Source organism: Scyliorhinus canicula, chromosome 6 (assembly GCF_902713615.1).
Source record: "Scyliorhinus canicula chromosome 6, sScyCan1.1, whole genome shotgun sequence".
Taxonomy (NCBI): Eukaryota; Metazoa; Chordata; class Chondrichthyes; order Carcharhiniformes; family Scyliorhinidae; genus Scyliorhinus; species Scyliorhinus canicula.
Window position 1 is genome coordinate 224,554,355 of NC_052151.1, and position 120,368 is coordinate 224,674,722.

General features: G+C 52.7%; 2 protein-coding genes across 5 annotated transcripts; both read right to left on the bottom strand.

Annotated features, from left to right (window-relative positions):
- Positions 1 to 1,248: 1,248 nt before the first annotated feature.
- On the bottom strand, positions 1,249 to 45,860 carry LOC119967899 (B-lymphocyte antigen CD20-like). 4 transcript variants are annotated; one of them, XM_038800995.1, is made up of 8 exons: positions 45,740 to 45,860; positions 37,697 to 37,769; positions 21,642 to 21,716; positions 16,748 to 16,861; positions 15,483 to 15,539; positions 13,032 to 13,145; positions 8,493 to 8,585; positions 1,249 to 1,506 (listed from the first exon to the last, which is right to left on the bottom strand). In XM_038800995.1, exons 3-8 carry the CDS (start codon positions 21,714 to 21,716, stop codon positions 1,504 to 1,506), a joined length of 456 nt encoding a protein of 151 aa, XP_038656923.1. In that variant the 5' UTR covers positions 37,697 to 37,769; positions 45,740 to 45,860; the 3' UTR covers positions 1,249 to 1,503. The 4 variants fall into 4 exon arrangements, with proteins under 4 accessions (XP_038656923.1, XP_038656922.1, XP_038656924.1 ...); XM_038800994.1 differs by having other exon boundaries at positions 21,642 to 21,719; XM_038800996.1 differs by lacking the exon at positions 37,697 to 37,769 and having other exon boundaries at positions 21,642 to 21,719.
- A 20,331-nt stretch (positions 45,861 to 66,191) lies between these two features.
- LOC119967900 (membrane-spanning 4-domains subfamily A member 15-like) lies at positions 66,192 to 112,170 on the bottom strand. The gene is made up of 7 exons (XM_038800998.1): positions 112,076 to 112,170; positions 89,050 to 89,124; positions 86,727 to 86,840; positions 76,830 to 76,886; positions 71,803 to 71,928; positions 69,953 to 70,078; positions 66,192 to 66,456 (listed from the first exon to the last, which is right to left on the bottom strand). Exons 2-7 carry the CDS (start codon positions 89,089 to 89,091, stop codon positions 66,448 to 66,450), a joined length of 474 nt encoding a protein of 157 aa, XP_038656926.1. The 5' UTR covers positions 89,092 to 89,124; positions 112,076 to 112,170; the 3' UTR covers positions 66,192 to 66,447.
- Positions 112,171 to 120,368: the final 8,198 nt, after the last annotated feature.

Below are 120,368 nucleotides of genomic sequence, written 5' to 3' on the forward strand. Positions count from 1 at the left end.
TATCACACTGGGAGTCACTGTGCACAGTTCCTGTCTCTGTATCACACTGGGAGTCACTGTGCACAGTTCCTGTCTCTGTATCACACTGGGAGTTACTGTGCACAGTTCCTGTCTCTGTATCACACTGGGAGTCACTGTGCACAGTTCCAGTCTCTGTATCACACTGGGAGTCACTGTGCACAGTTCCCGTCTCTGTATCGCACTGGGAGTCACTGTGCACAGTTCCGGTATCTGTATCACACTGGGAGTCACTGTGCACAGTTCCTGTCTCTGTATCACACTGGGAGTCACTGTGCATAGTTCCTGACTCTGTATCTCACTGGGATTAGTTACTGTGCACAGTTCCTGTCTCTGTATCACACTGGGAGTCACTGTGCACAGTTCCTGTCTCTGTATCTCACTGGGATTAGTTACTGTGCACAGTTCCTGTCTCTGTATCACACTGGGAGTTACTGTGCACAGTTCCTGTCTCTGTATCACACTGGGAGTCACTGTGCACAGTTCCTGTCTCTGTATCTCACTGGGATTAGTTACTGTACATAGTTCTGAGGTCCAAATGATACCTGGAGAGCTGTGCATATTTCCAGTTATCATATTTTGCTGGAAATGATCAGACTCAGGATGTCCTAATAGAATACTCACATCACTGATGAAGGCCATTGCTGCCCCATGTGTCCCAGACAGCTCTCTCTGTTTGAGAAGCTCATTGAGTTCCACTACCCTCTCTGCATTTTCACACTTGCCCGTTTCTGCAAATTCTTTATCTCTCGGATAATTGTTCAATTCTTTTTGTGAAAGCCTGCACCACCCTCTCCCTCGCAGATTGTAACCGCTCACTGTGTGATCAGGTTCTTCCACATGGAGAGATTTAAAAGCGTGAAAGGGTTTGATAAGGCAGACATAGAGAAGATCTTTCCGCTTGCGAGTGAGGCCAGACTAGAGGGTCATACATACAATATTGTCACTGATCAATCCATCTGGGATCTTCGAGGAAAGATGGAACTTGCTTCCTCGAGAGTGGTTGATGTGACGGTTGCTTTTAAAGTGAAGTTCCTTAAATTAATGGAGGAGAAAGGATTTACAGAGCAGGTTAAATGAAGTGACTGGGATGTGAGGACTGTTTCTGTGCTGTGGATTCTGTATATCAGACAAAGATCGCCAGTAAATAAAAGATACTTTCAGTCACATGAAACGTGTGACTTTAATAGTATGACCGTTACCCTCCTTGAATTAAACAGACAAACCATATTGTGATATCTCCATACATGTAACTTTAATATTTAAATATATACAGAGCATCTCCTTGCTCAGCAGGGGTACAAACACTTTTAGCATTAAAGGCCATTTTCTGATATTGCTGAGTTAAAGGACCAGGAATTTCTACAGCGAGTCTCCCGAGTATTTTTAAAATCCAGCTCCCACAAGCTGAGTAAAGCAACTGTGCATGTGATTGATTTATCCTTCTGTGCCCTGGCATCGAAACTCGAGCATCCTGCTTCTTCATCACTGTTTAAAAAGTACAAGCTGCGAATTAGCACCATGTACAACTCAGAGTCCATCCTGATAGTTAAATATGCCTGATCTTCACAATGGGAACTGTGGCCCCATCTATCTACTGGTGGCGTGCTCTTGGACCCAATCCTGGGGTGGAGGGTTCAGCACGCCTCCCTTCAATGCCCCAGCAGGCTGTTCGGCCCATCTCCTCTGCTCCCACCCCCTCTCCATAACGGTGCTATGTCTTTTCGTCCGACGTCATTTCGTCCAACGACACTTCGTCCACGTCTTTTGGTCCAACGTCTTTTTGTCCGCCCGTCTTTTGGTCCAACGTCACTTCGTCCAATTATCCAATTACAAATTAACTCCGTATAAAACCATTCAATTGATAAAATGCAAGTACAATACAGCAAGTGAATTTAGTTGCTAAAATGCAAGTAATTGATAAAATGCAAGTAAAATGCAAGTTGAAAAATGCAGTTTAAATATCTAAAAATGCAGTTAAAAAATCTAAAAGTTTACTAATAATTTTTTTTGTCTAAGACTTTTTGTAACTTGACTTTTTGTAACTTTTAGCACTCCACTCCACATATTAACTTTTTATGCAATAAAGGATTTTTATTACCGGTCCCTTTCCTTTAACGAGCCTCGTTAAAGGATAGTTATTATCATTCTCTTTCCTTTAACGAGCCTCGTTAAAGGATAGATATTATCGTTCTCTTTCTTAATTCGCCCATCCCGAAATGGCAAAGTTCATTGTGTCAACGAAGAGTAAAAGGAAAGTAGCTGATGGAAATAACTATATCTACGATTTTTATTCGAGCAGTCCAAACCTAGGAAAAGAAAACTGGAGATGTGAGAAAAGAAGGCTGTGTTCAGTGCGGGTTCACACGGTAACGGAAAACAATGAGCCGAAAATTATTTATTTCTCTAATGAGCACCTTCATCCAGCTGATGTTGATTCGTTAAATGCTAGAAAAGCAGTTGCAGAAATAAAGCATGAAGCAGTGGAAAACATAGCAGCAAGTTCGCGTAGCATACTAGCGGCCAAGTTTACGCAGCTATCAGAAAATACCTGCTCTCAACTTCCTAGGTTGCCCATCGTCTCAAGAACTATTCAAAGGTGCCGACAAAAAAATTCTGGATTTCCCGCTAATCCAGCGGCTAGACACGGTTTTGAAATACCTGACAAATATTGTAGACTTGACAATGGCGAACAGTTTCTGAGATACGATTCGGGCGCCGAGGATCAACAGCGCTTACTAGTATTCGCATCAGAAAGTGCTCTTCAGGATTTAGCATCATATCGTCATTGGGCATGTGATGGGACATTCAAGATTGTGCCACAACAGTGGTTTCAACTGTTCTGCATTCATGTACAAGTTAAAGGAAGCAGTTTTCCACGGGTCTTTGCATTACTGCCGAATAAAAGGAAGCAGACATACGAATTATTCTTTGACCAATTGAAAATTATGCAACCTAATGCAGATCCGATTGATATCATGGCAGATTTCGAAGTTGCAGTTCACAAGGCAATTAATTCATCATTCCTTAATTCATCTGTCGTGGCATGTTTGTTTCATTTGAACCAATCTGTGTTTCGAAAAATTACCGATTTAGGCCTCAAAGAAAAATACAATACAGACTCTGATTCTGTCTTAAAATTCGATGTTTTTCAGCATTAGCTTTCCTCCTCATTGAAGATGTCGAAGAGGCTTATGAAGATTTGATAGACGATGAAGAAATACCTGCTGAATTCATCGTTTACTTCGACTTGACTTACATAGGCATTGTGAGAGGACGTGGTGCCACACGAAGGAGAGAAACACCTACATTCCCGACAGCTGTATGGAATGTTAATCAGCGTGTTCTACAAGATCTACCGAGAACAAATAATGCTGCTGAGGGGTTTCATTCTGCCATAAAGCGTTCGGCGGGTGGGGCTCATTTGAATATCTGGAGGTTAATCAAAACTGTGAAGGAAGAGGAAGGGTTCATAATAGGCAAAAAGGCTCAAATTCTTCAGGGAGATCAGTCGACTTCATGTACGCGATATAAGAAAATAACTGAACGCCTCAAAAGATTGGTCGTTGAATATGATTCTACAACAAAAATTGATTTCTTGAGGAATGTTGCTTACAATTTACATCAATTTTAAGTAATTTCGGGAATTTGAAGTAATTAGTAAACTTTTAGATTTTTAAACTGCATTTTTAGATTTTTAAACTGCATTTTTCAACTTGCATTTTACTTGCATTTTAGCAACTAAATTCACTTGCTGTATTGTACTTGCATTTTATTAATTAAATGGTTTTATACGGAGTTAATTTGTAATTGGATAATTGGACGAAGTGACGTTGGACCAAAAGACGGGCGGACAAAAAGACGTTGGACCAAAAGACGTGGACGAAGTGTCGTTGGACGAAGTGACGTCGGACGAAAAGACGCGACACGCTCCATAACAGTCTTTATTGTCACAAGTAGGCTGACATTAACACTGCAATGAAGTTACTGTGAAAATCCCCTCGTCGCCACATTCCGGCGCCTGTTCGGGTACACAGAGGGAGAATTCAAAATGTCCAATTTACCAAACAAGCACATCTTTCGGGACTTGTGGGAGGAAACCGGAGCACCCGGAGGAAACCCACGCAGACACGAGGAGAACGTGCAGACTCCGAACAGACAGTGACCCAAGCCGGGAATCGAACCTGGGACCCTGGAGCTGTGAAGCAACAGTGCTAACCGCTGTGCGACCCTGCCGCCCATCATCATATCCTACTCTTTTCTTCCTAATGTGTTTATGCAACTTCCATATAAATGCATCAACACGATTCACTCAACCTCTCTAGGAGTGAGTTCTACATTCTCCCCACTCTCTGGGTCAAGGATTTTCTCCTGAATTCTCCGATTGGATTGATTAATGACCGTCGGATACTGACGAAACCCCGCACCCCTAGTCTTGAACACATCTGCCTTCTTGACCCCTTTCATTATCTTATCAGATCAGCCCTCAGTTTTCTGATGAAAGGAACCCCCAGCCTCGTTCCTGACGAGTTCATTCTCTCAGTTCTGCCACCAATCGAGCGGATTGACAAAGTAAATGAAATATCATTTCGTGCATCATATCTTCCCCTGGTTCGTGGCAGCTTCTAAACTCGCAGCTAATTACCTCACCAGATTCACCTGCCCTCGGCCTGCTCACTGCCTTGGATCAGAACGGTGCCTGGAGTCTTTTTTTAAGTGAATTAGAATAGAAATCCAACAGTGCAGGAGGCGAGTCTACTCTGATCCTCTGAAAGAGCACCCTACCTAGGCCTACTCCCCCACCCTAACCTGCACATCTTTGGACACTAAGGGACAATTTAACACGGCCAATCCACCTAACCTGGGGCCTCACGGTAGCATGGTGGTTAGCATCAATGCTTCACAGCTCCAGGGTCCCAGGTTCGATTCCCGGCTGGGTCACTGTCTGTGTGGAGTCTGCACGTCCTCCCCGTGTGTGCGTGGGTTTCCTCCGGGTGCTCCGGTTTCCTCCCACAGTCCAAAGATGTGCAGGTTAGGTGGATTGGCCATGCTAAATTGCCCGTAGTGTAAGGTTAATGTTGGGATTGTTGGGTTACGGGTATACGGGTTATGTGGGTTTAAGTATGTTCTAAGTAGGGTGATCATTGCTCGGCACAACATTGAGGGCCGAAGGGCCTGTTCTGTGCTGTACTGTTCTATGTTCTAACCTGTACATCTTTGGACACTAAGGGACAATTTAACACGGCCAATCCACCTACCCTGTACATCTTTGGACACTAAGGGACAATTTAACACGGCCAATCCACCCTAACCTGTACATCTTTGGACACTAAGGGACAATTTAACACGGCTAATCCACCCAACCTGTACATCTTTGGACACTAAGGGACAATTTAACACAGCCAATCCACCTAACCTGCACATCTTTGGACACTAAGGGACAATTTAACACGGCTAATCCACCCAACCTGCACATCTTTGGACACTAAGGGACACTTTAACATGGCCAATCCACCTAACCTGCACATCTTTGGACACTGTGACAATTTAACACGGCCAATCCACCCAACCTGTACATCTTTGGACACTAAGGGACAATTTAACACAGCCAATCCACCTAACCTGCACATCTTTGGACACTAAGGGACAATTTAACACGGCTAATCCACCTAACCTGCACATCATTGGACACTAAGGGACAATTTAACATGGCCAATCCACCTAACCTGCACATCTTTGGACACTAAGGGACAATTTAACACGGCCAATCCACCTAACCTGTACATCTTTGGACACTAAGGGACAATTTAACACGGCCAACCCACCTAACCTGTACATCTTTGGACACTAAGGGACAATTTAACACGGCCAATCCACCTAACCTGTACATCTTTGGACACTAAGGGACAATTTAACACGGCTAACCCACCTAACCTGTACATCTTTGGACACTAAGGGACAATTTAACACGGCCAACCCACCTAACCTGCACATCTTTGGACACTAAGGGACAATTTAACACGGCCAATCCACCTAACCTGTACATCTTTGGACACTAAGGGACAATTTAACACGGCCAACCCACCTAACCTGTACATCTTTGGACACTAAGGGACAATTTAACACAGCCAATCCAACTAACCTGTACATCTTTGGACACTAAGGGACAATTTAACACGGCCAATCCACCTAACCTGTACATCTTTGGACACTAAGGGACAATTTAACACGGCCAATCCACCCAACCTGTACATCTTTGGACACTAAGGGACAATTTAACACGGCCAATGCAACTAACCTGTACATCTTTGGACACTAAGGGACAATTTAACACGGCCAATCCACCTAACCTGTACATCTTTGGACACGAAGGGACAATTTAACATGCCAATCTACCTAACCTGTACATCTTTGGACACGAAGGGACAATTTAACACGGCCAATCCACCCTAACCTGTACATCTTTGGACACTAAGGGACAATTTAACACGGCCAATCCACCTAACCTGTACATCTTTGGACACTAAGGGACAATTTAACACGGCCAATCCACCCAACCTGCACATCTTTGGACACTGAGGGACAATTTAGCACGGCCAATCCACCCTAACCTGTACATCTTTGGGTACTAAGGGACAATTTAACATAGCCAATCCACCTAACATGTACACCTTTGGATTGTTGGAGGAAACCCACGCAGGCACGATGAGAATGTGTAAACTCCAGACGGTTATCCGAGGCTGGAGTTGAACCCAGGTCCCTGGCGCTGTGAGGCAGCAGTGCTAATCACTTTGCCACCGTGTCGTGAATTGATGGCAGTATAAGCACATTTAACCCACTGCCAGAAAGCCAAAGAGGAAGACACTCTTTCATCTGGTGTCTTTTTCAAAAAAAACAAAAGGATGCTCAAATTCTTAAAACGCTTCAATGTCAGTTATCCTACCATCTCCAATCTTAAACTGTGGAAAAATAACTTCCACTTTAACACCACCTTTCACCAGCTCAGAAAGCTGATGAGTCCTCAATCCACCACCAATGCAGCTTTAAACAGATGGAATGATGGGAAAGACAGCAGCCAATTTGTGCACAGAAAGCTCCCACAGACAACATGATGGTGACCAGAGATGATCTGTGTTTAATGCTGGAAGATCAGATCAATAATATTGGACACCGGGGTTAATTCCCCTGCTCTTTTTTCAACAGTGTTGTGAAGGGGCAAACGGGGGTCACACTTTAGAGCCCCTTCCAAAAGGTGGCATGTCCAACACAGCAGCACCCCTGGGGTTGTGAAAGGTGCTGAATAAGTGGGAGATCTTCCCTTCCTGGGACGAGTACCTCTGTCTTTACTCCTTCACCGAACCACCTCTGCGTATCGCACCTGCCAAGTCCCAATTGACGAAAAAAGGTTCACGAGATTTGCTAATGTAAATGTGAAAGGCTTTATACAGGGATAGCCAGCAGCTATAACCCCTCGAGCCTGCAGCGCCGTGCACCAAGATCGTGGCTGATCTGAGACCTAATATACGCCTTCACCCCACATCCCTTATAACACCTTCTGAAGAACTGCAATCTATCAAGCTCAGATTTCAAATCACCAATTGCTCCCATCATCAATTGCCATTTGCAGAAGAGTTTTCCGCACCTTCGGTGAGAAGACGCTTTTGCTAATTCCATTCCTAAAACCAAAGCAGAATTCTGCAGATGCAGAAAAAAGAAAATGCTGGAGACATTCCAAAGGCCCAGCAGCATCCGTGGGGGAGGGCAAGATCGAACATTTCAGGTCTGCGATCGTTGATTATCAAGAGTCCGGTTTCATTCTAGTTCTGGTGAACGGTCATCTAGCTGAAATGCTAACTCAGCTTCTGTCCCCACAGATGCTGCTGGACTTGCTGAGCATTTCCGTTTTATTTATTCCGTTCTGGAGGGCCTGGCTCGAATTGTTAACCAATATCCCCATAGTCCTAAACTCCCCAACCAGTGTTTCATAAGACCATAAGACATAGGAGCAGAATTAGGCCACTCGGCCCATCAAGTCTGCTCCGCCATTCAATCATGGCTGATATTTTTCTCATCCCCATTCTCCTGCCTTCTCCCCATAACCCCTGATCCCCTTATTAATCAAGAACATCTATCTCTGTCTTAAAGACACTCAGTGATTTAGCCTCCACTGCCTTCTGCGGCAAAGAGTTCCACAGATTCACCACCCTCTGGCTAAAGAAATTCCTGCTCATCTGTTTTAAAGGATTGTCCCTTGAGTCTGAGATCCATTCCGATCTGTTCTCCTTAATATCATCAAATCACTCCTTAATCTTCTAAATTTAATAGAATGCAATTGTTGTTACAAGAATCTCTCCTAATAATTTAACCCTTGGTATCCAGGTTTAATTCTGGGCCATCTACGCTGCACCTCCCTCCGTTTCCACACCGCACCCCTCTCTTTACAGTCAAGCGGCTGTTACCCAGTGTCTACTTACGTTTTTGCAGAGGATGATGCCACATAGGAGAGCTATAATAAGCTCCACCACACAGTATAGAAAAAGCAGAACCAATATAAGCATAGGTGCTCGCTGTTATGGGATGTGGAAAGACAAAATAGCATCAGTCAGTCACACAGAACTGGTGGAACAAAAATCTACTTTGGCGTTTCAGCCGGACGACACGCAAGTGGAATTAGATTGAACTGAAAATGAACAAGGCAGAGTTATACCCCTGAGCCCGGAGCACCAGGAAGCCTCGCTCTGTTCCTCTGCCATTTAACGCGATCATGGCTGACCTGTAGCCCAACACCGTCCACTCACCTTGGTTCCACATAGAAGATAGGAGCAGGAGGAGGCTCTTTGAGCCTGCTCCGCCATTCGTCACGGCCATAGCTGATTGTCCAACTCAATAGCTTAATCCTGCTTTCCCCCATAACCCTTGATCCCATTCGCCTCAAGTATAGTGTGGGCTAGCCAAAAAAAAAAACCCCAAATCAAAGCAATGTCAGACATGAGCAGACATCGACTGTCTCCGGTGATCAGGTCAGGCGATCTCAGCCCCTGGGGTTGCAAGAACGTTTTGGGTTTTAATTCTTTCATGGTCTCTAGACATTTTTACCATTTGTTGCCCACTGCTAATTGCCTTTAAACTTCTCCAAGGCAATTTGGGGTGGGCAATGATTACTGGCCTAGCCATCGACGCTTACATCCCGTGCTTGCTGGGCCATTTCAGAGGAGAGCTCAGAGCTCAACCACATTGCTGTAGGTCTGAAGTCACAAGTAATCCAGGCTGGGCAAAGATGGACATGAGAGGGGACAGTAACAAACAGGAACAGGAGGCCGTTCAGCTCTTTGGGCCTGCTCCGCTGTTTAATAAGATCACGGCTGATGTAACACTCACTCAGTCCACTTCCTGCCTTCTCTCCGTAACCCTTAACTCCCCGACTGGCTACAAACCATTGATCTCAGCTTTCAAAGTGTTCAAGGATTCGATCTCCAGAGCTTCCCGGGGTGAAGCATTCCCGAGGTTCACTACTCTCTGAGAGAAGAGATTCTTCCTCAACTCTGTGTGAAATGAGCCGCCCCCTGATTCTGCGACTCTGCCCTCTGGCCCTACACTCTCCCAGGAGTGGCCACATCCTCCCAACATTGACCCTGTAAACCCCTCGAAGAATCTTATACGTTTCCGCCGTATCACCTCTCATTCTCCTGAACTCCAAGCAGTACAGACCCAACCTGTTTTAATCTTTCCTCAAATAGCAGTCCCTCATTCCCCAGATCATCCCAGTAAACCTCCTCTGTGCTGCCTCCAATGATAATATAGCTTTCCTCAAATAACAGGCCCAAAACTGTATCCCGTATTCTAAATGAGTCCTCACCAGTACGCTGTACAGTTGCAGAAACACCTCTTTACTTCTATACTCCAGCCCCTTGAAATAAACGCAAGCATTCCATTTGCCTCCCCATGACCTCCAACCTCAGACAGACCCCCACTTATCACTGTGAGGTAGCCAATCCCCTATCCATGGCAGCATATTCCAGCCAATATCGTGAGTTCCTATCTTGCGTAGCAGCATTTTGCGTGGCACCTTATGAAATACCCTTTGAAAATCCGAATATACAACATCGACTGGTTCTCCTATATCTACCCTGGCTGACACCTCCTCAAAGAACTCTGGTAAATTTGTCAAGACATGGGGCGGGATTCTCTGATCCTGAGGCTGTGTTGACGCCGTCGTAAACGCCGTCGCGTTTCTCGACGGCACCAACGTGGCCTCAGGAGCAGTGATTCTGACCGCTATAGGGGGCCAGCCCGGCACTGGAGCGACCCACGCCGCTCCAGCTGCCGATCCCCGGCGTCAGATGGGCGCCGCAGGTCTGCGCATGCGCAGTTGGGGCCGGCGCCAAGACGCTCATGTGCAGTGGGATCGGCGCGATTGTTGTGTATGTGCAGTGTCTCCCTTCTCCGCGCCGGCCCCGATGCAACATGGCGTAGGGCTACAGGGGTTGGCGCTGAACAAAAGAGGCCCCCAACCGGAGAGGCCGGCCCGCAGAGGCCCCACCTGGGGTCGGATTCCCCTCCTACCCTACCAGGCCGCTCCCGGACGTATCCACGGCGAGGTCCCGCCGGGTAAGAGCAGGTGTGAACGGCGCCGGCGGGACGAGGCTTTTTCAGCGTGACCACTCGGCCATCCCGGACCGTGAATCACCGGAGAATCGGCGGACCGGCGTCGGGGCGTGATTCGCGCCGGCCCCGGCGAGTCTCCGGCCCGGCTCCGGGGTGAGAGAATCCCGCCCATGGTTTCCCCTTCATGAAACCTTACTGACTCCGTTTGATTAGATTATGACTTTCTAAACACTATTCTCTCCTGAATAATTGATTTGAATATTTTTCCATTCACTGAATTTAGACACACTGGATTGTAGTTTCCACCATTTTGCCTCCTTCCCTTTTGATCAAGGGGACCACGTTGGCAGTTTGCTTTCCGCACAGTTCCAAAATCCAGTAAGAAGTCTTACACCAGGTTAAAGTCCAACAGGTTTGTTTCAAACACTAGCTTTCGGAGCACTGCACCTTCCTTCTTCCTTCACCTGAGGAAGGAGCAGTGCTCCGAAAGCTCGTGTTTGAAACAAACCTGTTGGACTTTAACCTTGTCAGACTTCTTACTGTGCTCGCCCCAGTCCAACGCCGGCATCTCCACATCATCCCAGAATCCAAGCATTTTTGGAAAATGACATCCATGATCTCTGCAACTACCTCCTTTATGATCCTGGGGTGTAAACCATCAGGGTCAGGGGACTTATCAGCCTATTAGTTTGTCTAAATCTAATTCTCTGGTGAAGGTGATTGCATTTACTTCCTCTCCTGTACTGTGAACTATTTCTGGGATGCAAAACATCGATTTAACTCCTCTGCCATTTCCTTAATCCCCTTGGTAACATCCCCAGTTTCATTCTCGAAGGGGCCAATGCTTTTCTTTTCTGTTCCCTTCAATGTATTTAAAAAAGCTCTTTTGTCTGTTTTTATATTTCTCGCTAGCGTTCCCTCAGTTGATTTCCTGCTTCCTGAATATTTTTTTCATCCATTTTTGCTGCATTCTGAATCTCTCCCACTCTTCGCACCTACCACTGACCTTTGCCATCGTATATGTTTCCACTTTCAACTTATCACCCTCCTCAACGTCCTGGGTTACCCACGGTGGCTCTTCTTCCCCTTAATTGGGATGTTGCTGGAGTCAGAAATGATCTCCCGAAATGTCAGCCGCTGCTCATCTATCTTCTCCACTAATCTCTCTGACCAGTCTACTTTGATCAACTCCATCCTCATTCCTTCCAAGTTCCCCTTCTTTGACAAAGATGTGGAGCTGCCGGCGTTGGACTGGGGTGAGCACAGTAAGAAGTCTTACAACACCAGGTTAAAGTCCGACAGGTTTGTTTCAAACACGAGCTTTCGGAGCGCAGCTCCTTCTTCAGGTGACTGGAGAGGTGACTGGAAAGCTCGTGTTTGAAACAAACCTGTTGGACTTTAACCTGGTGTTGTAAGACTTCTTACTGTTCTTTGACACTGATATTTCCCTCTCTGTTTTCTCACATCGAGTGTGAGCCAGGTGGGCTTTTGCGACACTCAATGATGGTTTTACGGTCACCATTGCAGAGACTAACTTTCAATTCTCGATTTATCAACAATTGAAATTCCACCAGTTGCCTCAGTGGGATTTGAACCCATGTCCTGCGAGCCATTAGCTTGGGTCTCTGGATTACTAGCCCAGCGACATGTATGTCAACTCCCTGATTCTTCCCATCCCTAGGAACACCCTCCCTTGCCGCCTAACAGGGTGAAAATTCTGAAGAGATATTCAGGGAGGCGTGGCCCCACCGAATAATGCCCCAAGATGCACAAGGAACGCTGCCTGGTTTTGACAGCCAGAATGATAAAGGGGCCAGGGATGGAGCCTGGACCTCTCCTAGGCTTGCGTCGCGTGATACTAACAATTTCACCATGAGACAGAGACATCAGGCACAGACAGTAAGATCACTGAAGGAAGATGTATACATTCCATGGATCAATAGTTCATAGTAGGATCGTGAAATGAGGGGGTTCCCAAATTATAGGTTGCCTCCCCCGGTGGGTTCACGGGACAAGGAAATTGGAGTCACGACCTCCATGGCTGTGCAGTGGAGACACAGATTGTACAGTCCAGGGGGATGGCTGTAAGGTCCCTTTACATGTACACAATTTTTTCAGTGGCTGTGGCCTGTTCCAATGAGCTCTAAGCTCGTTTGCTGGCGCCAGTGCAGCATACAAAATGACCAGTGTCTTTGTTGGTTTCATGCGCCTTCATCCCCGCTGTTTAATCCTCAACCCTGCTCAACAACTCTCTCCCCTCCACATCCCCTCCAATTCTCACTCTGGGGTTGCACCAAATGTGAAGCTTTGTAATGGACTGACAGCAGGAAAAGCTTTGGGAACACTGGGCTTAAATAAAATGCTGCAATGTGTGATCTTAAAGGCCAGCAATGGAGGGCCGGACTCACTGAGATATAAATGGCGGTGCCTGCTCTGGACATCATGGTCGATATGATGTAAATCACGGCTGCAAGAGCTCCTGCGACTGCACTGATGAAATTAAAGATCATTGCGAACTTTTTCTGGAAAAACAACACAAGAGGAGGACGGGTGAAGGACGGAAACACTGCCATTCTCAAACAGATTCACATCAGCAGCTCCAGTGAGGAGCTGCCACTCAGCTGCAGTTTACATTTCCACTGAACCTTCAACATGGTAAAACCCGCACTTATTTGGCATCTTTAATTCAGGCAGAACAATCTGCATTGATCTAACTCCTTCAACTTTCGAAGATGTAAATGTGACCCCCTAGCCACGTGATGTTAGTCTGAAAGACCACAAACTTGGTCAAAGAGAAGTACAGGCGGAGGGGTTGAAGGTGCAGCGGCCAATGGTGGAGAGATTAAAATCAGGGTTGTGTAGGAGGCTAGAATTGGAGAAGATGTTGGGACTGGAGGACAGAAACTTCTTCTGTGGCCAAGATTGTTTTCCTATGAGCTGATGCATTTCTACAATCACTTGAAATGGGAGTTAGGACTGGACACAAATACCCCTGTGGACACTGACCCAGAATTCAGCCTCCACTGACCGGACTGACCAGAGCGGACATTGAGCCCTGCACTTTATGAGTCGGAGGCTGGAATGGACCGTCTGCTCAAAGACCAGAGACATGAATACAGCACTTGAGGATGGGCTCTGACCTGTTAGATCTTTCACGTGATAATCCCCAATGGCTGAACAGGGGCCAGGAGGTTACTCGTACACTCATACTTTCCAACAATGGATTCAGAGAGGTCAGGGAGTACCTGAGCATCAATGTGCGATCATCAGTGTGTTTCACTGACAAGAAATAGGCGGAAGAGAAGCTGGGGGGGAGGGGCAGTGGTCCGCACCGCTGCCTCACGGTGCTGAGGACCCGGGTTCCAATTCGCCCCTGGGTCACTGTGCAAACATTCTCCCTGTGTCTGCGTGAGTCTCACTCTCACAACCCAAACATGTGCAGGGTACCCTAAAATGCCTCTTCATTGGAATTTATTTTGAAAAAGTCTGTGTGACATACTGCTTTCTAACGGCAACATGGTGGCATAGTGGTTAGCACTGATGCCTCATGCGTTAGGGACCCGAGTTTGATTCCGACCTCGGGTGACTGTGTGTGCAGTTTGCATGTTCTCCCCGTGTCTGCGTGGGTTTCCTCCAGTCCAAAGATGTGCAGGTTAGGTGAATTGGCCATGCTAAATTGCTCCTTCGGGTCGGATTGTAGGAATAGGGCGGGAGATTCGGCTTTGATAAGGTGAAGGGTCTTTCGAACGGTCGGTGCAGACTCGATGGGCCGAATGGCCTCCTTCAGCACTGTCGGGATTCTATGATCCTTTCTCACATTCCTCAGAGTCAGAGGGGAACAGAAATTTGAGTTTTGGTTGATACAAAGCAGTTCGGAAAGCCAATGGAATATGCCAAAGCCCCAACTGTCAAAGTGCTTCAAGTGGTCATGAATTGTTTTGGGATGTTCGGAGGTTGTGAAAGGCTCTCTGGAATTGCAAATTTTCCTTCCTTTTCTCACAAATGTTCAACCCTACAGGGCGGATTTGGTTCAAAATCTTTCTTTAAATGCAAGACGAAACAGAACGTTCTGAAAAAGGGGGATGGTGGCTTTCTGGTCAGCATCTCAATTTGGAGAAATGCCCACATAATCCAGGTGCCACAGTGGCAGAAACTCAAACAGACCCCCACTGAATAGATGTGCACGTTTTAATATATTTTCACAGTATCTCTTTGAGTCACAGAAACAACGAAGCCACTGCTTTGGGAGAGCTTGGGAACAGATTTGTGTTGACAATCAACCAAACAGGATGCTGGTGAGAGTTGTTTTTTTTTGTTGAAAAGGAAGGGAACAGAATAAATGAAACTTTTGAACATTTAAGGGACGGGCAGTTGCCACGGTGCCTTGCAGATAATCATGTCCTGGAAACTCAGATAGGGACTGGAACGACTGTGGAAGGACACTTGAACGATCAACCTGACGATACAGGGCGAAGTGATCCTATTGGGGTGCTGGGGGTGACTGTGATATGGTTCCTATAATGCTACAAAGCCATTGGAGGCTCAGCTCAGTCGTGATGCAAAGTGTGACTCTCTCACTACTGAACTGCCACTGGTGTACCCCTTCAACACTGACCCTCCGACAGTGCAGTGCTCTCTCAACTCTAAGCCTCGTGGCGTGTACTGCTCCTCCGAGATGACAACCCTCTCTCCGTACTCACTCCAGATCGCATTGATCTCAACACTCAAGTAAGGTGCAATCCCAAGCTCCTGAGGCTGTGAGAACCGGGGTGGTATTTGCTGAACCACAACCGCCATGGAACAGACGTCTTGGCAATGGCAACTTGGCGCTCCGTGCTGTCTCTCACTGCCGTACTTACCAGGCGCGAATCTGGAGAATCGACATTCCACATCGTCAGTGCGCCTGAAATCACAAACTGTAACAGGGACAAAGCAACAAAAAGAGTTAGACAGTTTACACTTGGTGTGGTAGAGAATACGTCCCATCCAATGACATGTAGCACTGCATTTAAAAGATAGTTGAAGCATGCTGTTCAGTTACTTGGCAAGGAATCCCAAAGGCCTGGACTGATAATTCAGGCACCTCCCCCGAGTGAATGAATTAAAAGGAAAATAGAATATGAGCTAGATAAACCCTCCGTGATGGCACAGTTCACTCCGGTTACCGTTTTCCCATTCCTTTCTGTCTGATCATCCCCAGTTAGAATCGCTAGACAGAAAAAGCACTAATTGGGTGTGTGGAAAGGCGAATCACTTCAGAAGCAATAAGTCTCTGAATCCCCGCTATTCCTCCCTCTAAACAAAGCGGATGGAATGAATTAGCACTCACTTCTTTTTGTCCCCTACTTCCGCCGGAACATAAGGAAGAGGAGACGGTGGAGGCAACCCGGCTTCCTGACCCTGCTCCCCCATTTAATACAATCATGGCCGCCCTTCGACCTCAACTCCAGTTTTCCCACCCGTTCCCACATCCTTTAACTTCCTCAGGATCCAAAAAGCTCTCCATTCCAGTCTTACGAAATACTGAAATGAGGGAGCAACTGCTGCCCCCATGCTCGAGAATTCCAAAGATTTCACAGCCTCCGTCTGAAGACGATCCTCGTCTCCGTCCAAAAATGGCCGACCCGCTTATCGTAACCCTCCATCCAAGGAGGTAATGAGCTCTCGGCATTTCGCTTTGTCAAGCCCCTGAGGAATTTTACACAGTCCCCTCTCATTCTTTGAAACTCCGGAGTATTTACGCCCAGGGTGGGATTCTCCGCACCCTCACCACCCGCCACGCCCCAGCTACGTGTTTCTTGGTGGTGGGTGGCAACGTGCTTTTCACCGGCAGAGAGACTTGGATTCCGCCGCTGTCAATGTTTTAACATCAAATGCCTGGGGGGGGGGGTCTATATTACATGCTCGTTGGTGGATGCACAGTGCCGAGGTACACAGATGCCCCTTCAGCTTGCAATTGCTGGTTACAAGCAAGGACACAAGTCCACACCATTAAGCTCTGCAGAGCTCCACAAGCACGTCGCAGCTGCGACTGAGTTACAGGAGGGAGAGCAGGACACGGGGATGAAAAAGGAACACATTCACAGGAGTCGACCATGCCGATTGAATAAGAGATATAACAAACCAGGAAACCGCCCCACCAAGGGACCCACAATCGAACGGCGACGACGAAAACAGCGGCATAATACAGCGTGACGCCAAACGTCAAGTTAATCATTCCGATCATGATCTGCACGACCTACACGTTTGTGGGTGGAAGACAAAGAGGCAGGTTTATGGCATCACAAATAATCGTGAAAGACGTCAATTCTTTGTTATAAATTACAAGTGAAAGTGAAGACTGAGAGAAAAATACTTTGTTTTGGTCCAGTTGCAGGAAAGCACGTGCCTTCCTGCTACGCCCTCGCCACATCACAACATCCCAAAACGGTTCACAGGGAAAGATGTATTTCTACTGTTGTGATTCGGGGAGACGTGGCAGTCAATGTGCACAGCAAGATCCCAAGGGGATACTGAGCAAATCATCTGTTCCTTGGAACACATCGTATTTGAGAGATAGATTTTGATCCCAGGATCAAACGGAGAATATCTCCCCTTTATATAATCTTCCAATAGGACTTGGGGACCACTTTACTTTCCCGTTAAAGCAAAACCCAGAGATCTGAACAACAGCCCATCCAAAAGATTGTAGCACTCCCTCAGTACTGACCCTCTGACAGTGCAACACTCCCTCAGTACTGACCCTCTGACAGTGCAGCACTCCCTCAGTACTGACCCTCTGACAGCGCAGCACTCCCTCAGTACTGACCCTCTGACAGTGCGGCACTCCCTCAGTACTGACCCTCTGACAGTGCAGCGCTCCCTCAGTACTGACCCTCTGACAGTGCGGCACTCCCTCAGTACTGACCCTCTGACAGTGCGGCACTCCCTCAGTACTGACCCTCTGACAGTGCAGCACTCCCTCAGTACTGACCCTCTGACAGTGCGGCACTCCCTCAGTACTGACTCTCTGACAGTGCGGCACTCCCTCAGTACTGACCCTCTGACAGTGCAGCACTCCCTCAGTACTGACCCTCTGACAATGCTGCTCTCCCTCAGTACTGACCCTCTGACAGTGCGGCACTCCCTCAGTACTGACCCTCTGACAGTGCGGCACTCCCTCAGTACTGACCCTCAGACAGTGCGGCACTTCCTCAGTACTGACCCTCTGACAGTGCAGCACTCCCTCAGTACTGACGCTCTGACAGTGCAGCACTCCCTCAGTACTGACCCTCTGACAGTGCGGCACTCCCTAATTACTGACTCTCTGACAGTGCAGTACTCCCTCAGTACGGACCCTCTGACAGAGCAGCACACCCTCAGTACTGACCCTCTGACAGTGTAGTACTCCCACAGTACTAACCCTCTGACAGTGCAGCACTCCCTCAGTACTGACCCTCTGACAGTGCAGCACCCCCTCAGTACGGACCCTCTGACAGTGCAGTACTCCCTCAGTACTGACCCTCTGACAGTGTGGCACTCCGTCAGTACTGACCCTCTGACAGTGCGGCACTCCCTCAGTACTGAGCTCTGACAGTGCGGCACTCCCTCAGTACTGACCCTCTGACAGTGTGGCACTCCCTCAGTACTGACCCTCTAACAGTGCGGCACTCCCTCAGTACTGACCCTCTGACAGTGAGGCACTCCCTCAGTACTGACCCTCTGACAGTGCGGGGCTCCCTCAGTACTGACCCTCTGACAGCGCAGCACTCCCTCAGTACTGACCGTCTGACAGTGCAGCACTCCCTCGGTACTGACCCTCTGACAGTGCGGCACTCCCTCAGTACTGACCCTCTGACAGTGCAGCACTCCCTCAGTACTGACCCTCTGACAGTGCGGCACTCCCTCAGTACTGACCCTCTGACAGTGCGGCACTTTCTCAGTACTGACCCTCTGACAGTGCAGCACTGCCTCAGTACTGACCCCCTGACAGTGCGGCACTCCCTCAGTACTGACCCTCTGACAGTGCGGCACTCCCTCAGTACTGACCCTCTGACAGTGTAGCACTCCCTCAGTACTAACCCTCTGACAGTGCAGCACTCCCTCAGTACTGACCCTCTGACAGTGCGGCACTCCCTCAGTACTGACCCTCTGACAGTGCGGCATTTCCTCAGTACTGACCCTCTGACAGTGCAGCACTCCCTCAGTACTGACCCTCTGACAGTGCGGCACTCCGTCAGTACTGACCCTCTGACAGTACAGCACTCCTTCAGTACTGACCCTCTGACAGTGCAGCACTCCCTCAGTACTGAACCGCTACAGTGCAGCACTCCCTCAGTACTGACCCTCTGACAGTGCGGGGCTTCCTCAGTACTGACCCTCTGACAGTGCAGCACTCCCTCAGTACTGACCCTCTGACAGTGCAGCACTCCCTCAGTACTGACCCTCTGACACTGCAGTGCTCCCTCAGTACTGACCCTCTGACAGTGCAGCGCTCCATCAGTACTGACCCTCTGACAGTGCAGCACTCCCTCAGTACTGACCCTCTGACAGTGCGGCACTCCCTCAGTACTGACCCTCTGACAGTGCGGCACTCCCTCAGTACTGACCCTCTGACAGTGCAGCACTCCCTCAGTACTGACCCTCTGACAGTGCAGCACCCCCTCAGTACTGACCCTCTGACAGTGCGGCACTCCCTCAGTACTGACCCTCTGACAGTGCAGCACTCCCTCAGTGCTGACCCGCTACAGTGCAGCACTCCCTCAGTACTGACCCTCTGACAGTGCAGCACTCCCTCAGTGCTGACCCGCTACAGTGCAGCACTCCCTCAGTACTGACCCTCTGACAGTGCAGCACTCCCTCAGTACTGACCCTCTGACAGTGCGGCGCTTTCTCAGTACTGACCCTCTGACAGTGCAGCACTCCCTCAGTACTGACCCTCTGACAGTGCGGCACTCCCTCAGTACTGACCCTCTGACAGTGCAGCACTCCCTCAGTACTGACCCTCTGACAGTGTAGTACTCCCACAGTACTAACCCTCTGACAGTGCAGCACTCCCTCAGTACTGACCCTCTGACAGTGCAGCACCCCCTCAGTACGGACCCTCTGACAGTGCAGTACTCCCTCAGTACTGACCCTCTGACAGTGTGGCACTCCGTCAGTACTGACCCTCTGACAGTGCGGCACTCCCTCAGTACTGAGCTCTGACAGTGCGGCACTCCCTCAGTACTGACCCTCTGACAGTGTGGCACTCCCTCAGTACTGACCCTCTAACAGTGCGGCACTCCCTCAGTACTGACCCTCTGACAGTGAGGCACTCCCTCAGTACTGACCCTCTGACAGTGCGGGGCTCCCTCAGTACTGACCCTCTGACAGCGCAGCACTCCCTCAGTACTGACCGTCTGACAGTGCAGCACTCCCTCGGTACTGACCCTCTGACAGTGCGGCACTCCCTCAGTACTGACCCTCTGACAGTGCAGCACTCCCTCAGTACTGACCCTCTGACAGTGCGGCACTCCCTCAGTACTGACCCTCTGACAGTGCGGCACTTCCTCAGTACTGACCCTCTGACAGTGCAGCACTGCCTCAGTACTGACCCCCTGACAGTGCGGCACTCCCTCAGTACTGACCCTCTGACAGTGCGGCACTCCCTCAGTACTGACCCTCTGACAGTGTAGCACTCCCTCAGTACTAACCCTCTGACAGTGCAGCACTCCCTCAGTACTGACCCTCTGACAGTGCGGCACTCCCTCAGTACTGACCCTCTGACAGTGCGGCATTTCCTCAGTACTGACCCTCTGACAGTGCAGCACTCCCTCAGTACTGACCCTCTGACAGTGCGGCACTCCGTCAGTACTGACCCTCTGACAGTACAGCACTCCTTCAGTACTGACCCTCTGACAGTGCAGCACTCCCTCAGTACTGAACCGCTACAGTGCAGCACTCCCTCAGTACTGACCCTCTGACAGTGCGGGGCTTCCTCAGTACTGACCCTCTGACAGTGCAGCACTCCCTCAGTACTGACCCTCTGACAGTGCAGCACTCCCTCAGTACTGACCCTCTGACACTGCAGTGCTCCCTCAGTACTGACCCTCTGACAGTGCAGCGCTCCATCAGTACTGACCCTCTGACAGTACAGCACTCCCTCAGTACTGACCCTCTGACAGTGCGGCACTCCCTCAGTACTGACCCTCTGACAGTGCGGCACTCCCTCAGTACTGACCCTCTGACAGTGCAGCACTCCCTCAGTACTGACCCTCTGACAGTGCAGCACCCCCTCAGTACTGACCCTCTGACAGTGCGGCACTCCCTCAGTACTGACCCTCTGACAGTGCAGCACTCCCTCAGTGCTGACCCGCTACAGTGCAGCACTCCCTCAGTACTGACCCTCTGACAGTGCAGCACTCCCTCAGTGCTGACCCGCTACAGTGCAGCACTCCCTCAGTACTGACCCTCTGACAGTGCAGCACTCCCTCAGTACTGACCCTCTGACAGTGCGGCGCTTTCTCAGTACTGACCCTCTGACAGTGCAGCACTCCCTCAGTACTGACCCTCTGACAGTGCGGCACTCCCTCAGTACTGACCCTCTGACAGTGCAGCACTCCCTCAGTACTGACCCTCTGACAGTGCAGCACTCCCTCAGTACTGACCCTCTGACAGTGCAGCACTCCCTCAGTACTGACCCTCTGACAGTGCGGCACTCCCTCAGTACTGACCCTCTGACAGTGCGACACTCCCTCAGTACTGACCCTCTGACAGTGCGACACTCCCTCAGTACTGACCCTCAGCATGGCCCGTCTGGGAAGAAGACCATCTGAGGTAGGAGCTGGAATGGACTTTGGTGCCCCTTTCAACACTATGGTCGACCTTCTGTCTCAACTGGAGTGGAATGTGAGACTATAATCCATGCACTGGGGCATCAGAGGGTCGATCTCTGGGTTCAGGGGCGAGGGTAACAGCAGAGAGCCACAACAGGACTTCTCTTTCCTGAAGTAAACACTGAAATAATTAAAGCACAAATAGAAATGACTCTGCCTTACACCAAAATGTCTCATGCGCCGTTTATCATTCCGAAGAAAATTTTGAATAGTGCAGCATTCAATAATCGACGACATCTTCTGTGGAGAAAAGAAGTCCTTTTTAGGAAAACAAGTCAGCTGTTGTTCACCCCGTCCAAGGAGTTACTGCAGAGGGAGAATGGAAAAGGTGAAAATCTGTAAACTCCTCCCGCCCCTACAACTTTCCCTATCTCTGTACCCTCCTCCAGCCCCCTACACCCCTCCCTATCTCTGTAACCTCCTCCAGCCCCGACAAACCCCCTATCTCTGTAACCTCCTCAAGCCCCTACAACCCTCCCTATCTCTGTAACCTCCTCCAGCCCCTCCACCCCTCCCTATCTCTGTAACCTCCTCCAGCCCCTACAACCCTCCCTATCTCTGTAACCTCCTCCAGCCCTTACAACCCTCCCTATCTCTGTAACCTCCTCCAGTCCCCTACACCCCTCCCTATCTCTGTAACCTCCTCCAGCCCCTACAACCCTCCCTATCTCTGTAACCCCCTCCAGCCCCTACAACCCTCCCTCTCTGTAACCTCCTCCATCCCCTACAACCCTCCCTATCTCTATAACCTCCTCCCGCCCCTACACCCCTCCCTATCCCTGTAACCTCCTCCAGCCCCTACACTCCTCCCTATCTCTGTAACCTCCTCCAACCCCTACACCCCTCCCTATCTCTGTAACCTCCTCCAGCACCTACACCCCTCCCTATCTCTGTAACCTCCTCCAGCCCCTACAACCCTCCCTATCTCTGTAACCTCCTCCAGCCCCTACACCCCTCCCTATCTCTGTAACCTCCTCCAGCACCTACACCCCTCCCTATCTCTGTAACCTCCTCCAGCCCCTACACTCCTCCCTATCTCTGTAACCTCCTCCTGTCCCTACAACCCTCCATATCTCTGTAACCTCCTCCAGGCCCTACAACCCTCCCTATCCCCGTAACCTCCTCCTGTCCCTACAACCCTCCCTATCTCTGTAACCTCCTCCGCCCCACAACCCTCCCTATCTCTGTAACCTCCTCCAGCCCCTACAACTTTCCCTATCTCTGTAACCTCCTCCAGCCCCTACAACCCTCCCTATCTCTGTAACCTCCTCCAGCCCCTCCAACCCTCCCTATATCAGTACCCTTCCCTAGCCCCCTACAATCCTTCCCATCTCTGTAACCTCCTGCAGCCCTTACAACTCTCCCTATCTCTGTAACCTCCTCCAGCCCCTACAACCTTCCCTATATCTGTAACCTCCTTCAGTCCCTACAACCCTCCATATTTATTGTAACCTCCTCCAGTCCCCACAACCCTATCTGTGGAACCAACTCCAGCCCCTTCAACCCTCCCGACCTCTGTAAACCCCTCCAGTCCCCACAACCCTCACTATCTCTGTAATCTCCAAACTCCACAACCCTCCCTATCTCTGTAACCTCCTCCAGCCCCTACAACCCTCCCTATCTCTGTAACCTCCTCCAGCCCCTCCAACCCTCCCTATATCAGTACCCTTCCCTAGCCCCCCACAATCCTTCCCATCTCTGTAACCTCCTGCAGCCCTTACAACTCTCCCTATCTCTGTAACCTCCTCCAGCCCCTACAACCTTCCCTATATCTGTAACCTCCTTCAGTCCCTACAACCCTCCATATTTATTGTAACCTCCTCCAGTCCCCACAACCCTATCTGTGGAACCAACTCCAGCCCCTTCAACCCTCCCAACCTCTGTAAACCCCTCCAGTCCCCACAACCCTCACTATCTCTGTCATCTCCAAACTCCACAACCCTCCCTATCTATGTAACCGACTCCAGCCCCTACAACCCTCCCTATCTCAGTAACCTCCTCTAGCCCCTACAACCTCCCTACCTCTGTAACCTCCTCCAGTCCCCACAACTCTCCCTATCTCTGTAACCACATCCAGCCCCTACAACCCTCCCTACCTCTGTAACCTCCTCCAGTCCCCACAACCCTCCCTATCTATGTGACCTCCTCAAGCCCCTACAACCCTCCCTATCTCTGTCCCCTACTCCAGCCCTCCCTATCTCTGTAACCTCGACCAGCCCCTACAACCCTCCCCATCTCTAAACATCCTGCAGCCCCTACAACCCTCCCTACCTCCGTAATCTCCTCCAGCCCCAACAACCCTCCCTATCTCTGTAACCTCCTCCAGCCCCTTACAACTCACCCTATCTCTGTAACCTCCTCCAGGCCCAGAACCTCCCTACCTCTGTAATCTCCTCCAGTCCCCACAACCCTCCCCATCTCTGTAACCACCTCCAGCCCCTATAACCCTCCCAACCTCTGTAACCTATCTCTGTACCCTACTCCAGCTCCTACAGCCCTCCCTATCTCTGTAACCTCGGCTAGCCCCAACAATCCTCCCCATCTCTATAACCCCCTCCAGCCCCTACAACCCTCCCTATCTCCGTAAAATCGTCCAGCCACAACAACCCTCCCTATCTCTATAACCTCCTCCAACCCCTACAATCCTCCCTATCTCTGTAACCTCCTCCAGCCCCTACAACCCCTCCCTATCTCTGTAACCTCCTCCAGCCCCTGCAACCCTCCCTATATCGCAAACCTTCTCCAGCCCCTACAACCCTGCCTACCTTTGTAACCTCCTCCAGTCCCCACAACCCTCCCTATCTCTGCAACCTCCTTCAGTCCCCACAACCCTCCCTATCTCTGTAACCTCCAATCCCCACAACCCTCCCTATCTCTGTAACCGACTCCAGCCCCTACAACCCTCCCTATCTCTGTAACCTCCTCCAGTCCCCACAACCCTCACTATCTCAGTGACCTCATCCAGCCCCTACAACCATCCCCATCTCTGTAACCTCCTCCAGCCCCTACAACCCTCCCTATCTCTGTAACCTCCTCCAGCCCCTACAACCCTCCCTATCTCTGTAATCTCCTCCAGTCCCCACAACCCTCACTATCTCAGTGACCTCATCCAGCCCCTACAACCATCCCCATCTCTGTAACCTCCTCCAGCCCCTACAACCTCCCTATCTCTGTAACCTCCTCCAGTCCCCACAACCCTATCTGTGTAACCAACTCCAGCCCCTTCAACCCTCCCGACCTCTGTAAACCCCTCCAGTCCCCACAACCCTCACTATCTCAGTGACCTCCTCCAGCCCCTACAATCCTCCCTATCTCTGTAATCTCCAAACTCCACAACCCTCCCTATCTATGTAACCTCCTCCAGCCCCTACAACCCTCCCTATCTCAGTAACCTCCTCTAGCCCCTACAACCTCCCTACCTCTGTAACCTCCTCCAGTCCCCACAACTCTCCCTATCTCTGTAACCACCTCCAGCCCCTACAACCCTCCCTACCTCTGTAACCTCCTCCAGTCCCCACAACCCTCCCTATCTATGTGACATCCTCAAGCCCCTACAACCCTCCCTATCTCTGTTCCCTACTCCAGCCCCTACAACACTCCCTATCTCTGTAACCTCGACCAGCCCCTACAACCCTCCCCATCTCTAAACATCCTGAAGCCCCTACAACCCTCCCTACCTCCGTAACCTCCTCCAGCCCCAACAACCCTCCCTATCTCTGTAACCTCCTCCAGCCCCTTACAACTCACCCTATCTCTGTAACCACCTCCAGGCCCAGAACCTCCCTACCTCTGTAATCTCCTCCAGTCCCCACAACCCTCCCCATCTCTGTAACCACCTCCAGCCCCTATAACCCTCCCAACCTCTGTAACCTATCTCTGTACCCTACTCCAGCTCCTACAGCCCTCCCTATCTCTGTAACCTCGGCTAGCCCCAACAATCCTCCCCATCTCTATAACCTCCTCCAGCCCCTACAACCCTCCCTATCTCCGTAAAATCGTCCAGCCACAACAACCCTCCCTATCTCTATAACCTCCTCCAACCCCTACAATCCTCCCTATCTCTGTAACCTCCTAGAGCTCTTACAACTCACCCTATCTCTGTAACCTCCTCCAGCCCCTGCAACCCTCCCTATATCTCAAACCTTCTCCAGCCCCTACAACCCTGCCTACCTTTGTAACCTCCTCCAGTCCCCACAACCCTCCCTATCTCTGTAACCTCCAATCCCCACAACCCTCCCTATCTCTGTAATCGACTCCAGCCCCTACAACCCTCCCTATCTCTGTAACCTCCTGCAGCCCTTACAACCTCCCTACCTCTGTAACCTCCTCCAGTCCCCACAACCCTCCCTATCTCTGTAACCACCCCCAGCCCCTACAACCCTCCCTACCTCTGTAACCTCCTCCAGTCCCCACAACCCTCCCTATCTCTGTACCCTACTCCAGCCCCTACAGCCCTCCCTATCTCTGTAACCTCGGCCAGCCCCTGCAACCCTCCCTACATCTGTAACCTCCTCCAGCCCCTACAACCCTCCCAATCTCTTGTAACCTCCTCCAGCCCCGACAACCCTCCCTATCTCTGTAACCACCTCCAGCCCCGACAACCCTCCCTATCTCTGTAACCTCCTCCAGACCCTACAACCCTCCCTATCTCTGGATGTTCCTCCAGTCCCCACAGCCGTCCCTATCTCTGTAACCTCAAGTCCCTACACCCCTCCCTATCTCTGTAACCTCCTCCAGCCCCTACAACCCTGCCTACCTTTATAATCTCCTCCAGTCCCCACAACCCTCCCTATCTCTGTAATCTCCTCCAGTCCCCACAACCCTTCCTATCACTGTAACCTCAAGTCCCTACACCCCTCCCTATCTCTGTAACCTCCTCCAGCCCCTACAACCCTCCCCATCTCTGTAACCTCCTCCATCCCCTACAACCCTCCCTAATTCTATAACCTCCTCCAGCCCGTACAACCCTCCCTATCTCTGTAACCACCTCCAGTTCCTACAACCCTCCCTATCTCTGTAACCTCCTCCAGTCCCTACAACTCTCCCTATCTCTATAACTTCCTGCAGTCCCCTCAACCCTCCCTATCTCTGAAACCTCCTCCAGTCCTACAAACATCCCCATATCTATAACCTCCTCCAGCCCCAAGAACCATCCCCATCTCTGTAACCTCCAGCCCCTACAACCCTCCCTATCTCTGTAACCTCCTCCAGCACTTACAACCCTCCCTATCTCTGTAACCTCTTCCAGTCCCTACAACCCTCCCTATATCTGTAACCTACTCCAGCCCCTAAAACCCTCCCTATCTCTTGTAACCTCCTTCCGTCCCTACAACCCTTCCTTTTTCTGTGACATCCTCCAGCCCCTACAACCCTCCCTATCTCTGTAACCTCCTCCAGTCCCCACAGCCCTCCCTATCTCTGTAACCACCTCCAGCCCCTACAACCCTCCCGACCTCCGTAACCTCCTCCAGCCCCTTCAACCCTCCCTATCTCTGTAACCTCCTCCAGTCCCCACAACCCTGCCTACCTTTGTAATCTCCTCCAGTCCCGACAACCCTCCCTAACTCTGTAACCTCCTCCAGCCCCTACAACCCTCCCTATCTGTAACCTCCAATCCCCACAACCCTCCCTATCTCTGTAACCTCCTCCAGTCCCCACAACCCTCCCGATCTCTGTGACCTCCTCCAGCCCCTACAACCCTCCCTCTCTGGAACCTCCTCCAGCCCCTTACAACTCACCCTATCTCTGTAACCTCCTCCAGCCCATATAACCATCCCCACCTCTGTAACCTCCTCCAGTCCCCACAACCCTATCTGTGTAACCACCTCCAGTCCCCTCAACCCTCACTATCTGAGTGACCTCCTCCAGCCCCTACAATCCTCCCTATCTCTGTAATTTCCAAACTCTACAACCCTCTGTAACCTCCTCCAGTCCCCACAACTCTCCCTATCTCTGTAACCACCTCCAGCCCCTACAACCCTCCCTACCTCTGTAACATCCTCCAGTCCCCACAACCCTCCCTATCTATGTGACCTCCTCCAGCCCCTACAACCCTCCCTATCTCTGTACCCTACTCCAGCCCCTACAGCCCTCCCTATCTCTGTAACCTCGACCAGCCCCTAGAACCCTCCCCATCTCTATAACATCCTGCAGCCCCTACAACCCTCCCTACCTCCGTAATCTCCTCCAGCCCCAACAACCCTCCCTATCTCTGTAACCACCTCCAGCCCCTACAACCCTGCCTACCTTTATAATCTCCTCCAGTCCCCACAACCCTCCCTATCTGTGCAACCTCCTCCAGCCCCGACAACCCTCCCTATCTCTGTAACCTCCTCCAGTCCCCACAACCCTTCCTATCACTGTAACCTCAAGTCCCTACACCCCTCCCTATCTCTGTAACTTCCTCCAGTCCCCTCAACCCTCCCTATCTCTGCAACCACCTCCATCCCCAACCCTCCCTACCTCTGTAACCTCCTCCAGCCCCTACAACCCTCCCTCTCTATAACCTCCTCCATCTACTTACAACTCTCCCTATCTCTATAACCTCCTCCAGTCCCTACAACCCTCCCTGTATCTGTAACCTCCTCCAGCCCCTACAACCCTCCCTATATCTGTAACCTCCTCCAGCCTCTACAACCCTCCCTATCTCTGTAACCCCCTCGAGCCCCTACAACCCTCCCTAGCTCTGTAACCTCCTCTAGCCCCAACAACCCTCCCTATCTCTGTAACCTCCTCCAGCCCCTACAACCCTCCCTATCTCTGTAACCTCCTCCAGCCCCTACAACCCTCCCTATCTCTGTAACCTCCTCCAGCCCCTACACCCCTCCCTATCTCTGTCACCCCCTCCAGTCCCTACAACCCTCCCTATATCTGTAACCTCCTCCAGCCTCTACAACCCTCCCTATCTCTGTAACCCCCTCGAGTCCCTACAACCCTCCCTATCTCTGTAACCCCCTCCAGTCCCTACAACCCTCCCTATCTTGGGTCTTCTCGCTTTAACGGCTCTTTCAGAACACTTGTATCTTCCCAACAAATTGGTAAATTGCCGAGGGATTCCCTGGCCACAAAAAGTCAGAAAAATCGCACTCGACCAATGACCATCAGTCTGCTCTCGATCATCATCAAAGAGCTGAATGTGTCGTCCACAGTGCGATCAAGCAGCACTTACACAGCAGTAACCCAAAGCTGGTCGGTGAAATTCAAACCATTCCTGTTTCACGACCAACCAGTAAGGCTGTGCACAATTTCTGCTGCATTTAAAGCAGAGGTGGACGTCTTAAATCAAGAGGCTAGTTACAGTAGATCAGGGCCACCTGTAAGAAATCGTATGATACATTTCTAAACTCCAAAGGAATTGTCCCTTAGTGTCCAAAGATGTACAGGTTAGGTGGATTGGCCATGTTAAATTTTCCCTTAGTGTCCAAAGATGTACAGGTTAGGTGGTTTGGCCGTGTTAAATTGTCCCTTAGTGTCCAAAGATGTACAGGTTAGGGGGATTGGCCGTGTTAAATTGTCCCTTAGTGTCCAAAGATGTACAGGTTAGGTGGATTGGCCGTGTTAAATTGTCCCTTAGTGTCCAAAGATGTACAGGTTAGGTGGATTGGCCGTGTTAAATTGTCCCTTAGGTGTCCAAAGATGTACAGGTTAGGTGGATTGGCCATGTTAAATTGTCCCTTAGTGTCCAAAGATGTACAGGTTAGGTGGATTGGCCGTGTTAAATTGTCCCTTAGTGTCCAAAGATGTACAGGTTAGGTGGATTGGCCGTGTTAAATGGTCCCTTAGTGTCCAAAGATGTACAGGTTTGGTGGATTGGCTGTGTTTTTTTTTTATAAATGTTTTTATTCAGTTTTCGTATTTTATATTGAACAAATTACAAATTGTTAGGAGAGAGAAAAAAAAAACAAACAAAAACAAACACGCAAAAATTAACATACATATTTACAGGTAAGCATCTTCGTAGTAGTAACTGCGCCCCCCCCCCCCCCCCCCCTCAACATGTTTATTTAGCTTGGTTTTGGGCCTTAGCTAGCCATCGAACCCCCGTAACGAACCTGTAGCCCCCCCCCCCCCCTCCCGCTACCTTCCCCCGACTATTCTTCCTCTTGTACATTGGCCACAAATAGGTCCCGGAACAGTTGCATGAATGGCTCCCACGTTCTGTGGAAGCCGTCGTCCGACCCTCGGATGGCAAATTTGATTTTCTCCATTTGGAGAGATTCCGAGAGGTCGGACAGCCAGTCCGCAGCTCTGGGCGGTGCTGCTGACCGCCAGCCAAACAGGATTCTACGGCGGGCGATCAGGGAGGCAAAGGCAAGGGCATCCGCCCTCCTCCCCAGGAATAGATCTGGCTGTTCTGAAACCCCGAAGACCGCCACTATCGGGCATGGCTCCACCCTCACTCCCACCACTTTGGACATTACCTCGAAGAAGGCTGTCCAGTACTCCACGAGTCTGGGGCAGGACCAGAACATGTGGGCGTGGTTGGCCGGGCCTCTTTGGCACCGTTCACATCTGTCTTCCACCTCCGGGAAGAACCTACTCATACGGGTTCTTGTTAAGTGGGCTCTATGTACCACTTTTAGTTGCGTCAGGCTGAGCCTTGCGCACGTGGAGGTGGAGTTGACCCTATGCAGTGCTTCGCTCCAGAGTCCCCACCCGATCTCCATCCCCAGGTCGTCCTCACCATTTCCTCCTTGTTGCGTCCAGTACGGTGTCGTCCCTATCTACCAGTCGGTCATACATGTCACTACAGTTCCCTTTCTCTAGGATACTTGCGTCCAGTAGGTCTTCCAGTAGTGTCTGTCGTGGCGGTTGTGGGTACGTCCTTGTCTCCTTTCGTAGGAAGTTTTTGAGCTGCAGGTACCGTAGCTCGTTCCCCCCAGCTAGCTGAAATTTCTCTGTCAGTTCGTCCAGTGTTGCGATCCTGTCGTCCGTGTATAGGTCCCTGACTGTCAGTGTCCCCCCGTCCTGCCTCCACCTTTTGAAGGTGGCGTCGGTCAGTGCTGGTTTGAACCTATGGTTGTTGCAGATGGGAGCCCTGTTCGACATTTTGGTCAGGCCAAGTTGCTGCCGCAGTTGGTTCCAGGATTGGAGGGTGGCTGTCACCACTGGGCTGCTGGAGTGTTTTTTGGGTGGGGATGGGAGTGCTGCCGTGGCGAGGGCCCGGAGGGAGGTTCCCATGCAGGAGGCCTCCTCCGCACGCACCCACTCAGCTTCTGGCTCCTGGATCCATCCCCTTACTCGCTCGGCTGTTGCTGCCCAGTGGTAGAATTGTAGATTCGGGAGGGCTAACCCTCCCCTGGTTTTTGTTTTTTGTAAGACCTTCTTTGGGATCCTAGCATTTTTACCCCCCCATACGAACGCCATGATGAGTTTGTCCAGCGCTTTGAAAAAGGCCTTGGGGATGTAGATCGGAATGGATCTAAACAGGAAGAGGAACCTGGGCAGTACGTTCATTTTGATCGTCTGAACTCTCCCCGCGAGGGAGAGCGGGAGTGTGTTCCATCTTTGCAGGTCCTTTTTAACTTCCTCCGTCAGGCTGGTGAGGTTCCATTTGTGGATCCCTTTCCAGTCATGGGCTATTTGGATCCCCAGGTAGCGGAATTTATGTCGGGCTTGTTTGAACGGCAGCCCCTTTAGTGCTGCCCCCCCCCTTGCGGGTGTAATGGGAAGATCTCACTTTTGCTCATGTTGTGTTTGTAGCCCGAGAAGGCTCCAAACTCTTTCAGGAGCGCGATGATTCCGTCCATGCTGCTTTGTGGGTCCGAGATATAGAGGAGCAGATCATCCGCATAGAGTGAGACTCTGTGCTCTCTACCTCCCCTTCGGATCCCCCTCCAATTTTTGCTGCCCTGAGCGCGATTGCTAGCGGTTCGATTGCTAGTGCGAACAGCAGCGGGGACAGTGGGCATCCTTGTCTGGTGCCCCTGTGCAGCTGGAAGTATTGGGAGTTGGTATTGTTGGTCTGTACACTCGCCATGGGAGCGTTGTACAGGAGCTTTACCCAAGCTGTGAACCCTGTTCCAAGCCCGAAATCGCTCCAGTACCTCTATGAGGTATATCCATTCGACTCTGTCGAGGCCTTTCTGCGTCCAGGGAGACGATCACCTCTTGTGTTCTCTCCCCGGAGGGGGTCATTATCACGTTCAGCAGGCGCCTGATGTTCGCGGTCAGCTGTCTACCTTTGACAAAGCCCGTCTGGTCCTCTGTGACCACCTCAGGTACACAGTCTTCTAGCCTTTTGGCTAGGATTTTGGCCAGTATTTTGGCGTCTGCATTCAGCAGAGATATGGGTCTGTATGACCCACATTCCGTTGGGTCTTTGTCTTTCTTAGGTATCAGCGAGATTGAGGCCTGTGCTAACGTGGGTGGCAACGTGCCCCTAGCTAGCGAGTCTGTGAACATCTCCCGCATGTGCGGGGCCAGCGCTGTCGCAAATTTTTTGTAGAAGTCCGCCGGGAATCCGTCCGGTCCCGGCGCCTTCCCCGCCTGCATGGAGCTAATGCTCTCCATGATCTCTCCCAGTGCTAGTGGTGCTTCCAGATCCCGTTTTCTGCCCTCTCCCACAACTGGTATGTTCAGTCCGTCAAGAAACCGGTTCATCCCAGCCTTCCCCGTTGGGGGCTCTGAGGTGTACAGCTCTTGGTAGAAGGCCTTGAAGGTTTTGTTAATCTTCTCTGGTTCTGTTTCCAACGTGCCTCTGGTATCTCTGATTTGCGCAATTTCTCTGCTGGCTGCCTGCTTTCTCAGCTGGTGGGCCAACAGGCGGCTGGCTTTGTCTCCGTGTTCGTATAGGGCCCCGCGTGCCTGGCGGAGTTGGTGTACTGCTTTCCTGGTGGAGAGCAGGTCAAAGTTCCTTTGTAATTCTTTTCTCTCCGCCAGGAGTTCTACAGTCGGGGCCTCGGAGTATTTATGGTCTACCTCCAGTATGGAGTCGACCAGCTTCTGCCTAGCCACCCTTTCCTCCCTATCTCTTTGCGCTTTGTAGGCTATGATTTCCCCTCTTAGTACGGCCTTAAGCGCTTCCCAGAACGTGGAGGGTGAGACCTCCCCGTTTTGGTTGATCTCAGTGTACTCCGCTATGGCCTGCGCTATCCTTTCGCTGAAGGCCTTGTCAGCTAGTAAGGCACCGTCCAACCTCCATTTGGGGCGCTGGGCCCTTCCCGTCTCTAGCCGCACATCCATGTAGTGTGGAGCGTGGTCTGATATCACAATTGCGGAGTATTCCACCTTGTCTATCTCTGGAAGCACCGTTTTCGCCCACCACAAAGAAGTCAATTCTGGTGTACACGTTGTGTACTGGGGAGAAGAAAGAGAATTCTTTCTCCCCCGGGTGGGCGAATCTCCAGGGGTCTACTGCTCCCATCTGCTCCATATAGTGGCTGAGTTCCCTTGCCATGTTTGAGGTTTTCCCCGTTCTGGGGTTTGATCTGTCCGTCGTTGGGTCCTGTACACAGTTGAAGTCCCCCCCCATGATTAGTCGGTGCGTCGCTATGTCCGGGATTTCTGCCATGGTCTTTTGGATGAAGCTCGTGTCGTCCCAGTTGGGCGCGTACACGTTAACTAGAACTACCGGCGCCCCATCCAGGGCCCCGCTGACCATGACATACCGTCCCCCTGGGTCCGTAACCGTCTTTGTCGCCCTAAACATTGTCCCTCTTGCCAATCAGGATCGCCACCCCCCCTGGCCCTTGCCCCATAACAGGAATGATAGGTTTGTCCCACCCAGCCCTTTCTTACCCGCAGTTGGTCCTGCTACCCTCAAGTGCGTCTCTTGGAGGAAGACTATGTCGGCCCTCATGTTTCTAAGGTGGGTGAGGACTCTAGATCTCTTCACTGGGCCGTTAAGTCCCCTTACGTTCCAGGTGACTATTCTGATGGGGGGCTTCTGCCCCCTTGCTCCTGTGGGGTTAACCATATTTGTCCGGTGGACGCGCCCCTGCCCTCTGGGGTTTCCCTATGTTAGGGGGCCGTCCAGGATGTCCACTATCACTGCTCTCCCCATGCGGTCGGGTCCCTGCGCTCCGGGGTTCCCCCTTGTCCCGGGGACACCCGCCATGGCCGTCCACTTTGTGTCCGCCACGCGGGTAGTCCCCTGCACTCCGGGGGGCCCCTTCACCCACAGACCGTACTGGGTGGGTGCTTGCAGCAGTTCCCTGTTTCGAGCCCTTGTCTGTGGCACTTTGTGGCCCTATTCCCTTACTGGCCTCTTTTGTCCCTTCGTCCCTGCGTTTCCCCTCCCTGGTCTCTCGCCCCCCGGGTGCCCCCCCCCCCCGCTCTATCCCTTTCGGGGATACCCCTGTGTACCCCTCCATTGCCCCTCTCTCCCCCATTCCTGTCCCCATTTGCTCTCCCACCTTTGATGGGTGATCCCCCCCCTCCCCTGCCTGGCGCCTTCCCCCCTGTTGGGGGTGCGCTGCGCCCTGCTCTGTTGCGCGCCCCCTTTGCTAGCTTTCCTGCTAGCACGGTGGCTCCCCTCTCGGAGGTTGCTGTCCCGCTTCCCCTCTCCCCTCTCCAGTACTCCCGTTCCCTCGTGCCGGGGCCTGGCCTCCCACCTGGAGCGGGCCCTAGGGCATTGGGTTGTTTTCCGTTCTGGGTGTTCCTGCCAGGGGGGAGGGGGTTGGCTTTGCCTCGCCCCTCCCCACCCCCCCGTCGGCTTGACGTGTCTCCTTGCCATGGGCCCCTCGTCCCTACTTCCCATGGCGTTTTTCCAGCCCGTGCTCCTCGACGAATCTATTCGCCTCGGCAGGGGCTGTAAAGAAATATTCCTTGTGTTGGTATGTGACCCAGAGTTTTGCTGGGTACAGCATACCAAAACGTACTTTGTTCTTATAGAGAGCTGCTTTCGCTCTGTTGAACTCCGCCCGTCTCTTAGCTATGTCCGCTCCAAAATCCTCGTAGATTCGGATGGCGTGCCCGTCCCAATTGCAGGCTCTATTCTCCTTGGCCCAGCGCAGGATTGTCTCCCTATCCCGGTACCGGTGCAGTCTGGCTATAACTGCTCTCGGTTTTTCCCCTTCCTTGGGCTTCGGGCGCAGTGACCGATGAGCTCTGTCCATTTCCGGTGGGGTGGGAAAAGTTTCCCGCCCCACTAAGGAGCCCAGCATCGCAGCCACGAATGTTGTGGGATTTCTACCCTCTATCCCCTCTGGCAGGCCCACTATCTTGATATTTTGCCTTCTCGAGCTGATCTCCTGGTCGTCTACCCTGCCCTTCAGGCTCCCCTGTGTTGCACTCAGTTTCACCATTCCCCTCTCCAAGGATATGACCCGGTCGCTCGCGTCAGTCGCTGCCTTCTCCAGCTCTTTAATGGTTGCCCCCTGGGCTTCCAGTATCTTCCCTTGGGCTTCCAGTATCTTCCCTTGGGCATCCACTTTCTTCTCCAATCTGGTCAGAACCTGCTGCACCCCTGACATGGCCCTGGTCACTGCTGCCTGTGCTGCGGCCTCTGCGTCTGCTTTTAACTCTGCCTTGAATGCCTGCAGCTGCTCCCTCACCACCTCGGCAAAGGCTTCCTTCCAATTCACGCCCCCCTCTAACCCCAGGGGAGAGGTTGCCCGCCCGTCCAGCTCTTCTGGATGCGGCGAAGCATCCTTCCCGCCGCTTCGCGTGTTGACTCGTTCGCCCGAGCTGGCTTTCCCTTTGCCCAGTCTACTTCCGGTGCCCCCTTTCTCTTGGCTCCTTTCTGGCACTTTTTTCTCCCCCTTCCCCTTCATCTTTTCTTCTCTCCTTGTTCTTCTTTTTCCCCCTTTTCCGCACCCTATTTTTATTTTATTTATTATTATATATCTATATATGTATATATATATATATATATATATTTTTTTTTTTTTTTAATTTATTTCCCCTACCCCTTTTCTCTTTACCAGTTTTCTTTTGGGAAGAACAGAAATACAAGTCTCTTTTTTCTTTTTTCCCCCACTCAACCAGGAGAGAGAGTCCCTTTGTCTTTGCCACGTGGTGGTCACAGCAGTTGGGGGGGGGGGGGGGGGGGGGGGGGGCGAGTGGGCCGGTGGTCGCTGCTGGTTGGGGGGGGGGGGGGTCCCCGCTGCTGGCTGGGGGGGGGGGGGGGGGTTGTGTCCCCCCTGCTGGCTGGGGGGGGGGGGGGGGGTTGTGTCCCCGCTGCGGGGTGGGGGGGGGGGGGGGGGGGGGGGTTGTGTCCCCGCTGCTGGCTGGGGGGGGGGGTTGTGTCCCCGCTGCTGGCTGGGGGGGGGGGGTTGTGTCCCCGCTGCTGGCTGGGGGGGGGGGGTTGTGTCCCCGCTGCTGGCTGGGGGGGGGGGGTTGTGTCCCCGCTGCTGGCTGGGGGGGGGGGGTCCCCGCTGCTGGCTGGGGGGGGGGTCCCCGCTGCTGGCTGGGGGGGGGGGGTCCCCGCTGCTGGCTGGGGGGGGGGGGGGGGGGTCCCCGCTGCTGGCTGGGGGGGGGGGGGGGAAGAGAAGGGGGGCCGCCGCCGCCGCATCCGCTCCTGGCCCGCGTGGGGGGGGGGGGGGGGGGGGGGGGGGGGGGGGGAGAGGAGATAAAGGGGCCGCCGCCGCCGCACCGCTCCCGGCCCGCGTGGGGGGGGGGGGGGGGGGGGGGAGGAGAAGAGGGCCGCCGCCGCCGCACCGCTCCTCGCCCGCGTTGGGGGGGGGAGAGAAGAGGGGCCGCCGCCGCCGCACCGCTCCTGGGTCGCGTGGGGGGGTGGAGAGAAGAGGGGCCGCCGCCGCCGCCGCACCGCTCCTGGCCCGCGTGGGGGGGGGGGGGGGGGGAGAGGGGATGGACCTGCTGCTGTTGGGCCCCCCCTGTCGCCGCTCCGGCTCCTCCGCTCCGGCTCCTCCGCTCCCGCTCCGGCTCCGGCTCCTCGGCTCCTCCGCTCCGGCTCCTCGGCTCCGGCTCCTCGGCTCTGGCTCCTCGGCTCCCGCTCCGGCTCCTCGGCTCCTCCGCTCCGGCTCCTCCGCTCCGGCTCCTCGGCTCCTCCGCCTCGGCTCCTCCGCCCCGGCTCCTCGGCTCCTCTGCTCCGGCTCCTCGGCTCCTCCGCTCCGGCTCCTCGGCTCCCGCTCCGGCTCCTCCGCCGGCGCTCCTCCTCCGCCGTCCGGCCTGTCGGGGGGGGGGGCTGTTCCTCCTGCTGTCCACCGCTTGCGGGAGCCCCTCTCCCTGCGACCTCCTCGCTCGCCGCCCGGAAGTCAAGTCCCGGATTGGCTGTGTTAAATTGTCCTTTAGTGTCCAAAGATGTACAGGTTAGGTGGATTGGCCATGTTAAATTGTCCCTTAGTGTCCAAAGATGTACAGGTTTGGTGGATTGGCTGTGTTAAATTGTCCTTTAGTGTCCAAAGATGTACAGGTTGGGTAGATTGGCTGTGTTAAATTGTCCCTTAGTGTCCAAAGATGTACAGGTTGGGTGGATTGGCCATGTTAAATTGTCCCTTAGTGTCCAAAGATGTACAGGTTAGGTGGATTGGCCATGTTAAATTGTCCCTTTGTGTCCAAAGATGTACAGGTTAGGTGGATTGGCCATGTTAAATTGTCCCTCAGTGTCCAAAGATGTGCAGGTTAGGTGGATCGGCCGTGTTAAATGGTCCCTTAGTGTCCAAAGATGTACAGATTAGGTGGATTGGCCGTGTTAAATGGTCCCTTAGTGTCCAAAGATGTACAGGTTTGGTGGATTGGCTGTGTTAAATTGTCCTTTAGTGTCCAAAGATGTACAGGTTGGGTAGATTGGCTGTGTTAAATTGTCCCTTATGTCCAAAGATGTACAGGTTGGGTGGATTGGCCATGTTAAATTGTCCCTTAGTGTCCAAAGATGTACAGGTTAGGTGGATTGGCCATGTTAAATTGTCCCTTTGCGTCCAAAGATGTACAGGTTAGGTGGATTGGCTGTGTTAAATTGTCCCTTAGTGTCCAAAGATGTACAGGTTAGGTGGATTGGCTGTGTTAAATTGTCCCTTAGTGTCCAAAGATGTACAGGTTAGGTGGATTGGCCATGTTAAATTGTCCCTAAGTGTCCAAAGATGTGCAGGTTAGGTGGATTGGCCGTGTTAAATTGTCCCTTAGTGTCCAAAGATGTACAGTTTGGTGGGGTTATGGTGTTGAGGCAGGGAGCGGGACTAGGTAGGGTGCAGACTCGATGGGCTGCACTGGCAGAGGAACTATTTTCCAACCCAACTGTTTTAAACAGGACGTCCTCAGGAGCAATGAGCCAAAAGAGGACTTAATGGCCTTCTGACAGATAAGGGAGCGATTACCTGGAGGACCTTGGATCACCTTGCCAGTGGAATGCTGAATATAGTAAGCTCCTATCGTTGGCGGAGGTTGTTCCTGTGAAATCACGCAAAGGGGGAAATTGCAAACGGTGAGCATACTTTAGAACGGGAAGATTAGATAGATTCCAGCCATCGCCAAAAAGGCAAAGAGGCAATAAAAATTCAAGTAAATTCAGGACAATTCTATTGCGGATATTGTCTGGCAGTGGAAGAAAACAAGAACAATTAAATACTTGTCAACTACAGAATAGTATGAATTACAGTACAGATACTATCGAGGAGAGTGGAGGTAGAGGGAGTGGGCAGTGTGGATGGTGCAGTCGTTATTCTGGATGAAAGCAACAAAGTGATGTCGACTGCTTCGAATTTTGCTTTTGAATTTTGTGAAGTTCTCAGTCAGGAGCAATGACAGTGTCAATAACTCTGCAAAAGGCAATGCTTCTTTTCATGCTCGTACCATGGTCTGTTGTCCTGTATTTATCAAAGCTTCAGCCGATCTGATCTGCTGTCACCTTGGTTGTGAATTGAGCCTATTTCGGCCCTTCATCCTGCTGCTGTTTAGGTCCATTAAGTTTCATCAATTCAACCAATGTGGAGTGAGTGCTCCTCTTGATCAGTCTTCAAACCCCCCCCCCCCCCACCTCCAACATGTTACACCAGTCAATAATCCTTGTCACTTCTGCATCCACATTGAGGAACTCTGGAGAAACATTTCCAGCTTCCGAATAAACATTTACCGCAGGCATTTATGGTTGAAGCAACGTTATTCCATGACTCCTTAATGATATCGACTGCGATGAGCAATCACAGACGGTTGAATGCCCTGCTTCTCCACGATCAAGGGTATGGCTGAAACCTTTTCGGGTGTAGTCACCCTTGAATGAGGTAATGACCCCCTTGTTCTATTGGTTGGACACGTGAGGTCGCATCTGGGGGCTAAAGTCCCCAACATCTGGATGGTTTTCTGCGAGAAAGTGCATTATCGAGGATTCTTGGACTTTTGAGAAGCAGGTTCCTTACCCTGACATAACTCTTGACATCTGGCAGAAAGCAACTGGCAAACCAGTTTTCAAATACAACTACTGTAACAGGCTTTCCAAAAGGCTGGCGGATGAGGTTTGACAGCCCGAGGGTTTTGCAAAAGTGTCAACCTGTCCTTTGCTACTTTCATACCAGGAACAGCCTTTGCTTCTTTGGAAATCTTCACCCAGAAAGCGTTAGTTGCGGTGCATTGAAGGGCTTCTCTGCCTCCCTCTTCAGTGTATTTCAACACCTTGGGAAACTGTCCCGCAACTTCACGCTATGTTATGTAGCTCAATACACTTTTTTAAGGCGATCGATCAAACCATTCTGTGCTGGTTGACAATCCTTTGGAAGTTGAAGGAGAGGCAACTTGTGCACCACCTTCATTGTCACCAGTGACATCAGCAGTACCTACCTCTTTACGACCAGAAACACTAACAATCATTTGTTCTCGACAGATTTGGAGTTGGGGACCAAGGGCAATGTGTCCAAGTTTGCCGACGACACTAAGATGAGTGGTAAAGCGAAAAGTGCAGAGGATGCTGGAAGTCTGCAGGGGGATTTGGATGGGTTAAGTGAATGGGCTAGGGTCTGGCAGATGGAATACAATGTTGACAAATGTGAGGTTATCCATTTTGGTAGGAATAACAGCAAACGGATTATTTAAATGATAAAATATTAAAGCATGCCGCTGTGCAGAGAGACCTGGGTGTGCTATGAGTTTACAGGTGCAACAGGTGATTAAGGCGGCAAATGGAATTTAGTCCTTCATTGTTAGAGGGATGGAATTTAAGACTAGGGAGGTTATGTTGCAATTGTATAAGGTGTTAGTGAGGCCACACCTGGAGTATTGTGTTCAGTTTTGGTCTCCTTACTTGAGAAAGGACGTACTGGCGCTGGAGGGTGTGCAGAGGAGATTCACTAGGTTAATCCCAGAGCTGAAGGGGTTGGATTACGAGGAGAGGTTGAGTAAACTGGGACTGTACTCGTTGGAATTTAGAAGGATGAGGGGGATCTTATAGAAACATATTTAATTATGAAGGGAATAGATAGGATAGATGAGGGCAGGTTGTTTCCACTGGCGGATGAAAGCAGAACTAGGGGGCATAGCCTCAAAATAAGGGGAACTAGATTTAGGACTGAGTTTAGGAGGAACTTCTTCACCCAAAGGGTTGTGAATCTATGGAATTCCTTGCCCAGTGAAGCAGTTGAGGCTCCTTCATTACATGTTTTTAAGGTAAAGATAGATAGTTTTTTGAAGAATAAAGGGATTAAGGGTTATGGTGTTCGGGCCGGAAAGTAGAGCTGAGTCCACAAAAGATCAGCCATGATCTCATTGAATGGCGGAGCAGGCTCGAGGGGCCAGATGGCCGACTCCTGCTCGTAGTTCTTATGTTCTTCAGTCTGTCTCATGTGCCTGATTGCAGGTTTACTGACAAGAGTATTCCCCGGCCAATAAGGTGGCACTTGCATCATGTGTCATTCTAAGATTGTTACTTTTTCGAGTGTCATCAATTTCCTGGACATGTTCTGTTTGGCTCTGACTCACCCATTTTTTGGGAGGAGTGCTGCTCTCTGCTGGGACTGCAAAATGCTGGTCGATAGTTACTGCATCCTGCAACTGCGTGCAGTTTAAGAGATGGTGCGCGCTTCCTACATGGGAAAGATGCCACTCAGAAGCTGTGTATGAATTTAATGCTGATTAACCTTTCGGGACCAATGTGTTTAGGTTCGAGTTTAACGTGTTAAATTGCGGATAAGTGAAGACTTGGGAGCACAAACCATGATCGGGTATATATTTGCCCGGGTAAACAAATGTGTGATGGAGGGGATGGTGGATGTTGACTGTAAATCGGGCACTTTCAAGTGGATGTCGGGAGGGTCCATCGCGGCGTTCCCGATCGCGGGAATTCATGCGCAACAGCCGGCTTTTAACAATGCCGGCTGCGAGCGGCTTAAAAAATGGCGTCCGGCATTAAAAGTCAGCTGGGAAAATGCAGGCGCACTGCGCATGTGTGCCCGCTCATCAGTAACGCAGGCGGCCAGAGTGTTCGGACCTGAACCCGGGGTCAAAGTGCGATCGCGGCAACTGCGTGGTGATCACTGATGATGATGAACAAGGCTATGACCTCGATCTGTTTTGCATCTCTATACATGACTGTAATGATCTGGAGAGAGTATATATTCCTCATGGTTTAATCACGGACAGAACTGAACGTTTGGCAAGGGGTATAATGAAAGCCATGGGAATTTATCACATTGTCGCCCTCTGTGTTCTGAAGGGTGGCTATAAGGTGTTTGCTGACCATTTAGACATTAAAGTACTGAATCGAAACAGTAACCAGTCAATCCCAATGACGGTGGACTTCATCCGCTTGAAGAGTTCCTGTAATGATCAGTCAGCAGGGGACCTACGCAGAGTTTACCGACTGAGATACAAAATCCACGCTCTCCTCCTCAAGAAATTGTCCTCTCTAGCTGATTCGTTTGCTGATGAAATTTGATTTGAATTTTCAATTCTAAAGGAACTGAACCTCAAATTGCAAGGGACGATGATTGCTTTCGGCACTGTGAAGAAATCACAGCTTTCCAAAACTCACTGAAAGTTTAGCAATTGTGAGTGCAAAGCCAAAATTACTACATGTTCCCCACACTGCTTCGATACATCGAAGAAAACAGCATCAGTAAAGAAACTGTAAGTGGACTGGTATGCCTGACTCCAAATGAAGCTGACTGAACTTCTGTGCCTCAGCTTTGACAGCACATTAAAAACATGGCACAAGTCAATGAAACTGTCGGTATTCTGGAGTAGCGTCTCCGAGGAGTATCTGGAGCTGAGTAAAACAAGCATTTTGTTGCTTTTGTCCGTAACAATGTGCAAGGTTGCATTTTCCGTTCTCGCAAAGATGAAGCCGGCACAGAGGAATCGATGCATTCTGCACCCGATATGTGCATAGCCCTCTCCTCCTGTGAACCTGTTGGTAGTGCGATTGTGAGGACCAAGCAGGCTCACCTCTCTCATTAAAGTTGAGAGAAAATGGTGATTCGTGAATGTTGGTCGGTGTGAGTCGCGGGGGTTGGCCAGTTGGTAAAAACAGGTCCTCCAGCCTCCCTGCCCAGACCTCCAGCCTCCCTGCCCAGACCTCCAGCCTCCCTGCCCAGATCTCTGCCCACTCCTCCAGCCTCCCTGCCCAGACCTCCAGCCTCCCTGCCCAGATCTCTGCCCACTCCTCCAGCCTCTCTGCCCAGACCTCCAGCCTCTCTGCCCACTCCTCCAGCCTCTCTGCCCACTCCTCCAGCCTCTCTGCCCACCTCTCCAGCCCCTCTGCCCACCCCTCCAGCCTCTCTGCCCACTCCTCCAGCCTCTCTGCCCAGACCTCCCTCCCCACCCCCCCTCCAGCCTCTCTGCCCACACCTCCAGCCTCTCTGCCCACTCCTCCAGCCTCTCTGCCCACCCCTCCAGCCTCTCTGCCCAGACCTCCAGCCTCTCTGCCCAGACCTCCATGCCCTTTGCCCACCCCTCCAGCCTCTCTGCCCACTCCTCCAGCCTCTCTGCCCAGACCTCCAGCCTCTCTGCCCAGACCAGCCTCTCTGCCCAGACCTCCAGCCTCTCGGCCCAGACCTCCAGCCTCTCTGCCCAGATCTCCCTCCCCCCCCCCCCTCCAGCCTCTCTGCCCACTCCTCCAGCCTCTCTGCCCAGACCTCCAGCCTCTCTGCCCAGACCAGCCTCCCTGCCCAGACCTCCAGCCTCCCTGCCCACTCCTCCAGCCTCTCTGCCCACTCCTCCAGCCTCTCTGCCCAGACCTCCAGCCTCTCGGCACAGACCTCCAGCCTCTCTGCCCAGACCTCCAGCCTCTCGGCACAGACCTCCAGCCTCTCTGCCCAGACCTCCAGCCTCCCTGCCCAAATCTCTGCCCACTCCTCCAGCCTCTCTGCCCAGACCACCATGCCCTTTGCCCACCCCTCCAGCCTCTCTGCCCAGACCTCCAGCCTCTCTGCCCAGACCTCCAGCCTCTCTGCCCAGACCTCCAGCCCCTCTGCCCAGACCTCCAGCCTCTCTGCCCAGACCTCCAGCCTCTCTGCCCAGACCTCCAGCCTCTGTCCACTCCTCCAGCCTCTCTGCCCACTCCTCCGGCCTCTCTGCCCAGACCTCCAGCCTCTCTGCCCAGACCTCCAGCCTCTCTGCCCAGACCTCCGGCCTCTCTGCCCACTCCTCCGGCCTCTCTGCCCAGACCTCCAGCCTCTCTGCCCACTCCTCCAGCCTCTCTGCCCAGACCTCCAGCCTCTCTGCCCAGACCTCCAGCCTCTCTGCCCAGACCTCCAGCCTCTCTGCCCACTCCTCCGGCCTCTCTGCCCACTCCTCCGGCCTCTCTGCCCAGACCTCCGGCCTCTCTGCCCAGACCTCCGGCCTCTCTGCCCAGACCTCCGGCCTCTCTGCCCACTCCTCCGGCCTCTCTGCCCAGACCTCCGGTCTCTCTGCCCAGACCTCCGGCCTCTCTGCCCACTCCTCCAGCCCCTCTGCCCAGACCGCCAGCCTCTCTGCCCAGACCTCCAGCCTCTCTGCCCACTCCCCCAGCCTCTCTGCCCACTCCTCCAGCCCCTCTGCCCAGACCTCCAGCGTCTCTGCCCAGACCTCCAGCATCTCTGCCCACTCCTCCAGCCTCTCTGCCCATTCCCCCAGCCTCTCTGCCCACCCAACCAGCCTCTCTGCCCACTCCTCCAGCCTCTCTGCCCATTCCCCCAGCCTCTCTGCCCACTCCTCCAGCCTCTCTGCCCAGACCTCCAGCCTGTCTACCCAGACCTCCAGCCTCTCTGCCCACTCCTCCAGCCTCTCTGCCCACCCCTCCAGCCTCTCTGCCCACTCCTCCAGCCTCTCTGCCCATTCCCCCAGCCTCTCTGCCCACTCCTCCAGCCTCTCTGCCCAGACCTCCAGCCTCTCTGCCCACTCCTCCAGCCTCTCTGCCCAGACCTCCCTCCCCACCCCTCCAGCCTCTCTGCCCAGACCTCCCTCCCCACCCCTCCAGCCTCTCTGCCCAGACCTCCAGCCTCTCTGCCCAGACCTCCCTCCCCACCCCTCCAGCCTCTGCCCAGACCTCCAGCCTCTCTGCCCACCCCTCCAGCCTCTCTGCCCACCCCTCCAGCCTCTCTGCCCACTCCTCCAGCCTCTCTGTCCAGACCTCCCTCCCCACCCCTCCAGCATGTTAACAGGTGGAGAGCAGAGTAGCACAGTGGTTAGCACTGTTGCTTCACAGTACAGGCTCCTAGGTTCGATTCCCAACTTGGGTCACTGTCTGTGCGGAGTCTGGACGTTCTCCCCGTGTCTGTGTGGGTTTCCTCTGAGTGCTCCGGTTTCCTCACACAGTCCACGGGTTAGGTGGATTGGTCATGATAAATTGCCCTTAGTGTTCAAGAAAAAAGGATTAGGTGGGGTTACTGAGTTATGGGGTTGGGGACCGGGTGGAGGCGTAGGGTGCTCTTTCTAAGGGCCGGTGCAGGCTCGATGGGCCGAATGGCCTCCTTCTGCACTGTAAATTCGATGGTTCATACATACTTCTGTCAGCAAATGTGATTTGTGGACTGGATTCAAGCTACACTCTTTTCACAACCAGCCAGTGTGACCGCCCCCTGACTGGCCTCTCCTCTCTGTGACTTTCCCCTCTCTTCCTTCCCTCCATCTACTATATTCCTGTCTCCCCACTTTGCTCACACCCCTAAATCTTGTCCTCCTTTTTAATCCATTCCCCTCCCTTGGTTATTGTTCACCTTTCCTGCGCTTCACTTATCACTTATCCCTTTCCAACCCTTCTTTATTATTTTCTCCTTGGCCTGCTGTCCGTCGCTGCCGTCACCTGCATCAACTCTCTCTCCATCCAATTCTTCTCCATCTCCTTTTCTTTCCTCCCACCTCCCCTTCTCTGCTTGCTGCTTTTCCACCTCCACTCCTTTTCTCAAACTTTCTCTCCATTGCCCCATTCTCATGTTTTCCTTCACCTACCACACTCTATCCTTCCCGCTTGCCGAGAAACAATATTAATCGAGTTTCCGAAAACTAACTAACCCCAAATTCCGAACCATTTTCCTCATTTCCAACACCCAAACATCAAGCGTTATCCTAACCCCCACACCTCTAATCCCTGATCTTGAACATTTCCACCAACCCCTGACCTGATACTGCTCACTGCTCCATGGAATCCCTATGGTGTAGAAGGAGGTTGTTCGTCCCATCGGGTCTGCACCAACCCCCTGAAAGTGGACCCTACCTCGACCCATTTCCACACCTTATCCCCATAACTCCACCTAACCTGCACGTCTTTGGACTGTGGGAGGAAACCGGAGCACCCGAAGGAAACCCACGCAGACACGGGGAGAATGTGCAAACTCCGCACAGGCAGTGACCCAAGCCGGGAATTGAACCCGGGTCCCTGTGGGGCAGCAGTGATAACCACTGTGCAACCCTGCCGTCCTAACCCCATGATCTATCCATTACCTTTTGACCTTAACCACTACATCCCTGACCGCTTGACCTAAACTACCCTATCAATGACCTCTTGACCTAAACCACCCTTTCCTTGAACTCTTGCCTAAACCACCCTTTTCTTGACCTCTTGACCTAAACCATCTCATCCTTGACCTTTTGCCTAAACCACCCTTTCCTTGATCTCTTGACCTAAACCACTATTCCTATTCCCAGCAGGCATTGTGACGTTTCCTATTGTGACGTTATTCACTGTGACGTTTCCCATTGTGACGTTGTTCTCAGTGACGTGACTCACTGTGACGTCACTTGGCATTGTGACGCAGCCGCTCAGTGGGGAAGATGGGGGTGGAGAGGAGGCGGTTTATCCACACTGGTTAAAGCGGACTTTCGCCCCTCCCCCCCTGCAGGCCAACACCGGCCCCCTCTCGCCTTCCTCCCTCTGCTGTTGCTTGGCCGGGTTCCCCAACAGCTCTGAGCCAATGGCCGCTCTGAGCCAACCCCCCAATACCGCCAGCCTTTCTCACCTCTACCGGCTGTCGAGCCGCCGCCACCCACGTGCCGCGCTTTCCTTTCAAACCCGGAGCCCGCGCGGCCCGCCTTCTAAACCGCCAGGCGGCACGCGGGCGGGGGCGGGACCCAGTCAGAGCGGCACGGGGGCGGGGCCGAGTCAGCTAGGCACGTGGTGTGGGCGGAGACGTCAGCACGGCACGGGGGCGGGGCCGTCAGCACGGCACGGGGGCGGGGCCGAGTCAGAGCGGCACGGGGGTGGGGGCGGGACCCAGTCAGCGCGGCACGGGGGCGGGGCCAAGTCAGCTAGGCACGTGGTGGGGGCGGGGCCGTCAGCACGGCACGCGGGCGGGGCCGAGTCAGCGAGGCACGTGGTGGGGGCGGGGCCGAGTCAGCGAGGCACGTGGTGGGGTTGGGGAGAGGCGACGGGGCACAGTCAGAGCGGCACGTGGTGGGGCGAAGCCACGTGAAGGGGGCGGGGCCCCGTCAGCGAGGCACTGGGAGGGGTGGGGCCACGTGACGGGTGCGTGGCCGAGACAGCGAGGCACGTGGTGGGGGCGGAGTAGCGTCACGCGGGCAGGGCCGAGTCAGCGAGGCACGTGGTGGTGCAGGTCCGAGTGGGCGCGGCACGTGGTGGGGGCGGTGCCACGTCACGGGGGCGGGGCCGCGTCTCGGGGATGGGGCTGCGTCAGCACGTCACGGGGTGGGGCCGCGTCAGGGGTGGGGCTGCGTCAGGGGTGGGGCTGAGTCAGCACGTCACGGGGGCGGGGACGACACAGCGCGGAACGGGGGCGGGGCCGAGTTACGCGCAGGCGCTAATCCTGCCCTCCCCGGGCCCGCCTCCTTCTGAACACATTCCCCCTGACCCTCCCTCTGACCCTCCCCCTGACCCTCCCTCTGACCCACTCCCCTTGACTCTCCTCCTGATCCCATTCTCCCTGACCCTCCCCCTGACCCCCTCCCCCTGACCCACCCTCTGACACTCCCCCTGACCCACTCCCCCTGACCCTCCCCCTGACCCTCCCTCTGACCCACTCCTCCTCACCCTCCACCTGACCCACTCCCCTTGACCTTCCTCCTGATCCCATTCTCCCTGACCCTCCCTCTGACCCCCTCCCCCTGACCCCCTCCCCCTGACCCTCCTGACCCACTCCCCCTGACCCTCCTGACCCACTCCCCCCGACCCTCCTGACCCACTGCCCCTGACCCTCCTGACCCACTCCCCCTGACCCTCCTGACCCACTCCCCTGACCCTCCTGACCCCCTCCCCCTGACCCTCCTGACCCACTCCCCCTGACCCTCCTGACCCACTCCCCCTGACCCTCCTGACCCACTCCCCCTGACCCTCCTGACCCCCTCCCCTGACCCTCCTGACCCACTCCCCCTGACCCTCCTGACCTACTCCCCCTGACCCTCCTGACCCCCTCCCCTGACCCTCCTGACCCACTCCCCCTGACCCTCCTGACCCACTCCCCCTGACCCTCCTGACCCACTCCCCCTGAGCCACTGCCCCTGACCCTCCTGACCCACTCCCCCTGACCCTCCTGACCCACTCCCCCTGAGCCACTGCCCCTGACCCTCCTGACCCACTCCCCCGACCCTCCTGACCCACTGCCCCTGCCCCACTCCCCCTGACCCTCCTGACCCACTCCCCCTGAGCCACTGCCCCTGACCCACTACCTCGACCCTCCTGACCCACTGCCCCTGCCCCACTCCCCCTGACCCTCCTGACCCACTCCCCCTGATCCACTCCACCTGACCCACTGCCCCTGACCCACTCCCCCTGACACTCCTGACCCACTCCCCCTGACCCACTCCCCCTGACCCACTCCCCCTGACCCTCCTGACCCACTCCCCCTGACCCACCCCTCCTGACCCACTCCCCCTGACCCACTCCCCCTGACACTCCTGACCCACTCCCCCTGACCCACTCCCCCTGACCCACTCCCCCTGACCCTCCTGACCCACTCCCCCGACCCTCCTGACCCACTCCCCCTGACCCACCCCCTGCCCCACTCCCCCTGACCCTCCTGACCCACTCCCCCTGACCCACTCCCCCTGCCCCACTTCCCCCGACCCTCCTGACCCTTTCCCCCTGCCCCACTCCCCCTGACCCTCCTGACCCACTCCCCCTGCCCAACTCCCCCTGCCCTACTCCCCCTGACCCACTCCCCCTGACCCACTACCCCGCCCCACTCCTCCTGACCCTCCTGCCCCACTCCCCCTGCCCCACTCCCCCCGAACCCTCCTCCTGACCCACTCCCCCTGACCCACTGCCCCTGCCCCACTCCCCCTGACCCTCCTGACCCACTCCCCCTGACCCACTCCCCCTGACCCACTCCCCCTGCCCCACTCCCCTTGACCCACTCCCCCTGACCCTCCTCCTGACCCACTCCCCCTGACCCACTCCCCCTGACCCTCCTCCTGACCCACTCCCCCTGACCCACTCCCCCTGACCCTCCCCCTGACCCACTCCCCCTGACCCACTCCCCCTGACCCACTCCCCCTGCCCCACTCCCCTTGACCCACTCCCCCTGACCCTCCTCCTGACCCACTCCCCCTGACCCACTCCCCCTGACCCTCCTCCTGACCCACTCCCCCTGACCCACTCCCCCTGACCCTCCCCCTGACCCACTCCCCCTGACCCTCCTGACCCACTCCCCCTGCCCCACTCCCCCTGACCCACTCCCCCTGACCCACTACCCCGCCCCACTCCTCCTGACCCTCCTGCCCCACTCCCCCTGCCCCACTCCCCCCGAACCCTCCTCCTGACCCACTCCCCCTGACCCACTGCCCCTGCCCCACTCCCCCTGACCCTCCTGACCCACTCCCCCTGACCCACTCCCCCTGACCCACTCCCCCTGCCCCACTCCCCTTGACCCACCCCCCTGACCCTCCTCCTGACCCACTCCCCCTGACCCACTCCCCCTGACCCTCCTCCTGACCCACTCCCCCTGACCCACTCCCCCTGACCCTCCCCCTGACCCACTCCCCCTGACCCACTCCCCCTGACCCACTCCCCCTGCCCCACTCCCCTTGACCCACTCCCCCTGACCCTCCTCCTGACCCACTCCCCCTGACCCACTCCCCCTGACCCTCCTCCTGACCCACTCCCCCTGACCCACTCCCCCTGACCCTCCCCCTGACCCACTCCCCCTGACCCTCCTGACCCACTCCCCCTGCCCCACTCCCCCTGACCCTCCTCCCCCTGACCCTCCTCCTGACCCACTCCCGGTCAATGCGTATATCAGGTGCAGACTTAAGCCAGTTTGTAACGTCTTCATCTTCGCGACGATGAAAAATCCAACCTTGTACATGAAGGTCCTCATGAAGGACAATACCATACTTTTTTTTTTATTAAAATAAATTTAGAGTACCCAATTATGTTTTCCAATTAAGGGGCAATTTAGAGTGGCCAATCTACCTATCCTGCACATCTTTGGGTTGTGGGGGTGAGACCCACGCAGACACGGGGAGAATGTGCAAACTCCACACGGACAGTGACCCAGGGCCGGGATTCGAACCCGGGTCCTCAGCGCCGTAGGCAGCAATGCTAACCACTGCGCCACCGTGCTGCCCCTGACAATACCATACTTCAAGAAATACTCTTTATACTGCTGACCCATTCCCCCTGCCCCACCCTCCCTGACCCCCTCCTCCTGCCCCACTCCCCCGACCCACTCCCCCTGACCCCTCCTGACCCACTCCCCCTGACCCTCCTCCTGACCCACTCCCCCTGACCCACTCCCCCTGGCCCACTCCCCCTGACCCCTCCTGACCCACTCCCCCCTGCCCCACCCTCCCTGACCCCCTCCTCCTGCCCCACTCCCCCTGACCCCCTCCCCCTGACCCCCTCCTGACCCACTCCCCCTGACCCTCCTCCTGACCCACTCCCCCTGACCCACTCCCCCTGGCCCACTCCCCTGACCCCTCCTGACCCACTCCCCCTGGCCCACTCCCCCTGACCCTCCTCCTGACCCACTCCCCCTGACCCACTCCCCCTGACCCATTCCCCCTGCCCCACCCTCCCTGACCCCCTCCTCCTGCCCCACTCCCCCTGACCCACTCCCCTGACCCCCCTGACCCACTCCCCCTGGCCCACTCCCCCTGACCCTCCTCCTGACCCACTCCCCCTGACCCACTCCCCCTGACCCTCCTCCTGACCCACTCCCCCTGACCCACTCCCCCTGACCCTCCTCCTGACCCACTCCCCCTGACCCACTCCCCCTGACGCACTCCCCCTGCCCCACTCCCCCTGACCCACTCCCCCTGACCCACTCCCCCTGACCCTCCTCCTGACCCACTCCCCCTGACCCACTCCCCCTGACGCACTCCCCCTGCCCCACTCCCCCTGACCCTCCTCCTGCCCCACTCCCCCTGACCCACTCCCCCGACCGTCACCCTGCCCCACTTCCCCTGACCCCTCCTGACCCACTCCCCCTGACCCCTCCTGACCCACTCCCCCTGACCCTCCTCCTGACCCACTCCCCCTGACCCACTCCCCCTGACCCATTCCCCCTGCCCCACCCTCCCTGACCCCCTCCTCCTGCCCCACTTCCCCTGACCCACTCCCCCTGACCCCTCCTGACCCACTCCCCCTGGCCCACTCCCCCTGACCCACTCCCCATGACCCACCCTCCCTGACCCCCTCCCCTGCCCCACTCCCCCTGACCCACTCCCCCTGACCCTGCCTGACCCACTCCCCCCTGACCCACTCCCCCTGACCCTCCTCCTGACCCACTCCCCCCTGACCCACTCCCCCCTGACCCTCCTCCTCACCCACTCCCCCTGACCCACTCCCCCTGACCCTCCTCCTGACCCACTCCCCCTGACCCACTCCCCCTGACCCATTCCCCCTGCCCCACCCCTCCCTGACCCCCTCCTCCTGCCCCACTCCCCCTGACCACTCCCCCTGACCCCTCCTGACCCACTCCCCCTGGCCCACTCCCCCTGACCCTCCTCCTGACCACTCCCCTAACCCACTCCCCCTGACCCATTCCCCCTGCCCCACCCTCCCTGACCCCTCCTCCTGCCCCACTCCCCCTGACCCACTCCCCCTGACCCTTCCTGACCCACTCCCCTGGCCCACGTCCCCCTGACCCATTCCCCCCTGCCCCACCCTCCCTGACACCCCCTCCTCCTTCCCCCTCCCCCTGACCCACTCCCCCCTGACCCCTCCTGACCCACTCCCCCTGGCCCACTCCCCCTGACCCTCCTCCTGACCCTCCTCCTGACCCACTCCCCCTGACCCACTCCCCCTGACCCATTCCCCCTGCCCCACCCTCCTGGACCCCCTCCTCCTGCCCCACTCCCCCTGACCCACTCCCCCTGACCCCTTCCTGACCCACTCCCCCTGGCCAACTCCCCCTGACCCACTCCCCCTGACCCTCCCCCTGACCCACTCCCCCTGACCCTCCTCCTGACCACTCCCCCTGACCCACTCCCCCCTGACGCACTCCCCTGCCCCACTCCCCCTGACCCTCCTCCTGCCCCACTCCCCCTGACCCACTCCCCCGACCGTCACCCTGCCCCACTCCCCTGACCCCTCTGACCCACTCCCCCTGACCCCTCCTGACCCACTCCCCCTAACCCACTCCCCCTGACCCATTCCCCCTGCCCCACCCTCCCTGACCCCCTCCTCCTGCCCCACTCCCCCTGACCCACTCCCCTGACCCTTCCTGACCCACTCCCCCTGGCCCACTCCCCCTGACCCATTCCCCCTGCCCCACCCTCCCTGACCCCCTCCTCCTGCCCCACTCCCCCTGACCCACTCCCCCTGACCCCTCCTGACCCACTCCCCCTGGCCCACTCCCCCTGACCCTCCTCCTGACCCTCCTCCTGACCCACTCCCCCTGACCCACTCCCCCTGACCCATTCCCCCTGCCCCACCCTCCCTGACCCCCTCCTCCTGCCCCACTCCCCCTGACCCACTCCCCCTGACCCCTCCTGACCCACTCCCCCCTGGCCCACTCCCCCTGACCCACTCCCCCTGACCCTCCCCCTGACCCACTCCCCCTGACCCTCCTCCTGACCCACTCCCCCTGACCCACTCCCCCTGACGCACTCCCCTGCCCCACTCCCCCTGACCCTCCTCCTGCCCCACTCCCCCTGACCCACTCCCCCGACCGTCACCCTGCCCCACTCCCCCTGACCCCTCCTGACCCACTCCCCCTGACCCCTCTGACCCACTCCCCCTGACCCTCCCCCTGCCCCACTCCCCCTGCCCCACTCCCCCCTGCCCCACTCCCCCTGACCCACTTCCCCTGCCAGACTCCCCCTGACCCACTCCCCCTGGCCCTCCTCCTGACCCCCTCCCCCTGACCCACTCACCCTGACCTCCACCCCCTGACCCGTTCCCCCTGACCCTCCTCCTGACCCACTCCCCCTGCCCCACTCCCCCTGACCCACTCCCCCTGCCCCACTCCCCCTGCCCCACTCCCCCTGACCCACTCCCCCTGGCCCTCCTCCTGACCCACTCCTCCTGACCCACTCCCCCTGACCCATTCCCCCTGACCCATTCCCCGTGAACCATTCCCCCTGACCCATTCCCCCTGCCCCACCCTCCCTGACCATCCTCCCCCAGACCCACTCCCACTGCCCCTCCTGCCCCTGACCCTCCTACTGACCCACTCCCCCTGACCCACTCCCCCTGACCCACTCCCCCTGACCCTCCTGCCCCACTCCCCCTGACCCTCCTCCTGACCCACTCCCCCTGCCCCACTCCTCCTGACCCACTCCCCCTGACCCCCTCCCCCTGACCCATTCCCCCTGACCCACTCCCCCTGGCCCCCTCCCCCTGGCCCCCTCCCCCTGACCCCCCCCTCCCTGACCCATTCCTCCTGCCCCACTCCCCCTGCCCCCCTCCCCCTGACCCCCTCCCCCTGACCCATTCTTCCTGACCCATTCCTCCTGACCCACTCCCCTTGCCCCACTCACCCTGCCCCACTCCGCCTGCCCCACTCCCCCTGACCCTCCTGCCCCACTCCCCCTGACCCTCATCCTGACCCACTCCCCCTGACCCACTCCCCCTGGCCCCCTCCCCCTGACCCCCTCCCCCTGACCCATTCCTCCTGACCCACTCCTCCGCCCCACTCCCCCTGACCCACTCTCCCTAACCCACTCCCCCTGACCCACTCCCCCTGACCCACTCCCCCTTACCCTCCTCCTGACCCACTCTCCCTGCCCCACTCCCCTGACCCTCCTAACCCACTCCCCCTGCCCCACTCCCCCGCCCCACTCCCCCTGCCCCACTCCCCTTGCCCCACTCCCCTTCAGCCACTCCCCCAACCCTCCTCCTGACCCACTCCCCCTGACCCTCTCCCCCTGACCCACTCCCCTTCACCCACTCCCCCTGACCCTCCTCCTGACCCATTCCCCCTGACCCACTCCCCCTGACCCACTCCCCCGACCCTTCACCTGACCCACTCCACCTGACCCACTCCCCCTGACCCACTCCCCCGACCCTCCACCTGACCCACTCCACCTGACCCACTCCCCCTGACCCACTCCTCCTGACCCTCCACCTGACCCCTCCCGACCCTCCTCCCCCTGACCCTCCTGCCCCACTCGTACCAACACCACTCCCTCCTCCCCACCCTCCCTAACCCTACTCCTCCTGACCCACTCCCCCTGACCCTCCTCCCCCTAACCCTCCTCCCCACACCCACTTGTGAATCTCTGCTTTCTTTGATGGCTTTGATGTGTAGTTCAACAAAGATCATCAAACTATGTTGATTAACAAACCTAATTTATTAACACCACTTATAACTAGATTGGAACATCTTCCTGAGCACAAAGGTAGATAAATAATCTATGCTATAACTCTATCTCCATATCTCCTGAACACAGGACTACTCTGGCTCTCTGTCACACCGAAGCACCTCCTCCCGGAATCAAGGGTGTCACATGATCTACATGACTGCTCTTGATCACCACCTGGTGGATATATTTACATAAAATTGTCACCCCTGCATTTACCATACAATATCTATATTGTCACATCCCCCTTTCTTTGAATTTGTTTGGAGACTTGTACAAACATATTTACATGATATAATTGTATGTGCTGTACATAGTTAAATTGTTACTGTCCAAGTGTTAACAATTTTAAAGTTCACAAATTGGGTCCGCCCGGTTTCTTTTTTATGCGTGTGGACCTTCTCAATCTTGTTGGTTCAATAGATGCCGTTGTCTTTGCTGCAGTAATAACATCTCGCTGTCGTGGTGCAGAAGTCGCCTTAAGTAGTGTGTCAAGCTCTATGTGTGGAAATGCAGGTTGAGCTGTCTTCACTCTGAGAAGCGCTCTATGATTTCTTCGTAGGATTGAACCCTCGTCCGTTAGAACGGGGTACGAGTGTAGAGCTGCCTGGCCAATCACACATGCCATGCAAGACCATCCTGTCGGAAGCTGTACCAGCACATTATCTCCTGGCTCGAGCGTTGCTAGGTCCTTCGCTGTCCTGTCGTAGTAACATTACTGATTCTGTTTGCTTAATTTTCTGCACAGCATCTCCATTGGCAGGATTTGTAGTCGGTAAACATGGTAATGGAGAACGTAGCTGTCGATTCATCGGCAGTTGTGTCGCTCTGTAGTGTAGCCACCTGGGGTGGCCACGTCCCGATTCCAAAATGGACACTTGCAGAGAATGAAGGGAAACACGGCCAATGCTGAGAAAGCAAGCAGGTGCAAGGTTTGTCTGTTGCTTGGAACTTGCAGCTCCCAGACAAGACCAATACTGCAAAGCCATTACCATACTAATGAGCCATCCCCGGGGACAAAAGAGAAACAGTTAGGTAAACGATACTAAAGCAGACACCCCGGCGCCAGAGGAGACTAGAACAAAGCCGGCCAAGGGCCACCTAGGGCCCGCCCAGCAATCAGGGCAGCCACCCCTTTATTGGAGGAAATCGATACCGATGATCAGGATGCGGTCCAATTAATTGGGACCAAGTTCAAGGCCCGCCCAAAAGCGCGCAAAGCCCCCTTTGGGTATCAGGTCAAGCCCCCGAGAGAGAATCGTTCTTCTTGGCCTTGGCTCTCAGCGACGAGAGACCTGCCCAGCAGCTGCACCAGAACAAGTAAGTCCAAAGTCAACGCACGCTACGGGACAGACGTTCCTAGCTACTATTCCGTACCAGCTCGACCCCAGCAGCCTCAGAACCGGACAACGGCCATTGTTCCTCTGACTGAGTGGGCGCCCGAAGCTAAGTATAGGCTTTAGTAGTAGTGATAGTTTAGTTGGTAGAGTTTGTGCATGAGTATAATTGACTGTGTGTGTAAATAAATGAGTATTGATTTCGAACTTACTAACTGGTGTATCGAGTCTTTGATCAGTATTCCGTTTTGAACCTTGTGGCGGTATCGAAAGATACCTAGTGACTCTTGAGCAAACGTAATTAGAATTCAGGAAGGTGACCATATTAACCGCCATAAACAGAGCCAATTACAGAGAGAACACAACGAGCAACAGTAGCATAAAGCTAAGTATGGATTGCTTCTGGAATCCAATGCTTTTTTGAGTGTCTGTGTTATGGGCCAGGGTTTAGAAACTCCAAAGTATATTATGAAGTCCACCTGACCTGCAACCTTTATGTTGAATGTGGCTGGGGTGAGCACAAGAGTCTGCCTTTCAGGTGTGATTCAACAGTCTTCCTGAACACTTTAATGAAAACAAGCTTTATTCTAAGAACTTAGTTAACATTTCTATAAACACACAACAATATTTGTTTTATCAATTACAAACATAAAGACACCACCCAGCTACAGTAATCCATGTATAACACTGAATGAAGTCCCCCTTACCTGTTCCAATTCAAAAACAAAATCCAAATAACCAAAAAAACCTTTTTCAACGGTGTGGCCCAGCACACTGTATTCTCACTTGACTAAGATTGGCTTTCCCTGAGATTCTGATCTTGTCTCACCAGCAGATTTAATTCCTTCCAGAAAGCAAACTATATCTTTTAAGCTACCAAAGGAGGTAGCTGTAATCAATGTTGTTTTTTTACTGAAACATTTTAAAATGAAAACATAGAAAGACAGAAAAAACCCACTTCTTTCTCCCTCTCAGCACACAGCAGTCAAACTGAAAATGAAACTAAAAAAAACACCTCACAGCCACTGCCCAGCTCCAGCCGCAAAATGACATAACTGAATCCATGTGATAGGACCTTTCTTAAAGGGACCTTTCTTAATGACACTTGGTTATGTGTACCCCTTTTACAGCCCATTGGATTGTGGATGAAGTGGGCTGGATGCGACATGTCAAAAATTGTACTGTTTTCAGAACTCCGTCCAATCACAGCTGTCAAAACATGGTCCGTGGTCACTCATGGCAGTAAATGGGATTCCATGCCTTGCAAATACCTCTTTATGAGCGCCTTCGAACTGGAATTGGGTAACTTGATCACCTCGGGGTAGTTCGAGAAGGAGTCTATGACTAACAAATAATCATTTCCATCGATGCCCGCCTTTGACCTTGGAGTCGTGATGAATTTATGCATTGTAGATGTTTCCTTCTGCTGATGAGACTGGTTCTTCTGACAGGTTTCGCATTCTGCGACAAGGTTATTAATATCCTCATTGATACCTGGCCAATAAATGGACTGACGAGCTCTTTGTTTGCATTTTTCCATCGACACATGGTCTTCATGCAGCTTGCTGAGGATCGTATTTCTCAACAAAGTCGGAATGAATGTCCGGTCGTGTCTAAGTAGGAATCCGTTTACGCTGCTCAGATCCGCTCGAATGTTCCTATATTTGAAACAAATTCATTTGGGGTTGTCGTGCAATGCAACACAGGCTAGATTGTTTCATCCTTGATCAGTTTCATCTTTTCATCAGAGACAGGTGGACTTTACTCGATCAGGGTTGCGTGAGCTTTGATGACCTGGGCAATATCGGTCGTCCCTGGACCTTCAGTTGCACGCGACAGTGCATCCGCTACAACAATCTTGTCCCTTTAAGAAATGTTTTTGTCTTAACACGTGGCTTCAGTGATGTCATTGTGTGGGTGGAGCTGGGCTGTGGCTCTGAGTTTTACTTTCGCTTTGAGTTTGAAAAATGAACGGAACCAATATTCAAATGAAATTGGATACCGGTGCACGAGCTAATTCGATAAATCAATCGGACATAGCCAAACTAAAAACAAAGCGTCAAATTGATGAAAATGACTGTCAGTGGCAATGTTATCACCACAATGGGGACCTGCTATCTCACGGGTCACGTCAAAGACATAAAGTTTCCTCTCAAATGTGAAATTGTAGGACCAAAGTGATCTCCATTGTTGGGTGTACAGGCGTGCGAGCTACTGCAGCTGGTGAAGTGCATTCACAGCTCAGACAAGACCTCATCCGCCAGAAAAGACCAAATTGAAGCCATTATTAACAAGTTTCCTAATGCTTTTCACGGAATGGGAATGTTACCATTCAAATATAAAATACAGCTTAGAGAGAATGCCAGACTAGTCATTCACCCATCCAGGAGGGTACCAGCTCCCTTGAGGGAACACTGAAAACTGGAACTTGACCGCATGCAGTAGCCGGGGACAATCACCAAAGTGGAAGAGCTAATTGGGTTAGTTTGATGGTGTGCTTTCAGAAAGCAAATGGCGACCTAATAATCTGCATTGATCCTAAAGATCTAAACCAAAATCTAAAGAGGGAACTCCACCCATGAAGAGATCACGAGTGAGATGTCAGGTGACAAAATATTCACAAAACTTGAAGCATCCAGAAGCTTTTGCAACTTAAGCTCGATAAACTCTGTACTTTCAAAAGCCATACAGGAGGTACTGCTTTAATCAAATACCTTTTGGCATCATATCAGCATCCAAAATATTTCATCGAGCGATGAACAAATGATAGAAGGTATTGCAGGTGTGAGAGTATATGGTGATGATATCATCATATGATCCGCGAATGAAGAAGAACACAACGCGTCTTCTTCAAGTCATGCAGCGAATCGAGAAGTTTGGGTTAGAACATAAGAACTAGGAGCAGGAGTAGGCCATCTGGCCCCTCGAGCCTGCTCCGCCATTCAATTAGATCATGGCTGATCTTTTGTGGACTCAGCTCCACTTTCCGGCCCGAACACCATAACCCTTAATCCCTTTATTCTTCAAAAAACTATCTATCTTTATCTTAAAAACATGTAATGAAGGAGCCTCAACTGCTTCACTGGGCAAGGAATTCCATAGATTCACAACCCTTTGGGTGAAGAAGTTCCTCCTAAACTCAGTCCTAAATCTATTTCCCCTTATTTTGAGGCTATGTCCCCTAGTTCTGCTGTCACCCGCCAGTGGAAACAACCTGCCTGCATCTATCCTATCTATTCCCTTCATAATTTTAAATGTTTCTATAAGATCCCCCCTCATCCTTCTAAATTCCAACGAGTACAGTCCCAGTCTACTCAACCTCTCCTCATAATCCAACCCCTTCAGCTCTGGGATTAACCTAGTGAATCTCCTCTGCACACCCTCCAGCGCCAGTACGTCCTTTCTCAAGTAAGGAGACCAAAACTGAACACAATCCTCCAGGTGTGGCCACACTAACACCTTACACAATTGCAACATAACCTCCCTAGTCTTAAACACCATCCCTCTGGCAATGAAGGACAAAATTCCATTTGCCTTCTAAATCACCTGTTGCACTTGTAAACCAACCTTTTGTGACTCATGCACTAGCACACCCAAGTCTCTCTGAACAGCGGCATTCTTTAATATTTTATCGTTTAAATAATAACCCCGTTTGCTGTTATTCCTACCAAAATGGATAACCTCACATTTATCAACATTGTATTCCATCTGCCAGACCCTAGCCCATTCACTTAACCTATCCAAATCCCTCTGCAGACTTCCAGTATCCTCTGCACTTTTCGCTTTGCCACTCATCTTAGTGTCATCCGCAAACTTGGACACATTGCCCTTGGTCCCCAACTCCAAATCATCTATGTAAATTGTGAACAATTGTGGGCCCAACATGGATCCCTGAAGGACACCACTAGCTACTGATTGCCAACCAGAGAAACACCCATTTATCCCAACTCTTTGCTTTCTATTAATTAACCAATCCTCTATCCATGCTACTACTTTACCCTTAATGCCATGCATCTTTATCTTATGCAGCAACCTTTTGTGTGGCACCTTGTCAAAGGCTTTCTGGAAATCCAGATATACCACATCCATCAGCTCCCCGTTATCTACTGCACTGGTAATGTCCTCAAAATATTCCACTAAATTAGTTAGGCATGACCTGCCCTTTACGAACCCATGCTGCGTCTGCCCAATGGGACAATTTCTATCCAGATGCCTCGCAATTTCTTCCTTGATGATAGATTCCAGCATCTTCCCTACTACCGAAGTGAAGCTCACTGGCCTATAATTTCCTGCTTTCTGCCTACCTTCTGTTTTAAACAGTGGCGTCACGTTTGCTAATTTCCAATCCACCGGAACCACCCCAGAGTCTAGTGAATTTCGGAAAATTATCACTAGTGCATCTGCAATTTCCCTAGCCATCTCTTTTAGCACTCGGGGATGCATTCCATCAGGGCCAGGAGACTTGTCTACCTTTAGCCCCATTAGCTTGCCCATCACTCCCTCCTTAGTGATAACAATCCTCTCAAGGTCCTCACCTGTCATAGCATCATTTCTATCAGTCGCTGGCATGTTATTTGTGTCTTCCACTGTGAAGACCGACCCAAAAAACCTGTTCAGTTCCTCAGCCATGTCCTCATTTCCCATTATTAAAACTCCCTTCTCATCCTCTAAAGGACCAATATTTACCTTAGCCACTCTTTTTTGTCTTATATATTTGTAAAAACTTTTACTGTCTGTTTTTATATTCTGAGCAAGTTTACTCTCATACTCTATCTTACTCTTCTTTATAGCTTTTTTAGTAGCTTTCTGTTGCCCCCTAAAGATTTCCCAGTCCTCTAATCTCCCAGCAATCTTTGCCACTTTATATGCTTTTTCCTTCAATTTGATACTCTCCCTTATTTCCTTAGATATCCACGGTCGATTTTCCCTCTTTCTTCTGTCCTTCCTTTTTGTTGGTATAAACCTTTGCTGAGCACTGTGAAAAATCGCTTGGAAGGTTCTCCACTGTTCCTCAACTGTTCCACCATAAAGTCTTAGCTCCCAGTCTACCTTAGCTAGTTCTTCTCTCATCCCCTTGTAATCTCCTTTGTTTAAACACAAAACACTAGTATTTGATTTTACTTTCTCACCCTCCATCTGTATTTTAAATTCCATCATATTGTGATCGCTCCTTCCGAGAGGATCCCTAACTATGAGATCATGAATCAATCCTGTCTCATTACACAGGACAAGATCTAGGACCGCTTGTTCCCTCGTAGGTTCCATTACATACTGTTCTAGGAAACTATCGCGGATACATTCTATAAACTCCTCCTCAAGGTTGCCTTGACCGACCTGGTTAAACCAATCGACATGTAGATTAAAATCCCCCATGATAACTGCTGTACCATTTCTACATGCATCAGTTATTTCTTTGTTTATTGCCTGCCCCACCATATTATTACTATTTTGGTGGCCGATAGACTACTCCTATCAGTGACTTTTTCGCCTTACTATTCCTGATTTCCACCCAAATGGATTCAACCTTATCCTCCATAGCACCGATGTCATCCCTTACTATTGCCCGGATGTCATCCTTAAATAACAGAGCAACACCACCTCCCTTACCATCCACTCTGTCCTTCCGAATAGTTTGATACCCTCGGATATATAACTCCCAGTCGTGACCATCCTTTAACCATGTTTCAGTAATGGCCACTAAATCATAGCCATTTACGATGATTTGTGCCATCAACTCATTTACTTTATTCCGAATACTACGAGCATTCAGGTAAAGTACACTTATGTTGGTTTTTTTACCTCTGTTTTGAATCTTAACATCTCCAGTTTTATTCCTTTTGTTATTACTGGGCCTATTCAATGAGCTCCCCTCAGTCACTGTACCTTGTACTGTCGCCCTTTTAGATTTTTGACTATGTCTTCTCTGCCTTGCACTTTTCCCCTTACTTCCTTTTGCTTCTGTCCCTGTTTTACTACCTTCCAACTTCCTGCATCGGTTCCCATCCCCCTGCCACATTAGTTTAAACCCTCCCCAACAGCTCGAGAAAACACCCCCCCTAGGACATCGGTTCCAGTCCTGCCCAGGTGCAGACCGTCCGGTTTGTACTGGTCCCACCTCCCCGAGAACCGGTCCCAATGCCCCAGGAATTTGAATCCCTCCCTCTTGCACCATCTCTCGAGCCACGTATTCATCCTATCTATCCTGACATTCCTACTCTGACTAGCTCGTGGCACTGGTAGAAATCCTGAGATTACTACCTTTGAGGTCCTACTTTTTAGTTTAACTCCTAACTCCCTGAATTCCGCTTGTAGGACCTCATCCCGTTTTTTACCTATATCGTTGGTGCCTATGTGCACCACGACAGCTGGCTGTTCACCCTCCCTCCCCAGAATGTCCTGCAGCCGCTCCGAGACATCCTTGACCCTTGCACCAGGGAGGCAACATACCATCCTGGAGTCTCGATTGCGCCCACAGAACCGCCTGTCTATTCCCCTTATGATCGAGTCCCCTATCACTATAGCCCTGCCATTTTTCTTCCTGCCCTGCTGTGCAGCAGAGCCAGCCACGGTGCCATGAACCTGGCTGCTGCTGCCTTCCCCTGGTGAGCCATCTCCCCCAACAGTATCCAAAGCGGTATATCTGTTTTGCAGGGAGATGACCGCAGGGGACACCTGCACTGCCTTCCTACTCTTGCTCTTTCTTTTGGTCACCCATTTGCTATCTCCCTCAGTAACCTTCGCCTGCGGTGTGACCAACTCGCTAAACGTGCTATCCACGACCTCCTCAGCATCGCGGATGCTCCAAAGTGAGTCCATCTGCAGCTCCAGAGCAGTCAAGCGGTCTAACAAGAGCTGCAACTGAACACACTTCTTGCACGTGAAGGAGCCAGGGACAGTGGACGTGTCCCTGAGCTCCCACATCGCACACGAGGAGCATGACACGGGTCTGGGATCTCCTGCCATGTCTTAAACCCTAGGTAAACTTAAACAACTAGAATTTCAAAATAAAAATAAATAAATTAGACAATGAAAAGAAAAAGAGAGACTACTTACCAGTCACTTACCAGGGTTAAAAAGCACCTCCTCACACTCTGCACCGAATTATCTCACTGCACCAAATTACCAAGTTTCAATCCCCACTCTGGATGAGTCTCACTCCGGATGTGTCTCCTGGAAAAGTGCTAGCTTTAAAACTAAATAGTGCCAAATGTCAATTTGGCGTCTCCAAATCCACGTTTTTAGGTGGACGAAATGTCTTCTCCTAAAGACAAAAAAGTGGTCCTTAGAATGCTCGGCGTGGCCAACTTTCTGGGAAAGTTCATCTCGCATTTATCGTCACGTACCACGTCTCTGAGACAGCTAATCGGGAAAAATGTTGTTTTCTCATGGTCTGAGGAATTCAATTCTCGGCTTGGGTCACTGACTATGTGGATTGTGCACGTTCAGATTGTCCAGTTTCCTCCCACAAGCCCCGAAAGACGTGCTGTTGGGTGAATTGGACATTCTCAATTCTCCCTCTGTGTACCCGAACAGGCGCCGGAATATGGCGACGAATAACTTCATTGCAGTGTTAATGTAAGCCCACTTGTGACAATAAAGATTATTATTATTAACATTTTGATTACTTTGCTATATTTTTTAAATCTTCCTCATTCTCAAAGCGGAATGAGTTGAAAGTTCCTAGAGATTGCCGTCTAGCCATTGTTAGGAACAGAGCAATTGTTCGCTGATCGCTGGCCACTTCGAGGTCTAAAGCTGAGATATATAATTCAAACTACTGTTTGAAATTTTTTTCTGTTAACATCAACTTTACCCAATGTCCGAACGTGGAATGGAGTTTGCTTCGGCTGGGCAGTTTTTTTCCAGTGTTAATAGCCTCAAGGTGGTCGGTGAGATCAGAGTCTGGAAGTATTTTTAATTTCTTTCTACGCAAGTTTTGTTTTTGGATGGAGATTTTTTTTCTCTCTCTTTCTTTTTTACCTTAGGAATCTCTCCTGGTACCATGTGATGTCCTCTGCTTTCTTTGATAAGGATGGCTTTGATAAATAGAGTTCAACAAAGAACATCAAGCTATGTTGATTAACAAAGCTAATTTATTAATCTCACTTTTCACTAGATTCATCTTCCTTAGCACAAAGGTTGCTAAATAAACTATAGACGCAGCTCCCGAACACATGTCTACTCTTTGTCATGCCTAAACACCTTCTCCCATACTCAAAGATGTCAGATGATCGAGGTGACTGCCCTTGATCACCATCTGTTGGTCAGATGCTTTTACATAATATTGTTAACCTTCATTTACCATACAATATCCATATTGTCACACCCTGACCCTCCTCCCCTACTCCCACCGATCCTCCTCACCCCATTACCCTCCTCCCCCACTCTCCCTGACCCTCCTCCCCATCCCCGACCCGTCTTTCCATGACCATCCTTTCACTCTCACTGACCCTCCTCCTCCACTACCCCTGACCCTCCTCCCCTACTCCCACTGACCCTCCCCCTCGGCCCTCCTCCCCCTCCCACTGAACATCCTCCCCCACTCCCTCCTCCCCTTGCTCCTCCACACCCACATCCCTGACCCTCCTTCCCTAACCCTCTTCCCCCGCTCCTTCTGGCCTCTTCCCCAACCCTCCTTCACCCCGACCCTCATACCCCACTCCCCCTAACCCTCCCCCACACCACCCTCCCCACTTCCCCGACCCTCCTCCCCCACTCTCCTCCCCACTTCTCCAAACTCTCCTCCCTCTAACCTGCTTTCCCCACTCCCCTAACCCTCTTTCGTCGCTGTGTTGTTCTCACTGGGAGGTGAAAGCTCCATCTGGTGATAGAAAGGCAGAAATGCACTGATCTGAGCATCCAGTGTACAGCACAATATGGTGGTCGGCGGTGAGAACTGCAGTGACCTGAGCAGCCCAGACCTAGTTCCATCTGGTGGCCAAAGGACAGAACTGCACTGACCTGGAATTCTTAGGTGAAGCATCATCTGATGGTTGAAGGATGGAATTACGGCAACCTGAACCTTTCGAGTTGATCTATTTCTCAGAGGCTGCAACCGTAGTAGTGAAGACTAATCTCAGACCAATTTCTTCAATCCCTATTTTATTTTATTCCTCGCCGACCCTTACCTTGTGTCTGGGTCGAGTGGGACAAGTTCTTGGGATTAAATAATCTGGTAGAGGTTACCCTGTCATTTCTTGTGTTCATCTTTTCTCCGTTTTCGCAATAAACAGTTTAATGTTTCACTTATAAATCTGGTGTCTAACTCATTTGAGCAGTCAAGGGTTAAGGATCTTCGGACAATACTAATTATTGGTTAATTCACTTATGTTGGGACCCCGGGGTCTGTGGGCTGGAATTGGCTGAGCATCCCCCAGGATGTCATGTCGAGGAGAATAACTCTCTCCCCCTCTCTCTCCAGAAAGTCTGTGAGTGCTGTATTCCTGAAGCTAAAGAGCCCTGAATGAATCTGCATAAAAATCTTGAACTGAAAGCAAAGTTTGAAGAGGAGTGAGGTGTTGGAAACACCCAGCTGAAACAAAGACTATTTTTCTCTTTTACTTCTGGTTTTTTACCCCTCTCCTCCCCTCTGTGTCTGCCTGTCTAATGTAAATGTTGAGGGTGGGGAATAACTTAATGTGGTGAATTAGGAGTTAGATAATAGTTGACCAGTTGTATTTGCTGGTTGTTTCATGATAGTTCTTGTTATAAATAAGCAGCAATTGTGTTTACATTTACAAACCTGGTGAGTGTAATTATTGGGCAGTCAAAGATTTGGGGTAATTACAGTCACTAGGTTTGTAAGCTGAAACATTGCAGTTTATTTACAACACGAATAACAATGGAATATGCAGGGGCTGGAGGGGGCTACATGGATAGGGAGGATTGCAGGGGGTTACTGAAATCGGAATGATTGTAGGGGTTGGAGGAGGTTAGAGATAGGGAGGGTTGGTTGTTGGGGCTGAAGGAGGTTACACATGTGTTTTAGTCATTTGTGTTTCAGTATTTCTGAGGTTACAGAAATACGATTAGAGTGGTTGGATTAAATTACAGAATAGGGAGGGTGAGGGGGGGTTTGTGAAGGTTACAGAGACAGGGAAGGTTGGAGGGACTGGAGCTTACAGAGAGGGGGTAGTTCGGACTGGAGGGGTTTAATGAGATGGGGAGGGCCTTAGGGGCTGGAGGTGGTTACAGGGATGGGGAGGGTTTTGGGGCTCAGGGTTAGAGAGATAAGGAGGGTTGTAGGACTGGAGGAGGTTACAGAGATAGGGAGGGTTGTCAGGGCTCGAGGAGGTTACAGAGATAGGGAGGGTTGTAGGGACTGGAGGAGGTTACAGAGATAGGGAGGGTTGTAGGGGCTGGAGGAGGTTACAGAGATGGGGAGGGTTGTAGGGGCTGGAGGAGGTTACAGAGATAGGGAGGGTTGTCGGAGATGAAGATTAGAGATAGGGAAGGTTGTAGGGGCTGGAGAAGGTTAGAGAGATAGGGAGGGTTGTTGGGGCTCGAGGTTAGAGAGATAGGGAGGGTTGTCGGGGATGGAGGAGGTTACAGAGATAGGGAGGGTTGTAGGGGCTGGAGGAGGTTACAGAAATAGGGAGGGGTGTAGGGCTGGAGGAGGTTACAGAGATAGGGAGGGTTGTTGGGGCTGGAGGAGGTTACAGAGATAGGGAGGGTTGTAGGGGCTGGAGGAGGTTACAGAGATAGGGAGGGTTGTAGGGGCTGGAGGAGGTTAGAGAGATAGGGAGGGTTGTAGGGCCTGGAGGAGGTTAGAGAGATAGAGTGGGTTGTAGGGGCTGGAGGAGGTTACAGAGATAGGGAGGGTTGTAGGGACTGGAGGAGGTTACAGAGATAGGGAGGGTAGTAGGGGCTGGAGGAGGTTACAGAGATAGGGAGGGTTGTAGGGGCTGGAGGAGGTTACAGAGATAGGGAGGGTTGTAGGGACTGGAGGAGGTTACAGAGATAGGGAGGGTAGTAGGGGCTGGAGGAGGTTACAGAGATAGGGAGGGTTGTAGGGACTGGAGGAGGTTACAGAGATAGGGAGGGGCTGTGGAGGCTGGAGGAGGTTAGAGAGATAGGGAGGGTTGTCGGTGCTTGAGGAGGTTAGAGTTACGGAGGGTTGTAGGGACTGCCGGAGGTTGGAGAGATAGGATTAGCACACCCAGCAGCTTTGAGATAGCGAGGAGGGAGTGACTCTAAAATAAAGGCCTCGGATATTGAAACAGAGTCACTGCTGCTCTGTGATCGATTGGAAGCCAGCGACTGGCTGGCCGGCACTCGGTTCGAGTTAACGATTCGGAAATTGCAGAATGTCTTGGTGGGTTCCCAGGTGACCTTGGCCAGCAAAGTGTGTGTTGAACAGAAACAAGCATTTGCATTTTTCCTCCTCATTCAACTTTTAATATTTAAGCAATATGCAGACTCTGAGACCTCCAGGCCTCTGTTACAAACACTAAAAGACCACATACACCGATAAGACTTTGCTGCTAAGCTTTGGCATCAAATACTGGACAGCTCAATTTGTTCAAGGTCAGCTGAAACGTAAAACAGGCCAGGACTCGTTGATTGCTGCTTGTTTCCTGCCCCTGTTTAAAGGCTTTGTGCTGTTGGTGTCTGTTCAAGGCGACGTACTGTCACTGTGGCTGCAAAGGGATACAAAAATATGTCAATCAGACTGAGTGGGGAGGACAAAACCACCAGGCGCAATTATCCTGGATCGAACGGAGCCCCAGCCAATCTCCCCAAAGTGTTCAATTGCCTGACGTGCACAGACCAGGGCAGACTCAGTCCCAACCCTGAGCTTACACATGTAAGCCACAGTAAACAGCGCTCCCGAGATTCTGGCTTTGTCAGTAGGGGTGGAGAACGCACCAGCAAGGAAGCTATGTTGAAACTGTATAAAGTTTGGCCTCAAGTGGTTCATTGTGTCCTGTTTTGGGCAATACAGTTCGGGACAATTTAGCACGGCCAATCCCATCTCTGGACTGTGGGAGGAAACTGGGGCACCCGGAGGAAACCCACGCAGATACGGGGAGAACGTGAAAACTCCGCCCGGGTCCCTGGCGTTGAGAGGCAGCAGTGCGAACCATCATGTCGCCGTTTTTATTTTGTTCCTTCCCATGTCCTGGGTTGTGACGGGGAAATTTGCAGCACACGAACAGGCCATTCGCCCCAATTGCTCTGTGCTGCTGTTTAATCTCCACTTCAGCTTCTTCTCATTCCCATCGGGAACTTTGTTTTATCATTCCCGGGATCTGGGTGGCGCCGGCTAGACCAGCGTTTGTTGCCCATCCCTAATTGCCCCTCGGGAAGGTGGGGGTGAGCTGCCTTCTTGAACCACTGCAGTCCCTGAGGTGTAGGTACACCCACTGTGCTGTTAGGGAGTTCCAGGATGTTGCCCCGGTGACAGTGAAGGAACGGCCGATATATTTCCCAGTCAGGATGGTGAGTGACTTGGAGGGGAGCCTCCAGGTTGTGGGGTTCCCAGGTATCTGCTGCCCTTGTCCTTCTAGATGGAGGTGGCCGTGGGTTTGGAAGGTGCTGCCTAAGGAACCTTGGTGAGTTGCTGCAGTGCATCTTGTAGATGGGACACACGGCTGCCACTGTGCGTCGGTGGGGGAGGGAGTGAATGTTTGTGGAAGGGGAGCAATCAAGCGGGGCTGCTTTGTCCTGGATGGTGTGGAGCTTCTTGAGTGTTGTTGGAGCTGCGCTCATCCAGGCAAGTGGAGAGTTTCCCAACACACTCCTGACTTGTGCCTTGGAGATGGTGGACAGGCTTTGGGGGGCGGTCCACAGAGACAGGAACTGTGCACAGTGACTCCCAATGTGATACAGAGACAGGAACTGTGCACAGTGACTCCCAGTGTGATACAGAGACAGGAACTGTGCACAGTGACTCCCAGTGTGATACAGAGACTGGAACTGTGCACAGTGACTCCCAGTGTGATACAGAGACAGGAACTGTGCACAGTGACTCCCAGTGTGATACAGAGACAGGAACTGTGCACAGTGACTCCCAGTGTTATACAGAGACAGGAACTGTGCACAGTGACTCCCAGTGTGATACAGAGACAGGAACTGTGCACAGTGACTCCCAGTGTGATACAGAGACCGGAACTGTGCACAGTGACTCCCAGTGTGATACAGAGACAGGAACTGTACACAGTGACTCCCAGTGTGATACAGAGACAGGAACTGTGCACAGTGACTCCCAGTGTGATACAGAGACAGGAACTGTGCACAGTGACTCCCAGTGTGATACAGAGACAGGAACTGTGCACAGTGACTCCCAGTGTGATACAGAGACAGGAACTGTGCACAGTGACTCCCAGTGTGATACAGAGACCAGAACTGTGCACAGTGACTCCCAGTGTGATACAGAGACAGGAACTGTGCACAGTGACTCCCAGTGTGATACAGAGACCGGAACTGTGCACAGTGACTCCCAGTGTGATACAGAGACAGGAACTGTACTCAGTGACTCCCAGTGTGATACAGAGACAGGAACTGTGTACAGTGACTCCCAGTGTGATACAGAGACCGGAACTGTGCACAGTGACTCCCAGTATGATACAGAGACCGGAACTGTGCACAGTGACTCCCAGTGTGATACAGAGACAGGAACTGTGCACAGTGACTCCCAGTGTGATACAGAGACAGGAACTGTGCACAGTGACTCCCAGTGTGATACAGAGACAGGAACTGTGCACAGTGACTCCCAGTGTGATACAGAGACCGGAACTGTGCACAGTGACTCCCAGTGTGATACAGAGACAGGAACTGTGCACAGTGACTCCCAGTGTGATACAGAGACAGGAACTGTGCACAGTGACTCCCAGTGTTATACAGAGACAGGAACTGTGCACAGTGACTCCCAGTGTGATACAGAGACAGGAACTGTACACAGTGACTCCCAGTGTGATACAGAGACAGGAACTGTGCACAGTGACTCCCAGTGTGATACAGAGACAGTAACTGTGCACATTGACTCCCAGTGTGATACAGAGACCGGAACTGTGCACAGTGACTCCCAGTATGATACAGAGACCGGAACTGTGCAGTGACTCCCAGTGTGATACAGAGACAGGAACTGTGCACAGTGACTCCCAGTGCGATACAGAGACAGGAACTGTGCACAGTGACTCCCAGTGTGATACAGAGACCGGAACTGTGCACAGTGACTCCCAGTGTGATACAGAGACCGGAACTGTGCACAGTGACTCCCAGTGTGATACAGAGACAGGAACTGTGCACAGTGACTCCCAGTGTGATACAGAGACAGGAACTGTGCACAGTGACTCGCAGTGTGATACAGAGACCGGAACTGTACACAGTGACTCCCAGTGTGATACAGAGACAGGAACTGTGCACAGTGACTCCCAGTGTGATACAGAGACAGGAACTGTGCACAGTGACTCCCAGTGTGATACAGAGACAGGAACTGTGCACAGTGACTCCCAGTGTGATACAGAGACAGGAACTGTGCACAGTGACTCCCAGTGTAATACAGAGACAGGAACTGTGCACAGTGACTCCCAGTCTGATACAGAGACAGGAACTGTGCACAGTGACTCCCAGTGTGATACAGAGACAGGAACTGTGCACAGTGACTCCCAGTGTGATACAGAGGCAGGAACTGTGCAGAGTGACTCCCAGTGTGATACAGAGGCAGGAACTGTGCAGAGTGACTCCCAGTGTGATACAGAGACAGGAACTGTGCACAGTAACTCCCAGTGTAATACAGAGACCGGAACTGTGCACAGTGACTCCCAGTGTGATACAGAGACAGGAACTGTGCACAGAGTCTCACCTCGCCAGGATTCTATACAAGTTTAATATAACTTCTCTCCTTTTCAAATCGGTGCCCCCAATATTAACCCCAATACTTTGTTTGTCTTTCCTGTATCCTTATTAAACTGGGCCATTTGTTTTTATGATGTGACTATCCCAGATATCCTTGCTTCTCTCTCTCTGAGTTGATTTACTGTTGACAGTATTAAGAAACAGAAATGCCGGCCGTCTTGGCACAGTTGGCACAGACCAGGAAGGCTTGTGGGAGTAATTCAATCCCGCCGCCCACTTTTGCCCACTGATCACAGTGCCCCATCGCCCCCATTTGCCGTCTGGTTACGCTCTTACCGATACAGAGTTGAGGTTACAGCAGCGAAACAGGTTCTGGCCAATGATTACGGCGCACATGATTGCCACCACCAACTCAGCCGCTGTGAAGAGTTGTAACACTATCACAAAGGTCAATGATGCCAACTGTGGATAAAGGCAGAATGACATTAATCTTGTTGGACCCTGCTGGGAAGGACTAGTCTGAAGATAAAGATGTGCTGGCGGAAATTGGGGTCCACGTCAGATCCTTCACTCTGCCTCTCGCCACTTTCCCTGCTGCTACTCTGTGATCAATGTCCCTTCGATAGTCTCCATGCTCATCTTCCTGCCCTTTATCTCCCATTTCTACCCAACTCCTTGAGCACTCACCCTCCCCCAACGGCAAGCTCTCAACGCCGCATCTCCAATCGCCTTTTACCTGCGCTTTCTTGGCGTCGCATCCCTCACTTAGCTGCCCAACAGCAAGAGACCACAGCAGGATTCCCACCACCCCCCTGGGATCTCACTGTCCTGCACTTCCACAATGCTGTACTGACCGGAATAAGGCTTGTCGGCTCGGTGTGGGCCACAAGACTGAATTCAGGGCCGTGAAATTCACAGCGGGGCGGGGGGGGAACAGAAGTCTCTGATTGGACTGACACAGCCAGATCAATAATATCGGGACGTGGAGAGTTCCTCACTCCCCAACCACATCTCCTGAACACTGAAACGTTGGCGGGTAGGATTGCATCCAGCTGGTCCCTCACCGCCTGGGCCCCATCACCGTCCTGAAAGCATGTAGCCTCCCTGGGGGGGGGGGGGGGGGGGGTCAGGTTCTTCCAAGCTGCCAGAAACCTTATTCGCCTGACTCAGTCACACCGGGAAAATGGGAGCCTTTTGGAATTCCCGGGGGTGTGGGAGTCACGATCAATGGGTGCTCGAAGGGGAGGACCTACTCGGTTAATGGTAGGGAGTTGGGGAGAGTTACAGAACAAAGAGATCTAGGGGTACAGGTTCATAGCTCTCTGAAGGTGGAGTGGCAGGTGGGCAGGGTGGGGAAGAAGGCATTCAGCAATGCTGGGTTTCATTGGTCAGAATACTGAATACAGGAGTTGGGACGTCTTGTTGAAGTTGTGCAAGACATTAGTAAGGCCACACATGGAATACTGTGTTCAGTTCTGGGCACCCTATTATAGGAAGGATGTTGTTAAACTGGAAAGAGCGCAGAAGAGATTTACGAGGCTGCTACCGGGCCCTGATGGTCTGAGTTATAAGGAGAGGCCGGATAGGCTGGGACTTTTTCCCTGGAGCGTAGGAAGCTTAGGGGCGATCTTATACAGGTCTATAAAATAATGAGGAACATCGATAAGGTAGATAGTCAACATCTTTCCCCAAAGGTAGAGGAGTCTAGAACTAGAGGGCAGAGGTTTAAGGTGAGAGGGGAGAGATATAAAAGAGACCAGAGGGGAAATTTTTTCTCACAGAGGGTGGGGAGGGTCTGGAATGGCTGCCAGTGGGAGAGGCGGGTACAATTTTCCCTTTAAAAAGCAGTTAGACAGTAACATGGGCAGGGTGGGTAGAGAGGGATATGGGCCAAATGCGGGCAAGTAGGACTTGCTTAGTGATAGAACCGGGCGGCCTGGGCAAGGGCCCGTTTCCGTGCTGTAAACATCTTTGACTCTGAGGCAAAGAGATTGGGTGAAAGAAATGTTGGCGACTGGGCAGGCTTACCCACTGACCGGGGAGTCCACAGGGAAGAAAAGTGGGCTCTCCTGCACATTGCAACACTCCGACTATATAAAGTGACTCTTTAACATACATTGTGTATATTAATATACGCAATATATTGTGTACATACGACTGCACTCAATCGGAGAAAAGATACTCACCGGCCGGTGTGCTCCATGATAGTAATCGTAATAACCCAGTGGATAATATAGCGACATGGAGTACGCAATGATCCCCAACCCAGCCATGAAGGCGCTGACTATATTCGTTGCAAATACAATCTTCACCTGTAAAACAACTAAGGTGATGTCAAGGGCATCGACTGAACATCGTGCAAAAAAGGAACTTCCATTTACGTCAAGTGCTCTTTGTGACCTCCAGCTGTCCGGGGCGCTATACTGGGATAGTGGTAACGTTAGCGGACCAGCAATGCAGAGATTCAAGCCAATTCTCTGGGGATATGGGTTCACATCCCATCGGTTCCTAAATCAGGAAAAGCTGCTCTCAGTCATGGCAATCATCGTGGACTGGTGTAAAAACCTACCTGGTTCGCTCAGACCTGTAGGGAAGGCAATCTACTGTCCTCACTTAGTCTGACCGAAGTGTGACTCCAGGCTCATCACGGTAGCACAGTGCTCATCACTGTTGCTTCACAAATGATGATTTTTCCCTTTCACAAAACCATGTTGACTGTGCCAGATTTATGCCAAGAAGTGCCTTACTTCTAGCTTTTTGCCTATGACAGATGTTAGGCTATGTGGCCTGTAGTTTCCTACTCTGTGTCTGCTTTCTATGAGTAAATGAATCCCATTCTCTATTTTCCAATCTGATCGGACCTTTCTAGAATCCAGGAAATTTAGGAAAATCACAACCAAGGCATTTGCTGTCTCAGATGCTACCGAGGGCAGTTAGGAATCAACCACATAACAATAATAATCTTTATTATTGTCACAAGTAGGCTTACATTAACACTGCGATGAAGTTACTGTGAAAATCCCCTCGTCGCCACACTCTGACGCCTGTTCGGGTCACAGAGGGAGAATTCAGAATGTCCAATTCACCTAACAGCACGTCTTTCGGGGCTTGTGGGAGGAAACCGGAGCACCCGGAGGAAACCCACGCAGACACGGGGGAGAACGTGCAGACTCCTCACGGACAGTGACCCATGCCGGGAATCGAACCTAGGACCCTGGAGCTGTGAAGCAAAGGTGCTAACCGCTGTGCTACCGTGCTGGTTTGATGTTTGGAATTTTTGGGGGCCAGCTAAATTAGTTAGCCAGCAGGAGTGAGGGGATGGGGTTATCTGCAGCTTGTACGGTGGGGGTTTATTAGGTATGAGCTTTGGGGTTATGGTTATTGGATGTTTGGGATTTGGTGGGGGAGGGGGTTTGCTTGTTTGGGTACGGAGTTGCTGGGACGGGGTGGATTAGTCTTCCGACAGTGGCTGAGGACTTTGCTTTGTCCAGTTGTGTTGGGGGATATGGCGGCCATCTTGGATGGGCCTGGTCTCGGCCCTTCTTGGAGGGTTACCCGACAGCCTTGCAAGGAGGGAATAGCTGCCTCTGGTAAGGGGAAGGGGGTAAACAATCCCCCATCTGGCTGATCACCGAATGAGAGGGAGGGGGGGGGGGGGGGGGGGGGGGGGGGTTGAATGGCTCGGTCAAGGAATTTAGGGTGTTTACTGTAAGACTTTGAAAACTGATGTGGTGCTATTGCAGGAGATCCATTTGTGAGTTAAGAGATCAGATAAGATTGTGGAAGAGTTGGGGGGGGGGGGCGCAGTTGTTTAATTTGGGGTTTGATAGTAGGGCAGGAATCCCGATTAATAAGAAGGTAGACACGGTGATGAAGATTTTGACGGGTTTGAATAGGAGGTACATGGTGGTTAGTGGGTTGTTAGTGGCTACACTGGTGATGCTGGCGAATGGAGATGTTATTGTTTTTGATCCCGGATTTGGATTGGAACCAGCTAATGATGGGTGGTAGGTGGGTCCCTGCTGCCGGTGGTGGGGGGGTGGAGTACTCGGCGATAGTGATATCTGATCATGCTCCGCATCATGTGGACATGGTGGTTGGGTTGGACTTCGCTCAGCGCCTCCCCATGGAGGTTTGAGGCATTGCTGCCGGCAGAGGGGGGAGGGGGAGGGGGGGGGGGGGGGGGGGGGGGGGGGTTCCTCCGTCGTTGAGGAGCATGTGAGATTTAATATGAGTGAGGTAATTTCCCCTTCCACCCTGTGGGAGGCAGTGAAGGCCGTTGTTAGAGGGGAGATCATTTCTTTTAAGAAAAAGAGAGGGTGGAGAGGCAGAGGTTGGCGGCTGCCATAGAACATAGAACAGTACAGCACAGAACAGGCCCTTCGGCCCTCGATGTTGTGCCAAGCAATGATCACCCTACTTTAAACCCACATATCCACCCTATACCCGTAACCCAACAACCCCCCCTTAACCTTACTTTTTAGGACACTACGGGCAATTTAGCATGGCCAATCCACCTAACCCGCACATCTATGGACTGTGGGAGGAAACGGGAGCACCCGGAGGAAACCCACGCACACAGGGGGAGAACGTGCAGACTCCACACAGGCAGTGACCCAGCCGGGAATCGAACCTGGGACCCTGGAGCTGTGAAGCATTTATGCTAACCACCATGCTACCGTGCTGCCCCCATCTTGGAGGTTGACCGTCAATATGCAGTCAATCAGCCATGGAGTTACTGGCTAATAGAAAGAAGGTATGGTTGGAGATTGGGCTGCTGTCAAGGATGGGGCCTTGCGCCTGCTGTGGCATTTGAGGGTTTTTCTGTGAGCACGGGGAAAAGGCTAGTTGCTTGTTGGCTCACCAGTTAAGGTAACAAAGGCCCTCTCAGGAAATTGTGCAGGTTAGGGACGGGGGAAACGGGTGTGTGGTGGGGGGTGGGGGTGTAGATTGGTCTCTGCCCCGTTCAGGGTGAGGGACGCGTTTCATCTGAACCTTTACGAGTCGGAGACCCTGGAGGATGGATTCTCAATGTTAGGTTTTTTGGATGGTTTGGCTATTCTGCTGGTGGGACAGGAGGAAAGGGAAGAATTGGCGGCTCCTCTGACTTTGGAGGTGACGGAGGGAATGGGTCTGATGCAGTCGGGGAAGAAGCCAGGGCTGGACGGGTTCCTGAATGAATTTTATCAGACATTTACCTGGTTTCTGGCTCCAGTGTTGCTGGAGATGTTTGAGGATACTACGACTTGGGGGGGTTGACGTTAACATTGGCGCAAGCAACAATCTCCTTGATCTTAAAGAAGGCTCAAGACCTGGCGCAGTGTAGGTCAAACTCTCCCATTTCATTATTGAATGTGGATGCAAAGTTGTTGGCGAAGATCCTGGCTCGGTGCGGGGATCCTACCTCCCAGGGGTCAGGTGGGGTTTGTTCAGGGAAAATAGTTGCTGTTTAGTTGGAAGCCTTTGACCCCGCCCAGTGCCGCGACGTGGTTAGGTGACCCAATGGGGTTTCTGCACTTGGGAAACATCCAGTATATAATGAGAGGGTCGGCTGTAAGGTTCTCCATGAGGCGGCAGCCGTTTATCTCCTATTTCAGGGAGCTGGTCACCGTTAGATTTCAGGGAGGAGGAGGATTGGTTGTTGTTTATTTTGGGTTGGGGGGGGGGGGGGGGTAGAAGGGTTGGAATATTGAAAACTATTGTTCATATATGGATATATCGGTGTTATATTGAAAAATCTTTGAATAAAAATATGAAAAAGAAACACTGTCCCATTATTAATTTTTAGAAGGTCTAATACAGTTCGGGAATATACAGTGAATGGTAGAACCCTCAAGAGTATTGACAGGCAGAGGGATCTAGGTGTACAGGTCCACAGGTCACTGAAAGGGGCAACACAGGTGGAGAAGGTCGTCAAGAAGGCATACGGCGTGCTTGCCTTCATTGGCCGGGGCATTGAGTATAGAAATTGGCAAGTCATGTTGCAGCTGTATAGAACCTTAGTTAGGCCACACTTGGAGTATAGTGTTCAATTCTGGTCGCCACACTACCAGAAGGATGTGGAGGCTTTGGAGAGGGTGCAGAAGCGGTTTACTAGGATGTTGCCTGGTATGGAGGGCATTAGCTATGAGGTGTTTGAGAAACTCAGTCTGTTCTCACTGGAACGACGGAGGTTGAGAGGCGACCTGATAGAGGACTACAAAATTATGAGGGGCATAGACAGAGTGGATAGTCAGATGCTCTTTCCGAGGATAGGAGAGTCAAGTACTAGAGGGCAAAGATTTAAAGTGCCTGGGGAAAAGTTTAGAACAGATGTGTGAGGCACGTTTTGTACACATAGAAGGGTGAATATATGGAATGCGCAGCCTGGGGAGTGGGTGGGAGCAGCTACGATCGCGGCATTTAAGGGACATCTAGACAAATATATGAATAGAAAATGCTGGAAAATCTCAGCAGGTCTGGCAGCATCTGTAGGGAGAGAAAAGAGCCAACGTTTCGATGACCCTTTGTCAAAGCTCACCTGGACTCGAAACGTTGGCTCTTTTCTCTCCCTACAGATGCTGCCAGACCTGCTGAGATTTTCCAGCATTTTCTCTTTGGTTTCAGATTCCAGCATCCGCAGGAATTTGCTGTTATTAAATCTACGAGTAGGGTGGGAATGGAAGGCTACGGACTCTGTAAGTGCAGACGGTTTTAGTTTGGGCAGGTACCATGGTCGGCGCAGGCTCGGAGGGCCGAAGGGCCTGTTCCTGTGCTGTATCGCTCTTTGGTATGGGGGCAGACAAGAAAGTAGAGTCGGCAATCAGGACGGCCATGATCTTATCAAATGGGGGAGCAGAGTTCAGGCCGACTCTTGCTCCTGACTTGTAGGTTTGTAAGCGTGCTGTTGTTCTTTCTAGTGTCTGGTTAGTGGGACTGTTTCAGGGTCACATGTGAAGTGTTAGCAGATCTCCTTGACAGAAGGACATTCGCTGGGGTTTTCCAGCACCCCAGTTGTTTCACTATGACTGGAACTGCCTTTCCATTCCAGGTTTATGAATTAATTGAAGCTAAATTCCACTTGCTACCATGGCTGGGATTCAAACCCATATTTCTGGATCATTTGCTTTACTAGGCCGCTCCCATTACCACTATGCCCCTGTATTCTGGTGCCGTCTGTTTTTTTTTTAAACCTGACTGACAAACCGGTAGTAGTACCGGCTTGAGTACTAACCTTGAACGTGTTTGATATATCCTTAATTTCCGTTGACAGTGCTCCCGAAATGATGTACTGCAGAAGAAATCAGCGGAGAGGTTACTATTTCATAGCGCACAAAAATATAATTCCATTCACTGCATTATTGGTAAGCCACAAGAACTGGGGCCACACATAGCCGACAACAACTTCTTGTTTCGAACTAACTTCTCAGAGAGTGCCGCTCTTCTGGTACAACATGTTTATTAGAGCCCTACCTCTGCGCCTCATGGCAGAGGTCACAAGGCTACAGCAAGAATCGTCAGTACAAGATTGCATTCCAATCCAACATCTCCCCTTTCATAACAAAGACAAATTGGCACGCACCATCATGTGTAACTGTGAGTTACCCAAGTCAAGGGAACCGGCTATTTCTGACAGATAAAAGGGTCATTGATTCAAATGAAGTTACTGTGAAGAGCCCCTAGTCGCCACATTCCGGCGCCTGTTCGGGGAGGCTGGTACGGGAATTGAACCGTGCTGCTGGCCTGCCTTGGTCTGCTTTCAAAGCCAGCGATTTAGCCCAGTGTGCTAAACCAGCACATAATAGCGCTGTCAGCAATAAAACCAGTGAAAGCTAGAATTGATTGAAAGAATATATCACATTCCAACACACACAAACATCTAAAAATGCAACATATCCGAATATGTGTTGCACATTGATGATTGACAACTCATCCAACCAAATGTATTTGAAACCCATCCAAGCCAATCAGCACATTGCAGGGGTAGGGGCAGATGGAGTCAGACTGACAACATTTTCCTGAAAGATAGAGGTCCGGGCAGCCATTTTCCATCCTGGATCACTCTATACCTTATACCTAACTATTCGCTATCCTTTTCCGTATTTTCATATTTCCACTCTAACGCTTGAACTTTGCGCAAACTGTTTTGCTTTGAGCAAGAACCATTACTTTCTTTTGAAAGTTAAATATGTTGAAAACCATTAAAGCCAATTATTTCTCTTAAAGTCTTTTTCTGGGACGGGCTTTATTGAGAACATTTGATTTGTAACCACACGAAGATCTTAGTCTCTCAATTATAACCAATAGACATAATAAAAGATTTTTATTCTGCATCGAGAAGTGTAACTTAAATGCTACTGAGTTTTGAAGTGTATGCGAGACTGCACTTAAACCGCACGGTAGATTCCGACACCAGGTTACCTATTCTGATGCATAAAAAATGATTCTAGTTCGTCTCTGCACATGCATTGCATACATAATGATGAAATCATGTGGTTCTCCCCATGGTATGCATGCGTGTTCTTCTGGGTGATGTGCCCTCTATGATTTTCATAGAATTTACAGTACAGAAGGAGGCCATTCGGCCCATCGAGCCTGCACCGGCTCCTGGAAAGGGCACCCTACCCAAGGTTAACACCTCCACCCTATCCCCATAACCCAGTAACCCCACCCAACACTAAGGGCAATTTTGGACACTAAGGGCAATTTAGCGTGGCCAATCCACCTAACCTGCACATCTTTGGACTGTGGGAGGAAACCGGAGCACCCGGAGGAAACCCACGCAGACACGGGGAGGATGTGCAGACTCCACACAGATAGTGACCCAAGCCGGAATCGAACCTGGGAGCTGTGAAGCGATTGTGCTATCCACAATGCTACCGTGCTGCTCCGTGCTGATTTGGTACTTTTTCTTGCTGTGGTAACTGTTGTTCCATTTCTATTGTTGGGACCAGTGGACCTCTGGGAGTGACGGCCATTCTGTACTTTTGGGCAGCAGGTAAGATCAGCTCCTTGTACTGAAGCAACAGCTTTGCCGGTGTTTATACGTGCCGGTGGTTGCTCCGTTATATTTGATCAGTCGTGTCCTCTCTGCATTATCAAGGTGACAACCGCTTTACGTATATCCTGGTTGGGAGCGTTGAAAGCTGGTACCCTGACTGACTCTCAAGTGTTCAACTCCGCGGTTCTGTCAAAAATCTGACTTTCTGTCATTTCACCAAGGGTTTTTCACTCATGTCTGTTACTATTTCTGGCTTCCATAGCTATTCTGAGATTGGAAGAGTGGTTTGTGTGCGGTGTGTCATTAGTCTGTGGACTGGATTACTTTCCATGCCTTCAGCTGCCCTGCCTCTCCGCTCGAGGACTGCCATTGTGCTAGATTCCTTGACGAATGCTTTGCCAATGTTCATTGCCACTTTGGCCCTTCCATTCGACTGGGGGTGGCGTGGAGATGAGAAATAGTGTTGAATTTTCATTACCTTCGTGAAGCGGCTGAATTCTTCATTCGTGAACTGAGGGCCATCGTCGCCCATCACATGTCTGGAGTACCCTAGCGACCGAATTGTGCTTTCAAGCATTCTACAATCTCACTGACCATCGTCGAAGTCAACTGGTCTAACTCCCAGTAGTCAGAATAGTAATCTACAGTGACAAGATAATCAGTTGCTGTTGGAGTGAAGAGGTCTACACCCAGCCTTATCCATGGTCAGTCTGGGATGACGTGCATCTTCTGTGTGTCTCTCTACCTTGCTTCATTTGTTAATCACCACAAGGTCAGCATGGTCCTTAATTTAATGCTCATGTTTGGCTGGGAGAGCACTTTGTCTTCCTTGGACTCGACTCAATTCCTTGAAGGCTTGCATGGATATGCTTCAGCAACTCTCCTCTCACCTCCTTAGGAACGACGACTTTACTTCCTTTGTACAAGATGGTACCTTGGGCTGTCAATTCATCTCGGTATGCCAAACACGTGCGCCCTCGACGCTGTCAGGCCATCCGTTCATCGCTATTTCTTGCAGCACTTGGAGAGTTGCATCTTTTTGGGTAGCTTGCTTGATTTGAGAAGGCAGACCCAAGGTCTCTGTTCAGTTAATCACTGCAGAGCATTTCTGCATTAAACTCCATTTGCCACCTCTCAGCCCAGCTCTGCAGCTTATCTATGTCCCTCTGTATCCTATAACATCCTTCCGCACTGCCCACAACTCCACCGACCTTCGTGTCATCTGCTAAGTTACTCACCCATCCTTCTACGCCCTCCTGTAGGTCATTTATAAAAATGACAAACAGCAGTGGCCCCAAAACAGGGGCGAAATTCTCTGACCCCCAGCAGGGTCGGAGAATCGCCTGGGGCCGCCGAAAATCCCGCCCCCGCTGTGGCAGAGATTCTCCGCCACCCGTGAAGTGGCGGTGGCGGGAATCTCGCCACTCCGATCGGAGAGGCCCCGGCGGTGATTCTCCGGCCCGGATGGGCCGAAGTCCCGCCGCTGGGAGGCCTCTCCCGCCGCCGAGGTTTGAACCACCTCTGGAACGGCGGGATCAGCCGCGATCGGGGCTCCCCGCTCAGACACCGGGCCAGTGCCCTGGGTGCACTATTTCTCCTCCGCGGCCGCCACGGCCTCCGCCATGGCGGGAGCGGAAGAGAACCCCACATCGCTCATGCGCCGGCAGTGACATCAGCGGACAGCTGCCGCTGACGTCACTGCTGGACCATGCGCGGACCGGTGATAGCCTTTCGGCCAGCCCCGTTGCCGGGGGCGCCGGTTTTCTGCGCCAGTCTTCTGGTGCCAACCGCTCCGGCGCGGGGCTGGCCCCCAAAGGTGGGGAGAATTCCCCACCTTTGGGGAGGCCCGACCCCTGAGTGGTTGGCGCCAGTCCCCTACGCCGGGACCCTCCGTCACGACGGGTAGGGGAGAATGCCGCCCCAGATCCTTATTGTACACCGCTAGTTACTGAACTCCAGGCTGAACATTTCCCATCAACCACCACCCTCTGTCTTCTTCCAGCTAGCCAATTACTGATCCAAACTGTTAAATCACCCTGAATCCCATCCGGCCCGGATGGGCCGAAGTCCCGCCGCTGGGAGGCCTCTCCCGCCGCCGAGGTTTGAACCACCTCTGGAACGGCGGGATCAGCGGCGTGAGCGGGCCCCCGGGTCCTGGGGGAGGCGGGGGGCGATCGAACCCGGGGGGGTGCCCCCAAGGTGGCCTGGCCTGCGATCGGGGCCCCCCGATCAGACTCCGGGCCAGTGCCCTGGGTGCACTATTTCTCCTCCGCGGCCGCCACGGCCTCCGCCATGGCGGGAGCGGAAGAGAACCCCACATCGCTCATGCGCCGGCAGTGACATCAGCGGACAGCTGCCGCTGACGTCACTGCTGGACCATGCGCCGACCGGCGAAAGCCTTTCAGCCAGCCCCGTTGCCGGGGGCGCCGGTTTTCTGCGCCAGTCTTCTGGTGCCAACCGCTCCGGCGCGGGGCTGGCCCCCAAAGGTGGGAATTCCCCACCTTTGGGGAGGCCCGACCCCTGAGTGGTTGGCGCCAGTCCCCTACGCCGGGACCCTCCGTCATGCCGGGTAGGGGAGAATGCCGCCCCAGATCCTTATTGTACACCGCTAGTTACTGAACTCCAGGCTGAACATTTCCCATCAACCACCACCCTGTCTTCTTACAGCTAGCCAATTACTAATCCAAACTGTTAAATCACCTTCAATCCCATGCCTCCATATTTTCTGCAATAGCCTACCGTGGGGAACCTTATCAAACGCTTTACTGAAATCCATATACACCACATCAACTGCTTTACCCTCGTCCACCTGTTTGGTCACCTTCTCAAAGGACTAATAAGAACTAACTGTAAGTTCTATGATTTTAATGAACTCTGCTTCTTCTCCTGTGCCCTAATACTGCTCAAGGCCCTCGGCAGTGAACTTGTGCAATGGTTCACACTCCCAATGGCAAATTAGGCAAACAGTTCACAAATCCAACAAATCTTTGCCCTGCTTTCCACACCTGGTGGTTGCTGCCTCGTTGCTACAGCTCTCCCCTTTTCAGGCCCAGGAGAAGACGTCTTTCTGCCAATACATGGCCTGTATCTGGCGAGCTCCCTCTAGCAGGCGCACTCAATTCTGATCGTGGTCGGGAATGGCTTGCTCCATTGTGTTGTCACATCTGTCGACCCGTGGAACACCCACTATATCTTACACTGCTGCGAAGATCGCTGACTATCTCATACCGTCTTGCATTGATACACTTCTGGGCCTGTGAGATGCCAAACCGCATGGCTCAGATTTCCGGAACAGCATCCAGAATGTTGTTCGAAAGCTACTGCTTTCGTCCAGCTTCACTTACCAGTAACCATCCTTCACATCAAAGGTGTATGTTCACATACGAAACAGGAGAATTAGACCATTCAGCCTTGAGTCTGCTCGACCATTTGCTTAGACCGTGGCAGTTCTGTTAGTGTTTCGAATTACACCTTTCCATCTACCCCCGATAGTCTTTGATTCCCTTCCCTAACAAGAACCCATCTACCTCCGACTTAAAAATATTCAACGACACTGCCTTCTGAAGCAGAGAGTGACAAAGTTGCACAATATTCTGAGAGAAAAAGATTCTCCTCAACTCTTGTCCTAAAACAGTGGCCCAGAGTTCTGGATTTGCCTGCAAGAAGAAACAGCTTCTACAGGTCCTCATGTCAATACTGTTCAGGATCCTATACGTCTCAATCCAGCCGCCCCTCACTCTTTGAAACTGGGGTGGAAACAAGCCCTTTCTTCATAGGACATTGCCTTGATCTCTGCCAAGGTATTTGTCTTGGCGAGTAGTGAGATCTCTTCAAAGCTGTGTCATGTTGCAGCTGTATAGAACCTTAGTTTTGTCTATGCCCTTTGTCTCTGATCGCTCTGCTCCTTTCAGCCTGGACTGTCCGTCAGGAAAATGCAACTCCTGGTCTGTTCCACCAAACAGATGTTCCAGCTGATGTTTTACACTCTCTGTGCTTCTACGCACGTTTCTCACTTTCGTGAGAGTACGTTTCCCCCGTCTCAGTCGGCTTGCTCTCACTGCTGTATCTGTTGTACTTCAGAGAATCCTAGCTGCAATGAGGCCACCTTTTAGTTGCCCGAATTGTGTAAACTGTGTCCCTGAATCCACATACTCATCAACAGACCAATACTCCGACATGGGTTAGGTTAATTTGCGACTCAGCGTGGGTTTTCAAGGCTTGTCAAGATTTCTGCCATCTGTATTTTCCGTTTCCTGGAGCAGTGTTTAAAATGTTACTTCTCGTACTGAATGTGGCTTGTGAATTAAATCCATTGCAATCTTGTTGTTCTGAATTTGCAAGTGGAAAAACTGCCAGTCCTGCCACATATCATCTTTCATTTCAACAGGAGCCGGGGGAGGGGGAGGGGTGGAGGGGGAGGGGTGGGGGGGTGGGGGGGGGGGGGGGGGGGGAGAGGGGCGGGGGGGGGAGGGGTGAGGAATACTGGCAGCCATTTTGATTTCCTTGCAGCTGGCTTCTCCTTGCGTTTGCTTTCCTTTGTGGCTTTTCTGTGACTTTTTCAACAGCTTTGAACATTTCTGTGCTTCTTTTTCAGCAGTTGTGGCGTCTCTTCGGTGTTTCAAAGCTCGATCTCAGCTCCGTTTCGAACACGTTACAAGCTCAAAGTGCTCCCGGCACAATGGACAGGATTCTCCGTCCCGCCGTATCCGTTTTCTGGCGTGGCGCGGGGTCAGCGGGATCTTCCGACCCAGTAGCCGGCCAATTGGGGATTCCCACCGAACGAGACTCCAGCCCAATGTCTTTATTAGAACGGAATGGAACATGGCTACCCCCTCCTCTGTGCCTCAGGGCAGAGGTCACATGACCACAGCAAGCCAGGTCGGGCCTGAAGTACACGATTGCATTTCAATCCAACACAAAGGGTGCTGGTGTAGCTGCATTCAGTTCTGACACTGCACCCCAGGAAAGATACATTACTGGCAGGGCAGCAGATCCCAAGGTTAAAAGGATTAAACTATGAGGAAAAGCAATGCAGAATGAGGATTGTATTCCCTTGTGACTGGACGACCAAAGGGTCATTTGAGGGTAATTTCATCAAAGCATTTATGAGGATTAAACATCGAAACATAGAAAATAGGAGGTGGGCCATGCGATGGTTCAGGCCTACTCCGCCATTCAATACGATCAGGGCTGATCCTCTGCTTCGTCACCAGGTTCCCACCCACACCCCACACCTTTCGAGTCAAGAAATCCATTTCCTTCACAAATACACTCAGGAACTCGGCCTCCACAGCCTCTGTGGCCGAGACTTCCGCAGGTTCACGACCCTCTGGGTGAAGAGATTTCTCCCCACCCGAGTGGGAAATGGTCTACCCCGTATCCTGAGACTGTGACCCCCCTCCCCCCGGTCCCAGACCCCCACCTCCTGCCCCAGACCACAGGGAACAACATCCCCACGTCTAGTCGGACCTGCCCCGCCAGACTTTTGTATGTTTCAATGAGATCTCCTCTCGTTCTTCAACCCCAACTCTCCTCATACAATGAAAGAAGGTCGATGGAGAGAAACTATTTGTTATAGTGAGAGATAATCTGACAATTAGAGCGAGATTCTTCAGGGGTAAAACATGAATTACCTTTCCACAGAGAGACGGGGGTCGGGGTGGGATTAGGGGTCGGGGGGGAGTGGTGGTGAATCAGTAACTTGCTCCCTCAAAAGGCTCAATTGAAGCTTCCAAGGCAGAGATGGGTAGAGATTTGTAGAACGGGAATGGACGAAATGGAAGGGAGGTAAATTCAGCAATTATCTGATTGCATGGCACAACAGGTTCGAGGTGCCCCATGGGCTCCTCCTGTTCCTGTGTAATAGGCTGGAGAAGGGGCTGAATGGGGCCTCCTGTTCCTGTGTAACAGGCTGGAGAAGGGGCTGAATGGGGCCTCCTCCTGTTCCTGTGTAACAGGCTGGAGAAGGGGCTGAATGGGGCCTCCTCCTGTTCCTGTGTAACAGGCTGGAGAAGGGGCTGAATGGGGCCTCCTGTTCCTGTGTAACAGGCTGGAGAAGGGGCTGAATGGGGCCTCCTGTTCCTGTGTAACAGGCTGGAGAAGGGGCTGAATGGGGCCTCCCCCTGTTCCTGTGTAACAGGCTGGAGAAGGGGCTGAATGGAGCGTCCTCCTGTTCCTGTGTAACAGGCTGGAGAAGGGGCTGAATGGATCCTCCTCCTGTTCCTGTGTAACAGGCTGGAGAAGGGGCTGAATGGGGCCTCCTCCTGTCCCTGTGTAACAGGTTCGAGTGGGCTTCTTCCTGCTCCTACAATGTTATTTTCTGAATGCTATTCAGCCGGCAGGCAGTATATACTTAGTGCGGTTAACGGCGCATCTTCGGCCCTCATCGAACCTTCCCACCCGCCAGGCATGACGTCACGCACGGTGCAAATGAGTCCTGCTTTTTAAAAACAGGAACCAGGAGCCTCCGAGAGGGATGAAGCAGGTGTGCTCCGCTGTCTCCACTGAGCACCGGGGAGTGCAAATGGAGAGTGCCTTTTGGGCAGATCTGGAGAGGGGGTGGGGGGGGGGGTGGTGGTGAGGTGGTCAGGCGTTTCAGGGTGTGAGAGAAGGAGGAGGGGCTCAAGGCTGCACTCACGGGGCAGAGAAGGGGTAATGGTTGGTGGTCCTAAAGTCTGCGTACGTCTGCTGTCCATGGTATGGTGCAGGGGTGGATGCAAGGCCCATGGAGTTTGGAGGGGGGGTGGGGGTGTGCTGGTGTTGGGATGAACGTCAAGGAGCCAATCTTAATGGACTGGGTTGATGAGATTCCAAAAGGGAAGGCAACATCGTGCCTACTCTGGTTGGGGTAGGGTGGGAGGTGGGTTTCAATATCTGGAGTGACTGCCCAAGAGCTTTCCAAGCACTTAAAATGGTGGTCTGGATCGCGTCCCCGGGAATAACACCCGACGTCCGAGCCAAAAATTACTAATGTCGTTGGTTCAGAAAATTCCGCCCAAAGTTTCGAGTCGGTGTAACTCTGCTTTCGGGTTAAAGAGAGGTAGAAACGTGATGGATTATATCCCTGTACAAGAGAGGGGTAAAGCAGAGTAGGAGGTGGGATTGGTGGGAGCGCTGAGAAATTTCAAACAGAGATGAGTAAGTCATGAGGCAGAGGAAACGTAGTTGGCAGGAGCATCCTCTCATCGTCCGATGAGGCACGGTACAGCCCTCAGGACTCAACGTTGGCTTCAACAACTTTACACTGTGACCTTTCTCCTCCATCTCGACCCTTTTTAAAAAAATGTACAAACATTTTTTCATCCCACTGCGAGAAAACTCCCGCCACCGACCAAGCTGTCTTATATCCTTCTCAATTCTCTTTGTATCTCCCTCACAGCTTGCTTTCCTACCTATCTTTGTATTGTCTGCAGATTTGGCTGCAATGCACTCAGTCCCTTCATCCAACTATGAATACTGTATAGATCGGAAATAGTTGAGGCCCCATCACTGATAGTGACAGAGTCACACATAGAATGACCCATTAGCCCCGAATCTCTGTTACTCATCAGTGAGCGAGCCCTTCATCCAGGCCAATATATCACCGGCAACACCAGCGGTGCTTGGGCGGGATTCCTGGCCATTCGCTGGTGGAGGGATTCTCTCGTCCTGCCGGAAGCTGTGGGTTTCCCAGCCTCGTGGGGTGGTTGGTTGTCCCGTTCACAAGTGGTGGGGTAAGTAAATCCCACCGCCAACGAACTTCGTGGTCAAATTCTCAGGCCTCGCGAGCAGTGGTAGCTGGGCGGAGCCGCGACAGAGAATCCCCCATCTTATCTTGGTGGGAACCTTTTGGAAATCTAAATACACTAGATTTACTGGTTCCCCCTTATCCACCCTGCTTGTTACATCTTTAAACGCGAGCAGATTTGTCACAGATGATTTCCCTCACACTAAACCATGCTGATTGTATGATGTCTTTCTGAATAATGGCTTCCAGCATTTTCCCAAGGATAGATGTTTGGCTAACTGGCCTGTAGCTCCCAGTTTCCTGGATAATCAGTACTGCTGATGCCTTTTGGGTGCGCATCAAAGGAGACAGGACTTGAGAAATCTACCTTTGAAGTGGCACTGAACACAAAAGTATTCACAAACCCATATGCCCGTCCAGAAGGGAGTCGCAAGGTTTGATCCAAAGGAATTCCTCGCGGCGAAGAAGAAAGGAATACCAAACGTCACCTGGATCACTCCCACCATTATCTGCGTGACCTGCAAACAAAGGAAGTTAATACAGTTACCGTTAGACTAGAACGAGCCACACGGTGAAATGGTTTTACTTCGGCACTGAAAGCCACAGGTAACTGAGTTGATTTGCACAAATATGTAAACAAGAACATTTCAGTAGAATTAGCAATGCAGGATTTTGACGGTATTTAACATTTGAATTATATCAATAAATGCACAATAGTTTACAAGATAGGGACATATTTTGCGGGAGAAAGACACTATATTTCTAGACAAGGGTGCATTTTGCTAGATAAAGTTTTTGAAAATGTAATTCTTGGGATGTGGGTATCGCTGGCTCAGCCAGCATTTATTGCCCATCCCTAATTTCCCCCTGAGAAGGTGGGGGTGAGCTGTCTTCTCGAAGCGCTTCAAGCCCTGAGGTGTAGGTACACCCACTGTGCTGTTAGGGAGGGAGTTCCAGGATGTTGCCCCGGCGACAGTGAAGGAACGGCCGATATATTTCCCAGTCAGGGTGGGGAGTGACTTGGAGGGGACCCTCCAGGTGGTGGGGTTCCCAGGTATCTGCTGTCCTTGTCCTTCTAGATGGTAGAGGCTGTGGGTTTGGAAGGTGCTGCCTAAGGAGCCTTGGTGAGTTGCTGCAGTGCATCTTGTAGATGGGACACACGGCTGCCACTGTGCGTCGGTGGGGGAGGGAGTGAATGTTTGTGGAAGGGGAGCAATCAAGCGGGGCTGCTTTGTCCTGGATGGTGTTGAGCTTCTTGAGTGTTGTTGGAGCTGCGCTCATCCAGGCAAGTGGACAGTATTCCATCGCACTCCTGACTTGTGTCCTTGTAGATGGTGGACAGGCTTTGGGGGAGGTCAGAAGGTGAGTTACTCTCCGCAGGATTCCCAGTCTCTAACCTACTCCGTTAGCCCCAGTATTAATATGGTTACTTGAATGAGCGTATATTTTGCTCAACATGGATATCTTACAAGGGTATATTTTGCGAGACATGGGTATAATTTTCTAAGAGGTGTCTCTTCCTAGACAAGGTTTACTTTTTTGGGATAGTCATATTTGGTGGAGATGGATATTATATTGCTGGACATCTTACTAATGGGTGAATAGTTCGAAGTCAGACAGCTGGATTTTCATTGTTTTGGAAAGGGTGAGTTGACCTCCATTCCTGTCACCCACAACAGATGCGGGTGGTGCCACATTCTCCATCGTGCTGTGTGGGCGTGGGCATTTCACACCTCCTGAAACTCTGATGGAGCTGGGTCACCTTTTGAAGGAGAAGTGTTTCACAGCATGTCAAAGGGGTCAACCCTACCCGGCAGTTGGGAAGCAGCTGAGTTAACTCTTCATGGGGGAAATTTTGTGACTAGGGCGGGGAAAGCGGCGTTTAGCCCCGCGGCTGCAACGCTGGATTTTCCCGCTGTATTTTTTGACATTTAAGTAAAACAAAACAGGAGGCGGGTCCCACGATGTCACGTTGGTCAAGCAGGCAGAAGCTCAAGGATGTAAAAATAGAAAAAAACAAAGACCCCATGAAAACAGAACCCACCCTGCTCATCAAACGCCTCGCATCTCCCCATGGAAACCTCTGGCACTGCACCTTGCTATTGCCCCCTGGCAGTGCCAAGGGAGGGTCAGGGTATTGCCTGGGCATGGCCGTTTCCCTCTCTGAGGTCTGTATACACCCATGTGCCTCCGACGGGTTCTGTTAGCCAGGTGCACATTGTGGGTGACCTGTCATAGAATCGTCTTTCCTCACCCTTCTTTCATAGAATCCCCACAGTGTAACTGGAGGCCATTTGGCCCATAGAGACTGTACTAACCCTCTGAAGGAGCACTCGACCTCGGCCCACTCCCCCCACCCTGTCCCCGGAACCCCACCTAAACGTTTGGACACTATAGGGCAATTGATCGTGGCCAGTCCACCTAACCTGCACGTCTTTGGACTGTGGGAGGAAACCGGAGCACCCGGAGGGAACCCACGCAGACACGGAGAGAACGTGCAGACTCCGCACAGACAGTGACCCAAGCCGGGAATCGAACCTGGGACCCTGGCGCTGTGAAGCCACACTGCTAACCACTTGTGCTCAGGCCCCGTGGATCGAACCAAGTTGCAGTTTGTGTCTTGTGGAGCTTTGGGAGACAGGTTGGGACAATGAGGTCTTTGGAGAGGTCGAACTCCGGGTGAGAAAAGGAGCTCAAGAAACTGAAGAGAAGACAAAAAAGGCTTACTCCTAAGGAACTCAGTTCTCCGCTTAAACCTTTCGACGACATGTTAAGTTTCCTCTGCTTCGAACTTCACAGGGACTGCAACGGGCAAAAGGGAAAGAATGGTCAAAATAACAAGTGCGGAAGGGGCACATTTATCAGGAAAACATTCAGCAAACAACAGACCCATTTCAAAGCCGACGTTCCTACCCTGTCACCAGCCTGGGGATTAACCCCTGCATTTACATAAGTGGTGAACCGCATGCAGTTGTGGTACTATAGAATCACCGCGCACCTTCAGAATACAAACAGCTTTTTGGCCCAATTCTCTGCCAACGTTTATGTTAGAAATGGGCACCATAACATCTTATTATTCATCCCCATCCCCGGTCGTCTATTCCCTACGTTCTCACATACCACATTCTCATCACTCTCTCAAAAGATATTCCCAACATGTTCCCAATTTGATCTGACATTTAGGCCTCCTTTAGAACATTGGAACAGGAGGAGGCCCCATTCAGCCCCTTCTCCAGCCTGTTACACAGGAACAGGAGGCCCCATTCAGCCCCTTCTCCAGCCTGTTACACAGGAACAGGAGGAGGCCCCATTCAGCCCCTTCTCCAGCCTGTTACACAGGAACAGGAGGCCCCATTCAGCCCCTTCTCCAGCCTGTTACACAGGAACAGGAGGAGGCCCCATTCAGCCCCTTCTCCAGCCTGTTACACAGGAACAGGAGGCCCCATTCAGCCCCTTCTCCAGCCTGTTACACAGGAACAGTAGGAGGCCCCATTCAGCCCCTTCTCCAGCCTGTTACACAGGAACAGGAGGCCCCATTCAGCCCCTTCTCCAGCCTGTTACACAGGAACAGGAGGCCCCATTCAGCCCCTTCTCCAGCCTGTTACACAGGAACAGGAGGAGGCCCCATTCAGCCCCTCCGCCAGCCTGTTACACAGGAACAGGACCCCATTCAGCCCCTTCTCCAGCCTGTTACACAGGAACAGGAGGAGGCCCCATTCAGCCCCTTCTCCAGCCTGTTACACAGGAACAGGAGGAGGCCCCATTCAACCCTCCCCAGCCTGTTGCACAGGAACAGGAGGCCCCATTCAGCCCTTCTCCAGCCTTACACAGGAACAGAGGAGGCCCCATTCAGCCCCTTCTCCAGCCTGTTACACAGGAACAGTAGGAGGCCCCATTCAGCCCCTTCTCCAGCCTGTTACACAGGAACAGGAGACCCCATTCAGCCCCTTCTCCAGCCTGTTACACAGGAACAGGAGGCCCCATTCAGCCCCTTCTCCAGCCTGTTACACAGGAACAGGAGGCCCCATTCAGCCCCTTCTCCAGCCTGTTACACAGGAACAGGAGGAGGCCCCATTCAGCCCCTTCTCCAGCCTGTTACACAGGAACAGGAGGCCCCATTCAGCCCCTTCTCCAGCCTGTTACACAGGAACAGGAGGAGGCCCCATTCAGCCCCTTCTCCAGCCTGTTACACAGGAACAGGAGGCCCCATTCAGCCCCTTCTCCAGCCTGTTACATAGGAACAGGAGGAGGCCCCATTCTGCCCCTTCTCTAGCCTGTTACACAGGAACAGGAGGAGGCCCCATTCAGCCCCTTCTCCAGCCTCTTACACGGGAACAGGAGGAGGCCCCATTCAGTCCCTTCTCCAGCCTGTTACACAGGAACAGGAGGAGGCCCCATTCAGCCCCTTCTCCAGCCTGTTACACAGGAACAAGAGGCCCCATTCAACCCCTTCTCCAGCCTGTTACACAGGAACAGGAGGCCCCATTCAGCCCCTTCTCCAGCCTGTTACACAGGAACAGGAGGCCCCATTCAGCCCCTTCTCCAGCCTATTACACAGGCACAGGAGGAGCCCCATTCAGCCCCTCCAGCCTGTTACACAGGAACAGGAGGCCCCATTCAGCCCCTTCTCCAGCCTGTTACACAGGAACAGGAGGAGGCCCCATTCAGCCCCTTCTCCAGCCTGTTACACAGGAACAGGAGATCCACCTGTCTACCCCTTGAGCCTACCCTGACATTCAATGAGATCATGTGTGATTTCTGACCTAACTCCATAAACCCCCCTACACCCCATATCCTTAATATCTTTGGATATGAATCTGGGATTTATCATGAACCACTGATCCAGAATCCAATGCTGGTTACAGAAGAGAATTTCCAAACCTCTCCCTGCCTTTATCTGGAGCAATGTTCCCTAATTTCCATCGTGAAAGGACGAGCTCCAATGTTCGGACATTGACCTCCACTCCTCCCCTCCTCAAACCAACACCCCCTCCTCCCCCGCCAGTCCTAGACCCCTTAACCAGGAAGGGTTTCTATCTATCCATCTGCACCTGTTCCCAATAATGTCCCCAAAAATGTTATCAAATCTCCCCGTAATCTTCTAAATCCCAGAGAATATAACCCTGATTCGTGTAATCTGGCCTCGGAAATTAACCCTCGGAGTTCCAGGTATCACTCTGGTGGATCGACACAGCGTTCCCTCCAAGGACAGATATCTCCTTCCCAAGATGTGATGCGTAGGATTGATCGGAAGACTCCCCTGTGTGGCTAAATCGGACTGCGTACACTAAAATATGGCTTCTCCCCTCCTGTCTTCTCGTCCTCGAGATATGAAGGATGACATTCCACGGGCCTTTGTGCTTATTTCCTGTATCTGTTCCTGATGATTGAATGATGCGTTCCTGGGCCCTCCATTCTCTGTTGGCCATTTAGAAAGACCCCGGATTGATCCCATTTTGAAATCCTTGTTTTTGCCCATTCGCTCCAGTTTGCTCCTCCGTTTGCACTGCTGACCCCTGGCTCCAAACATGAATCTCCGTCTTTCTATCCCACCACCTCCGCTTCTCAATGGTTGAGGCCCCATCGCAGATCCTTGCTGTCGACCACAAGTCATGTCCGACCAATTCGAGAACCCTCCCATTGCCCCTGCTGTCTGTCCCCTTCCAATCAGGCCTATAATTCCGTGAGCTTTGACTTTACTCTCTTCTAGCCTCCCCAATTTTCGGCCGGGGTGGGGGGGGGGGGGGGGGGGCGCTTTATGCCTGAAGGGAATGTATGACTGTGACAGGTGATAATGAAACTTTCAAAAGCTTATTGTGTTTTGTAAAGTGCCCGCCACAGCTACAGAGATTATTTTCTGCAGATTTAAGACGCTAACTAGTTCTGGACTTCAGTGGAAACATTGGGCGTAATTTCATGGGAAAGGCCGTGTCATATCGGGCGGTACTTTCCGGGTGTTTCCTGATGGCTGATGCGGGGAGACTCCAGCCTGAATTTAACGGCACCTCAGTGCCGGAAATGACCCCCAGCAGCTTTTCCTGGTGTAAATGGCAGTCCCGCTTGCTGCTTCACCGGAACCCCCCCCACCAGCTTTTCCTGGTGTAAATGGCAGTCCCGCTTGCTGCTTCACCGGAACCCCCCCCACCAGCTTTTCCTGGTGTAAATGGCAGTCCCGCTTGCTGCTTCACCGGAACCCCCCCCACCAGCTTTTCCTGGTGTAAATGGCAGTCCCGCTTGCTGCTTCACCGGAACCCCCCCCACCAGCTTTTCCTGGTGTAAATGGCAGTCCCGCTTGCTGCTTCACCGGAACCCCCCCCACCAGCTTTTCCTGGTGTAAATGGCAGTCCCGCTTGCTGCTTCACCGGATCCGCCCCCACCAGCTTTTCCTGGTGTAAATGGCAGTCCCGCTTGCTGCTTCACCGGAACCCCCCCCACCAGCTTTTCCTGGTGTAAATGGCAGTCCCGCTTGCTGCTTCACCGGATCCTCCCCCACCAGCTTTTCCTGGTGTAAATGGCAGTCCCGCTTGCTGCTTCACCGGAACCCCCCCCACCAGCTTTTCCTGGTGTAAATGGCAGTCCCGCTTGCTGCTTCACCGGAACCCCCCCCACCAGCGTTTCCTGGTGTAAATGGCAGTCCCGCTTGCTGCTTCACCGGAACCCCCCCCACCAGCTTTTCCTGGTGTAAATGGCAGTCCCGCTTGCTGCTTCACCGGAGCCGCCCCAGCAGCTTTTCCTGGTGTAAATGGCAGTCCCGCTTGCTGCTTCACTGGAACCCCCCCCACCGGCCTTTCCTGGTGTAAATGGCAGTCCCGCTTGCTGCTTCACTGGAACCCCCCCCACCGGCTTTTCCTGGTGTAAATGGCAGTCCCGCTTGCTGCTTCACTGGAACCCCCCCCACCGGCTTTTCCTGGTGTAAATGGCAGTCCCGCTTGCTGCTTCACTGGAACCCCCCCCACCGGCTTTTCCTGGTGTAAATGGCAGTCCCGCTTGCTGCTTCACTGGAACCCCCCCCACCAGCTTTTCCTGGTGTAAATGGCAGACCCGCTTGCTGCTTCACCGGAACCCCCCCCACCAGCGTCCCGCAAACAAGCGGGAGCTGCTCCTAAACGCTCCCTCTGAACCAACTCCCAGGCAGCACACGACCAGTGGCCCAACGTAGACCTGCTCCATGCTTCAGGGACCTGGCTAGGCTATGGGACACCGTGAAGGCGAGATGGGGCACCCTGCTCTGCCGAGGTGGTCGGAGTGCCAGCAACAGGGCTACCAAAGCCGCCTGGGAGGCCGTAGCAACGGCCGTCAGTTCGGGCAGTGTGACCAGGAACACCGCCATTCCAATGTCAGAAGACTAACAACCTCCAGTGGGCTGCAAGGGCAAGTTAGCACCGGTCCCCTGGCATCAGTCCCGTCTGCCACCCCCCCCCCCCCCCAAACAAGTCAGCGGCTGGCAACTCGCAACCCCATCTCACATCCAATGATCGCGTTTGTGCCCCAGCACAACCCCTCCACGCCCAGGAGCGGTGCCCACACACGTTACCTGCCATAGACCGACCCCCCCCCCCCCAATATGCGACTAACAATGACCCCTCCGTCCCCGTGGTAGTTGGCCCATAACAGGCCCAGACGGGAGACGGGGTTCCAGACATCGGAGTCCTCACCCCTGTGAGGAACAGGTCCTGTAGATCGCGGTGTTGACCGAGGAGAGAGTGGCCACTGACAGGAACGCTGGCCTGTGCCGCAGAGGTGAGAATCCACGGCCCCTTCACCCGGATGACCTGTCTCAAGTGAATTAGTCAGGTCAGACCAAATCATCCTTCCTTCTCACTGACTATACATCCACTCACTCACAGGAGTTCCAGCCATCCGGGGACACCTACCTTCTGCCACCCAACAGAAGGCCTTGGAGGACAACTCCAAGGAGACCACCACCGAGCCTGCCCCCCGCCTTCCACCAGCACAGACACACACACCTCAGTGGGCGAGATTAGTGAGCAGGCTTCTGGGGCACAATCTGGTGTGCACCGCACAGTTGCTGACGTGCATCAGGTGGAGACGGGAGCACCCAGGGGAGTCAAAGGTCAGAGGTCTGCTGGATCCCAGGACCCTGCTGAGTCCCAATCAGATGCCGAGCCTCTGGACAAGGTTATCCCGGAGATGATGCAGATGCTAGTTCACGGCCATGAGACTCACGGAGGGAAGGTATCAGCGACATTCCAGCGAGTGCGTAGTCGATGGAAGGAGGCCCAATGGCTATGGGTGTAGGAGTGCCAATGTGTGGCTCAGTCAGCGTCGACCATGGCCGAGGGCTTTGACAACGTGTCCCATCGCTGAGGGACGTGTCCCAGATGCAGGTGGAAATTGCCGAGGCACTGCAGAGCTTTATCACATTATTCTTCACAGAGGGGCGTGCCTGCACTCCGAGCTGCATTCCACATCCCCCCCCCCCCCCCCCGGACACAGAGCTCTTTCACCGAGGGTACCCGATGCAGGTGGTGGGTGTCAACAGCAGCAGGGCCCAGCGTGAGGCAGCTGGAGAAATGAAGAATGATCTGCCTGGACTGTGTGCAGAAAATAATTCTCACTGGGTTGGTGGGGGAGGGGGTGGGAAGGGAGGGGGTGGGAAGGGAGGGGAATGGAGGAAGAGGGTGAGCTGATGGACAAAGCCTCATCCTATGAGAAGCGAGATGTGGGACTCCCTGGCCCTCTGGGCATGCCTGACCCTCGCCGCCGCCTGACATCCACCCTCCAACTGCTCCCATGGGTCCTTCCCCCCCCCCCCCCCCGGTGCGACCCTTCCTCAGACGAGATTGCATGTCCCTCCTCCTCCGGCATGCCGCGGTGCCAGGTTGTGGATGGCACAGCAGGCCAACACAAAGCAGGAGATGCTTGGGGGAGGTGGTGGTGTGCAGCATGTCCACTACCAGATCGATCCAGGTATCGGACCCCCACTTTCAGCAGTCCAATGCACCGCTCAATGGCAGCATTGGCCTCGTTATATCGGGTCTCCGCCTCGGTCTCCAGATTGGCATAATCAGCCAAGGCCCTAGCAGGTACCCCTTACACCTCCCTCCCCCCTTCCACCGGAGCCAATCCATTGTCCTGGGTGGTCCTCAAAGCCGACAGGGATCTCAGAGTGTCGCAGGATATAACTGCCGTGCATGCTTCCTGGTAAGTGTACACACACACATGCAGGATCCGGAGGTGGTGGTCGCACATGAGTTGAACCCCTTTCCTATCAATGAAGGGCACGCCCTGCTACCCGCACACAAGGCGTGCCCTCTGGACCGATGGTGGAGAATCCTCCTACCTGGGCACCTTGATGGGGTTTGTTCCAGCTGAAAGGTCAGCTACCTCACGGATCCACTTGTGGGCTGTGGCGTGGGAAATTCTGCCCAAGTCCCCACTCTGGAATGAACGTTTATCGAAGGGTTCAGGATTGTGGTGACCTTCATGGCCGCCAGGAGCGGATGTCTTCCACCTCCACAGGGTGCCAAGCCCATAACGGCATGGCACAGGTACCACACTGTCTCTTTGCTGAGACAGGGCATCCTGCGGCACATGCTGTACATCATCTCCTCGAATGACCGACGACACCTGTACACCTTGGGCCATTGCTGGTGTTCCCCCTCTGGGTTCCTCCTCGGCCTCATGGGTATTCGGGTCAGCGGGGTCCATGCACTCACCCGCTGGTTGTGGGAATATGCCCAGTGCTGAAGCCCGGCTTGAGAGTTTTCGATTGTTGGCGACAGTGTCTGTGGTACTGAGGCTCCAGTATTCAGGCAAAGTGACCAGGCCTCACAGTTTGATTGGAATGCTGGACAATAACACTTGGCTGAGACACGTGTACCAGAAAATGCACTTACGAGCTTTGAAGTGATTTAAAAAAAAAAATTACTTTTTATTCAAATTTTTCAACAACAAATTTTCTCCCAACAATGAAATAAACAAGGCATAGAAAAAAACAGAAACAAAAGCCCCTCCCCCCAATACAAAGCAATAAATTAACAACAAAAAAAAAGAAAGTAACAAACATATAGTTGCAAAAACAAACTCCCTTAACAGACCCCTAGTCCCCCCCACCCCGGGTTGCTGCTGAAGTTGACCACCCTCTAATACTCCGCCAGGAAATCAGGAAATGGCTGCCACCGCCGGAAGAACCCCTGCACCGACCCCCCTCAGGGCAAACGTGACCCTCTCCAGCCTGATGAACCCGCCCATGTCACTGATCCAGGTTTCCGGGCTCAGGGGCTTCGTGTCCCTCCACTGTAACAGGATCCTGCGCCGGGCTACTAGGGACGCAAAGGCCAGGGTACCGGCCTCTCTCGCCTCCTGCACTCCCGGCTCCAATGCCACCCCAAAGATAGCGAGCCCCCAGCCTAGTTCCACCCTGGAACCAACCACCCTGGACAGGATCCCTGCCACCCCCTTCCAAAAACCCTCCAGCGCCGGACAAGCCCAAAATATGTAGGTGTGGTTCGCCGAGCCTCCCACACCTGTCCTCACCCTCAAAGAACCGCTCAGCCTGGCCCCAGTCATGTGCACCCTATGCAGCACCCTTAGCTGAATTAAGCTGAGCCGTGCGCAAGAGGAGGAAGAATTCACCCTCCCCAGGGCGTCCGCCCACGTCCCCTCGTCAATCTCCTCTCCCAGCTCCTCCTCCCACTTCGCTTTCAGCTCCTCCACCGAGGCCTCCTACCCCTCCTGCATCACCTGATAGATTGCCGAGATCCTACCCTCACCGACCCACGTCCCCGAGAGCACCCTATCCTGAACCCCCCTTGGCGGCAGCAGCAGGAACTCCGCCTCCTGCCGCTTGACAAAGGCCCTAATCTGCATATACCTGAAAGTATTCCCAGGGGGGAGACCCCACTTCCCCTCCAATTCCTCTAAAGTCACAAACTTCCCGTCGAGGAAAAGGTCCCCCATCCGCCTGATGCCTGCCCTATGCCAACTCAAAAACCCACCATCCATTCTCCCTGGTGCAAACCGGTGGTGGCCCCAAATCGGGGTCCAAACTGAGGCCTTCACTTCCCCCCCCTCTGTGCCGCCTCCACTGCCCCCAGATTTTGAGGGAAGCCACCACTACAGGACTCGTAGAATACCTTGCCGGGGGGGAGTGGGAGCGGGGCCGTCACCAAAGCCTCCAAACTCATACCCACACAGGACGCCATCTCCATCCTCTTCCATGCAGCACCCTCCCCCTCCATCATCCACCTACGGATCATTGCCACATTCGTAGCCCAGTAATACCCACACAGGTTGGGCATCGCCAAACCACGTACCTCCCTGCCTCGCTCCAGGAATACCCTCCTCACTCTCGGGGTCTTCCGTGCCCACACGAACCCCAGAATACTCTTATTAACCCTCCTAAAAAAAGCCTTCGGAATCAAGGTGGGGAGACACTGGAAGAGAAACAAAAACCTCGGGAGCACCGTCATCTTAACCGACTGGACCCTGCCCGCCAAGGAGAGCGGCAGCGCATCCCACCTCCTAAACTCCTCCTCCATTTGTTCCACCAGCCTCGAAAAGTTTAGCCTGTGCAGGGCCCCCCCAGCTCCTAGCTATCTGGATGCCAGGATATCTAAAGCTCCTCTCCACCCTCTTCAACGGGAGCTCCCCTATCTCCCTCTCCTGGCCCCCCAGCTCCTAGCTATCTGGATGCCAGGATATCTAAAGCTCCTCTCCACCCTCTTCAACGGGAGCTCCCCTATCTCCCTCTCCTGGCCCCCCAAGGCAGCACAAACAGCTCACTCTTCCCCACGTTGAGCTTATAGCCTGAAAAGTCCCCAAACTCCCCAAGTATCCTCAACACCTCTGGCATCCCCCCACGCCGGATCCGCGATGTACAACAGTAAATCATCCGCGTACAGTGACAGCCGGTGCTCCCCCCCCCCCCGCACAATCCCTCTCCAGTTCTTCGAATCCCTCAGCGCCATAGCCAGGGGTTCAATCGCTAATGGGAAGAGCAGGGGAGACAAAGGGCACCCCTGCCTCGTCCCCCGAGACAGCCGAAAGTCCTCCGACCTCCTCCCATTCGTCACCACACTCGCTACCGGGGAGCTATACAGCAGCCTCACCCAGCTAATGAATCCCTCACCAAAACCCAAATCTCCTCAGCTTCCCACAGGTAGCTCCACTCCACCCTATCGAAGGCTTTCTGCATCCATCGATGCTGCTATTTCCGCCTCCCCATCCGCCGCCAACATCATTAAGAAGCCGCCGCACATTGACATTCAGCTGCCTCCCCTTCACAAACCCCGTTTGGTCCTCATGGATAACCATCGGGACCACATCTTCCACCCTCCCGGACAGTATCTTGGCCAACAACTTTGCGTCCACGTTGAGGAGCGAGATGGGCCTGTAAGACCCACACTGGAGGGGATCCTTATCCCACTTCAGGATCAGTGAGATTATTGCTCTGGACATCGTCAGGGGCAAAGTCCCCCCCCCCCCTCCCCCTCGCCCAGGCCTCATTCAGGGTCCTCACTAACAACGGGCCCAGCAGGTCTGAGAACTTCTTATAAAACTCCACCGGGAACCCGTCAGGTCCCGGTGCTTTCCCTGTCTGCATGCTCCCCAGCGCCTCCATCAGCTCCTCGAACATTGCTGCTCACTCTCCTCTAGCCCGTTCCAAACTGGCCAGCTCTATGTATGCAGGGAGTCTGCTAATGATTTCTGTGCCCCCCGCATTGTGGCAGCTCATACCCCCACAGGATTGTGGGATTGCCATTAGTCCCCAGCCAGTGGTAAGCAGGCAGGCTATAACATCCCTGCCCCACAAAGTCCAAGGAATCCACCGAAGACCCTGGCGAAGGAGGGCGTCGGACTCGTTTTGCCGCAGGCCAGGCCCCATTTGCACGAGGCGCTGGATTGGGCGGCCTGTAACGAGATGGAGAACGGCGCGTCCGTGATGAACGGCGCAACGGTTGTACGTCCACGGCCCGTCGGCCCGAGGATTCCCCCTCCGAGGTGTCTTGTGTCTCCATCTCGGAGTCAGAGCCTGCTGCCTCCGTCATCTCGGCGTCTCTATCTCCACGCGGTTCTGCAGCGACCTGCGCAGGCTTTGAGTGAAGCATCAGAGGAAGATTGTGAGGAATACTTTCCATTGTGTCTGGTCTCTGCGGCTGTAGAAATGAGCTCCTGGGGCGGGGAATCTTTGGAAGGGATGGTCTTCTGGACCGAACATGGTCTACATGTTTGCGCTGGAGACGACCCTGGGCTTGCACCTGGTAAGAGATAGGGACCGTTTGGCGAAAGATTTACCCAGGGACCCACTGGGCACCACCAGGAAAATTCCGAACGAACACTGGGTCACCGGGCACAAACTGCTGAATCGGCCGATGCCGAGAAAAACTATGTCCCTGCCGTTCTTGTGTGCAGTGATATGGGGCGTGGCCGGCGGAAGCTTCTGATGCTCCTGGCAAATGGAGCAGTTTTGGGCCACCATCTCAATGTTGGTGTCGAGGCCTGGCCACCAGACATCACTCCGGGCCAACATTTTCATTTTGGTCACACCTGGATGCCCATTGTGCAAGTCTCTCAGTATCAGCTCCTGTCCTTTTCCCGGGACAATCACACACGTCCCCCACAAAAGGATGCCGTCATCCACGCTCAATTTGGACAGCTTGGTGGAAAATGCCCGCAACTCGGCTGGGAGTTGTCTATGCTGCCCACCATACAGGACTATGTGCCGAACCTTTGACAGGACTGGCTCCGTCTGTGTCCACACACGGATCTGTGATGCCGTGACAGGCAAGGTGTCCATAAAATTTAGGGTTGCAACCACCTCACCGGTCGACATGGGGCCGGTCGATAAAGGCAATCGGCTCAGTACGTCGGCATTCCCTATCTGGGTCCCTGGTTTGTGCTCCAGAGAATACTTGTATGCAGCGAGCAACAAAGCCCAGCGCTGGATCCGTGCGGAAGCAATGGGCGGTATCGGCTTATCCTCTCGGAAAAGTCCCAGCAGAGGCTTATGATCAGTCACAATGGCGGACATATACGTACTGGTGGAAGCGTTTCACCGCAAAGACCACCCCAGGCCCTCCTTCTCGATCCGCACGTACCTTTTTTCCGCCGCAGTCAATGTGCGGGAGGCGAAAGCTATCAGCCGCTCGGCCCCATTCTCCATCTTGTGGGACAGGACGGCCCCAATACCATACGGGGATGCATCACATGTGACGAGCAAAGGCTTTCCAGGATCATAGTGGGTTAGTAACCCAGACGACGACAATTGTTGTTTTACCCGCCGGAAAGCAGTTTCTTGCGGCTGCCCCCAAACCCAGGTGTGATTCTTCTTTAACAGAAGGTGCAAAGGGGCCAGCGCAGTTGCCAGATTGGGGAGGAACTTTCCGTAATAGTTTACGAGGCCGAGAAACGAACAAAGATGCGAAGTGTCAGTCGGAGCGGGGGCCTGTTGAATTGCGCGCACCTTCTCTGCGACGGGGTGCAAACCTTCGTGGTCCACCCGATAAACCAGGTAGACTACTTCCTTCGCCTGAAAGACGCACTTTGTAAGACGTAAGCAGACTCCAGCCTCCGAAAAGCATCGAAGGACAGCCTCCAAATGTTCCTGCTCCGACATCCTTGTAATCAAAACGTCATCTAAGTAAACAGCAACACGCGGTAAATCTCTCAAAATGCCCTCCATGACGCGTTGAAAAATAGCGCAGGCAGAGGATACTCCAAAGGGCAACCATGTATATTCATACAGGCTCCGGTGTGTATTAATCGTTACATATGGCCGGGAGGCAGGGTCCAGCTCCAACTGCAGGTAGGCGTGAATCATATCTAATTTTGTGAACGAGAGTCTGCCTGCAAGCTTCGCGTAGAGATCCTCTATGCGAGGCATTGGGTATCGGTCGAGTCGGGAAGCCGTATTCACTGCACGTTTATAGTTGTTGCACAAGCGAACTGTGGCATCTGGCTTCATTACAGGTACAATTGGTGCTGCCCAGTCAGCGAAACGGACGGGCCTGATAATTCCCAAAGTCTCCAAACGAGTGAGCTCCCCTTCTACCTTCTCGAGCAAGGCGTAAGGCAACGGGGGCGCCCGGAAATAGCGCGGCGTGGCTCCTGGTTTGACTTGGATACGGGCTACAGCCCCTTTTATTTTCCCCAAACCGGGCTGGAATACATCTGGGTACCGTCCTAGCACCTCAGTCAACCCTCCAGAAACTGGAGGATGTGCTGCCACTGCAGCCGCAAATGGCGCAACCAGTCCCGACCCAACAGGCTGGGCCCATGGCCACGCACCACGATAAGTGGGAAACGCCCCTCCTGGCGTCCATAAACAACAGGGGCATCGTAGTTCCTGCAATGTCCAATGGTTCCCCCGTGTAGGTGGCCAACCCGGCCTGTGTGTCGGTTACTGTAAGGGTCTGGATACCCTGCTTGATGCAGTCGAATGTCCTCTGGGCGATCATGGAGACCGCTGCGCCAGTGTCCAACTCCATCTCAAGCGGGTGACCATTGACCCATACTGGCACCTTAATGGGGGCCAGACGGGGAGCTGCCACACAATACAGCTGCAGGCAGTCGTCCTCCGTCTCCACGTCCTCGGGAGTAGTCGCCGCAGGTTCATCCAAATGGAAGGTACGGCCCCTGGGCTGGCCCCAGTTTCTGTCGGAATGACGGCGCCTCTGACGCCCCCAGGACCGGCGTCCGTGACGGGGTCGGTGCCCACAAGTCTGACACGGACATGGCTCCTCATCCATTGGTTCTGGAGAAGGCTCCCTTTGGGGAGGAATGTCTGACGGCCACTGCCGTCGATCCGGATGCCGCCCCGCCCAAGGTACCGCAGGGGTGCGGAGAGATGCTTTTGGACGGAAGGGGTTGCGCCCCAAGGCGTGCACCTCCATTCCCTGTAGCTCCTGCACTCCCCGTTCTGCGCTCTCTCGGGACAATACTATTTGAATGGCCTGTTGAAAAGTCAATATTAGCTCGGCTAACAACTTTCTCTAGGTGGCCGCATTGTTAATACCGCAAACCAAACGGTCACGTAACATTTCTGACAAGGTCTCACCATAGTCACAGTACTCCGCAATCCTGCGTAGCCTGGATAGAAACTCGGCAAGGGATTCTCCTGGGGTCCTCTCAGCGGTATTAAACCGGTAACACTGGACTATCGTGGATGGGTTTGGGTTAAAATGTTGCCCCACTAAGGTCACAAGTTCATCAAATGTCTTGGTGTGCGGCGCAGCTGGATAGGCAAGGCTCCTAATCACCCCAAACATATGCGGGCCGCGGCAGTGAACAATATGACCACCTGGCGCTCGATTTCGGTGATGTTGTTTGCATCCATTCTGCGTACTGGTTCCAACTTTCCAGCGCAGCGTCAAAAACATCCAAACGTCCATACAGAGGCATGGTGTAACAAGAAAACAACTTCCAACCTGTATCCAACAAAAAGCCAGGGAGGTGGCTTCAGCAATGCAGATAGCTATTCACTTTAACCCTCGTCGCCAGTTTTGTGAGGGCTGATGGAACCATCAATTCACCAGACACGTGTTTTCCGATATGAATCTAGGCTTTAATCTACTTACTTCAGAGCCAGCCTGTTACCGTTGATGAACTCTCGGTGAACTGCAGGCTGACTCTGGAAAAGGGTATTTATACAGCAGCACAAGGGGAGGAGTCATGGGCGGAGCCAAGGGTGGAGACCTGTACAAGCTCCTGAGCATTCCCAGAGCTACTCCCCCTAGTCGTCAGATAACGCTACTGCGCTTACAAAGATACAGTGTGAATTACCACGTTACATTCACCACATTCACCCCCTGCAAAAAAATCATGTCCGGCGGGGGTGGTGGTTTACAAAGTCAGTCTTTCCGGTGGTCGAACTGTCCGCTGTGAACTGCGGAGCACCGGGGTTGCAGCCTCTTGCGGTGGCTGGATGGGTGTTGTGTGCTGGGGTACGATGGTGGAGTCCAGGGAGGGTTGTATCCGAGCTTCATACTCCTCTGGTTCAACCGGGGACTGGGGGCGCTGGCCGGCGCGGGTGCGCGGATCTGGTGGAGCGAGCTCGTGGGCTCGGGAGCGCGAGGGGGCGGCAGCATGGGGTGTAGGGTGAGAGGTCCTTCTGTGGGGGTAGAGGGGCGCTGGATCCGGCGGGTGCCAGATCCCGGAGGGATACAGTGTCCTGACGGCCGTCAGGGAACTCGACAAATGTGTACTGGGGGTTGGAGTGGAGCAGGCGCACCTTCTCTACAAGGGGGTCGGTTTTGTGCCCCCTGACGTGTTTCCTCAGAAGTACCGGGCCTGGTGTCCTCAGCCATGCCGCAAGTGAGACCACCGTGGTAGTGACCCTGGAAAAATTGAAGAGCCTCTCGTGAGGGGTCTGATTGGTCGCTGTGTACAAAACGGACCTAATAGCGTGGAGCGCGTCTGGGAGGACTTCCTGCCACTGGGAGACTTGGAGCTTTCGAGACCGGAGGGTCAGTAGGACGGTCTTCCAGACCGTCGCGTTCTCCCTCTCCACCTGCCCGTTCCCCCTGGGGTTGTAGCTGGTAGTCCTGCTCATCGCTCATGAAGGACGAACCCCGGTCGCTGTGCACGTAGCTGGGGAAACCAAACAGGGTGAAGATGCTATGCAGAGCCCTAATGACTGTGTGGGAGGTCATGTCGGGGCACGGGATAGCGAATGGAAAACGGGAGAACTCATCTACGACGTTTAGAAAGTAAACGTTCTTGTTAGTTGAGGGGAGTGGCCCTTTGAAATCAATCGCGAGGCGTTCAAAGGGCCTAGAAGCCTTGACCAGGTGGGCCCTGTCTGGTCTATAGAAGTGCGGTTTGCACTCCGCAAAGATCGGGCAGTCCCTGGTGACCGCTTTTACCTCCTCGTTGGAGAAAGGCAGGTTTCGGGCTCTGATGTAGTGGGCGAGCCGGGTGACAGAGGTCATTGTGGATGACTTTCTGTCAATCTGCGCGCTGGCGCATGTCCCGCAGGATAGGGCATCCGGAGGCTCGTTGAGCTTCCCGGGTCAATACTTAATATCGTAATTGTAGATGGAGAATTCGATCCTCCACCTCAGAATTTAGTCATTTTTAATTTTGCCCCTTTGCGAGTTGTCAAACATGAAGGCAACCGATCTTTGGTCGGTGATGAGGGTGAACCTCCTACCTGCGAGGTAGTGCCTCCAGTGACGAACAGCCTCCACAATGGCTTGTGCTTCTTTCTCGACTGAGGAGTGTCGGAGTTCTGAAGCGGAGAGGGTACGGGAGAAAAATGCGACTGGTCTCCATGCCTGATTCAATGTGGCTGCTAGAGCTACCTCTGAGGCGTCGCTCTCAACCTGAAAGGGAGTGGATTCATCCACCGCCCGCATGGCCGCTTTGGCGATGCCCTCCTTGATGCCGTCGAAGGCCTGGCGTGCCTCGGCTGACAGGGGAAATCGTGTGGTCCTAAATAGTGGGCGGACTTTGTCCGCATATTGACGGACCCACTGGGCGTAGTAGGAGAAGAAGCCCAAGCACCGTTTGAGGGCCTTGGGGCAATGGGGGAGAAGGAGTTCTAAGAGGGGGCGCATACGGTCAGGGTCTGGGCCCAGGACTCCGTTTTCCACGACATAGCCGAGGATGGCTAGTCTGGTTGTGCGGAAAACGCATTTCTCCTTGTTATACGTGAGATTCAGTTTCTGTGCCGTCTGGAGAAAACGGTTGGCATCGTGGTCCTGCTGGTCATAGCCGCAGATGGTGACATTGTCCAAGTATGGAAACGTGGCCCGCAGCCCGTACTGGTCCATCATTCGGTCCATTGCTCGTTGGAACACCGAAACCCCGTTAGTGACGCCGAAAGGGACCCGGAGGAAATGGAAGAGGCGGCCATCAGCCTCGAACGCCGTGTAGTGGCGGTCCTCCGGGCGGATTGGGAGCTGGTGGTATGCAGACTTCAGATCCACCGTGGAAAAGAGCCGGTACAGGGCGATCTGGTTTACCATGTCTGCAATCCTGGGGAGGGGATACGCGTCAAGGAAGGTAAATCTATTTATGGTCTGACTATTGTCGACAACCATGCGGAATTTTTCCCCGGTCTTAACGACCACCACTTGAGCTCTCCAGGGACTATTGCTGGCCTCTATAATCCCCTCACTGAGTAGCCTTCGGACCTCTGTTCTGATAAATACCCTATCCTGCAGGCTATACCGCCTGCTACGAGTGGCTACGGGTTTACAGTCCTTAGTGAGATTGGCGAAGAGAGGAGGGGGGGGGAGATTCGCAGCGTAGCGAGGCAGTGGCCCGCCGAAGCTGAGGGTGAGGCTCTTAAAGTTAAATTGAAAGTCTAGGCCTAATAAGAGTGGCACACAGAGGTCGGGCAAAAGGTAGAGTTGGAATTTTGAGTAGCTAGAGCCTCGAATTGTGAGCATCGCGGCGGTGCGTCCCTGGATCTGGACCGAATGGGAGCCTGAAGCGAGCGAGACAGTTTGCCACACGGGGAAAACGGGGAGCGTAGCGTCTTACTAGGTCTGGATGTATGAAGCTCTCAGTGCTCCCGGAGTCGAAGAGGCATGGCGTTTTGTACCCGTTGATATGGACCTCTGCCATCGAATTTCGCAGATGCTTCGGGCGCGATTGGTCCAGAGTGACTGCGCTGAGTTGCGGGTAGTCGGCGGCTCGATCAGCTGTGCTGGAGTGGCCCCGTGATGACTGCCCTCTGAGTTCATCTTCCGATGAGTTTTCCGAGCGCGGAGATGCAGGTCGGGCCTGTGGATCGCACGCGGCAGGCGGCGAGGAAGATGGCGTCCAAGATGGCGGCCCCCATGAGTCGCACGTGGCTGGCCGCGTGGTGGAGGTTTGCCAAGATGGCGGCCCCCATGGATCGCACGTGGCGGGAGGGGGCGGAGTCAGGGCTTAGGCCGCAGAATTTCGGTCCCCGCGGGCCTGGGGAGCGATTACTTCGGGCCGCTGGGGAGTTGGAAGCTGGGGCCCTTTTTGCGAGGCACACTCTTGCGTAGTGGCCTTTCCGCCCGCAGCTGCTGCAGGTCGCGTTGCGGGCCGGGCAGTGCTGCCGCGGGTGCTGATTCTGGCTGCAGAAATGGCAGGCTGGAGCAGCATAGTGGCTGGAGCAGCATGGTGGCTGGGGCAGCATAGTGGCTGGCTGGAGCAGCATAGTGGCTGGAGCATCATAGTGGCTGGCTGGAGCAGCATGGTGGCTGGCTGGGGCAGCATAGTGGCTGGAGCAGCATGGTGGCTGGCTGGAGCAGCATAGTGGCTGGAGCAGCATAGTGGCTGGCTGGAGCAGCATAGTGGCTGGATGGAGCAGCATAGTGGCTGGAGCAGCATAGTGGCTGGATGGAGCAGCATAGTGGCTGGAGCAGCATAGTGGCTGGCTGGAGCAGCATAGTGGCTGGATGGAGCAGCATAGTGGCTGGAGCAGCATAGTGGCTGGCTGGAGCAGCATAGTGGCTGGAGCAGCATAGTGGCTGGCTGGGGCAGCATGGTGGCTGGGGCAGCATGGTGGCTGGATGGAGCAGCATTGTGGCAGGCTGGAGCAGCATAGTGGCTGGCTGGAGCAGCATAGTTGGTGGCTGGGGCAGCATAGTGGCTGGCTGGAGCAGCATAGTGGCTGGAGCAGCATAGTGGCTGGCTGGGGCAGCATAGTGGCTGGCTGGAGCAGCATAGTGGCTGGAGCAGCATAGTGGCTGGGGCAGCATGGTGGCTGGGGCAGCATAGTGGCTGGAGCAGCATAGTGGCTGGGGCAGCATAGTGGCTGGATGGAGCAGCATGGTGGCTGGCTGGAGCAGCATAGTTGGTGGCTGGGGCAGCATAGTGGCTGGCTGGAGCAGCATAGTGGCTGGAGCAGCATAGTGGCTGGATGGAGCAGCATGGTGGCTGGAGCAGCATAGTGGCTGGCTGGGGCAGCATAGTGGCTGGCTGGAGCAGCATAGTGGCTGGAGCAGCATAGTGGCTGGGGCAGCATGGTGGCTGGGGCAGCATAGTGGCTGGAGCAGCATAGTGGCTGGGGCAGCATAGTGGCTGGATGGAGCAGCATGGTGGCTGGCTGGAGCAGCATAGTTGGTGGCTGGGGCAGCATAGTGGCTGGCTGGAGCAGCATAGTGGCTGGAGCAGCATAGTGGCTGGATGGAGCAGCATGGTGGCTGGCTGGAGCAGCATAGTGGCTGGATGGAGCAGCATGGTGGCTGGCTGGAGCAGCATAGTGGCTGGATGGAGCAGCATTGTGGCTGGGGCAGCATAGTGGCTGGCTGGGGCAGCATAGTGGCTGGAGCAGCATGGTGGCTGGCTGGGGCAGCATGGTGGCTGGCTGGAACAGCATAGTGGCTGGCTGGAGCAGCATAGTGGCTGGGGCAGCATGGTGGCTGGATGGAGCAGCATGGTGGCTGGAGCAGCATGGTGGCTGGCTGGGGCAGCATAGTGGCTGGGGCAGCATGGTGGCTGGGGCAGCATAGTGGCTGGCTGGAGCAGCATAGTGGCTGGCTGGGGCAGCATAGTGGCTGGCTGGAGCAGCATGGTGGCTGGATGGAGCAGCATTGTGGCTGGATGGAGCAGCATGGTGGCTGGAGCAGCATGGTGGCTGGCTGGAGCAGCATAGTGGCTGGCTGGGGCAGCATAGTGGCTGGATGGAGCAGCATTGTGGCTGGATGGAGCAGCATAGTGGCTGGCTGGGGCAGCATAGTGGCTGGATGGAGCAGCATTGTGGCTGGATGGAGCAGCATAGTGGCTGGATGGGGCAGCATAGTGGCTGGAGCAGCATAGTGGCTGGATGGAGCAGCATTGTGGCTGGATGGAGCAGCATAGTGGCTGGATGGGGCAGCATAGTGGCTGGAGCAGCATAGTGGCTGGATGGAGCAGCATGGTGGCTGGATGGAGCAGCATAGTGGCTGGATGGGGCAGCATAGTGGCTGGGGCAGCATAGTGGCTGGATGGAGCAGCATAGTGGCTGGATGGGGCAGCATAGTGGCTGGATGGAGCAGCATAGTGGCTGGATGGAGCAGCATAGTGGCTGGATGGGGCAGCATAGTGGCTGGAGCAGCATAGTGGCTGGATGGAGCAGCATGGTGGCTGGCTGGAGCAGCATAGTGGCTGGATGGAGCAGCATTGTGGCTGGGGCAGCATGGTGGCTGGGCGGCCGCGTAGCACAGGCCTGGGGGAGTCGCTGGTCGGGGGCCCATGATTGGGTTGCGGTGTCCGCGGGGAACGAGTTAAGGCTGCGGAAGGAGACCTCCATCGTGGTCGCAGCTTCCACAGTTGTTTCTAAGTCTTGGCCCCCTTTTCCAGCAGGCGCACATAATTAGACCTCAGGCCCGCTACAAAAACATCGTGTACAGCAAGTTCTCTGTGTTCAGCCGCGGTAACCGCTTGATAATTACAGTCATTTGACAAATTATTGAGTTCCCTTAAAAATTCGGCGAGTGATTCTGTAGCTGCTGGTGGCGAGTCGTGAACACATGGCGTGCGTAAACTTCGTTAATGGGCCTTACATACATCTTGTCGAGTATCGCTAGCGCTGCAGTATATGAACCGGCCGAGTTTAGTTGCGTAGTGATTCTGTGGCTCACCCTCGCGTGCAGTAGACTTAACTTCTGTTCCTCTGTAGTTTCGGCTGAGCTCGCTTCTGCCAGGTAGGCCTTAAAGCACCGCAGCCAGTGGGAGAAGATTTCTTTTGCCTCTGCATCCTGTGGGTCGAGTTCCAGGCGTCCAGGCTTGAGGGCCGATTCCATGATCGATCTTGACTGTTCTTAAGTAGATTAAATTGATGGAACCATCAATTCACCAGACACGCGTTTTCCGATATGAATATAGGCTTTAATCTACTTACTACAGAGCCAGCCTGTTACCCGTTGATGAACTCTCGGTGAACTGCAGGCTGACTCTGGACAAGGCTATTTATACAGCAGCACAAGGGGAGGAGTCATGGGCGGAGCCAAGGGTGGAGCTCTGTACAAGCTCCTGAGCATTCCCAGAGCTACTCCCCCTAGTGGTCGGATAACGCTACTGCGCTTACAAAGATACAGTGTGAATTACCATGTTACATTCACAAGGGCCACGAAGAATCCAGCATGAGTTGAAGGATAGAAAGAAATAACATTTATTGACAATAGCATATATATACAACAGCAGCAGTAACTTCCCTTACTGCTCACTCTCCTCTAGCCCGTTCCAAACTAGGCAGCTCTATTTATGCAGGGAGTCTGCTAATGATTTCTCCACCCCCCTCATTGGCGATGCTCATACTTCCACAGGATTGTGGGATTGCCATTAGTCCCCAGCCAATGATAAGTAGGCAGGTTATAACAAACTCCCGGTGTGATATGGAGACCGGAACAGTGCACAGTGACTCCCAGTGTGATACAGAGACCGGAACTGTGCACAGTGACTCCCAGTGTGATACAGAGACCGGAACTGTGCACAGTGACTCCCAGTGTGATACAGAGACCGGAACTGTGCACAGTGACTCCCAGTGTGATAGAGACCGGAACTGTGCACAGTGACTCCCAGTGTGATAGACTGTGCACAGTGACTCCCAGTGTGATAGACTGTGCACAGCGTCACTGCTCCCTCCTGAAGCCTACACCAAATAACAGTAGAACACGAGGGAGAGAGAGAGAGAGAAAACACGAGAGGGAGAGAGAGAAAACACGAGAGGGAGAGAGAGAAAACACGAGAGGGAGAGAGAGAAAACACGAGAGGGAGAGAGAGAAAACACGAGAGGGAGAGAGAGAGAGAGAACACGAGAGGGAGAGAGAGAACACGAGGGGGGAGAGAGAACACAAGAGAGAGAGAACACGAGGAGAGGGAGAGCAAGGGAGTGGTCGGGGGGGGGTGGGGGGGTAGAGTGGATGAAAGGGAGGGAGCAAGGAAAGAATGAGCGAGAGAGGGGGAGATAGGAGGGGAGCAGGAATGGGAGAATGGGGGAGGGGGAAACGGGCGAACAGTAGCCAACGGGGGAGATTGGAGAGGTGGAGACCATGACAATGATAGGGACAGAGACTGGGAGACACCACAGAATTTGGACATTCTTTTGCTGCCATTTCCAAGAGATGTTTGTTAGTTTGCCCATTGTCTGCCTCCCTGCGAAGCTGCCGTTCTGTGAACAGTATTTAATGCACAGAAACACGCCTTGTTGTGTGAATAATACCAGAGCTGGGGGGGGGGGGGGGGGGGGGAGGTTGTGTCTACCAAAACAGACTGATTCTTCTGGAACTCTTGACTGGCAAAGGGAGGACTGTGGGGGTGAGCTGAGCAAGCTGTTAAAAGATTTGAAGGTCAGCATAGAGAAGATGTTTCCACCTGTAGGCGAGACCAGAATGCAGTGGGGCGGGGACAAGGCGGAGCCAATATGTGGTCTGAATTAGATATCATAGAATTTACAGTGCAGAAGGAGGCCATTCGGCCCATCGAGTCTGCACCGGCCCTTGGAAAGAGCACCCTACCCATGCCCATACCTCCACCCTATCCCCGTAACCCCACCTAACGTTTTGGACAATAAGGGACAATTTAGCATGGTCAATCCATCTAAGCTGCACGTCTTTGGACTGTGGGAGGAACCCGGAGCACCCGGAGGAAACCCCCGCAGACACGATTCAGGAGAAGTTTCTTTCGCCAGAGAGTTAGGAGAATGTTGAACTTGCTCCCACCAGCTTAAATCCAGGGATGTAGGAATTGTTTCATGAAGCGGTGAGATTGAGCAGCTTCAGCCTACACGCTGGAGTTTGGAAGAATGAGAGGAGATCGAATTGAGGTATATAAGATGCCAAAGGGGATTAACAGGGTAGAGACAGAGCAGATATTTCTCCTTTTGGGTCTGCAGAGAGATTATAGGCTGCATGGTAGCATCAATGGTTAGCACAGGTTCGATTCCTGGCTTGGGTCACTGTGTGGAGTCTGCACGTCCTCCCAGTGTGTGCGCGGGTTTCCTCCAGGTGCTCCGGTTTCCTCCCAGTCCAAAGACCTGCAGGTTAGCGAATTTGGACATTCTGAATTCTCCCTCTTGTGACCCGATCTGGTGCCGGAATCTGGTGACTAGGGGCTTTTCACAGTAACTTCATTGCAGTGTTAATGTCAGGTTACTTGTAACAATACAGGTTATTATTGACACGGTGAGGGTTTGGAGGGAACGTTCAGTCTGGCTGCAATTCCACTTGTCTCCAGCAGGGCGGCGCGCAGGCGCACTTTCCAGTCCTGGCTCCTGATGACGCAAGCGCAGCCTCAGCACGGCGCATGGGCTGCACCGCCGCTCCCACACCGCGCAGACGTAGCCCCGCCCCTTCCCACAAAGCACAGCCCCGCCCCTCCCCACGGCGCAGCCACGCCCCCACAGCTCGCAGAAGCAACCTCGCCCCGCCCCAACGCGCAGACGCAGCCCTCCCCACACGGCACAGCCCCGCCTCGCCCCCACAGCGCGCAGCCCGCCCCTCCCCCAGAGCGCGCAAGAGCAGCCCCGCCCCTCCCCCACGCGGCGTAGGCGCAGCCCCGCCCCTCCCCCCGCACGGCGAGGCCCGCCCCTCGCCACGGCGCGCAGACGCAGCCCGCCCCTTCCCACGGTGCCCAGTCGCAGCCCCGCCCCTCCCCACGCGGCGCAGGCGCAGCCCCGCCCCCACAAGACCCAGCCCCGCCCCCACAAGACCCAGCCCCGCCCCTCCCCCTCACACATGCCGTTTCTCTGTTTGAAGGACGCGTTTCCCAGTTGCTTTCCCCTCGGCCGCCCATCGCGCTCGGTGTGGCTGAGCGCCGCCGCAGAGCTCCGCCCGCCCAGCGCGGTGAATGCTGCCCCCCCCCGCCCCCCCAGGCCGGGCGGACTCACCCTCAGCCCCTCGCTGTCTCCGCTCTGTGTGGGGGGAGGGGCCGAGTCAACGCGGTTGGCATTTGAAACGCTCGCGCGCACCGCACCAACCGCCGCTCGGCCCCCAGTTCGCATGCGCGGCGGATTGAGGACTCGACACGTCCTTGTGACATCATCCCAGTAATCCTGCCCCCTGTGACATCATCCCAGTAATCCTGCCCCCTGTGACATCATCCCAGTAATCCTGCCCCCTGTGACATCATCCCAGTAATCCTGCCCCCTGTGACATCATCCCAGTAATCCTGCCCCCTGTGACATCATCCCAGTAATCCTGACCCCTGTGACATCGTCCCAGTAATCCTGCCCCCTGTGACATCATCCCAGTAATTCTGCCCCCTGTGACATCTTCCCTGTAATCCTGCCCCCTGTGACATCATCCCAGTAATCCTGTCTCCTGTGACATCATCCCAGTAATCCTGCCCCCTGTGACATCATCCCAGTTATCCTGCCCCCTGGCACATCATCCCAGTAATCCTGTCTCCTGATGACATCATTCCAGTAAACCTTCCCCCTGTGACATCATCCCAGTAATCCTGCCCCTGTGACATCATCCCAGTAATCCTGCCCCTCTGACATCATCCCAGTAATCCTGCCCTCTGTGACATCTTCCCTGTAATCCTGCCCCCTGTGACATCATCCCAGTAATCCTGCCTCCTCTGACATTATCCCAGTAATCCTGCCCCCGTGACATCATCCCAGTAATCCTGCCCTCTGTGACATCTTCCCTGTAATCCTGCCCCCTGTGACATCATCCCAGTAATCCTGCCTCCTCTGACATTATCCCAGTAATCCTGCCCCCGTGACATCATCCGAATAATCCTGTCCCTTGTGACATCATCCCAGTAATCCTGCCCCCTCATTACATCATCCCACTATACCTGCCCCCTGTGACATCATCCCAGTAATCCGGCCTCCTCATGACATCATCCCAAAATCCCTGTCCCCTGTGACATCATCCCAGTAATTCTGCCCCCTGTGACATCATCCCAGTAATCCTGCCTCCTCATGACATCATCCCAGTAATCCTGCCTCCTCATGACATCATCCCAGTAATCCTGACTCCTGTCAACATCTGTACATACCAGACTGTGAACACCTATAGATAACAAATTGTGAACAACTACTATAGATACCAGACTGTGAACACCTCCTATAGATATCAGACTGTGAACACCTATAGATATCAGACTGTGAACACCTATAGATACCAGACTGTGAATACCTACTACAGATACCAGAGTCTGAACACCTCCTACAGATACCAGACTCTGAACACCTATAGATACCAGACTGTGAACATTCTATAGATACCAGACTGTGAACACCTATAGATACCAGACTGTGAACACCTATAGATATCAGACTGTTTACACCTCCTACAGATACCAGATTGTGAACATCTACAGATACCAGACTGTGAACACCTATAGATACCAGACTGTGTACACCTCCTATAGATACCAGACTGTGAACACCTCCTATAGACACCAGACTGTGAACACCACTTACAGATACCTGAGTGTGAACAACTCCTAGGGGCAGCAGGGTAGCATGGTGGTTAGCATAAATGCTTCACAGCTCCAGGGTCCCAGGTTCGATTCCCGGCTGGGTCACTGTCTGTGTGGAGTCTGCACGTCCTCCCCCTGTGTGCGTGGGTTTCCTCCGGGTGCTCCGGTTTCCTCCCATAGTCCAAAGATGTGCGGGTTAGGTGGATTGGCCATGCTAAATTGCCCGTAGTGTCCTAAAAAAAGTAAGGTTAATGGGGGGGGGGTTGTTGGGTTACGGGTATAGGGTGGATACGTGGGTTTGAGTAGGGTGATCATGGCTCGGCACAACATTGAGGGCCGAAGGGCCTGTTCTGTGCTGTACTGTTCTATGTTCTATACCAGACTGTGAACACCAACTATAGATACCAGATTGTGAACAACTCCTATAGATACCAGACTGTGAACACCTCCTATAGATACCAGACTGTGAACAACTATAGATACCAGACTGTGAACAACTCCTATAGATACCAGACTGTGAACAACTATAGATACCAGAGTGTGAACACCTTCTATAGATACCAGACTGTGAACAACTATAGATACCAGAGTGTGAACCTCCTATAGATAACAGAGTGAACACCTTCTATAGATACCAGGCTGTGAACGTCTTTACAAACCAGACTCTGAACACCTATATATACCAGAGTGTGAATACCTCCTGTAGATACCAGACTGGGAACACCACCTACAGATACCAGACTGTGAACATTTCCTATAGTTACCAGAGTGTGAACACCTATAGATACCAGACTGTGGACACCACCTACAGATACCAGTGTGAACACCGCCTATAGATACCAGATTGTGAACATCTCCTATAGTTACCAGATTGTGAACACAGCCTATAGATACCAGAGTGTGAACACCTCCTATAGATACAAGACTGTGAACACGTCCTATAGATATCAGACTGTGAACACCTATAGATACCAGACTGTGAACACCACCTATAGATACCAGAGTGTGATCACCACCTATAGATACCAGACTGTAAACACCTATAGATACCAGAGTCTGAACCTCCAATAGAAACCAGTGAACATCTCCTAAGATAGCTGACTGTGAACATCTCTAGATACCTGACTGTGCACACCGCCTATAGATACCAGAGTGTGATCACCACCTATAGATACCAGACTGTAAACACCTATAGATACCAGAGTCTGAACCTCCTATAGATACCAGAGTGAACACCTTCTATAGATACCAGGCTGTGAACAGCTTTACAAACCAGACTGAGCACCTCTCGATACCAGACTGTGAACACCTCCTATCGATACCAGACTGTGAACACCTCCTATAGATATCAGACTGTGAACACCTCCTAGATATCAGACTGTGAACACATCCTATAGATACCAGACTGTGAACACCTCCAATAGACACAAGACTGTGAACATCTCCTATAGATACCAGACTGTGAACACCTCCTAGATACCAGACTGCGAACACCTCCTATAGACACAAGACTGTGAACATCTCCTATAGATACCAGACTGTGAACACCTCCTATAGATATCAGACTGTGAACACCTATAGATATCAGACTGTGAACACCTATAGATACCAGACTGTGAATACCTCCTATAGATACCCGAGTGTGAACACCTCCTATAGATACCAGACTGTGAACACCTCCTATAGACACAAGACTGTGAACATCTCCTATAGATACCAGACTGTGAACACCTCCTATCAATACCAGACTGTGAACACCTCCTATAGATATGAGACTGTGAACACCTATAGATACCAGACTGTGAACACCAATAGATACCAGAGTCTGAACCTCCTATAGATACCAGAGTGAACAGCTCCTATAGATACCCGACTGTGAACAATTCTAGATACCTGACTGTGTACACCTCCTATAGATACCAGATTGTGAAAACCTCCTAGATACCAGATTGTGAACACCTTCTATAGATACCAGACTGTGAACACCTATAGGTTCCAGAGTGTGATCACCTCCTACAGATACCAGACTGTGAACACCAATAGATACCAGAGTCTGAAACTCCAAGAGATACCAGTGAACACCTTCTATGGATACCAGGCTGTGTACACCTCCAATAGATACCAGATTGTGAACACCTCCTATAGATTCCAGGCTGTGAACACCTTTACAAACCAGACTGTGAGCACCTATAGATACCAGAGTGTGAACACCTCCTATAGATACCAGACTGTGAACACCTCTTATAGATACCAGACTGTGAACACCTCTTATAGATACCAGAGTGTGAACACCTCCTATAGATATCAGATTGTGATCACCGCCTATAGATACCAGACTGTGAACACCTCCTATAGATATCAGACTGCGAACAATGCCTATAGATACCAGTGAACACCTCCTATAAATACCAATCTGTGAACACCTATAGATACCAGACTGTGAACACATCCTATTGATACCAGACCGTGAACACCTCTTGTAGATACCAGACTGTGAACACCTAGACAAACCCGACTGTGAACACCACCAAGAGATACCAGCCTGTGAACACCTCCTATAGATACCAGACTGTGAACACCTCCTATAGATACCCGAGTGTGAACACCTACAGATACCACTGTGAACACGTATAGATACCAGAGTCTGAACACCTCCTATAGATACCAGATTGTGAACACCTACAGATACCACTGTGAACACCTCCTATAGATACCAGACTGTCAACACCTACTATAGATACCAGACTGTGAACACCTCCTATAGATACCCGAGTGTGAACACCTCCTATATATACCAATGAACACCTTCTATAGATACCAGAGTGTGAACACCCATACAAACCAGACTATGAACCCAGACTATTGGGCAGCACGATAGCATAGTGGATAGCGCAATTGATTCACAGCTCCAGGGTCCCTGGTTCGATTCCGGCTTGGGTCACTGTCTGTGCGGAGTCTGCACATCCTCCCCGTGTGTGCGTGGGTTACCTCCGGGTGCTCCGGGTTTGCTCCCTCAGTCCAAAGATGTGCAGGTTAGGTGGATTGGCCATGATAAATTGCCCTTAGTGTTCAAAATTGCCCTTAGTGTTGGGTGTAGTTACTGGGTTATGGGGATAGGGTGGAAGTGTTGACCTTGGGTAGGGGGCACTTTCCAAGAGCCAGTGCAGACACGATGGGCCTAATGGCCTCCTTCTGCACGGTAAAAAAATTCTATGATAAACATCTATAGATACCAGAGTGTGAACGCCTCCTTTAGATACCGGACTGTGAACACCTATATCTACCAGACTGTGAACACCCCCTATAGATACCAGACTGTGAACACCTTCTATAGATACCAGGCTGAACATCTATACAACCCAGACTGTGAACACCTCCTATATACCAGAGTGTGAACACCTCCTATAGATACTAGACTGTGAACACCTCCTATATACCAGACTGTGTACACCTTCTATAGATACCAGACTGTGAACACCTATAGGAATCAGAGTGTTATCACCTCCTATAGATACCAGCCTGTAAACACCTATAGATACCAGAGTCTGAACCTCCTATAGATACCAGAGTGAACACCTTCTATAGATACCAGGCTGTGTACACCTCCGATACCAGATTGTGAACACCTCCTATAGATACAAGTGTGAACACCTCCTATAGATATCAGATTGTGAACACCTATAGATACCAGACTGTGAATACCTCCTATAGATATCAGACTGTGAACACCTATAGATACCAGACTGTCAACACCTACTATAGATACCAGACTGTCAACACTGCCTATAGAGACCAGTGAACACCTTCTATAGATACCAGAGTGTGAACACCCATACAAACCAGACTATGAACCCAGACTATTGGGCAGCACGATAGCATAGTGGATAGCACAATTGATTCACAGCTCCAGGGTCCCTGGTTCGATTCCGGCTTGGGTCACTGTCTGTGCGGAGTCTGCACAGCCTCCCCGTGTGTGCGTGGGTTACCTCCGGGTGCTCCGGGTTTGCTCCCTCAGTCCAAAGATGTGGTTAGGTGGATTGGCCATGATAAATTGCCCTTAGTGTTCAAAATTGCCCTTAGTGTTGGGTGTAGTTACTGGGTTATGGGGATAGGGTGGAGGTGTTGACCTTGGGTAGGGGGCACTTTCCAAGAGCCAGTGCAGACACGATGGGCCTAATGGCCTCCTTCTGCACGGTAAAAACATTCTATGATAAACATCTATAGATACCAGAGTGTGAACGCCTCCTATAGATACCGGACTATGAACACCTATATATACCAGACTGTGAACACCCCTTATAGATACCAGACTGTGAACACCTTCTATAGATACCAGGCTGAACATCTATACAACCCAGACTGTGAACACCGCCTATAGATACCAGACTGTGTACACCTCCAATAGATACCAGATTGTGAACACCTCCTATAGATACTAGACTGTGAACACCTCCTAGATACCAGAGTGTGAACACCTCCTATAGATACCAGACGCTGAACACATCCTATAGATACCAGACTGTGAACACATCCTATAGATACCAGACCGTGAGCACCTCTTGTAGATACCAGACTGTGAACACCTATACAAACCAGACTGTGAACACCACCAAGAGATACCAGCCTGTGAACACCTCCTATAGATACCAGACTGTGAACACCTCCTATAGATACCCGAGTGTGAACACTGCCTATAGATACCAGACTGTGTACACCTATAGATATCACGGTGAACACCTCCTATAGATTTAAGACTGTGAACACCACCTATAGATACCCGAGTGTGAACACCTCCTATAGATACCGGACTGTGAACACCTATAAATACCAGACTGTGAACACCCCCTATAGATACCAGGCTGAACACCTATACAACCCAGACTGTGTACACCTCCAATAGATACCAGATTGTGAACACCTCCTATAGATACCAGGCTGAACACCTATACAACCCAGACTGTGTACACCTCCAATAGATACCAGATTGTGAACACCTCCTATAGATACCAGACTGTGAACAACTCCTAGATACCAGAGTGTGAACACCTCCTATAGATACCAGACTGTGAACACCTATAGGTATCAGAGTGTGATCACCTCCTATAGATACCAGACTGTAAACACCTATAGATACCAGAGTCTGAACCTCCTATAGATACCAGAGTGAACACCTTCTATAGATACTAGGCTGTGTACACCTCCAATAGATACCAGATTGTGAACACCTCCTATAGATTCCAGACTGTGAACACCTCCTACAGATAGCAGAGTGTGAACACCTCCTATAGATATCAGACTGTGAACACCTATAGATACCAGACTGTGAATACCTCCTATAAATACCAGACTGAACATCTGTAGATACCAGACTGTGTACACCTCCTATAGATATCAGACTGTGAACACCTCCTATCGATACCAGTGTGAACACATCCTATAGATACCAGACTGTGAACACCTCCTATAGATACCAGACTGTGAACACCTATAGATAGCAGACTATGAACACCTCCTATAGATACCAGACTGTGAATACCTCCTATCGATACCAGTGTGAACACCTATAGATACCAGACTGTAAATACCTCCTATAAATACCAGACTGAACATCTGTAGATACCAGACTGTGAACACCTCCTATAGATACCAGACTGTGAACACCTCCTATAGATACCAGACTGTGAACACCTCCTACAGATACCAGAGTGTGAACTCCTCCTATAGATACCAGACTGTGAACACCTCCTATAGATACCAGCGTGTAAATACCGCCTAGATACCAGAATGTGTACACCTCCTGTAGATATCAGACTGTGAACACCTCTTATAGATATCAGACTGTGAACACCTATAGATACCAGAGTGTGAACACCTCCTATAGATACCAATGTGAACACCTCCTATGGATACCAGACTGTGAACACCTCCTATAGATATCAGACTGTGAACACCTCCTATAGATATCAGACTGTGTACACCTCCTATAGATACCAGACTGTGAACACCTCCTATAGATAGCAGACTGTGAACACCTCCTACAGATGCCAGAGTGTGAACACATCCTATAGATACCAGACTGTGAACACCTCCTATAGATACCAGACTGTGAACACCTATAGATACCAGACTGTGAACACCTCCTATAGATACCAGACTGTGAACACCTATAGATACCAGACTGTGAACACCTCCTATAGATACCAGACTGTGAACACCGAAAGATAGCAGACTGTGAACACCTCCTACAGATGCCAGAGTGTTAACACATCCTATAGATACCAGACTGTGAACACCTCCTATAGATACCAGACTGTGAACACCTATAGATACCAGACTGTGAACACCTCCTATAGATACCAGGCTATGAATACCTCCTATCAATACCAGAGTGTGAACACCTATAGATACCAGACTGTGAATACCTCCTATAAATACCAGACTGAACATCTGTAGATACCAGACTGTTATAGAGAAATACAGCACAGAACAGGCCCTTCGGCCCACGATGTTGCGCCGAACTTTTGTCCTAGGTTAATCATAGAATTTTGGACAATTTTGCATGGCCAATCCACCCAACCTGCACATCTTTGGACTGTGGGAGGAAACCGGAGTACCCGGAGGAAACCCACGCAGTCACGGGGAGGATGTGCAGACTCCACACAGACAGTGACCCAAGTCGAAATCGAACTTGGGACCCTGGAGCTGTGAAGCAATTGTGCTATCCACAATGCTACCGTGCTGCCCTT

Coding starts and splice junctions, on each gene's coding strand:
- LOC119967899 (XM_038800996.1), bottom strand. CDS start 21,716: ATGTCGTCGATTATTGAATGCTGCACTATTCAAAATTTTCTTCGGAAT. Junction 15,540..16,747: donor CTTGGTGGGGCGGTTTCCTG/GTTTGTTATATC, acceptor TCCCTGTTACAG/TTTGTGATTTCAGGCGCACT. Junction 13,146..15,482: donor ATTCTCCAGATTCGCGCCTG/GTAAGTACGGCA, acceptor TTGTTTTTCCAG/AAAAAGTTCGCAATGATCTT.
- LOC119967900 (XM_038800998.1), bottom strand. CDS start 89,091: ATGTCGTCGAAAGGTTTAAGCGGAGAACTGAGTTCCTTAGGA. Junction 76,887..86,726: donor CCTTCTGGACGGGCATATGG/GTTTGTGAATAC, acceptor TTTCTTCTGCAG/TACATCATTTCGGGAGCACT. Junction 70,079..71,802: donor ATCATGGAGCACACCGGCCG/GTGAGTATCTTT, acceptor CTTTATCCACAG/TTGGCATCATTGACCTTTGT.